At 50.2% G+C, this 143,084-nt stretch overlaps 1 protein-coding gene across 1 annotated transcript; it reads right to left on the bottom strand.

The window, feature by feature from the left end:
• Window positions 1-16,642: 16,642 nt before the first annotated feature.
• On the bottom strand, window positions 16,643-120,607 carry NECTIN1 (nectin cell adhesion molecule 1). The gene is made up of 10 exons (XM_059829750.1): window positions 120,526-120,607; window positions 72,209-72,559; window positions 71,205-71,507; window positions 70,653-70,770; window positions 66,288-66,439; window positions 32,682-32,829; window positions 30,692-30,779; window positions 30,078-30,188; window positions 22,439-22,483; window positions 16,643-16,861 (listed from the first exon to the last, which is right to left on the bottom strand). The coding sequence occupies exons 1-10, from the start codon at window positions 120,605-120,607 to the stop codon at window positions 16,643-16,645; spliced, it is 1,617 nt and encodes a 538-aa protein (XP_059685733.1).
• Window positions 120,608-143,084: the final 22,477 nt, after the last annotated feature.

A 143,084-nucleotide genomic window follows, 5' to 3' on the forward strand; every position in this document is an offset into this window, starting at 1 on the left:
AAACGCCTGGCAACTGGCCCTCAGCCCTTCTGCTCTCATTAGACTAGCAACGACCTCAGCACAGAGCTGCTCTTGGGACAGTTCCTCCAAGGATTTCTGTTTCTTCTAACGTGGGTGCCTGGTTTCTTTCCTCTCTGTTCAATTTGCTTCCCTTTCCTCTTCCCACACAGAGGCAAGACTCCAGGTTCCTCCTTTACCTTGGCTATTGATTCAGAGCCAAGCTATTTCTTTCCCTCCATGCATCAGTGTGTCACCTCTAAAACGCAGAATGCCTACCCTTCCATTTGCTTCGAGATCCTGAAGGAAGGGCTGAAAGACGGCTATATTAATATTTTTCTCTCCAACTGCTTACGCTTTGTTCACCCATGTAATTTGAACAGCTGTTTCCTTAATTGACACCATGGAATCCTGTTGTTTTCTCCTCATCCAGACAGTGACTCCCCCTTTCCAGTGTGGCACCTGTGAGTTGTAGCAGAGAAGTGTTGCTTTAGCTCTTAGACAATTCTCCAATTGGGGTGGTTATCACACAAAGGATTTCAAGCCAGGCAGAGCTAAAAATCTCCCTGACCCACCATCTGTCAAGTTCTAGGCCACGAAGGGCCTTCTCATGACTATTCACCTAAAGACCAACCACACAAATAACTACAAATACTGATTCAGTTGCAACCTGCCACTTCCCAACTATTCAGTTACTTACTGATAGCCCATTCACAATTCACTGGGGACCTGAGGTGACATACACAGCTCAGTTTTCCTATTCTACCTGGCTCTGCTTTAGCTCTCAGGATGCGCATAACACCTAAATACGTTTCAGAGACATATCTGGCCTTAGACCACTTGTCAATAATACAGGCTAATACTATTTGCTGTGTTTCCATTTATAAGGTATGATTCCCATGTAAATGTTTCATTTGCTTGTGAAATTACTTTGATCTCTTCTGAATTTTTTATCTCTTTTTATTGCATTCTGGGATCATAATCCCGCTTTATTTCCTGGTATCTTTTGGATAGGCCAAATGCCTGGATGCATTTGTTTTTCAGTCTGGCATTTTCACCGTGCAATTGCTACATGAGCACACTTCTGAGGGAAAGATTCACAGTGGAAATTAAGCGGAAAAGACTAAATGTTCCTGTTGAGCTATGAGCTGTTGTGTTGTTTTGTTAAATTTTTAAGAGTATTTGGATGGAAATAGTCCCTTTTTTGGTTTAGTTTTTACAAATCTCCTCTGAGGAACCATAGCAGCCTTCCAGAATATGCAAGAAAGACTTGTCTTTTTTATTAAAAGTGGGCAGAGGGAAAGAAAATAAACCCAGAAACAGCTATATATCCCCTGAAATTAGCAGTGTCACAGGCATCCTAGTAGAACTAACTTGGGAATGGAATGACATGCACAGAAATGGGGCAGAGGCTTTATCTCATCAGACATGCTCCAAGGACAATGCTGGGTAGAAAGGCAGTGGTCTTACTCTACTTAGACACAGCTGCTGGTGTGATCCCTTTTTTAGAGTACAGCTCTATCAACCCAGTGCTGAATTAATGCAATGGGGGGAAATGGGCATCATTTGGTGTGAGGCTATATCCAAGAAAAGAAATATAAGGAGCAAAATGGGTGGGATGGAAATGTGGGTGAAAACTAGGCTTGGAGGAGATGAATATGGTGCAGAAGAGAGGACCTGTATTTGGCATATTGCGTGTGCCTGTGCTGTGAGAGAATAAGATCTTGTTTTCCATCTTTACCACGTTCTGATTTGTATAGCGAGCTCATCCAGCCAAGAGGATTGTTCTAGTGCTGACTTCCGAAAAAAGAAAAAAACGAGACCTGTCCATAAAGGACCAGTCTGAAATTCCCAACATTATCTTGATAGTGCCTCACATCATTGCCATGCAGGATCTCCTGTGTTTTATTTTCTTGCAGGAGTGAGCCACTACTTCTGCTCCCTTAGATTCAGGAGGGGATTTAACCTGCACATGCATGATTACTCGGTGAAAGGCCAGCTGAGGTGTCTAATCTGCCCATTACATATGCATATGGTCTTGATGTGTGCCCTGATGGGGTGCTGAACGTATACAATCAGCCTCTGATCAGATGGCCCTGAGGCATTACTAAAACATAAAGTACAGGACAGGCCTAGGGAATCCTAAAAGCAGAGGCTTGGCATGATCAAACCCGTCTGTCCCTGTTACACTTCAATCCTGTCTTCCTGCAGATCTTTCAAAACAAAGCACAGCCAACAAGACAATCATGTCCTTAGACAGACAAAGCAGCCGCTGGTGCTATCTGCGAACAAAGCATTTGATGCTGATGGCGACATTTAAAGAGGAATCACTCTTCCCCAGCCCCAGCTCCAGCCCACCTGCTCTCGCCACTGGCAGAGGAGGTTCAGGGACAGCCCCCTGTTTCCCCTTTACCTCCCTCCCTATCACTGCAGCAAGTGGAATGTTTCCACTGCGTATTTGTCTAAGTTACAGAGTTATGGTTGTTATTAAGTTTGGATATTTTTACAGACTTCTCCACTTACAATATACAAGCGTGCATACACACACGACCCTTTTGCTTTAATTTAGTTCTTTCCTTCCCCACACCCCATCAAGTGACTTCTAATAAATGACCGAATAAATGCATTCAGATAGTGCTGTAATGGAGAAAAATTCAGTGTCTAATGAAGAGATTGTTCATACCCTGAGACTGTAAAGATGAATGATGGTGGCTACAGTTTGAAAACTCCTTTTAGTTTAAAATATTGCTCCTTGGTAAGGAAAAAAGAAAGCACAATGAAAAAAAAAAAACCAATCCTGTATAGTTTTTACCAGGAAGGAGCTGCATGTACACAGAACAGAACTGCCGCAGCCAAAATTGCTTCATATATCATAGACCAACACCAGGCAGATAATGGCAAACAAGTTCTGATCAGGGAGTGATTATTGCTCCATGCTCCAGGCACTGATGTGCAGAGAACTGACTAGAGCTTGATTTTCTTCAACTGAACTGACCTTTTGAGGTTGAAATTAAGAATGTGATCACACTGGCCAGCAAGACAAGGTGCCAACCTGAAGGAAAATTCATAAAAGAAGTCAGTCCTCCCTCTCTCATGCTTACATTTTCTGTTTGAAACAGGATTGTCTCTTTCCACATTGTAGCTATATGTGCTTGCGCTTAAAGGAAAAAAAAAAAGGCTCTTGTCTTCCTGACCTGTTGCTGACAGATATCAAATTATCTCAAAATCACCTTGCACCTGATGGAAATCTGTGGTCAGACGAGTTATCAGATTTCAGACCCTGGCAGAAATAGGAAGCAGAGTGGAGGGAATTATGATGGGATCATTTAATTTAGTATCAGTCTGCTCTCCCCCAGCTAATCTGACGTGATACTCAAGCACCGGTCATCTCCGTGCAGTCGCAGTTTGTGTGTGTTTGTTTTGCCAATGCAGGAGACGAGTTGTTCACACAGAACAAAAGGCAGGCTGCTATGAGTGATTTGGGAGCAGAGGGGCATGCCAGGGGATGCATTTGCAAGCAAGGCACAAGGCCCATTAGTGCTATGTCCACTGGCCGGGAACATGTAAGGAGTGCTCGTCCTTCTGGCCATTCTTGCTCTGCCGCATAGGTCCTTTGGAGAGGATATAAACCTCAGCAGACACCAATGGACATCTGCTCAATGCCATCTGCTCTGTTATACCCCTCTGGTCGTTAGCTCCGTTTCCCTGGGCACCCCTTTGTGCTCTTTGCTTTGTTTTGCTCTGACTGTACTGCTCGTGCTGACGAACATATTCACCCTTTTCAGACTCACAAAAGACACCACGATCAAATGCTCTGGCACTGGAGGTTTAGGCTGGAAGAGGGGAGATGCAAAGGCAGGTCCTGTTCTGTGCCACTACAATGTGATCACATGGGATCGTCAATCAGCCCATTTGGCCATGCTCAAAACTCTTCACTTCTCCCAACATTTTGTCTAGTTAGGCTATATGAATTTCAGAACAGGGACATTTCCTACCTGGTACAGACAGTCACAGCACAAACAACGCTCAAATGCGACAGCTAAATTCTATCCACTAACAACAAAGCTGTGGGCACAACTCTCCTCCCCTCCTCCACCCCTTGAGCCCAGTGCAATGGGTCAGTCTATTCACTGTCATGCTAGATTTGTAGTCAATAAGATGCTTTAGCTGCAAGTTCGTACCTTAAGGCCAACTATTTTAATTTTTTTGGCATGACATAGGCATAGTCTCAGAAAGGAAAGTAAGTTGGATGAACCCCAGGCTTGATCAAATTCCTATGTGCATATTAACATTTCACTACTGGAGAACAAGCTCCCAGCTGGGAAAGGCATCCAGTGGTTAAAGAGGTATTGTGGGGGCACAGCTCGACAGAATGAGACGCAAGCACGTTACAAGTAGCAGGAGGTCTCCACAGCAGGGATAGTCAGTGAAGAGGGAAGCTCAGATTTTAGCCTCGTCTAGAAGTTTGCACGCTATGTGGTATGTCATGTGCATCAGCCTGCATCTTGTGGAGAAAGCTAAGCCTGACTGCATATTCCTTCAGTGTAAATGTAAATCTAGAATCATTCCCTAGGAACCAATGAGCAGGAGCAAACAGAGAGTTAGACCCAGCGTCTTCAGTGCCAATGGCTTTGAGACGGAGTGCTGGGCTACAGCTTGACTGTGTGCTCCAGTTCAGCACTTCTGCAGAGGCTGGAGGGGAGACAGTGTCTCAGCCTGTGTAATGGTGAGGTCAAACTGTGCAGCTTTACTGCCTGGCAGAGAGGAAGGTGGCTGTGAGCAGTAGGACAGGCTGAGCTGTGGGCTGTGGAAGGCGGGAAGCTGTCTGAATCTGCCTTTTCCTCTGCCCATCTTAATATTGATACGAGCTTCAGTGTCTGGTGTTAGTCTGCCAGTCAATACTCCAAGGGAAGAAATCCAGTTGACTAGGATTTTTCAAAGGTTCAGGGGTCTATGGCAAGTCACTGCACCGGGCTGAGCAGTTACCCAAGATGAGTCCTGAGAGGGGAGTTCAAAGTAGCAAGCAAATAATACAACAAGAAAAGTCATGCATAGATGAATCCCCTGCCACTGAGACAAGAAGTCAAACTTTCACCTTTCATGACTAAGACAGCACATTAAAATTAATTGAATGAGCCCCAACTTTCATGAAAAGGATGTTCCATGGCTGTTCATCTGAATCTTTGCTTCTCTCAAAGATGCTTTTTTGTCATTAATCCAAACTTGCATTGCAAACGCTCTTCCTTGTAAAGCCCGAGACACACAAGACCCAGTATCTGCCACAGTTTGTTACTGAGTTTGTAATATGCAATTGTGGGAATGATTATAATATCACTAACTGGATTTCACCTGTCCCCGCACATTCAAACATGCAAGCTGAAATGAACAGTGACAGGAAAATGTTCTTGTTTGCACACAAATACTTTAATAACTAGCAATTTCAGAAAGATGAAAGTAAGAGGGAAAAAAGTTGAAAGACAAAGAACTCACATATTAAATTCTACAATGAAGTTAACTCTTAAAAACAATATCATTAAGGCTTTCAATGCACCTTGAAGAGAGGTAAAAGCAACCAAAAGGGTTAATTCTCCCCCTAAATCTCTCATCCAGCGGCCACTACTTTGCATGCCTTTTAATGCAGCCAGGAAATTATATTAATTTCTCTAATGTGTGCAATGCCATAAGTTCTTTTTTTAATTATGATGATCAAAATATTGCTTAAAATTAAAGGCAGCTGCATTTGTTTCTGACGGATATCATAATTGCAATTGTAAATTGGGAAATGTAATGTTTCCTGGTGCTGCTGTGAGTAATGATTCTGAAATCATTATAGATAGGTAGATATAAATAAACCAAGAGATCTGTGAAAATAGAGCAAAAGCAAGCTAAAAGGGTAATTAGCAGAGCGAATAGGAACAGAAGAATCCAGTGCTCAAAAAAATCTAAAAATTCTGTGGAGCTCCGTGACTGTATTCGTAGCTTTTTGTAAAAAGAAAAAAAGAAAATTGTTCTCCAAAAAGGGAGGAAAAAACCCCCAAAAGAAAAATAATTAATTTGAGCCCTGGATTTACTATGGCGTTTCTTTGCTGTCTTTTATACCATGCAGAGAAATAAATTCCTCCCCATGAGATACTCAAATGGGAATGCCACAGCTATAGTCCTGTTCCTTTTGGTTTGTCCTACCCTTGGGCTTGACTTGGAGCAATGCTAACACATTATGCTGACTGACCAGGAAAGTGAGTGGTCCTGGAGCTCTGTCATTGCTGGTGATGAAAAGACAAGTCAGGTCTTTCAAACTAGCACAGAGGAGGATCAGCTGCCTCTTCTCACCTACTGCTCCTGAAGAGGGAATGTGAAGCCGGGCTTGGGCTCCTTGCCTGGGGGCTATGCCTCATCTGGGAGGCTGTTACACTCTGAGAGAGGGATGGAGTGGCTTTACACCCAGGAAGCATTTCTATTCCATACAGCTATGGAAGGGCTGAAAGTATTTGGAAAAGCCTTGAAACACCCAGCAAGGTGCAGCTGAGCTCTTTTTGTGTAACTGAATGCCCTCCCAAAACATAATGAGCCGATTCGGAATGGGTGTAAATCCAGAGGAATGCACTATACATCAGTTTAAGCCATGGGGTAGAAAGCAAACAGAACAACAGAAAGAGTTGTAAAAAGTGTGGCTTGTATTTGCCCTAGCCAACACCCATCTATTTAGACTGTAGAGGAAAGAAAGGAAAAGGTAAAACTAATCGCAGTTTTAACATCTTAGGCTCCTTTTTTTTTTCTTAGGGAAAAGAAAAATAGAGTTTTTCTGGTACTGAGGCCCTGACAACTGGAAAATGGCCAGCTTAGCAGTGACATTTATCAATAGACCCTGAGATATAACAAGCAATCACACTCCAGCTGGTTTATCATCAATAACCATGGATGGAATATTAGTAACAATTTTGTAGGTTTTAGAAGGTGAACACTGAAAAAAGAACAGTTGCAAGTTGGAGTCCTCAGCCTGGATTTTCTGGCCTGCTAAAGTCACTTGTTCAACAGCTCCAGGTGGTGCTCCCATGTAACTACATCACGAGAGTCATACTAGAAACTGCGGACTGAACTGAAGACTCATTGAGTGGATAAACAGATGGAAACGGGAAAGCAGTCAACAGCTGTACCCCCCTTGGAACATCCCCAGATGGAAAGAAGCTATCACTGGACCAGCTGACCACAGGGCTGGAACTGTTCCTAGAACAGGCAGAATGAGCAGGATGCAGACATCAAACACTGTTTCGAAGATACTTGCTAGAGATAAATTTGGAGGCACAGGAAACTACAAAAAACTGTGGAGCTCCGATGCTCTGAGACAGACCAAACTTGGCTTTTCTTGTTGTGCCCACAAAATTTGCAAGCACAAGTAGAGCTGAAATCATTTAACATCTGCTGAAGAAATACATGTTCTTGCATGTGTAAGAAGACACTTTGACCTTAATTGGAGCAAAACCAAGTACCAGAATTTGATTAGCCAGGCAAAATTCCAAGAAAAGCCAGTCCATCCCATAAAGTTGATTACCAAGAAACACTTTCCCTCTACTGGGGGCAGGCGGAGAAGTCTAGAGACTTCTCAGGGTTCATTAGAGAAATGGGGATCATTATTTTCCTTCTTCAGCTCATAGAATCACCTCCTGAAAGGATCTTTTGGCAGCCAGAAACAAACTTAACAAGGACACTGACCGATTGAAGAGCCTTTGTGGATTCTATAAACAGTATTGATTTTCACATTCACAAAGAAATGAATTAGATGCCAATTGTATATGAACTGAGCCGTTGCGTCTTGTACACAGTGTGTCTCACTACCTGTGTGAATAGAAGTAGGTCTGCAAAAAAAATGGGTGCCCTCAAGGGAAAAAAAGGTTGAGGAGGGAGGGAGTACAGCTGTGGGATTAAAAAGGTTGTCTCCAGTCTAGTCCTCTGCTATTGTCAGCAAGTGCCTTAGGGAAGGCCACTGCTCAACTAATCAGGCTGCTGTATAAAAATATAGGGAAACAGGTTTAAACTCCATGATCACCACGGCGTTGATGTACATGGTTATAGACTAACCTCAGACCTCCTAGCTAAAAGGGACCAGAAGAGAGAGAAAGTGGTGGATACCAAGTGAAGAATGTGAAACTGGACTCCCCTCTGCTCCACAGGACTTTTCACTTGCACAAATCCAACTGCGTATTTATTCTCGTGCTTGACAAATAACAAAATAGACATGTAGGCATCGAGCATCCCTATCATCTCTGTGCCAGTCACAATGACCTTTCCCTTCCAGAGCTTCAAAACTACTTTTCAGGGCAGTCGACCATCTCTGGGAGATGGAGGGATGCAGAGGTCCTTGGGAACGGACAGGATACCAGTGCTGTGTCCCCTCCTTGGGCTGGCCACATTTGACAAGGGCAGACCTGAGAGCTGTGACAAATGACATGACCCCATGTCATAAAGCTCTATCTCGTACTCTAATCTTCATTACCACCATCACCAAGAAGAGCTCAGACACTGAAGCCAGGGATGGTTTAATCTTCTGCAGACCTGTAATGACTCTGAACCCTCTGTCTAACATCACTCAGCATGACTGCTTAATTACAGTAATTAGGGAGCACTGTAGAAACCTGCACAGTGTGAAGGAGGCTCTGCACTCAGGAAATGGATTCTCTGGCAGTCGGGTCCATTAGGAGGTCAACCTGCCCGTCACTTCCATCTCCTGTAGCAGCCTATGCTCAAGTCCGGGAGCCTGGGAGGCCTGTCTGAAACACGCTGGGCTGGACCCCGTGTCCTAGGCAGGGGATGTGCAGCTTCTCATCTTTCTTCCTTCCCTCCCATTCCCAGGACTGCTTTTACACTCCAAGATCAGGCCCAGCGAAAGACCACTCCTAGCTACTCTTTAGAAGAAGTCAAGGACAGCGTTTGTTAGTTAGAGAGGTGTCCCTGCAAGAGATGGTGGCAGCGAGGGCTCCTCTCTTACCGTCACTCCCCGTTACAGTAGAAGTGCTCATTATAGCTTTACCACCGAGTCACAGGGAGTCCAGGCAGAGATTAGGTGGGCTCTACAGCTGGCTTAGCCCTCCACCCTGAGAAAAGGCGTATGGAGAACTGACAGGGAGGAGAGACCACTGGGATACCATTACTCTCAGCCCAAATGCAGAAGCCAGGATGGCCTTTCCAGTCCATGGCATGTTAAGGGAGTGATCAGAGCTTGCCCTCAAAGTAGGTGTGACGTCTTTCTGGAGAAGCATCTCACTCCTGACTATGTCCAGCCACCTAACCGCATTGCCTTAGGTCAGGCAGCATAAATCCTCTCTGTTACATGCTGTGAGTGGCTTCCACAGGCTCACAGCAGCTCTGTACCAGCCTTGAAGCCAGACCTCCCGAGCACTACTACAAACCTTTCCCCACACCACCAAACATGTTCTTTTCAGTCCTGATCCACCCTGGCACATAGCCCGCCTGCAAGTATTCCCTTGGCTGCTCTTACTCTGCTAGTCACACCTGATCTTCCCTGAGCTGTAACAAAACGCATTTCACACTGGGCCTGCACCAGGGGGGCTGACCTTTCCAGTCCTCCTGCGGTTCAGAAACACCTTCCTTGCCTGGTGTGATACCCCTGTACGAGCACACGCGACTTTGTTCACGCTTCAGTAGGCGATGCTGAGCGTGGCCAAGGGACGCGGATTAGAACCTGCCCCCAGCCAGGACAGAAATAATCCTGGCCCCACACCACTGCACCGAGGAAGAACTCCGGCTCTGAGTTAATGAACCATAAATTCCAGCTTAATGAGTTTTATACTGAGGAGAATAATTAATGTAATTAGTACTGATATGAAAATGATGGTACTTGAGCCTGGATTACAAGGGGGAGGGGAGAATCTGGGAAAGCTCATTCTGTGTATGGTGCCGTTCGCTCAGAGGAACAGGGCTGGATGCATTCTTGGCAGGCTTTAAAACCTCACCTTCCATCCGCCATAAAGGGAAAGAAAATAAAGCATGACAGTATAACAAAAAAGAGATCAGCCATCCCTGTTTGCAGCAGAGATGTGGAATCTTTAATGCAGCTCTTTCCTGGGCTGTCCTTTAATTTGCAGCTCCCCCACTCCACTCCATACTTGTGGTATATCGTCTGCCTTCCACGGTGCCTATTTTTTACTTCTATATGAAATATGAAATATAAAGGTGACTAGTTCCAAGGATAAAACAACAGCTCTTTAGCTATATAAGTATTTTGGTATGTTTTATGTATTTAGGGCAGTCAAAGAGGCAGTAATGCCCATATTATACATATATATTCATACATAAATTTCTATATACACATAAAGTGACCCAGCAGGAGGTACTCTGTTCTGAGTGAGGCACTGGTCACAGTACATTCAGCACTGGAGAAAGAGACCTCAAAACTCATCTGAAGTGCTGACCCTGCTTGCACATCTGATAGCGGCGGGGAAATGAAAAAAAGCAGGCATGGATGTGTTTCACAGCACCTCTGTTCAAGCGGGCATCTTTTCCACTTTATTTGTGCAAAGTGTCTCTGATACTAGCTGGGTGTTTGTGTGCCTTTTCAACTCAGATGACCAAAGCTCTTTCTGGGCGTTGGTGGGGAGCCTCTGTGCAACTGGCACTGCCATGCAGGAGGTGAATCCAGATTCTTTTCCCTTGTTCAGAAACTAAATACAGTCCTGGGGGGAGATGCCAAGTTCCAGAAATACAGGAAAAACTTGTCTGTCTTTGTGCAAAGTGCAGAGAGCACTGCCAGCAGTCTGCTTTCACCATCCTGCACTACTGCTTGGATCTGCACACTATCCTGGGGCGCGTTGTCCCTGAGGATAAGTTGTGGCTCTCCTTGAACCATTCTGAGAAACAACCAAGCGAAACTCTGGAGTTCTCAGCAACATGTGGTGTGGTCATGACAGCTTATCTCATACAATCCAATAAACGCCTACCCAGTAATGACCAGCTTTGGCTGCTGCAAGACAGAGGCCCTTTTAACCTCCCTTCATGACCTAAACTCAGCCCTCTGCCATTTGCCTGCCCAGATCTGTGGCTAAATTGTTCCAAAAGGTCTTTATCCAGATGCAGAGGCTCTATCCTTGTGCAGTGGAGCTTTTTTATTAAAAAATATCCTGGGGATTTTTCATTCTCAGAGTTAGTGGCTTGTGCTAAAAATTCTCTAATGGTGTATTGATCAAATCTGTCTGATAGGGCACCTCCTAAGTAAACACGAGCTTCATGTTCAGCTGGACTGGACTGACGCCCCATTCCCCCATGAGTGCATGTGTGCTTGTGCACACACACGCCGATGTTTCGATCTGTATATAGCTCCTCCACTGCCCGCGGGATGACAGCACGCTCACCGGGGCGGGCAGGCATGGTGGCAGGGGTCTGCTGGTTCAGCCACCGGAGCAGGATCGCCGGGCTGGCACCGAACAGCCTGCGCAGCCTCCTCTTAAAGCAAGTAGTGCCCGGAAGGGGGAAAGGCAGGAGTCTGGCCGGGAAGGCCTGATCCTGCTGCCTCCCAGGCTGCTGGAGCTGCGGAGGCGTGCGGCTGGGCTGGGGCTGTGCCACCAGCACTGTGGTCTCCTGTCCCTGGGGTGCTGCCCGCAGTCATGGGGCCGTGGAGGAAATCCCCCCAGACAGGAGCACTTTCCTCTCCTCACTCCCTGCCCTCTCGCTGGACTGCTTACTTCCCTCTTTTTAACCAGAGGACCCCCTTTAAAGATGGGTTTTTATTCTGTTGCCTGTTTCTCGTGTGAACCCAGCTATTGCAAATCCCAGATTAACCAGGGAGCGCTTCCCACCAGTGGGTGCAGGGCCCGGTCCTGCCCCTGATGAAGGTACATTTGATTGCCATGTGCTGCTGGTGAGGAAAGATCCGGGACACCAGCGCTTGCCTGCTCACTGCACCGTGATTCATGGGTGCTAGTGGAGCGTGTAATTAAGCAGGAGCAGAGATGGAGTAGTCTCCTTCCCTCTGTGTTATGCATGGGGCAGAGGAGGGGTCTCTGGGCTCCCCACCGCTCCCTGACAGTTCCCACGTGGCACACCGGTGTGCAGCAGGGGCTGTTGAGCCATCCCTTGCAGCAAAGGCAGCTGCAATGCATTTATTGTCTTAAAACAATGTTCAATGTCTGGTTCATATGAAACCAGAAGTGCCACTTGCCTGCAGAAGGAAATCAGGGCACTTGCAAGAGAAGTGGGCTAGAGAGGAGGGGGCCCCCAGGGATGACTTTACCTATACCATCCCTAAATAGCTGCTGGCCCAGAGGACCGGCTGTTTGTGGCTCTGAATCTATTCCACCCACTTACATGGACAGACTGGGAGAAGGCAGCCCAAAAAGGTAATGGGTAAAATGAATGAACCTGAAGAGGCATCCCTCACAGAGCACTTTGGCGTCATAATTACGTTTGTATTGCTCTGAGGGCAAAGCTATAGCAGTAATGTGCACCAGGCATTGCCTTGCAGGTCACCTGAACACTGCTCCTCTGTTCATGTTTAAGTCCCATGTCCCCACCAGTGCTGCAGACAGTGAAGGAGGCAACATGAAAGGCAGGTTAAGCTGGTCCTAAGGACAGCCTTTGTGAACAGGCAGAATTCAGCCAGTAACTCCTGGGGCCATTTTGGGGTGTGAATGTGCAAGGGATGATGGATGTAGTGAACAACTCGGGAAGAAGTCAGCGCTGGGAGAAAGGAAGAGATCAAGCACCTCACACAAGTTTCACGGCTGTGAGAGAAGTTGTTACAGCTCTTCAGTTCACTTTTATTTAAGTTCTGTGATCAGTCTTTTCCATCTGCAAGAGCTCTTGTGTCAGTGCCACCAACATATGGAACAGAAATTATGACATTTCACCCCAGTAACAGGAAGAATGGCTTCATGTCTCACACCAGTAAGACACAGAAATAAAATGCCAGTTCCTCCCATATACTGCTAGCCCACTGGATGCATGATCACACTCCACCAGCTTCCTGTTCGACTTGTTCAACCATCTACCCCAACGTTACTGGATGGCTCTCTTCCCAGAGAAGGGATCTTTTAAAATCAATTTGCACTATGGCAGGAGGGGAATACCTCTCATCACCATTGCTGCAGCAGCATTTCTGCACCTGCGAGGTCACCGCAGGCATGGGTAGCCTTATCATGGAGCAAAGTTAGTGTTAAGCCCTTGGCAACAGGTGCAGCAAAGTTTGGAAATAGCCATTAAGCAAACATTGTGCAACTGTATGGAAAGGGAGGGAAGAATAAGAGCCCTGAATCAGAACTATTTCTAAATGCAGCTTTGTAAAATTGAAACAATGGACTTGAATCTCGCTATCTCTTTCTTCAGGGTTTTTCTTCAGGGGTTTTCCCCCTTTTCCTAGGGTACAAAGGAATTTGGTGGTGTGTGGAGACTCTCTTTTGCCTTTTTTTTTTGAGACCAACACAGTTCTTAAGGAGAAGAGAGAACGTTAAGAGGCAAAGAGAACCAAGACATTCCTAAGCTTAACATATTTGCTGGTGTAAGTCAAACTACTGCTTTGAGTTTAGGCTTTTCTTGCTTTTTCCCTTTCTAAGGAGGATTGAAATCCTTATGCTTTGCTGGAAAGCACAGTAAAACCCTTTGTGGCAGTCTTCTGTGGGCAGCTCAAATTCAAAGCTGCACAAGGCAACTAGAGTTTCTCTGTAATGCTGCCATCTGCATCTCTGCCTTCCCCTTCCTCATCAAAGCATCATTCCTCCAGCCACGGGCAGCAGAGAAAACCACCTGCAACACGTTCTCTGCCTCCTCTGGCAAACCACCATTTTGTCTAGCTTGTTTCCTTATGTTTCTGAAGACCTTACCATATTCCGCTTCTCTCATGAATTCTCAGATCTGTCTGAAACTGCATCAGGTGAAAAAGCTCCCAATCACATCTACTTTAATTGCTGCTGTGAAGGCAGCATCCTGCTATTACAGGCATGCAAATAGGGAAGTGTGTAATGGACTTTATGGACTTTTGCTTGCTTTTTCTCCATGGTCAGTGATGTCACCTTTCCAAACAGAGTGACCAAAGGCAGATTTGGCAGACTCCACAGCATGGTTCTCTTGCTGGGGTGAATGTGTTGGCTGTGGCTTCAGTTCAGAGCACACCCAATTTCCAGCTCTGTGGTAAACAGAAAGTACCCCAAGGTATGTTGAGAAGAAAACAAGAGAGAGAAATACATTATCTGAATCAAGACATGTAGCACTTGAGTCCATTGGTGTAAGGAAATGACTGGCTGAATTCTCTGGATACTGGCAGAAGGAATGTGAATCCAAATAACTCCAAAAAGGGTTCCATCAGTCGAGACCAAAAGCATGGTACAAGAAAAGTTGTGTTTAATGTTCTAAGGCTATGTCTGTACAGTCCCCTGATCGTCCGGGAATGAGAGCACTCCATGCATTAGCACATACGAAAGCTGCTATGCTGTTAGAGGTACTGACCATTTCAGCTTGGCCAAGAAATGCATCAGTGCCCTTCCATCCACACCTCACCCAGCCAAGCAGAGCCAGGTCACCTAGCTGATACAATACCCTGTCAATCTAGTGGGAAAGCACCTCCTAGCAGGAAATGACCTCCCCACATGGTGCAGCAATTTCCCACCACAGAGATAATATCTTGTCCTTGTGACCAGCTACCATGCTGTCTCCGCAAAGCACGAAGTGGCAACATGCACCAGGGAAGCAGGAGAAGAGGGGGGGAAGAGTTGGTTCTCCAAGGGTGTCTTGTATGCCATGCAATGGCCCAGGGGGATCCATGCATGTGGCGTCATCCTCACACAGTGCTATATTGCCTAACTAACTGAAGTATAAACTTCTCTGTTATATACAGATCTATTTATTAGCTTGCAGGGAATCTACGAGGTAGCGTGAACACAGATGTGCTTCTCTGTGGAGGAAGAGGGACAGTCAAGGTGAGTCTTGAGGCTGCTCTAGGTGATGGGAACACAGAAAGTGCATAGAACAACTATAGCTGTTTAGATTCAGATATACAAAAATAAAATGGTGCCTCAGTCCATGTGGCACGGCAGGAGCTGGGCTGGTAGCATCCAACATGGTATTCATACCTCATCTTATGGGGAGGCTTTCATCTTGATGGAAGTTTCACTTCTTATTTGTACAAGTAGCACTGAAATGTTGTTTGGTGTCTGGGCAGCAGGATAATGGTGTGGTCCCCATCTCTCCCTCCCACATGCACTTTGCTCAAACATCCTCATGGTTTCCAGAGTGATATTGACTGTGCAATGTCTGCAGAATGCCAAATACCCAACCCGAGACAAAGGAAAGTAAATGCCCATTCGCCAAGAAGGCATATCCCCTTGTTCAGAACTGACCCAGCCGTCATCTCTTTTATGCCATACCTGGGTGAAACAGATGAAAGTTATCCTTAAAACCAAGCTCTTATACAGGATGTTCATTCCTTTTTCTCCTCTTCCTCTTCTTTGCTTTTATATACATTTAAGTGTATATATTTATTTTTCCTCTAAGACAAGTGAACACAAATGTGATGTGGAGGTAAATACTCTTTTCTAAAACACTTTGTGGTCACAGGAATGTACACGTTTGGATTTACACACCCACACACATTCCAATATCAAAAAATCTGTAGTCCCAAAACTAAGATGCTTTTAAAAAAGTTAAAAGGCCAGATTCCTCTATTGGCTTTTATCCTTCATTAAGAGCAAGAAGAATACCTGAAATCATGATTTATTCTTTATATTTTGCCTGAGTTAATTTTAAAATTCCAATCAACAGATGCAAGGAAGAGGCGGGGGGAAGCTAGTGGGGGGTCACGTTAGGCTTCGAAGAGGAAAATTAGGGAGAATGTTTGCCTTTCTAATTTTTTTTCCCCTTTGGGTTTCAGGTTATAAGATGGTTATTTAAAGGATGCTTTCTCCAAATGTGTTGTCTTCAAAATATGTCCCCATGCCATCTGGATTTAAAAGAGTCAATTCAAGAGATTGGGAGTGGGAGCAGGGGGGAGAAAGAACAGAAACAAAACCCCTAAACCAAGCCCTTTTCTCTATTCTTGGGTTGGTTTTGAGCATCTTTCATTATAAGCATCTTATTATTTAGTTCAGCAATCTTGGCTGTTTAGCTCTTCACAACAGGGATTTCCTACCCCCACTGCCAAGGGGGAAACAAATTTCTCCAAAGGAGGAAAAAAAAACCAATACAGCCTCAGATTTGAGCCCTGGCTGTGCTGTAAAACTTCACGCAAGCTGGAACAAGGGCTGTGAAGAATCCACACCCAGCTACTCTGGTGCAAACAGTGTAGAGATTGACACAAGGGAACCTACGGACATTTAATCAGGTTGGGCACATCCCATCCAACACAGGGCAGCTGTCACCCACATACACATGCACACACATAGCCAGCTTGATACAGGAGGGCCAGGATGAGAAAAGAAAGATGCAAGTACTGAATGAGACGTGGGCAAAGGCAGAGTGTTCCCTTGAGCATTAGCAAGCCAGGCAGATACGTCACCTAAATCATGTTAATTACAATTGCACCAAAAATTAAAAATCGTTAAATAAAATAAGCAGTGGTAAAGTGGGGATCTAAAAGGCCTTGGTTGTTGAGCGACAGGGTCAAGAGAAGTGAAAAACATTAGCTGCTTCATTTTGCTGTGTTGACACTTTAAACATACTGTTCCTTAGGACAGATGTAAGGAGCCCGGGAACCGGGAGGTGGGCAGCAGAAGGAGATGTCAGAATGATGAGGATAAAGATCTTGTGGGAGATCTGACAAGGGGGTATAGACATGAGGGATCTTCTCCAGATATCGATCTTCATGTGAGTAACAGCGGGTCAGGTAATCACTCGCATTCGATATCTCTGAGTGACACTTTCCAAAGTTCTGTAAGTAGAGACAAAAGTCAATGGGTAAAAACATACAACTCTTCAGTTCCTTGCTGAGACACACATATAACAAATAGGATGGAAAATTAAATAGTTCTGCTTACTGCTTCAGAAAAATAGAAACCCAGGTGATAAATCCTCACATTTCAAAATTTTTGTCTCACTTCCCAAAATATCCATATTGCTGATGAATATGTATAGATTTGGCATGGTTTGCCCCTTGTCTGTAAATGCTCTGCCTCTCTGGACAAAATAAGCAGTCAGCCAAGAAAGGACAGTTTATTTTCAATCTTCCTAACTCTTCCACACCGGAGTTTTGAGAAAGCAGTGCTTGCATGTATTTAATCTAATGCATGTCATTAATCTAATCCAGGCTCATGCTCTTTTATTTAAAGGGCACAGGGGTCTGACCAGGGACTTGGGAGGCAAAATAGGTTAATGTGTCTAATGTTTACCTAGCAGACAGGAGTGCATGTGCTAAGCTTTACCTGTGTGAGCAGTTCCGCTGAAAGGCTTGGGGACAGTTTTGTAAGTCAAATCAACTACAGAGAATATAAAGCACTCTCAAGATGGAGACTGCTCTGTGGTCCCACGATCTTCCCTCTGATGGAGCGTATTCTTATGGATGCTTTGCAAAATCTGATTCTTCCTCTTTAAGTGCCAAATGAAATGAAGACCCCTCGGAGTCCAAAGTGCTTTGATTTCTATTGAGATAATTTTGCAGAGGTGCGGCAAGCAATAGTGAAGAAACACTGCTTGTTCGAGTGCAAAAATCGCAGAGACCCTTTTTCTCCCAGAAAGCTCCATGCAAAGAGCAGCACCAGGAAGACAGAGACCCTCCTGCCCTCCTGGTGTGCCTGCGGGGAGGCCTGTGTAAGCTCAGAGGAGCGCAGAGCTCTCCCACAGCCCAGGGCTCTGGCTCCCAGAGGGTGGCAGCAGATGGGAAGGATTCCTCCCTGCTCACCCACCCTTTCCTCCGGTTTGAAGCCCTAAGATGACCCAAGCAGGAGGGTCATCTAGTGAGGACAGTGCTTTTGGTCTTTAAAATCAACCCACATTCACGGGCTCTCACCAAGGGCTCACCTCTTCTCTAAGAGAGGGCAAATGCACTGGCGATCACCTTTTATGCCTGAGGTTTGAACTGGGGCTGGTTGAAGCAAGTAACTTGCCCTTGAGTCCTTCCTCATTCTCTTTCAAAATACCAGAAACAGTTGGTTTAGTGGAAAGGACAATGATTTGACCCTCAGGAGAAAAAGCCTGAAGGAACAGAACAATCTACTCCACTCATCAGCTGCCAGTTCCTGGATAAATATTTCACCAGGACGCTTAAAAAAATCATATAGAAAACAAAGCATTGACAATAATTTATTGATGGTTCAGACTGCTAGAAGAGGCAACAAGAAAGTTGGAGGGCTGCATAGTCTTAAGGCAATTTCAGGAACAGCCTCGCTAAGAACAATGAAGGCTGCTAGAGGATGGAAAGTTTGTCTGAGCACCAGGAAAACAGCAGCAATGCTAAGGCCAGTCCGATTTTCATTTTCCTTTCCTTGGCAAAACTGTATATTCCACTGCTTAAGCTTCTAAAAGTCAGTGATCTTGACCTGGCCAGATAGCAAAGAGTAACAGGCTCTAGGCCCCTTCTATTTAGAATTGCTGCGTTGGTCTCTGAAATTTGGGTGGGCCACTCTCTGTCCACTTCTGGCTTTAATTGCAAAGTGAAAAAGTGGGGAGGTGCTGTGCAGCATTATAGCTGTTTAACTGGAGGAACCCAAGCCAGGGGACATGAGGAAGCTTCACTAACTCTACCTTACCCCCTACAATCTCTTCCTAGCTGCCTTAGGCAGCCCTGACTTACAGCTCTCCCATTCCCAGGTGGGAGCTATATTTACACAGAAAGTTTAGGCCTCTACAGAATTCAAGGCTGAGGTTTACACTGTACCACACACAACTCTCTGGCTGGAAAACTAGGCAAGCTGTGGCAACACATACTTCAAGCCTAGAGACAGTTATCTTCATACAAATTCTATAGCATAAACGGGAATCCATACCATAAGGGAAGCAGGGAACAAAGAACAGCTGTTTGCTATTCTTCTGATTGCACCAGCTGATAAAAAGGGATAAAGAGGGGCTAACAGCTAGGGAGAGTGTTAGTCAGCACAGAATGTGCAAATGTTCTCTTCCTGTATAATCTACTCTCAAGAAATCTTAAATACAACAGAACTCCCTTCCATACCTGCAAGGGGGGAAAAAAAAACTTAGCCATGCTCTCCTCTTGCTTTGTAAAGGTAAGTCATTAACTGATAGCTCAACTTTCTGCATAAAGCTAACCTGAAAGGGCAGTTGTCTCAATGATTGAAGTTTAGTAAGACATAGCAGGCAAGAGGGTCTCTTATCAAGGCTAGCAATCTATTATCAATAGAATGGGACAGTAGTTTTATATGCTTTTTGAGCATGCAACAGAAAAGCATAGGACTTCATACTAATATGTACACTCAAAAGGTTTAATAGACAGAAAGGTCTAATAGGAAAGAGATTCTCAGTCAACATAAGTAGACATCTTGTGTGAACTGAGCTGGGTGTTAGCATCTGACACTGAAAGAAGCAGAAGCAGAAGAGGTCATGAGGTACTATTTTATGGGCTGCCTATTAACAATATACTGGGTCAGCAAAGCATATTTCTATCAGCTAATATGGGTATGAAACAAGCATCCATGAAGTAGGATGAAAATAAGTGCAATTTTGTCAGCACTTCTATTTGGCCAGGTGAGTATGAACAAGCTCTTCTTTTCTTTCTGGCCAGTGTTTTGTGCTCACTCTTCATAGGTGGGAGCGGGGCCAGAGCAGAGCAGCTGGAGAATGCCAGCATCAGGGTCAAAGGAAGAGACTTCCCTGTCTCCTTTCACCTTTCTTCAGCATGTGAAGCAAGGAGTCACATTGCTCCGGCTTTGTTCCCTGATCTCGTTTCTAAGTAGCGAAAGGGAAGAGTACAAAATCAGCCTGATGTTTTCTAACATATTTAGCAGCTGGTGCCCTTTGACTTCCTTCCCCAGTCCCACTGTGACTTTTCCCAAATCTAATTTATCTTTAACAAAGTTTGAAATTAAATTAGGGATAATGAACTAATTAAATTGAACTGGCACACAATTCTGCCACCTTCCCGCACTTGACTTCTCCCACTTGCCTTTGTTTCCAGCATGACTCCATACAATTCTTCATTATCTGGGTTACATCCTCCCCTCTCCATTTTATTTTCAAGAGCTTGATTAAAGGGGATGTCAGCAATCTAACCATTTCAGACAGCCTGGAAGATTACCTTTAAACAGTCTTTATTTGATTGAAAGAGCTTTCATTTCTGCCATGACTTACTCTCAACCATTCTCCATTCCCTACACACCTGTCTCCAGCTTTCCTTCTATTTGCAGAGCATCTCTTTGGTAAAACTATGTGTGCTGCAGACAGCTTTCCCTCTGATCTGACTATATCCTATACTTTTAATCATTCCTAAATGATGAGTTCTCACTGGTCTAAAAGTGAAAAACTCCTTCTCACGGTCCTGAGGACTCCTCTGCTATATTTTTCTCTGGAAAATCTGAAGACTCTCTTAGATGTGAGAGTTGGACAGATACCACTACAGAGGACTGTGGCTTCTGCTGTTGCTCAAAAGCCCAAGAGTCAATTAATAACCTCTCATGCAGTTTAAACTTGTCTTTGGTCTTGCAGCATGGCTCACAAATAGCAGTAGGCTGGTTTTCTCTGCTTGGCCAAACTCAAGGCAAACACAGTACACATTCATGCACTTATTGGATGTGTTAGCCTATTCCCTGGCTGGGAAAAGTCCCTGCCATTCAAAACTATCCAAACTTTGGGCTGCCACTACCCTGACCCTCTCCATCAGTTAGTTTTGAATTTTGGGATGCAGCACAGGCTGATGGACAGAAAGAAGCACATTTGTGAGTGACAGCAACAGAGGACTGTTGTCATAGTGTGGATCAGTCAGTGGAGAGGATGTAGGTGTTGGAAGATAGAAAATATAATGGGAACCAAAAATAAGAAGCAGTTCATCATGGTGTTGGGAGCCTCACATCCTCTTCTCCCTGTTTCTAAACTCCCTACTCGGTGTTTTTGAGCTGCTTTTCGTCTTCAGAGTATGGCTGCAACTTTAGGTATCTCTCAGCGTGCTTCTGCTCTCTGTTTGACCCTTTATCTGTGAGGGAGCTCCATGAATAATCACTGTCCTGAGTAAAGAACAAACATTAACATAGCAGGGATGAGCAGGAACCAGTGGCCCTGAGCTTGCTTTTAAAGTGGTGGACTTTTGTGAGGGCAAAACTGAGGGCAAGTGGCACAGAGGGGCTCACCCCTGAGTTCAGAAAAAGAAAAGGTTGAGCATGAGGAAGGCTGAAATTCCCCCAAAAATAGGGCAAGGACCTATGACGAGGGATGCACCCACAGACACATGCAAGTATTACTTATGCAGAAAATTTGCTCATAAAGTTGCATTCCTTCTTACAGCATGCTTTTAACTCTTTCTCTTGCTGTCTATAGTACGTACGTGTTCTGCGTTCCTACAGCATCTTAGAACATCAATAATCTTAAACATTTCCCTCCTTGCTGTTCCTTTCCTGAGTCCTTCTCTCTACCCTTTTGAAGTCAGGGCAGGGCTGTTAGCCTCATTTACAAATGGGAAACTAATAAGAAGCCACCTTAGTTTTTTGCTTTATTTCTCCTGAAAATTGGAAATGGGGCTATTGACCTGGGGAGTTATTCAGGCAACCTTGGTGTTGATAGGAAGGAAATGTGGCAACTGGGAACTGAGTCAAGGCTGCTACATTTGATGGTTCTCCAATATCCCCAGCTCAGTCTGCACCAAATCTGTAACTGGTGCAGGTTTAATAGTTTTATAGGGATATTCAGAAAGCAGAGCTGGGAATCTGAACCATGGTCGCCAATTTGCTGGGATCTTTGTGCAAGTCTCATGGTTTTGAGCTATTCTTGCTGCAATAGGGACAAGAAATTCCCAAACAAAACTGAGAGCAGGAGTGTGGGGAGGTGAAGGGGGAGGAAATCATTAAAAAAGCATTAAAAAAAAAAAATCACCCTGATCGGTGGTGTGTCTTAGCAGGGGGATTTTGTGGTGGTGAGATTACACCTTCAAAGCACCATATGACTGGCTTTATTTTTACTTCAGAGAAACTGGGAGGATTTCCAAATTTGGATTTGGAGGATTACCATCCTTTTGCTGACAATAAAATCCCCCACCCCAGGGAGGACAAGACGAGACCTCCCAAGCTGGATTAGGGAGTGCTTGCCTTGTTTGTAACAGTGGGAGTGGTCCTCCAATGCAACCCAAGAAACTGTTGGGAATTGGAGGTGAAGGGATAAGGGAGGGTGGCTGCTTTCAAAAACGTCTTCCACTGGGCTGATATTTTCATCCTCTCTCTGTGTGCAAGAGGCTGGCAGTGCTGCTGCCTGTTGGTGACAGGGAGGCAGGTGCCTGGGAGCTGATCAGTGCCTCGCTCCAGCAACAAAGACCCCAAAACCAAATGGAGAAAAGAAAAACCAATCCAAAACTTACTGTCCACTCTCGCTCGTTACGTCTACGAAGACCTTGATCCTCATTCTGGGAGCAGGGGTGGGTAAGACACCGCAAGAGAGAGAGGTTACCGTTCTGGTCCGGGCCAGGCCTGCTGCAGACACTTACCTAGGAAGGCTTTTGCTACAGCAAGGGAACTACAGGGCTGCTTCCAACACAGGAAAACCAGGGACCACAGGGATAAAGGCAAACTGAACTAACCCACTGCACACCTTCCACCCAGGTATTTCTGCTCCACCTTCACCCACCTGTTAGCACAGATGTTCCTAGTCTGCAACAGGACTGTCCAGTGGGACTTTTTAAAAATGCCATTTTTCTCCTGCTTATCGTCCTGTATGGAGCTATTCCCTTCCTTCCCAAGGATCCAGTTCCATTGCCCTTTATTTTCTGCTCCAAACCACCGCTCTCCATCCCCAAGCTACTGCTTTTCTGTGTGCCTCCTCTGATCTACCCTGGGTGACCTGGGAGGGATTCAGTGAGCTGCAAAGCACCTCATCTCTCCCTTTGCTTTCTTCCTCGTCTCCCCACCCTTCTCCGCCCCTCTTCATTGAGTACCCCTGAGGGACTGTAGCCCCATAAACCCACGTCCCCTTCCTCACATTTGAAAGGTAGCAAAATGGAGAGGAAGGAGCAAGGCAGAAGCTGCAGTCACCAGAACTCAGGGAATACACAGAAAAGAGGGAGAGTCATAGCCAAGGAGGGGGCTGCCAATGGCATTTCCTTGGCCAACAACTCTTGGCATCACCCAGCAAATCTCCCATGGGGTGGGAAAGGAGAGTTGCCTTCTTTTCAGATAGGGACCTGGTGGCTTTAATACTTGAAAAGGGTATGATTATAGGGTAAGGGAATGTAAGAAGAGCTGAAGACACCTGTTTCCACTGCAAACCCCATTCTTTTTCAAAGAGTCTCTGGTAGCTAGCCATGGTCCAGAGCAACCACCTGTAGGTTTAAGTGCAAGCGGAGTCTTAATCAGTCCCTGCCACAGGACCTGAGCTTGAAGAAGCTTGGTGACACTTAAAGTGGCCAGAAAAACCTGAGAACAGGAAAACAGTCAGGTCTGGTCTCCAATTTTGAGAAGGAGAGCACCAAAGAAAATAATCTTTCTCCCTCTCTCTCAAACATCCAGACATGCTGTCTGCACCAACCTCACACAATGCAAGCTCTTTTATTTTTGTATACATGGTCCCTCTCTGACTGTCTTTTATTCACTAACTCTTTCAGATGCAGGAACCTTTATGTGTTCCCATATTCTCTCACATACTCTCCCACTTTGTTCTTTCACACATGTACATATGCTCCATCTTATCTATAGTTGCTTCCAGGCACACAAACTCTTCTTTTTTTCTTCTCTTTCTTTCAGTCAGTCTGCTTTTCTTTCCTTCCCCTTCTTGTACTGACTAGCTTGGAAAGGCCCTCTTAACATCTCCATGAGGTTTTTGGCTTCAGCTTCTGCACCTCCTAGTACTGCTGCTCCGCTTCGTGCTCCTGAGCCTTACAAAAATTCCCCAAACCAAATCCCACACCAAGAGCTGTACCCTTCAAACCCACCTCATTTCTCCCTGTGTCTCCAGCCACACTGACTGCAGAGGGGGCAGACCCCTGTTCTGAAACAAAGCCGTTAACCCTTTCCCCCTCCCACATGCCTTGCCTCACTGTAGAAAGCAAAGGAAACCACTGCAGAGAGCATGCACAGAAGGCAAGGCAAAGGCATTCCTGTCAGCACCCCCAGAAATAAGGGTAGCAAAGAGAGCAGCCATCGTGGGCAGCATGCAGGAGGTGGAGGGAGTGGGGAGGAGGACAGACTGGATGCGTAGGGGCCACTCCACAGGAAGGGGAGGAGATGCAGGGAGGGAGCACTGACTTCAGAGGGGCGCAGTGAGGAAGGCAGAGTTCCATCGTGTACCTTGAGGCCAGAATCTGAGGGGAAAGGGCCTAGAGTGACATGCGCTAGCGTAAGTTGGGCTGGATGGTTGCATACTCGACTAGGTCTCCGCCAGCATGGATGGAGGTCCGAGGACTGGGTGACGAGGCCAGAGCGGAAGTGTCCAGCTCTGCATAGTGGACATCACAGTCCTTGTTGCCAGAGTTCTGGAGAGAAGAGAGCAGCAAGGCGGTGGGGACACAGGAGGGAGGAATTGGGGTTGAAGTGGGGAGGCGGGGGAGTGAGAACACAGGGACCGTGCAGAAGGTGGGGAGCAAGTGAATGAGACGGGAGAGGGAGTGTGTGAAGGGTGGAGGGAGAAAGAAGAAAAGGGTGAGAGGGGGGAGGAAGAAAAAACAGTTAAAAAGAGGGAGGGAGGGAGGTAATGAACAATCAGTCAGGTAAAATCCCAAATCAAAGCAAAGGTCCTAAAGGCACTGCTCCCCAAACCACCATTGAGCAGAGTGACCCAGCCCAGGTTGGCAGCACTCCTAGCAACTGCCCCATCTGCCCCTTTTACTGGGGCTGCTCCCAGCAGCATCTCGCTGCTCTGATCTTCCCATCAACCCCTCTGGGATCAGCATTTTCCTTAGCTGAGGGTGGTTCAGTGAATTAAAACCTTGTTGGATACCTGAGCTGTCAGTTTTGACCCAGGAATTTGGGGTTCATCGCAGCACGCTGGAGGCAAATGCAAGGTTGGGGGCATGAGTGAAAATCATGGGGAAAGCTTGAATTTTGGGTGTTGGGAAGGAGATACCTGGAGGGAGTGGCTTCAAGGCCGTAGCTCCAAGGGCAGGTTTGCAGCAGCCACGTTACCACTGCTTAGCCAGTACTGTTGTTTTGCCCTAGCATGGGGGCTGTAGAGTTCTTAAGCGTTACATTTTGACATGAGGCTTGACTGCACAGTATGCTACTGCAGATTAACTGTGCAGCATGATTTTATCATTGTAATAATGTCTAATAGATGCTAAAAACATCCTTCTTTGGCATGAAAATATTTATGGGCATTCCCTTACTAAGTGGGCTTATCGGCAAGAACTGCATGAATGGAATATTATCCAATTCATCTGATCATTCCTACCCAGACATCTCATGCTTTGCAAATAATAATGGTCAGAGAACCCTGGAAGGCAGGATGGCCTGGAACCCTCACTGCTCAGTGGGGAAAATGACTCACCAGGAGGAGCCCTGGTGTCAGTAGCCATTGTGTGAGGGGGTACCCTGGCTACTTGCCCTGCCGATTTTCTTTAATACTTGCTTTAGGGCCTGGTTTCTGCGCCAGCATTAGCCAAGCATCTGCTAAGCCTCTCTGAGAGGAGACAGTTGCCTCTTCCAAATGAAATAGCTTTCTAATTTCTCTATCCCCTTTCCAAAATGGCTGCATCACATGGCAATTATGCAAAAGGTGTTTAATTTGAAAATGTTTCACTTCTCTTTGTTTGGAAGTGTCCTCAGCCATGTACCAGCTGTGGTAGAGCCATTTTCAGAAGTTTATAGCCCTGTAATGAGCTGGTTTAGTGCCTGTTGCTGGAAGGGCTTATTCAGTGGGTGATTATCTCTGAGTGCTGCGCTGTTCTGAGGCAGGGTTTGGCTCCCTGCTGATGTTCCCCAGCCACCGGGATGCGGGGAGAGGGGAAGGTGGCTGCAGTGGCATTTCCAGTGGCTGGTTCCCCTGTGGTGCTCAACAAAGCTGGACGCTGAAGGACCAGGAGGTTTGAGGTTGCCCTCTGTCCTGCCCTTGGGGAGGTGACCAGATGGCAGTGGCAAGTTGTTGGCGTGGAAGCTGTGTATCCTATGGCCTCTCTGCTTCGTGTCTGGACCCAAACTGTGTCTATGGACATTTAAGAAAATTAGTAATGCCAACTCCAGTCTCCACCCTAAACCTATGCCCTGCAGAACTCTTTCCCCCTGAATTTTGTATCTCAGTACTCCCTCTAGTCCCAGAGAAAGGCAGACTAAGTCTTTACCTCCTCATTCCTATGCCGCCTACTTTGCCTCACTCCTCTCCAAAATAGTGCTTCCTTCCCTCTGGAGGTGTTTTCTCCATGGATTTCCCCTGCTTTCTGCCATTCTTGGGCTTGCTCCTGCTCCCTGCTGCTTGTTTGGAGCAAAATTTATTACAATATCAATAATGTGACTTGTATACAAGGTCTAGCACTGCCACATGCAAGCGCTCTGTATAAATCATCAGCATCGGCACCCTGGTAATTGCCCTGTAAACTGAAAGGAATTATTTTGCTGTCTGCAGCAATGAAACTTTCCCTTCTACCTGTGCAAATGGGTATTGCTGACACATACGCTAATCATACTTCTGCTCCTACATGCACTCGTACCTCCACCTCTCTCGCTCATGCTCCCTCTCACACACAAACACACAGCCTCTGTGTGACACAGGCACTGCCATGTGCACACAGAGTGCACCTCTGCTTTTACCCCCCCGCACGTCACTCTGCGCACTGACACACCGAGGTACCGGCACTCTCAGACATGCATAGTCTTTGTAGGTGTTACCTGAAACACACCTTTCCATGCCGTTCACTCCTGCTTTTACTCCACAAGAGCTCAGAGACAAATGCTGCAGGCAACCCTGTCACTCTTATGCCCGCTTCTCTACCCTTAGTTGTCCACTATGCTGTCCTTGCATATTTCTGTGCTGTCAGCTTCATGTTATCTTTCCCACACTTTGCAACACATAAATATACATATTCATTTGTAGCATCTGACAGAGGGCCCACCCCTGCTCCCTTCTGCAGGTATCCTGTCCCTGCAGACGTGCCTCAGCCTCTCCCCTTCACCTGGTCCCCTGCCAGCACGCATCTGCACACGTCCGCACGCACATACCTGCACACCCTCTTTGTGGATTTCTCCTCCACCTGCCTCTTTTATTTTCTCCTGGCACCTCTCCCATTACTCCCTCCCTCGCTCTTTGCCATCTCTAATCACTTTCTGACTCCCATTCTAGTGCTGTGAAATTGTCAACCCCAGGCAGTGGCTTTTATGCCGCCTTGCGATTAATCTAGTTTATCCCAAATTACGAGGTGTTGCACAATTCATTTAAAGCTGAATGCACCCGCCCCATTTTCCTGCAGAATCCATTCCCTTCAACTCTCATCTTCTTCACTACTCTCCTAAGTCAAATCTCCAGATGAAGTGCAAGCAGAACAAGAATATCCTGCCTTTCTCTTGTGCCTTTCCCTCTAAAGGATCCCAGAACCACATCTACAACAGAGCAGCTGCCTACATCTGCGTCTGAACGCAGTGGGAGCGGGTCTGTATCAAAGTGAGGGTGGTAGAGACCCAGTGAAGCTGAAGGGAATGTGCTTCCCTCCTCATCCTCCAGCTGACCCATCTCTCAGGCGAAGGACTGTGCAGGTCTAGCTTGTCTTGGCCAGTCCCTTAGCATGCTGTTGAAGTGTGGTGACTGGGCCTGAGCTGAGCGTGCTGGTTTGGTAACCACCACTGTCCCTGCTGCTGTTCCCTGGAGGTTTCCACATGAGTGCTATCCCAGCCAGACACTCCTCAGCATCTCCTCTGCGGGGAAGTGCATGTATGCGACATGAAGAGGAGGCCTCTGCAATGCTTTAGGGGTGAAAAAAGTGATGCCTGTGAGTGGTCCTGCGGGGAGGAGGGCAAAAGCTGGCTCCCTTCAAAGCGTGGCTGGGCAACGTGATGCACACCTGGCCCTGGCTGTGGCAGCACGTACTGCCTGTGTTATCTGCGAAGAATCCAGCAAAACCAGCACTCCTTGGCAGCAAAGTGACACCCTCCTTCCCTTACCAGTCACGAACTTGAACAGCCTGCTGCCTGCCCAAAGGATACAACGATTTAGCAAGAAATGGGAGCAAGCCTCATCTCATTCCTGGGGCAAAAAGCCAAAGCATGCTGCATGTGCATGATGGGGGAGCCTGATGCCATTTACAGGGACTGCCAGCCAAGCTGACCAGAGGACAGGCCCAATTCATAGCTGTGCTAGACTTGTGCCAAGAGCGGACACAGCTGTGGCAGCAGCGGTTGAGTCACCCAGACACCCCGTCCCTACTTCAAAGGGACTTTTTTCATGGGCCAAATGAAATGAGGACTCCACAGTCCATTGCCTCTTGGCTAAAACCATGGGTAAGGAGCAGGAAGTGCCAAGCGTGGGACATCATAGAAATACATCTCAGACCACGATTGAGAGCAGCAAACTCGGTTCCCATGGTTACGGAGCAGCTACCCATCAGGCCCCATCTCACATCACTAACTCTGCCACTTAATTAACTGACTGCTCGTTATTTCCTGAAATGAGCTCCTCCATCCTCCTGCTTGCCTGAAATTCGGTTTTCAGGTGCTCTCCACAGAGTAGCCCGTCTGGCTCTAGCATCCTGTGTTTCATTTAAAACTCAGCTACCACTCAGCAAGGACTAGAAAGAACTGGAGACAAGCCCCAGGACTGAGGGAGGGCTCCAAAGGGAAGTTTCTCGTTAGGGACATCAGCCACTTTCAGCTAGGATAAAGTAAATAGGATCACATCAACGCAGCTCAGCACAGAACTGTGTCTTTTAATTTCCAATGCCCCCTGCATCTGTCTCGCTGCAGACTTCTGCTAGCTAAAGGTCACTGGGCCCTGTCCTTCTATTATCTACACAGGAATATGCATTAGAGGGTCATACCAGGATGAACTGGAGGGAGGGATATAATTAGTATTGTTCATAAAATATTACTCTAGTATGGGCTGATATTTATACTGCTTTCTCAAACAAATGGGTTTGCATTGCTGAGACCTAGAAGCACCAAGCTTGGTGTGTAGCACTCTGAACCACCCCTCCTGGAGGAAGAATTTGAGATGCCTGCAGCATTTACATGGGGATCCTCTGTCTCCATGGAGGATGGGGGCGAGCAGCCCCATGCCACAGGGTGAGGAAGGGAAAGGATATTGTCTAAGGCCTGGGAGGAGGAAGGTTTTCTGTTTTCTTGTCAAGGGAGGACCCTAATCCTACTTGTTCTCTGCCTTTGCCCTTTGAATCTAACATTTCCTCCTTCAGCCTCAGTCCTTGAAAATCAGCCTTTCCCGCATGGCTGCTAATATCTCTCCCTGACCCTTAATCTCTCTGCTGCTGCTGTCTCACATTAGCATCTCCCTATCTGAGGCTGAACAAATCCACACCAAAAAAGGGGGTTTAAAGAACTTGTTGTCAATTGAGAGTCAAACACTGGCATGCTCTGCCCTGCAGATAATTGCTTTGTGAAGCTCTCACTGCAGTGCACACTGCTCTTCGAGAGCTGCTGCGTTCAGCTGCAAACTCTAACAGGGGCTCAATTGCAGGAGGTGAAGAGTGACCGGGGTGGGGTAGGTGGTTTATATGTAGGTAAAGATGAGACTACCACAGGTTGTGATAGTCCTCTGATGAACATTTGGAATAAGCAGGGTGTTCTACCGAGGAATGACCCATAAAGGCACGGCTCTAGGACCTATGGAAACCAAAGGCAAAAGGGGCAAGTGCTGAATTAGGGTCAGTGGTATCTGAGAGGTGGGCTGAGATCGGAATGTGGAGATTGTCTTCCTCTGGGAGAGGATACTCCTGAACTATGAAGGCTGCTTGTTCACCCCCATGGATGGTGGGGGTCTTTCAGTTTTCAGGGTGAGAGATCCTGTGTGAAAGGCAGTGAGGCTGGGGGTGAGGACGAGGCCAGGCAGCACTATTAGCACCCTGATCTCCTTACCAGTTTGTCAGTGTAGGGAGAGGGCTCAGTGGCTGCCATGTCATAGTATGGAGTCTGCAAAGGGAGTTTCTGGATTTCCTCCTCATGTTTCATGTTGTCTAAGTGAACAACCTGTAATAGAGGAGAGAGAAGAGGGGTGAGAAGAGCAAGTACTATCCTTCTGTCACAGCTTGGGGCAACATCTGCTTCAGGTGACACCACCACAAGTTATCACCATGAAGGGCAGTGCAACTTACCTTCTCCCTTGCTCGTATCATATTATTTGCCTCCTGTTCCCTTTCTTTCATTCTCACGCCCCTCACTACCACTCATGACATTCAAAATGGTGGGGGTGCTCAAAAGTCCTCACACCTGAGCCCATCTGAACACATCTCATTTAGAATTCAATCCCCGCAAAAGGCAATAAGCAGGATCCAAGTTACAGCTTTCAATTAGTGCCAATCTTTGGAAATTCTTGAGCAGACAAGTCCATTCTTGCTGCCCCTCAAACTTAGACCATGGACTTCTTTGCTCTTGCAAATGTGTTTTACCAAAATTTAGGCACTGCGGGCACTGCTTGGAATCAGTTTTCCTTGCCAGAGGAAGGAACTTGCAGCTGGGCTGGGGAGGCATACCTGGATGTCTTCTGCAGTCAGGTGGCTTTTCATCTCCTGTTTCCTCCTTGGTGGAGGGGCAGGTTTGTGGGACGGGGGCAAGTCAATGCTGCAGATAAAGAAATGGTTGCTGATTAGAGAGCAAGAGAAAGGGGTCTGCTTGCTTTGATGTGCCATAACAAGACGGATCCTGCATGCGCCAAAGCTTTGATTGTGTTTGTCACTGAACTGCCAATATAATTATATAGATTATTCTCAGTAACTCCCCCCCATGCCCTCTTTCTCACCCCAATTAGAATTGTTAATAGAAATAAACTCCCTCCTAGCGTTCTGTTCCTAATTCCAAGCAAATCCCCATGTTGGATTGCAGATCCCAAGGGTGCAGCTGGGATACCTGTCTCCCGGCACTGTTTTGGAATGGCTCCAAATCATCCCATGGGAGGTGGCTCATTTTATGGCTGTAGGGTACCAGAAAGTGTCTGGCAGTGGTCACTGTAAATCAACAAGGTAATGTCAGCCCCAATTTGGGAGCTTACCTGGAACGGTAGCCCCTGTCACAGCCTTCCCAGTAGGATTTTGAATCTTCCTCATAGACATGCTATGCCACGCAGGGACATTTATCCCTGACCCCCAGTCAGGGGATCAGCTTTTGCCCCAGAGCATAGGGATTGGCAGCCATTATAATCCCAGCCTAGAGACTGTCTCTGCACATTCTGTTCATATGCACAGATGTGTCTAATCCTTTTACAAAACTTATTAAAACTCTGATCCACTAATTAGCTGGCTCCCCCTCCCTTCTCTTTGTACAAACTTAACCAGATCTTTTGATAGAGATGGGTGAATTTCCTTGGCAACCCAACGGATTCCAGCATGGGACCAGAGTGTACGGGTCGGGGGGAGAGTAAAATGGGTCCCTGAGGCTCTGCAAAACATTGACTTTATGGCTCTAAAGAAAAGAAATGCTATTAACTTTCGGAGGCTTTGGAGTGGACTCCAAAATAGAGGCAGCACCTCTGCAGACTAGGGCACCATTGTGTTTCTATTCTCAGCTAAAGTGGCTCTTCCCTGTGCCTGCGTGGAGGCCCATTGTGGGAAGTGGATTGTCTGAATGCATCTCTGTCATAGGGCTGATGCTGTGGATGCAATTTCACCTTGTGGTGCTATTTTTTTGTTTGTGTGCCTTTCTGTCTCTCCTGCTTTCCCCAGTTCTCTTCCCTCCCTCTCCCGCTATCCTCCAATGCCCTCTCTCAAATGGGATTAAATGGAGCACAAAATGTGGCCAAGACGTAACAACAATGAGGTGGGGGGTTGTGGAAGATAAAAGCAACTTCTAGCCTTTGGGCTTTCCGTGCCTCCCCTATGAGGTGGGAAGGAAGGGAGGGGGAGCTCTTCTGAAAAGGCAGAGACAAGATTTTCAGGAAGAGGCCAGGGTAAACATTCCTGAAGAGGGCTCTATTCATGCTGCATAGGCTGAACTCCACACCACCAAATTCCCTGCCTGGGATCTGTGCTGCACAGCGTAGGGCAGAGCAAAGCAAGTACCTGTCAAAGAGGAGCCCCTGGGGCATCCCCTCTCCCTACTCTCCTCTCGTATTGCCAGAGTTCAGCCTAAAACAGGAGCCTGAAGCCATTTCTCTGAAAAAGGAGGAAGAGGATCCTCTCCTACCACTGGAGGTGACAGTGGCACTGAGCAGCTGCACCGTGTCCAAGGGAAAGCAGCATCTGGGTGAACATCATTGTGCTTCAGTTTCCACTTAAGGCTTGCGATAAGGGTTCAAAAATAGGAGAGAGCAGGATGGAGAGCACTAGGGGGGCCCAAGGAAGGGAAGAGAGTCAGAGGAGAGAGCCAGACGGTGGCAGGCAGGAAGAAATGGCTGGAAAAACAGTTTGCTGACGGGCTTTTCTTGTGTGCAGGTGGCGGAAGGGCCAGCGGTGCTCTCTGTCTGCTGCCCCATCCAATAGCACCTGTACCATCACTGTGCTGTACTTCTGTGAGCATGGGGCTACTTACAGGTCATTGTCCGTTTCAGTGCGGTTCTTTTGTTGCCGCCTGTAGACAATAATTACGGTGACAGACACGCCGATGATGAGAGCTGCTGCGATGACTCCTCCCACGATCCCAATAATGCCTCCTGGGGCACCCTGAGGTAGTGGCTTATCTGCAATGCACAGGGAAGCACAGGAGAGAGGGTTAGAACATCAGAGAACACAACCAGTAAGGCACAAAGACCAGTAGAACCAGGGACTCCGGGAGCAAAGATGCCAGCGCACTCTGAAACTGTCTCAGGTAGCCATTTACGGGCAGCTTCATGGGGGGAGACAGGTCATACTGAAATGTACTAGTCAGAGCTGAAGAGGAACAGAAATCTGTGTCTCCAAGAGCTAACCGCTTCCTTACTCTGTTCTGCAATTTCCCCTTAAATCAGGTGGTTATTCCTGGATCTGTTTTTCTGCCTTTGTTCTGTCCTCGAAGAAAGAAGGGTTTAGGGAATAAAGGTGCTTCTAAGCAGCCACTCCATGTGGTGCAGATGGACTCCTGTGGACCTGCTCCTCGATATTATTTAACTATCTTGAAAGCCTTCTGCAGGACTTTGTCACAGTGTCTTCACTGAATTCTTGGTGCTGTTGAAATGAAGGAGAGCTTTGCTATTATTGTAGACCTTAGAAGAGCCAAGGACCAATGCTCAATTTATTGAGGTGGAGCAGAGGTATATGCACGCCTAACCCTTACAAAACAGATGTCCTGAGTGTAGGATTTAGAGGCGAGGGGGAGATATATCGTATCTTGCATTTCATCCCTTGTTTGCCCCGTGGCTGGAGAGCTCTGTGACTTGGGCCAGCTCCTCGGTGACTAATGTGGACCTCATTCAGAGGAAACCTATCCCATGGGCCTGATGGGAAAGTGCTTTGAAACGTACGATAAAAGGATTTAATTTGCTCTACCTTCCAACCTAATTAAACTCAAAAACCAGCTAATTGGTACTTTGTACTTACAGCTCCGGCAGTGATGAAAGAAGGAGATAATTGGAATGGAGGAAGAAGGAGGAGGAGGAGGAGAACGAAAAGAAATTCAGGGGAGGGGAGTGAGACAGGGATGAGGAAACAAGGTGCTTTGTAGAACTTGTCACACCTAATTTTTGTACTTTTCTTAATGCACTGGCTACTGGCTGCTCTTAGAGACTAGGTACTGGACTATATGGACCTTATTCTGCAACAATTATGGCTTTGGGTATCATAGTGGTAGCCAGTATCTCCACTAAACTACCCATCCCCAAGGCCTCAAAATTATACCAACCTTACCTGTGTGCATGGTTATAAAATGTGTATGCACACATTCCCAAAGCACATAGGACGACTTATACAAGACTTTTCAGGGTGAAAATCTGCCACTTACTCCCACCTCACATCCATGGATTCAGCACTTGCTTAGCTCGAAGGCTGGGCTCCCTGAAATCCCACGTACCAGGTACAATTGCAGAACTGACTGCGCTGAATCGTTGCCAACAGCCTATTCCCAGATCTCGCCTCACAGCCAGCCTTCTTCACCTTTCAGATTTGCTGCTGTCATCCAGAAGTGAACTGAGGTGTATAAACATTTCCCAGGGAAATCCCCTCTCCAGTCAATACCAACAAATTGCACAGCAGAGAACTGGCATGTTTGCTGTATCCGTACAGAACACTTGAACTCCCAGCACCATGCTGAGGCATTGCTACCAATGAAGAATTTGCCCTGGGAACTGTCTTTACACTGATGCCCCATCGCTCTCCATGCAAACCCGGTTTTCTCTTGCCTTGCAAGGACACCCCAGAGCCTCCATCGGTCAGCATCCTACACCCCACCTTCCCCTGTTCCTTAATTAAGAGCTCAGAGCTGTGTGTCTTCAAGTGGCAGGATGCTGTAGTCATCAGAACGTGAGGCTCTGCTCCCCACTGTCCTCGGCAGTGGCAGTCACTTTTCTTTCTCTTCCCTGCTCCGTAAGCCACATTATCTTGTAAATAATATTTCTGCCTTGAGACAGCTCACTTACAGCCATGCTCAGGCAGACAGCTGACATGTTGCAATCCAAACCCCCGGACAGTATTCGAGATTGTGGCAGGGACAACGACTGTAAAGAATCTTCCAGTCACTTTGGCTGGGGCATTTCCGTGATGAATTGGCCCCTAATGGCTCTCTGGATGGCAGGTAGCAAGCAGAGAACATCAGCCTCCTGCTACTGCTGTAAATCAGTAGGTGTGCATATGTGTGCAGGGAAACAGGGCAGAAGAAAAAAGAGGCAAAGGGAAATAAATAAATAAAGCAAGCTAAAATTAATCTCCAGGCACTTGAACAGGGCAGTGTAATAGTGGAAAGGGTCCAGGAAAATTTAAAGAGGGGGAAATGCAGCCACTAATTTGCAGAAGAGAGAGGGGTAAATATAGGGCACTGGGTAAAGACAGTAAGGAGATGAGGAGAGGGAAAGAATGGAGGAGCACAAGGAGAAATGCAGATGTTTTGGGGTGTCTGTTAGAGTACTACCTTCTTCCCAAGCTCTCAAGACTATGGTACGAACATCCCACCTGCCTAACACAGGGCTGTGTGGCAATGCAGTGCTTCCACAGAATGGCAAGTACCAAACAATGACAAAATCCTATGACATCAAGCCCTGCCCCTACATGTGCAGGTCTCTTTCCTGAGGACAATCTGAGCCATTTTGCAGAAGTGTTGGTCACGTCTTTGCAGGAGTCCAGCTAGGAACCTGTGAAAGGCAACAGGGATAATTGCTGACAATAAGAGGAAATACCAGGAGACAAGGAAGATAAATGAGAGAACAAGGTCCCAAGAGAGCAAGAAAGTGCAGAGGAGAGGAGAAGAAAACAGGAAGATGTAGAGAGAGACCTTCCTTTTTGCTGGCTTTCCCTCTTTCTTTTTCCTTTTTTTTTTTCCTTCCTTTTTTAAAGCTTCTTTCATCTGCATTCCCAGCTGTTTATTTCCTCAATCTCCCCTTCCTAGGGAAGAGCTGTGGCTAGTACTGTTTGGAGGGCTCACCTGCAACGCAGCCTATTTCCTTCCCTTCTCTGTGTGCATTGCCTCTTCAACAGGTAAAGTCAGAGGCACCAACAGGGCTTTTCTGGAGGGCAGGGTGGCTGCAAGAAGGGGGGTTGTAAGTCAAACAGGAGGGCACCAGGAAAACCTCAGAAGGTGGTAAGAACTGGCAGATGAGGATTCAGCTACACTGACAGGGCTTTTGGGCAGCCCTGGGAAGATGTTTGCAAGGCTTGTGAATCAGGATCAGAATAAATTGGCAGGACAGCTCAGGGGCCTCCAGACTGGAGTGGGAAAAGGCTTTGCCAATTAAGAATGCAAAACCCCTTGCTCTGTGTCACGCTTGAATAATTTAAAACTCTCCAAAAAGTTTGTGTGAAGCAGTTGGCAGTGAAGCAGGTACCAGAGAACCCAAAGGGGCTGAACAAACAGCTCAGCCTTATCTGGATGTCTAAGGGCTGCCGCGAACTCCTCGTTCCTGCTGGAAACTGAATTAATTCACAGTATTACAATTGAGGGGAAAAGAAGGACACTCCACCCCCGGTCTCTTTCAGAGCAGTTTTGTTCGTTACTTTGTTCTGCCACAGCTCTTCTGGAGATGGAAACAGACACAGGAAAGGCAGAAAAGTGGTTACCTGTCCGTAAAGCATCCTTCCCAGTCACCTGATGGTGTGTGTCTCTGGGTTTCCAAAAGTAACTGGTAACAGATGAAGATCTTTCTACCAACTAGATCAATTAAAACACTTTGTGGGGTGCTGATAGTGTAATTCACCAGTCCCAATGCCCAGTTAAATCACATCCAGCAGGCCAATGCTGTCAGTTGTTCACATCTCCCAAATAAGTGAAGAATGTCCACTAGACAAGAATGGCCATCCCGGAGAGATGCATCAGGCACAATCACAGCGCACAACTGACGCATAGTTTCATAGCACCAGCTATGAAAAAACCCTTGTTCAAACAGCCGCAGGGCTGATGACTCTGTCTGTATGGACAGAGCTGTGGCTCAGATTTACTGCAAACAGCCATGGCAGCATTTCAAAGCACAGAGACAAACGGACGGAGCTGTCCACACGCGCCGTGCCCACGGGGTGAAATAGCGCAGCTGCAGAGCGCAATAGTAAATAATAATAGAGGAACAATGAAAGCTTTGGAGAACCAGCTTGCAGGAGAGCAAGAGAAATGTTCCCAAAGGGAACTTGAAGTGAGGCAAAGATGGATAAACTGGAAAGCTTCCAGAGAAGGGTATGCCAGAGCAGAGGGAATAACTCACTTGCTCTTGCTATGGCGGGGTGTGTGTGTGTGTGTGTGTGTGTGATGTGGAGGACTTTGCAAAAGGAAAGGAAAGAAGAGAGCGCGCCTGTCACACTTTTGAAAGTAAGGTCCCTTCCCTTAAAGCTACTTCTGTGGCTGGGACATTTGCATCATGAAGCAGCCTGGCTGTTCTTGGGGTCTAGACTTGAGAGCAGGACATGTTACATCCCCACCAAGGGTATGTGCCTGTCTGGGATTGACTTCTTATGCAAAGCTGTGATCAGCCAGCTAATTCTGCACTTGCTGCAGTATATGCACAGTGATATCCAGCCTGAGCAGGTGGGGAGGAGCAGATCTGTGGAATGGGGTCCTGCACGAATGGCACAGACAGCTGTGGGGTGGGACAAAGGTCCTGGCAGGCAGGAAGGCTTCATTTGGATGAGAGGGCTGGGTCTCACACCGGTACTGTCTTCTTTCTATCCTGACTGTCTGCCATGTATTCAGCTGCCCCAGGGAGAGCCTGAGCCCCATCTAATTACTGATGCACTAACCTGCATCCCCCAGGTAAATCTGGAAGCTGAGTCAGTCTCTGGGCCCAGTTCACTGCAGCTCTGAGTGCAGCTGGTTTGCTCAAACAGAGCTGCATACTCTTATCTTTGCCTCTTAACTTCAACTTGATCCCTCAGTGCTTCACAGAAAACCAGCATAACAACATACAACACCTCTGAGAAGCCATTTTCTCAAAGATCTGCCTGCATCTGTAACCAATTGCAAAGTAGGATTCCCTTTCCATTTGTCACCTCCCCACTCAAAACAAATCCCCATCTATTTCATGGGTGGCTAGCCAAGGCACTCAGCAATGTGCTGCCTTTCTCACAGACACATTGCAAATCAATGGGAAGGAATCGTGATTCTTCTCCTTCCTTTATGCTAGCAGCTTTGAAGCTCTTCTAGCTGCCAGCCTTGCTAGAGTTAATGTTACCCGGGTGCTCAATTGCATCCCTGTTCACAGGCATATACAGCCTGTATGTCTAAAGCAGCCTATCCTGGTACAGTGCCAGCTCAAAGTAAGCCTGTCTGTGACCTGGATTGTCACCCTGATCCAGTGAAGGAGTTAGCATTGCTGGACTCTTTCTGCCTGCTGAACCTTTGAGCAAGACAATGAGATCAGATGATGCATATTTATAATACTCCCCACCTGACACATTCCAGGGAGCCGGAGACACGGCAAGTTCACAGAGCTAAATTAAACTGAGTTGAGAAGCTTGGCAGAACAAATACGTCCCCAGTTTGGTTTTAAAGACAAGAGCAGCATTGGCTAATTTGAGACACGCTCCAATAGCATACACACCCCCAGGCACAAGCTGGTTCAGAGCCTCATGGTGCCTTGTGTTTGCAAAGGGTTAATGAAGTGCTGTTCCCAGGAGAGCCAGAGATGTGAGCTGGCAGAGCTGATGGGCCAAAGGGAAGGATAAACAGCAGGGCTTGCAAGTCACTGGAGATTTTAAAGGGATCTTAAGTCTGAGGGAGGAGAGGTGGCGTAAGTTTCTCTGGGGGCAGCTCCCTTCACTGTGTATATTAAGTGAATCCCTTGCAGGGACAGCTAAGCATCCAGAGGATAAAAGGGATTAAGAAGGGAAAGACACTGCTTGGAAAGCTGAACCAGTGGCACTGGGCCGTTAGTGTGTGAGGTCAAAGTGCCATCCTGCCCCCTCAGCAGCAGCATTTCCTTCATCCCTCAGAGCTGGGTCCAAAAATCTTCATGGCCCTTCCTTTTGTCCTGGCCTGAAGTGGAGAGGAGAAGGGGAACGAAACATCTCGGTCTCCTCCCACCAAAGCCCCTCTCAGACCTTGCTCCAGCTCAGATTCTTTGCCTAACTGCAGGTGGAGGCGACCAGGCTGCAAGAAACACTCGTGAAAGCACTTCACAGTGAGGAGAGTCTGTCCCTGCGCAAACACAAATCAATGTTCCATGGTCAATTTGCGGTTTGCAGCACCACTTAACCCCTGCAGTATCCAGCACCAGCTCTGTTACAAAGTGCTGTTCATCTGGTGACAAGTGGTGAGAGAAAGAGGGGGAGTTAGACCTCAGCATGGGGAAGAGGAGCAATTTGGTTAGCAAAGGTGGCTGGCAGGGTTTTCTGAGCAGGAGGAATGTCTGGGCTTCACTTGGTGACAAAAGCATAGCAAGGGCAGAGCTGATCCAGCAGCCCTCCCCATCCCGGGCTCCCAGAGACTCGTCCAGCTACAGAAAGAGCTCAGGACCTCTCTTGCTAGCAAGAGAAGGTGCTTCTGGTTTCGTGTCAGCTCAGGAGCTGGAGGTGCAGCCAGCCAAACAAAGGTTAAACACCAAAATGAAGGCAGAGCTGCTCTTCTGCCTCTATGCCCTGATATAAGTCAGAAGGAATTTTAAAAGCTGTCACAGTCTCTCCCACCAGGGTGTTTGTTGATGTAACTCTTATTTACACAATTAGCTGCCACACATGTGAGTGCCAAGCCATGGCTGCAATCCTGGCACCGCCGCCGCACAGGGCTTCAGCCTCATTCCCCTGGAAATCCCCCAGTGCACAGGCTGGGTCCGCAGGGCCCCGCGAGGCGGGGAGCTCGCCTCCCGCACGGGGCTGCTCCGCTTGCTGCTGCACCTCCCTGCATCTGGTCCAAGCAAACGGGTGCTGGGAGGATCTCGGTTATACTGTGTGTTTTGAGTGGGGCCAAAAGCCAGTGTCGCCAAGGATGGTTAAACAAACAAATGTTCCTGACCGCTCTCTGCATTGCCCTTCCCCTCCCTCCCACAAGTCGGAATCCCTCACAACTGCGAAGTCCCTCTATGAGTGACCTGACATATCCCCTCTCTAATTCCTCTCTGCTGAAGACCAGATGACTGGGTTTCCCCTGGGTCCTGAGTGGAGCATGGGTATCCCACTGTGTAGGTAGTAATCAAAACATCCCTTTAAGATCCCTGACCACTTTGCTTTCCTCTGTAATTTTTACCAGCCCAGCTGGCACTTAAAGACTTTTCAAACCACTTGCCTGTCTCTGATGAGGTTTTGGGAGAGCTTGGCAGTGTGGTGTGCAGATCCAGCCCTCCCTGGGGTGCCTGCTTTGAAGAGCATGCCCAACTGCAAGTGGACACAGGGATGTGCTTGATATTAGTGGAGATTTCACACGCATTCCAGCAAATGCAATTGCTTTGCCATTCACCAAGGGTGGAGGCATCTCCACTCTTTCCAGTAATGACCAGCATTCTCCCTTTCCTTTCCTGCATTGGAAGCAGCACAGACATCCTTGGTTAAGTAGCATCTGGTTAAGTAGCTGCTGGCTGCAAAAGCATGCCTGGAATGCAGCTTTAACCCCTGGTGACCTTCCCTTGCAATGCTTCCCAGTGGCCACTAACAAGGATGGGGTTTGGATAGCAGCAATGGGAACAGTGTGTTAACCCCATGGGATCCAGCAGAGATGAGGACTGACTTCTGCAGAGTAACTGTTGTAGTGGGAGCTCCCCTGCAGATACTTCTTACTAGCCTGGTTTTTCTTCCACTCCTGGAGCAAAGCGTAGCAATTGTTAAACAGCACCCAGAAACATGGTCTGAGGGTTTAGGAAGGAAGCCTTTTCTCTGCGTGAAAGGACAGAGCTTAGCAAAGTCATTACTGTGCAACAGAAACAGACACTTTTTCAGAGGGTGCAACAGCAAGCAGTTATATGCAGCAGTGTCCACCCATAGAAACTGAGCCCCTCTGTATGTGCACATGCATGCTACATCCCCGCGCTTTCCACTCGGCCATGAAATGTCTGCACTAACTCCAGATTCTGGGCTGTCCCTGTCTCTCTGTGCCACTCAGTGGCTCTAGCAAAGAGGGGCCAGACATGACCTGGTTATGTCTAACCCATCTATCTAAATGCAGCACAAACCTCACCCTGCCCTCTCTCCACACCACGTGGCCAACTCCACAGATTCCCTTACCTTCCCAGATTCAGGGGCTTCACAACTCAGCGCAGCAGGATGGAGAGTGCCCCAGCCTGTTTTGGGGGAGAAGATGGGCCCTGGAGAAGATGGTAAATGTTATCTGACATTTCCTCTGCCTCCCAGCCCTTAATTTTAGTTCTGCTTCATTTCCTTGCAGCTCAGCAGAGTAATGAACAATCAAATCCCTTTGGTAATTTATTTCTTCTGCTGTACAGTTTCGAGGAGGTGATGACACTTGAAATTGCCTCTCCTGGAGGGATGAAGGGGTCAGATCCTGAGCCCCATTACACCAGATTGTGTCTCTCTTCATCTTAGCAGCCTGCCTCAGCTGCCCAGAGCACAGCGTGGTCCCAAATCCATGTTTAGCCAGAGATACAGCCTTGCTCCCTTGATGGGTCCATTAAAGTCATGCTATTACAAGCAGCCACCAGATGAATTCTGTCAGATAGAAGGTATAGGGATTGCAGCTCAGACTCTTATCATTTGCGTTTATAATAGAGTTAATTTGCTCAGCAATCTTCAGCAGCCCTCCTGGGAATGTCTCACTCTGCATGGCCATGTGCCTTGGGCTGTATTTGTCTCCTGTTGCCTCCGGGGTGCTTACAGCACCAGGCAGCTGTATCTTGGATGTCCCCAAAGGATGAGATCAGCTCCCTGTTTGCATCTACGCAGGCAGACTGCTGGGAGTTATGTGCAGACACAGGGTGTGTGCGGCAGGGCAAGGAGGAACTGCTCTGCTTCTCTGTCACCTGGCCAAAAGTGCATGAACAGTTGTGCAAATGGTAAGGTGGACAGGGCTACAGTTCTCTTATCTCCTCTGGTAACCGGCACACTTGCAGCAGCAAGGAGGGCTCAAGGCTGCTGTGCCTCTTCACACACACCCTTCCCTTCTCTCCTCTCCTACAGCCTCCCAAATACCCTTGAGACGGGCTGCAGTCCAGACAAAAGAATGACGCTTCAGTCTCCTGGAGCAGGGAGGGAGCTGCCAGCCATTCTGGAGTGATGTGTGAGAATGAAGCTGTTGGATGTTCATGTGGCTTTGACCCGGACTCTAGTGCCTCTGCCTCCTCTCCTGCTCCTCACACGCATCTTCCTGAGTGACAGCAAGGGCGAGATCCACTTCTCCCAAGCCAGGGCAGTCACTGTGCCTGCACTGACTTAGCGAAAGCAGCTACAGCACGTCCCTGGCTGCCCCCATCAATCCTGCTCCAGGAGAGGGACAATGACGCAGAAGGCAACTCAGACTTCATGTTCCTGACCCTTTTCCTGATTTCTCCCTCCTGTTAATGGCAATGAAAGACTCTTAGCACACCTTCCCTCCTAACTTCTCAAATGTCTTGCAAGGTCTGTCGGACAGTATCTGCCTTAGCATGTAACCACCAATATTTAGCCATGTAACCTTAATCAGCTGGGTATTTGTTAGCTTGCACACGGGGAGCTTCCCCCATCTCCAATATAGATCAAATGGAAAAGCTGGAAAGTGAGACATCAGTCAGTATGAAAGAGAAGCTGTGAAGGACAGACGATTGATAGAAAAGCTAGGATTACCCTGGGGAATACAGCGGGAATAAACAAAATCTCTGCAATGCTCTATAGGCACTTTACCAAATGGATATGGTCGAGAGGGCAGTAATGATTCAGAAAAGGCAGAAGATTGGAATAACTATTCATGATCTGTCTCTAGAGACCAACAGACATTTGTTTGTGGCTTCTGAGATGACAAAACAATTTCCACGTGTTTGAGGATGACAAAACTGAGGAGCTTGCTGGACACCATCTCTTTGGATATTCCTCTTACTATAAGCAAACAGATAGGTTGAAAGACTTAGCTGAGAGATCCTTAACTCACTGCTGTTAGTTTTTACTATTTGTTGAAATAGATAAATTCTAGAAGGATAAATTCTAGCAGACTGGAAGAGGACACAGAGAATTACTTGAATACTATAGGGTGATTTGCTGGCACCAAAGAAAAAGCTAACACAGGTTCCAGTTAATAAAGAATTAAAAGGCAGGAATATAATCAATGTCGTTCTACATGGTTTGTGGGAAATGAGTCTTGTCAGTCAAAGACAATGTCATTTTATGCCTACTAAACCAGTCATCTCATCAAAGTAAGTGTAGAAATGGAATAGAAAATAGATTAAGAATGGCTAACTGACAGGTCTCAGAAGGAGTTGTCAGGAGGGAATCACTGTCAGTGGGCAAGGAGCAGTGGTGGGCCTGATGCTACTCAGTGCTTTCATAGGGCATGTGGAAACAATGACCACCTCAGTGCTTTAGCAATCCCCGGATGAGACAAAGGTCAGTGGATTTGTAAAGAAGCCCATTAATAGACTCAGGACATTGTAATTCAGCCATTGCAATACTCCATGTCCTTGCTGAAGCACCTGTATTTTTAAAAGGAAGAGGACCCAGAAGGGAAGAATGCAGAAGATGCCCGAGTATAGCTTTTCAGTAAGTCTGTTGAAACTGGACCTCCCTGGCGAGAAAGAAACTGGTGCCAATGTGCAGCAGAAGAACAGCGGAACAAGCAAGGGCTAGGATTTTAACAGAGTCCCAGAGGCTGCCAGAGCTGATCAGTCACAAGTTCATGCTGTAACCCATGGGCAAGCCTTCCCCATCTCCAAATCTCTTTCTCCCCACCCTAATCCCCTGCTGTGTGTCAGCCTTTTTCACAGAATCACAGAATCACTAAGGTTGGAAAAGACCTGGAAGATCACCAAGTCCAACCATCAACCCAACCCCACCATGCCCATTAAACCACGTCCCACAATGCCACGTCCACACGTTCCTTGAACACCTCCAGTGATGGTGACTCCACCACCTCCCTGGGCAGCCTCTTCCAGTGCTTCACCACTCTCTCAGTAAAGAACTTTTTCCTAATATCCAGCCTGAACCTCCCCTGGCACAACTTGAGGCCCTCTCCTCTTGTCCTGTCACTTGGGAGAAGAGACCAACACCCACCGCTCTGCAACCCCCTTTCAGGTAGTTGTAGAGAACGATAAGGGATCGCCTTTGGCTCAGGAGTTAGCTGAATGCTGAGAGGGGAGGTGTCCCCCTCTCTGACACAGGGAAGGTTGTGGGCCTTAAGGAAAGGGCACCCTTGGGAGGGGATACGGGTCTCAAAGCCTCTGTGGAGGGTGCAGAGCTGCCTGCGCACATTTCTCTGTGCGGGGACAAGCTCCACACATCCTCCTCTTCAGCTCCCCGTATTCTGTTGCTCAGGTAACACTTTCAAGGCAGGTCCTGCAAGCAAATTTTTAGGTCAGTTATAATTGGGAAACCTCTCATGGAGCTATAAAACATCAGTTAATATGCTGGAACTATCTAGTTAAATGCCAATTATAAACCCCCATAAGCTCCTCAACTCAAATATATTAATAACATAATTAAACATTTATTGCTTATGCAAATTAAAAGTTAAGTTAATTGGACACCAACAAAACCCCAGGAAGTGACCATTTAAGTAACTAACTTCTATTTAATTATGATTCCTTCCTATTATAAAGCCCCCATGCCATAATTTCTGGACTGCTCTGCAATGTTTACTCGAGCCATTCAGACTCGGCATTCTCACTCCAGTATCCATTCATAGTCCCAGACAGCTGCAGCATTCATATCAACAGCCATGGCCTTCACACAGCTGGCAGCAGCTGGACTGGGTGCCCCTCCTACTTGTTGCTCCTTCTGCTACCTCCTCCTTGGCTAAGCTACTAGGAAGGGCACAGCCAGAATTAAGTCTCCTCCAGATTCTGCACATTCAGGGTGGGCAGAGGAATGGGTATGCACCAGACCCATGGAAAGGCACCTGCTGGGATGGCAACAGTGAGCATGTGTTTGTATATATCCCATAGGCAGAAGTGTGCTCCGATAAGCAAGATGAGGATTTAGATCTCCCAAGTCCACCCTGAGCCTTCTCTCTGGTTCCCGGCACACATTTGCTGAAGTAATTTCACTTCTCTGTATCACCCCCCTGGGGAAGGGCAGTCTTTTGCACAGCAGGGAAATGATGGACCTTGGGGTATGAGTGTTTCATGATGGGATCAGCTCCTTGGGTGGACAAAACTGTGCGCCAGCAGAAAGCTACTGTTCGTTATTATTGTAAAGCGGTAATTGAAAGGGCTGGGAGCTACTGCAGGACAATGAGATGAGACTGGGAGATGGGAAATGAAGCGTTTTGTTCCTCGAGGGATGGAGACATTTCCCCTGGCGAGCAGAGCCTGTGCAGCCAGGGCCATACGGATAGACTCCCTTCCTCCAAGCGACAGGCAATCAGTTAAAGCTGACAGGTGTGAAGTTGGCAATTTTCTTTTCAAAACTGTGAGATAAACAGGCTGGCAGGAGTTTGAAAGCAACAGAGAGATAAGGGAGAAATGGAAACATTCAGGTACCCTCTCTCCATGGGGCTAGCGGTGGTTCATAGGCAGATGGATGGAGGAAAGCATTGGCTTTGCAAAGCCCCAGGAACTCAGGTGCTAGGCTAAAAAAAGGCTTGACAACCAGGCACTAACGAAAAAGAGAAACCCCTTTCCCTCACAGCTCCTCAAAGGGCGCTCCCTTTGATGTCTCAAGATTTGATCCATATTCGTCTCCTGGGATTTAGCCAGCATGGAACCGCTCCTCCTGAGCTCACCAGTGAACTACAGGACTGTTTTCTGCCAAGGGGCAGAAAAAGCATTTAGTACCTCTTTACGTACAAACCATTTTCTTCCCCAAATTCCACACAGTTCAGACAAAAACCTCTGCCTGTTTCCTACAAGGATCTGGATTTGGTTCAGCAGTTGTGAAACCTATGGAGGAGGAAGTGTCCCTAACTCACCATGCGCTGGGCTTAGGCAGATGAGGCCACAACATTCACCTCAACTGCTGGGGCTAAGGGAGCAGCTCCAATGGCTGGTATCCATAAATTACTACCTTTCAATAACTCAGCCCTGGGGGGTGATACAACATTTTTAATCTACATTTTATTCGTGTACACATTTATCTTGCTGTGCCCCTGCTTTGCCTGCACGGTCAGGCTGGACTCTCTAATTTCTGCTAGCAAGCATGTAAAATTTTAGGAGTGCAACACGCATCTAGGTTTTTTTTTACAGGCTGATCCTTGTTCTGCAAATACTATGTAAGAGAGGGCCTGCATCTAAACATGTCTGGGAAGGCTGTGAAATGCCTTGTTTGGAGGAGGAGTGAACCAGCCCCCCTTGCCTTCTGCCAGGCACCACTGAGGGTATTTGAGGCTCAACAGCACTTCTCGGTGTCACAGGTTCCCCAGCTGGAATACATTTGCATAAAGCAATTTCCTCTAACAAATATGTTCATACAAATCCAACTCAAGTTTGCAAATAATTTGAAACCATGAAAAAAACCTAATCAAACATATTTGTTACTACAGGTAATTCACCCAGCACTGTTCTAAACTGGCAAGTTTCTCTCAGTTCAATTTTTCCAGCACTACCTGTAGGAGACTTAACGTTACATGTGACCTTCAGTGCTCCGACTTGAACTCGAGCACGGATTGCCTCTTACCTCACAATAAATTTTGGATTGAGAGTCACATATTTCTGGACTGATGCTCTGTGACCTGACCTGTCTCCAGTGCCACTCGAGCTCCCACCCCTTCATAGCCAGCCTGGTTTAACACCTCCCAGTTACACTGCCTTTTTCTCTGTCTGTTGGAGCCCTTTCGCTCTTGCACTTCCAGTTCTGAGTCTGCCATGAATGTGGATCCCTGGGAGATCCATCTCATTTTGAGTGTTGTGCAAGGCATTAATCCCAGCATGGGAGGGACATCTCCTTCCCAGGTGCCTGTGCCCAGGGATATTGGGGCACAGTAATTCCCTGATTACACTGGACTCTATCTCACTCTCACTCACTACAAATCCTACTTGTGTGGGTGGAAATAAGCGTAACCCTATTGTAGTTAGAGAAGTTGGATATGCTTGCACCAGCCAGGAACGTGGCTCTGTATCTTCTGCATGGATATTTCAGCCCTGAACTCTGCGCACATCTCCCAGCTCCAGGGAGGTAAATCTCATGGTGTTTGCCCTGGTCTAGACTGGCTCTCTGCTGCTGGACCATGCTCAGCAGTGGGCATACAGCCTAAGGGCAAACATGAGCCTCTTGTTCATCTCCTCCTGCCCTGATCCAGCTCCTCCCCTGGCTCTCTGCTAGCACCTCTGCTGATCATCAGGGCTCTGAAGTTGCTTTGGGGGCCAGCAGTGCTCGCCTGCAGAGATGTGGCTTTGAGAAGAGATCCAAGCCCCGTTGCCATTTTTCCATCGGCAACATGCATTGCTGGCATTCCCGCCCCAACGTGTTTCTGTTTTGTTCCAGAGAAACACAATACTTAGGGGCACTGCATGGGAGTCAGTTCCCGCTGTGTTCAGCTCTCTGCAACCTGAGCTGCTGAGAAGAGGCCCCATGCAATGCGTTTTATCCATCATCACTTAACTGTAAGACACGGCCTGGGAAATCAGCGCAGCATTTCCCAGGGGCTCATCCCAGCAGGACCATGGGCAAAGACAGCCCCTCCTATCCTTCTTTCCATCTTAGACCCCCATCCCAGCTCCCTGGTGCTCCTTTTCTTTCTCCCCTTTCTCCCCACCCCCAAACTTGGCTGATGTGCCTGAGCCAGCTGCTGGAGATCCAGTTCTGTAGGATGCTGCCCTTCTGCATCACTGTCATGGTCGCTCCTAGGGCTACTGACCTGAACGGCTGCAGCGCGGAAGCAAAGCTACATTTCCAACATCTGTCATTACTAAGAGGAGCTGGCAGAAAGAGGAAAATGAGAGGAGTGAAATATGTGGACATATAGATACAGCCCGGATAGTGGTCATAACTCCCTTGGCCACATTGAAGCCTGTTAACAAGAAGAGTGTTCTGGCTTCTCCTCCCTTTGCACCTGAGGAAAGCCTCCCCAAAGCTATCTTTAACCCCTTCCAAAGTGAGGTGCCCAGCACACTCCTTTTTCAGCAGAATAACTGGCTCTGTTAGTGGCATGGGGTTTGGAGGGAGCCTGTCTGCCAAGCAGCATACAATGCATTGATCATCGAGCCTGGTATCAAAGAGCCTCCTGCTGCTCTGGCGCACGCTCCACGCCTGCTTTGCTGCTGACAGGGAATGAACAGTCTGCACCAAACCACTCCTTTCCAGCCTAATCCTGAACATTCCCCTCCCCGTCCAGCTCATCTCTTCACAATGGAGACCAGTTCAAGTTCAGATTTAGGTCAGGATCCCTCTCCCTCGGTCTCTGTGACCGGGAGTGCAGGTTTTGGTTCAGATCTCCAGCAGATCATCCATGTGCTGAAGCTGGGTGCAAAAATCCCTTCCCAGGGAGTATTCTGCTCCCTAGGCCAGAGGCATGGCAAAGTGCCTGTTGATATCAGAGCAAGGAAGAGCGTGCACATTTTCTCTGATCTCTTACTCACTTTGTCTCTCCTTCCCTTGCAAAAGTCTGGGTCTTGCAGAGTTGTCTGCCTTGATCTTTGGAAACAAGACTTTCTTTGTAGCATATATTCACAGTCAGGAAGCTGGAGGAAAGGGGAAAGGCAAACTGTTCTTCCCAATGCAGAGATCAGTAACAGATGCAGAGATGCAGTTTGACTGATCTTGCCTCCCAATGGACCCTTAGCATCCCTATAGCATTTAGACGTTTTTGATGTACGATCATCACGGTAGCCAAGTGTTGCACTACAGAAACGTCCTACTGCGTCAATTTAAAAGTTGGCCTAGCCTAGTATCCTGGCTCTGACCACAGCTAATTACGCATGCGTAGAGAAAATGTAAGAACAGAGCAAGTGTGTATTGACATTTTTCCAATAGCCTGTCCCATCTGCTATAGCTAACAGCAACTTAAGAACTTCCTAAGCCAGAGACAATGTCATAATTTTTAACAGCTTTTGATGGATTTTTCTTCCCTAGGTTTTTCTAGCCACTTTTTTAGCTCAGGTTAACTTTTGGCATCAGCAGCATCCTTTGACAAGGAATTTCACTGTTTACATCGATAAGGGGAAACGCTCCCACCTCGTCTATCTTGAATCTGCTGTCCAAGAATTTCACACAATACCACTTATGTCAGCGGCAAAACCGGTCATTCCCTGTCCACCTTCTCCAGGCCACTTGCTGTTTTGCGGATCTCTTAACCCTTAGCCTTGAGCCTTCATCTGCAAGCATCTCCCATCACAAAATACTGCATATTATAGGAACAGACCTAGGTAGTCGGAAAGCAGATGCCATTTCTGCTACTGTGACTCTCCTTACAGCTACCAGTCACAGGCTGCAGAACGACGCAGTCACAGATGCTCAAGAAAAAGGAGAATATATCTTCTTTTAAAATTCTTTATTTATAAAAAAGTACATTTTTTTCCACAGCTGAGCCACTATTGTTTTTTATACAAGTAAAAGGAAGGGTGATGCAACACCCCGCCCACACAAATTATAACCATGAAAATGCCCCCCTGGACCCCAAACAAACAAATTATTACAAAGGATGGAAAACAAAAAAACAAACAAAAATCATAAAAGTCCATTACATTATTATTATTTTTATTTTTTATTTTTTACAAAAGCACTTACAACACAGATTACAAAAAAAAAAAAAAGTGGGGTTGGGGTTGTTTGTCTGTAGTCTTTATTCCACAATGATAATTACAGCAAGGGGAAGAAGAAAAAGAGAGATAAAATCACTGGAGTTAAGGAATCACGTTTTAAAAAAAGAAAGGCAAAAGAAAAGAAAAACCAGATCCTCAACAACAGTACCTCCACCAATACCAGTTTTTGCTAGCAGAGGATCTGACTCCATATGCTTGTTACATTCACCCCCAAGTACATTACATTTGGAAAGTCACACTGGTCCGAAGTACAAACTCATCCCCCTCTCTAAGGCTTGGGTTTCCTCCCCTTGCTGGTGGACTGAATCCTCCCCTTCGCCCCCCTGCAGAAGGCAGCACCCCCACCTCCGGCACCCCAGCCCTGGCTGTGCTCTGCCCCGGCCCCTGGCCCTCCCCAGCGGTGCTGCAGACCCACAGCCCCTGGGGAGAGGCCAGCAAGTCTTAGGGGCGATGGTGAGGCAGCGGCTGGACCCCAGGTTCGCACCCTCCCCTGCCCCAAGGCTTCCCCTGCCTCTCTCAAGGAGTTGCTCAAATTGTCAGCAAATGGCATTAAATATGAAGGGGAGGGAAAGAGGGGGGTGAAACTGCAGGCTAGGGGAGGGTAAAGCCCCGCAGAATAAAGAACAGGCATCAGTGCACGGGATGCTGGCAGCGTCTCCTCTCCCCACCCAGGCCCACTGCCCACAGCCCAGCAGAGCAGACAGCCGCGAAAACTTCGGTGCTAAGGCAGGAGCGGTTGTGAACGTGGGAACCTTACAGTGAATTTTAACCTGCTGGCAAAAGGCTACAACCTGCCCCACTGCTTCTCCTCTTAGAACAAAATGGGCCTGGGACACTCCCCCCATTTCCACAGCACAAAACCTCTGAGCTTTGTGCAGCCTGCACCGAGCTGGGCAATGGGGTTTTACCCTCCACCCTTGGGGCAGAACGACCAGTGCCTGAAACTCCAAAAATCTGTCTCTGTGTGTGTCTCTGTGTGTGTGTGCATGCGCGTGCACTTCTGTGCTTGTGTATGGGGAAAAAACCAGCAAAGGAGAGCAGCAGACCCCATTCTAATTGCATTCCCTTCTCTAATTGCTTGAAGATCAATCTTGAATCTCTGTCTCTCTAACCCGCAGTGATTTCTGCTGAACAGTTGTTGTGTTTCTTTTTTGACTCAACATCAGGAAAATGGCTCCCTTTGCCCCTTATGTCTTTGTAATCAATTTGGTGCTACCATTTCAGCTTGTTTGATTCTTTTTACTAAGAAATTTTCAGTTTGGTTTTTTTTTAATTTTTTTTTTTCCCCTGGCTGAATGAAAATGATTTAACAACAGGGGAAAAAAATCTGGTAATTAAATAAGAGAAAATAACATCACTAGGGTGAATTGCAATGAATAATCCTAGAGATAAGCCCCAGCAGGAAAACAGCTGGGGTGTCTTTGTACATAAACTACAGGCTCGTTTTGGGTTGTGACACAGATGCGTCTGCTTCAGTACAGTTCCCTGAATTAGACACAGGGAAGGAGCTGGGGGCTCGGCCCAAATTCACCTGCATTTTCTTTGCTGAGATGGTAGTGAGACCCAGAGTGATGTACCACAGGGCTCAGATATACCACCCTCTCCTCTGCCTGTTCAGCTTTCCCATCCACCCATCTTAATCTTGAGGTACCACAAGTTTTGCCTCAAGTTGCCATCCAGGATCAGGGTTTAGGAAGGGAAAAGCACCACGCTGATATGTCTCTTCACTGGCAAGAACCCAGCAAAGGGATCTGGACAATGATCACTTCAAATGGAGGTATGGCAACCGGCTGTGCCTCTGAGGCACTTTGCCAACACCCAGTCCCCAAGCAGTGCGATGGCGCTTCCCAGGCAGAAAGCCAACTTGGGTATGACTAATGAGACACACCAGTTCAAGTCCAGCGTAAAACGGGGCATTTCCCGGAGAGCAGCAGCTCCCTAGCACCTAGGCGGAGAGGTGGCCAACACTGTGCTCACAGCAGGTGCTGGGAACTGAGAAAGGATGGGGGGGTGCTCCACCCTGACCGGAGGCGTAACCTGGGGGTCCCCACCCCATCCTCCACTGCTGGCTGTGAAGCAGGGATGCCACAACAGACAGCTTCCATCTCCCAGCTGGAAGCTTCCACTTGCTCTTTGCCGGGTCCCACAGGGACGTTTTACACCTCCTTAGCACCTCTGATGAAAGGGGGGGGCCCGGGAAGCAGGGGATTTTTCATTTGAGGCAGCCTGAGGGTCCCTCGGAGAAGTGGCCCAGCCTGGCAGCTCATGTGCGCAGCTGTGAAAAGTGCATCACCACTTCAGATCAGCAGCTTGACTCCAGCCTGCCAGAATCTGGCCCATTGCAAGAAACTGAGGCACAAAGGGACAAGTGACACCATCCCCCAAGGAAAGAACAGATTGCCCTTCTGCCTCCCCTCGCAGCCCAGGCACCGGGAGGCCCTTGGGGCCACCAGGGTGAGTACTGCACGGTCTCCAGCACCCTCACTTCACTGCAGAACCTCCCAGGAAGCAGGATGCACATGGTCTTCAATTTGGCATGTCTCCTGAGCTCACCCTCGCATTTGGGTAGAGACAGGTACCACTTTCTTCCTGACACTGATGGAAAACCTGATCTAGTTACCTTCAAGGGCCCCCTCAGAGCAATTTAACCCTGAGAAGGGAGTGATGCTATTACTGGATCAAAACGGCTCTCAGACAAAAGATCAATCTGATTTTTTCCCCCCCACACTTCATTTTTCTCCTACCTTGCTACGGATTAATGGCTAATCACTTGGCTAATTACCACCCCAAAAGTCTCTTGCAAGGGACAGCAAGAAGCAAATCACTGCACAGAGGTGGCATTTCTCTGTGGCTCTGGGGATAATTGCACCAATGAAGTGATGCTGAAGAGCCCAAGGATGAGAGGAATGCACTACTGAACCTTGAACGTGCACGGTACCTCACAGCTATGCCAGGCAATATTGTCTAAGGATCTTCCACTCCAGGCTTGCCGAGGTTCTGGATGAAAAATAATCATTTGACCCCTCTTCTGAACCAGACTGATGAGATAAGTGGCTGAGCTCTTTCCTAGACTCATGCTGGTACAGTACTGGGGAGCAAAAAGCATGATACAGCAGAAAGGGAACTGTATATAGGCCCTAGCTTGGAAACACCAAATTGCTTCGCTGTCTCCTTTTCTTTCTCTGAATCGCGCTGTTTTTTTGAGCCTCCATTCAGCTAACTATGCGGACACTGAATAAGCCAAGGAGGCTACGTCTCAAAAAGTGACACTCAAAAAAAAAAGCGTATTTCTTAGGATTCCTTGTTCATATTTCCTGCAAGCCATACCTTAACTCAGGAAAAGTCACGCTGTCCTGTTCTCTCCCAAGCCCATCTGCTCTGTTTGCAAGGCTTTGTACCTTTGGTCTTTAGGACACAACTTCATGGTCGGCTAGGGGCCCGCAGTGCTGTGGAGTCAGTGCAATGTGAATTTGCCAGATCAGATCAGTGGCCCCTGCCTGTGACTAATGCAGAACATGAAGGAATCACTGCTGGACCCTGCAGATTTTATGAAAGGCTGTTGTCTTCCAAATCCATCTCCTTGCAGCGTGTATCTGTGCCGGGGGAAATTTGCAGGGGAGGGTCTGTGCCACTGATTTCCACTCTGCACTTGGTCACGTACCAGCCAGAGTTTGGTGTTGGAGACGTTGTCACAACCCTTTTTAGAGCCTAGTTGTGAAATTCAGATCTAAAGGATTAGTCACTTGAGAGATGGACTTTGTTGAGAATTATCTCTGAACCACAAACTGTGCAGGCTCTGCAGCATACCCCATGTTACATTAAAGTAAGCTGTGGCTAAGGTCCAGTGCTCACCAATACTGGTCTCCCCTGATCCAGATTACAGGGTTCACACTTTGGGGAATTAAAGCCCTGTGTATGCTCTTATCCCAAGGCACTGGAGGGAATTCATTCCCTCTGCAGATTTACAACCGCCCCTAATAATCAGCCCCTGCTAGTAATCAGAAATATGGAGGGATGTTAGAGATTTCACTTCCTTTATTGGGGGGTTGCTTGGTAGCAGGGTGCTGCTGGTGGCAGTGGATGGACACAGGAAGGTTTAGCTGCATTTTTTAAGGTTCAGCCCAAGAGATCCCGAGGGACTCCCTGTCTGCCCTCCTTCGAACGGACATAAAGCAGCCTTCCTGTGGCATTCGGCTGTTCTGCCGGAAGCCAGGAAGCAGGGAGGGCTGGCAGGAACAGCAGAAAGATTACAGCATAGCAATTGGATTTCCCACTCCCCTACACCACTAACGCAATAAGAGCAAGCTACAAACTGTGGATGGCTCATGCTGAGCTTCACGTTGTCTGGACCAGGCACCACATGCTAAAGGAAAGCATTGGAGGCTGCCCGGATCAGAGGTCTGCCCTTGACTCATCTGCGTGGGTCGGACTCTCCACCTTCCCTTTTGTAGCAGGATAACGGCTGGATGCTATGGAACAAATCCCAGCAGGTAAGGCAGGAGGAGAATTAGTCCTACTATTTTTAGATGTGCATGATAATACAGCTCAGAAAACTGGGGATTTATTTTCAAACAAAAGATTTATTTATACATCAAATTAAAAAAAAAAAAAAAACACAAGAAGAAAAAATAAGCCCCAACCCAGTGAATCTAATTTGGATACGGTCAGTGTCAGACAGAGGGCCCTGAATCTGGAATCCCATTTATCCACAGAGCAGAGATAGCAGCAATCCAAGCCTCCTCATCACAACGCAGTGGCTCAAGGGAAGGAGGACGAGATCAATACCCCAGGCTCACTCACTCCTGCCCTGTCTACCAAGCCTTTGCTTAGAAGAGGGATGTGATATTGAAAAAGTGGCAATCAATGCAGACTAAGCAATATACCTAAGAGCTGGGGTTGTTGCTAGGAGAGTTAGAAGCGCCCCCATGCTCTGACCCAAAAAAAAAAAAAAAAAAAAGTGTAAAAAAGTGTAAACACATGACAATTAAGTCTTAGTGGTATAATAAACCTTAGGGTCTGATCCTGTACTGAAGCCCTCAAAGACACTGGATGGTACCCTGGAAGATCTGCTCTGCCAGGGTCTGCAGACCAGAGCTGAAGGCAGTCACTCTGTGGGAGAAGCGAAGCGGTATCGGTTGGTCCCCTTCCCCAGGGAATGGCAGCAAGGTGTGTGCGCGACACACCGTGCACAACTGTTGTGCCAGAGATAACTGCTCTGTGGCTGGTACTAGCAATAACAACAGCAACAAGAACAAAAACAGCCAGCATTTCTCTGAGCCATCAAAGGGGAAAAAATGTCAGCAATAAATACTCCTTTTCTTTCTTTTAAAAGAACACTCAAAGAAAGACAGAAATTGAAAAGCCAGGAAATAATAAATTGTAGGAGGAAAATGGCAGCTCTGTTTCCCTGCCCTGCTATCAGCCCATGCACCTGGGGTTTGTTCTAGGGCTTTTTCTCCCCCCTTTCTCTTCATTTTCCTTTTACTGAGTCATTAAAAACTGGGAGTGGATCTCCCTAGGCGTGCAGTGGGCAATGGGAGCGCTACCCAGACCCCACTGAAAAGAAAGTGATTGGGAAAAACCAAAATCAGTTCACCTGATAATGGCACCTATGTTTCCATTGCCATAAGCTTTCCTGGCCTCTGTCCTTCTACGGACAGCCCCCTTGACCCCCTCCCAAGGTTAAAAACAAACAAAGAAGACAACATACAAACAAATTCCAGTGTTTCAGGGGTGCGGAAGTGGGAGGAGGAACCTCAGGGAGGGAAGTGGGGCCGAAGGGCACTCTGAGACATGAAGACACAAACAGAGTGTAATATACAGGCTGGGCAACAGTCGTTAAAGCAAATAGTAACACCTAAGCCACCGACCAATACGAACACCACAGAAGGGGACGAAAGTTGTCAAGAGAAATTAAAAAGCAAAACCAAAACCGAGAAAATAATTACCCAACCTCCCACCTCCCGTACGCCCCAAAAACGATCTGTAAGCAAAGCTGCCCTCCCTCCCCGCACGCCCCCACCCGCCCTTCCTGCCAGTGCTGGAAGCATCCAAAGTCTCTGCTGAGCACCCAGGGCTGGCCGGGGGCGTGCGTGCGTGCGGGGGGGTGAGCGTGCGTGCAGTGTGTGTGCAAGCGGCCACGGCACGCTTGGCTCCGCTCGGCTCCGCTTGACAGGGATGCAGGGGGAGCGGGAGGGCATCACTCGTGTGTACGTGTGTGTGTGTGTGTGTGTAGCAATGGGGTGCCGAGCTACACGTACCACTCCTTTTTGGAAATAAAAGATCCGTCGTTCTGTGAGACCATGTTCTCCGCTATGTCGAGCTGCTCGGGGTCGTACTGGAAGCCGAGTGTCCTTTCATCGTAAGGTTCGGGGTGCGCCTCCCCCTCGTCTACCGTGAAGTAAGGCCGCTTAGCATCCTCCTCGTATTTGTTGGGGCCACCCAGCTTGCGCTCGCCTCCCGCATCCTCGTCCTCGTCTTCGTAGGTGCTGCCGCCCAGCGGGCCCGGCTTCTTCTCGTCGTCCGAGTCGTCGGGGTACTGGAGGTTTTGGGCCATGGGAGGGTGATGCTGCGGGATGCCGGCCTTGCTGTAGCCATTGCCGTACACATGCTTCTTTGTGCTGTAGTCACCCTTGAAGGTATGACGCCGGCGCCGGAGTACCACAAAGAGCACCACGGCCACCACCAGGACCAGCGAGACTCCTCCCACTATGCCCCCAATCACCGGTGTGGGGATGTTCGGTTGCACCATGGATTTGCGATCATCGATTGGAGACGGGGTGTAGGGAAATTCTGGGTAGGAAAAGACAGATGGAAGGGGGAACAGTGTCAAACCATGCGGAAACGCGCCCTCCCTCCATGCTTTCATTGTCATTTTTGGGGGTGAGGGGGTGGGAAGATGAGGGTAAGGAACAGGGAAGGGAAAAACTAGGGAAAGGGGAAAAGGGTGCGTTCTCACAGGGGTCAGCGCACAGGAGCTCTGCCTTAGCAAGGGGAACGCAGCGTGCTGTGCCAAGCTCGCCAAGCCTCATGCAGGAGCCCAGCAAGCTGGAAGCAGTGTTTCCCTCCCCACTCCACCTGGTTTCTCCAGACGTGCTCAGATCCCACAAGCCCAGTGCCTTGATCAGATGCTTTACAGGGTGACATTTCAGGTCCGGTTTGCCAGAGCATACTGACAGCTCCAGGGTGCTCCTGCTGGGGTGCGTGACCCAAACCCCCATCCGTTGGCAGGCACCGAACTGCCACAACTGCTCCTGTACATGCCATGCTGGACCTGCCAGCTTTGCATCCCCCTCCTCGGCATCCCAGCCCAGCCTGACCCCAACCAGTCTAGGTCAGGCCAGAAGGCAGTGGCACCTTGTGATCTCTCCTCCCACCCACCCCACAAGTGATCTGCAGCTGCACAGTGCTGCTCAGGGTCACAGCTGGCTCCTGAAGCCACTTGCTGACCCAGCTGTGCTCTGCAGCACAGGGACACAGACTTCCCACTGTTTCTTTTTCTTCTGCTATTACTGTGGCCAGCATAGTGCCACTATTTATGCTAATCTTGCTTCTGCAGTTATTCTGTCCTATTTAAAAAAATTTTGTGCAGTTCAACACCTACACTTCAGCACAGATAAATTTGATCCAGGACTTAAATCAACCTTCCTAACACTCCCTGGGCACAGTTACAGTCCTTGGCCAAATGCAGCTTTCACAAACTGCCTGTTGAGCATCCCTCTCCATGACGCATTAAGCACCATGTGCCTGTCTCACTCCTTCACCTGCCTCTGAATTTAGACAGCAGGTGCCTGGCTAATGTGCCCTGGCAGCCTTGCCCTTGCACACCATGCTCAGATCCCTCGCACTGCTTTTTCCACCCCCAAGGCCTGTCTGCTAGCCCTGCTGCAAGCCGTTATTGCTGCTCTGGAGCATCCTGGCCCTCACTTTTTACCCCGGCAGCCAGGGAGAGGCGCAGACCAACTAGCAATCTCAGCATGCCCTGCCAGAAGAGCAGCCAGGACGGGGCAATGGGGAGGGAGGGGCTCAAAGACATCAAATTCAAAAGGGACATGAGGCAGAGTCTGATTCCTGCCACCTCTTCACACACCTGCGGGACTGCCTGCTGCTGGCAGCCATGTTTCTGCATTAGGGCAGGAAGCCCTGAACAGGTAGGAGCTGGGCAGGGAGCGGGTTTCCCTGCAGCACGGCTTAGCCCAGCCACTAAGGAAGAGGGGAGAAAAGAGCTTCCCCTGGGGTAGAGGCAGTTCCTGAAACAGCTGCAGATTTTGGACAAGGGTACTGAATTCGAGCAATTGCTGGCCTGATCCTTGTGGCATAAATGTTTTGCTTGTGCCTGAGACCTGTTTCATTCTTGCCTTTCCTGACACATCATCCCAACAACAGCATCTCAGTTTTCTGCAGTGCGGACTTGCCTTGAGCAAAGCCTCACGAGCCTGAAACCACGCACAGTGGGCAGAATGGGCTGGGGGACAGGCAGATGGAGGGGCTCCCTGCTGGAGCCGGAATGAGGAGCAAGATGCCGTGCAGGCAGGAGCCAGCATCTTTTTTCCAAAAACAGCCCTCAGAGCAGGAGCGAGGGCATGTATTTCAGCATAGGGAGCTGGGGTTGGGTTCTGGAAAGCCAAAACCACACGTTGTATCAACAGAAGGCTTGTCATAGCCAGCTGGGTAATGCAAAATCTCTCTGCAGAGACAGCAAGAAATGTCACGTCCATCCTCTGGTAGTTCTGGCTGCTGATGGCTCAACTTCAACCACACAAGCATCCACAGAGCTCTTGCCACCCCTGCCCGTGCCACCTCCCCAGGCCTGCTCCTTGCCATGGCAGCCTCTGCAACCCGGGGCACCCAGTTCCCAAAACTGTGCACAGAGCAGGGGCCCACCTGGAGCTTAAGTGGGTGCAGGGCAAGCCCAGCAAGCTGGCTCAGACCCCAGGAGCTATATCTTTGCTTTTCCCCCACCCCACAGCTCCGATATGAAGCCTCTTCCTACCTCGCTCTGATTTTGTGCGTGGGACCACGGGCCCCAATAGCCCACCCTGCAAAGAGCCAGGTATGGTGTGCACGCTGGGCGCAGGGTCCCTAAAGCCGTACTGATCCCCTCTGCCTCCCAGCTCTGGAAAACAGACAGGTCTGAGAGGAGAAGTCTGTGCACAATTTCAAAAGGAGTTTGGCCCACTTTTCCATTAAAAGCCTCGTTAACCGCCCAGGTTGGATGCATGAAGTGGAAGTGGGAATGTTTTTCTACCTTTCTCATACACGTGGGGGTTTTTCCTGCCCTTTGTGCTGCCCGGCTCTGAGACAGCACTTGCCTACGTGCTGTGCCACCCCCCTGCCACTGCCCACGCCGTGGACACGACAACTAACACGCCGCTGCGTTGGATGTCACACATCGTTCGGGGAAGGAACTATTTTCTGCTCAGACCCCATCCCCATCCTCCTCGCAGTGGCCCAGTTCCCATGCCAGAGAAAACAAAACCAAACAGTGGGGAGAGAGGGAGAAGAAAGACGGGAAGATCGCAAGCCAGCAGCCGAAATCACCCCCTCCCTACCCACACAGTTTCCTCCTCCCTCGTCCACCCACCGCACTCCCCCGGAGCCTGGAAAAGCGCGTGGCTCTGGGGATGCAGCGGGGGCAGGCGGCTGAGCCCCGGCTGGCGGGGAGAGGTGCAAACCAGGCCCGGGTGCCCCCGGCGGGAGGGGGCCAGGCTGCTCCGCAGCAGGGCAGGGCCCCGCCTGCCACCGCCGCTGGATGGCGGTACAGACCGCCGCTGGCTCCGGAGCGCGGGGGGCACTGCCCGAGCCCCCTCCGCGGCCGCTGGCCTGCAGCGAGCGGCCAGCCCGGGCTGCGCCGGGAAGGGAGGCGGGTCCCCGGCCTGGGCTCTGCCCTGGCGTGCCCCTGCCCTGCGGCCAGGCCCCCCCCCACCGCCAGGCCGGGTGCTGAGCAGGGAGCAGCGTCCCGCCCTGCGCCCGGCCCGCCTCGCCCCGCAGCTGCCTGCCCTCGCTCTCGGCCCCGCCGGCCCTGCCCAGAGCCCAGGCCCTGGCGCGGATCCCCGCAGCTGCCGGGCACGGCCTGGCACGCCTGCAGCCTCCTGCCACGGGCCCCGCGCTCGGCAGCCGGGTTGATTAACCACTCGGGCCAGGTCCGGGGCTCGGCGGGTGTCGCTCCGCACGCACCCACTGCTGTCAGCCCCACAAAGGGGGATTTACCCCTCTGCCCACCGCGTTCCGCGTCTGGGGTGCAAAAGAGAGCAGAACTGCAGCCTGGGGACAGAGGGGAGAGTGTGGGAAAAGGAGCTCCTTTTTGTGTTTGAGGGGTGCGTGAAATTTCTGGAAACTGGTGCGATGCCTGAGCGTGCTGGGGGCCCCATGTGAAAAATCCATTAGGAAGAGTCTGGAGAGAATTAAAGCCGCTGTGAAAAGCAGGCTGGAGAAACAGGAGACAGCGGAGTGGAGGGAGGGGGAACAAGCTAGGCTTTAATGCCAGCATAAAAAGCCTCCCCCCCTCCTGCTACCCCCCAGCCCTCATAAAAAGAGGGAGTGCTGTATGAATAGGAATTAAAGCAGCAACACTATCTGCCTGCTGCCCGGCTCTGCCAGCTGTTGCATTCACCACAGCTTCCTGCCCCCGTGCCAGGAGCCGGAGCTCTGGGGCAGCAGCTGGGAGCGCCGGGAGACGGGGGTCGCCCTGGGCACCCGGCCGAGCCCACAGGTTCTCTTTGATCCCCCCATGCAAGGCGGAGGGCTTGAGCATCTCCCCGCCCTGGCTCCTGCCTTCTCCCTGCAGCACCCAGGGGCATAGCAGTGCTGCCACTGCAGAGCCAAACCAGGCCTTCCCCATCACAAGAGTGGCTTCAAAAATACACGTTTTAAAACCCACATCTTTCTTTTAATGGCTGGTCTCCAATAAAAACGAGACATATGCAAATCATCCTGCCTGTCCATCAATCCCTTATCTAATGGTTTTTGAACCTGCTGGCCAATTTCAGTGCTATCGGACAGAGGAAGAATGAGCCAAAATTACCCCTATCATAAAGCTCTTAGAGAAAGCTGGAGTGAGATCCCTGGGAGAGGTGGGAGCTAAACCTCATCAGACATCAGAGAACCCACAGGGACAAGAGGCTGCTCCTAAGGGCAGGAAGGGCCCAGATCAGAAAAAGCGTATTTTTAGACACCAAGTAATTCTTCTATGATATGCAGATCCACAGGAAACCAGCTTTCAAAAGCCCTTCTGCTCCTCACACTGCTTAGATATTTTAAAAGATACTACTTTCTGTGGACACATTCTGTCTTGAAGTCACATTTCCATCCTTTTCCCTTCAATCATAAGGGCCAAGGAAAAACCCAGCACCAGCTGAGATTCTCACTGTAGCCATGGGCATTGAGGAAAATGTCAAACTCCATGAGAAAGTACCTTTTGGACATGTGTCAGCCCAAGCTGCTCCTTGCATGAAGCTCCTCCAGAGCAAGGCCCTGGATTTTCCTCTGCCTTGCAAAATCAAACACCTGCTGCAATGGGAAGCAGGGACCTTTGGCAGGCTCTAGCCAGGGCAAGCAACAGCTCCAGGAAGGAACAGGAACCTTAATTCCAACGGGCTCATGGAGCTTCCCAGTTCCCAGATGTCCTCAGCAAATACAGTAGCGATCATGTGGGTTTTTTTACAAGACAGATTGCGGATGGCAAACTTTCCCTGCCAGTACAATCCACACCAAATTATCCCAGGACTTTGACCCGCTGTGTTACAGATGTGTACATACGTGACGATAGGGAGATACCTCTGGACCTGCCTCAGCCAGGATAGGGCTGCAATTTGAGAAGCCCGTAGCATGGCTGTCCTTTTTCCTCCACAACAGCCCTTGCACCTATGCACACCCATCTCCAGCTTCAAGGGATCCTTCCTTTCCTCTCTCTCCCAGGGATTCCTGCTCTCCTGGTGGGGAGCAGGGTGGAGGGGAGAAGAGGTGGGGGGGGTGGAGGAAAAACCGCTGGCAACTAATCCAGAAGTTTAGCAGCTGCCACTGGCATTTCAGAGTGTGACGGCTTTTAGGCCAGGTGCCAAACGTGTCTTAGGTTTTAATCTCTCTGTCAGGTCACCTATCGCTTGTCAATCAAGCACTGCTCCCGCAGGGGCCATTGGCACAGATGCCGTCAGACAGGATGCAATAGACGCTCCTACCCGCCATCCGGAAGATGAGCATCAGACGGGCCCCCCAGGCTTGTGCCTCTTTAGCCCCGGCCCTACCTCTTCCCACCTAAAGCAGCCATAAGCACTTGCTGGTGCAGCGCGGCATGGCCCTGGCCGGCGGCTGGGCTTTGGGTGCACCTGCTCTGGGCTTGGGATTTAATGCTTCCTGGAAAGGGCCTTCTCTTGCGCTTTGAGCCTTAGCAAAGGCCTGCTGCCGCATGGCAGAGGGCTCCAGCAAGCCCCACGGGCTATTTGCAGTGACCTTGCTGGGATGAGATCAGTGGTGGTGTGTAAAAAACTCCCTGCTGCAAGCCAAGCAAACGGGGGGGCCGTCAGCCCCTGCCAACCTCTCCTCCCCACCACAGCTTGTAGCACATTCAAGGCCAGGGCTGCAAAGCCGCGTGCCCATGGGCTGGCACGGCCCTGGGCAGGGAACGGCACAGAGCATCCCATCCTCACAGCCCCTCCCTGGGGCCACTGTACATCATGTCCCGTGTCCTGGAAATCCAGGGGGTGCAGAGGGGGGACCAAGCAAGCAACCGGGGGAGCCTGCAGTATCCTGGAGGAAAAGACCCCTTCCTGGTCTTGGGAAACCGTCAGGAGCCCTGCAGCAGAGAGGCTAAGAGTGGTCACTGCCTCAGCCCAGGCTCTGCTCTCCCAGCTCCCCCAGCTCTAGCACTGCGATTCTCCTTCGGTTTTGATGTTTGCCTGGTGCTTGAAGGCCCATGGGGAGAAGAAATGTTTTCACAGTATCTTTCTCCTTGTGCTTCCCCTGGCTGAAGCCAGTACATGAGCGCATGAATGTCCCCCCACATACACACACAAATGTATATGTACACACATGCACTGCTGCACACAAGCCCATACAGCCAAGCACATCTTAATAATACATGCATATTCACACATGCCAACGCTCTGATGCTCTTGTGTCCTGCATGCACACGTGACTGTACAGCAGGGCATCCCTGTGCAGGCATGCAGGTTTGGGAGGCCCATTTGCATGCAAGGATGTAGGTCGGGGTCGCACATATGTGTGTTTGTATGTGACCAGCTCTCTGTGCAGGATCACCACACCTGTGTGCAGGCACACAGGAACACTCATGCAGTCTATAACCACAGCCTTTTATTATGTCACCCAACCACCAGTAATAAATAGTTACATGCCACACTACATGGCTTGGCTGCAACTGACAAAGGTCCTGCAAGGCAGGAGAAGCTATTATAGGAACAGATTGCTGGAATAAAATATTAAATTTCCACTTATCAATCTCTTTAATGCGCTGTAACTCTAATAGAAGCGTTCAGCCTTCTCCCTCTGAACAAATCACCCTCCCCATGAGGGGGCTGAAGTAGCCCTGCACTCCTCTCCTCTGGGGCCAGGGCTGGGAGGAAGGGTGCTGGGTGGCAGGAGGGGGGAGGTCTGTACCCGGGGAGACAGGAAGGGGAAAAGCCACTGCAGGGTTTTCTGTGCATCAGCCTTCTGTTTTTTTTCTCCCAAGGCTGGCTGCTCACTAGATTGAACTCCATTTATTGCATGCAGCTCTTGAAAGAGGTTTTGTGGTCCACTGACAATCCCTAAATTGCCTGCAAGACCCAAACAAATGTACCTGTAATAGCTGAGCGAGGACGGCTGAGCCCTCCCCAGCACTGGCCTAATCGGTCCTTAGGGAGAGCTAGATAAACATATTCAGATCCCATGAATTATTAAAAGCGGGTTTTTTATGTGGCAGAAGCCTGGCCTAACGGGTTGGCTGTTAATCCCTCCTGGTGGGGCAGCTGCTGGTGTGCCCTTCCTTCCCTCTCATTTAACCTCAACCCCACAATTCGGGAATGAATTGAGATTACAGGCAGGCAGAGATCAACCCAAAGTCATTCCCCAGAAATCCTGCCAGTCCCCACTTCCCTTGCCAGCACTGTGCTGACTGAGCATGAGAACAATGCTCTACCAGTCCCCTGAAAAACCATCAGGAACGGAGACATTTACCGAAGCCCGGAGGGGGGACCCACAGACCCTTGTCCCTAGAGGAGCCCGTGCCCATGCAGACGGGTCGGTGCAGCCCGCCCGGGCTGCAATGTTATTGTGGCGCTGAGACAGATAAAACGCTGGCAGGTGGCAGCAGGAAATATGAAGAGAGCGCTGTATCTGGCGTTTGGGAACATGTGTCCTGACACCGCAAGAGATAGGAGGTGGTTGGATAGACAGAATGACAACAAGAAATGGACATACAGGCTATGCAGAAATGGAAAATGAGACATGGTGAAGAGAGCCTGTTCCTCACTAAGTCTTCTGCAATACCTATCCCACCTCCTTCTCTGTGACTGGGGACTGAGCTTGGGGGCTTTTTCCCTCCGATCACTGTTTCAAATGTGACCCAAGGTGCTAGTTACTGTGTGCGATGGTTTCCTATTGCCAATGGGAAGCAACTCTGCTCAGTTTGTACCAGGCAGTTGCCTGCACTGTCCCAGAAACACAGTGCCTTTGGTGGCAACTCCCATGAAATGGCTAGCAGCTGAACGGATTTTGGCCATGACCTTCCCTCGGCTTCGGGCGGTTGGGCAGGGCTGAGCAGGGCAGGTGCTGTGCCGCATCTCTCCTGAACAAAGAGCTTTGTTATTCTCATGCCTTTCACTGGCAAATAAAAAATCCCCCAGCGAAAAACATATACCAGGAACAACTCAGCAGGCAAGGATCCAGGACAGGAGGTGTGAATTAAAGGCCTGCTATAGCGATAATGATCATAAATAAATACTTGGTAATTAGCATCTAATTAGCACATCTCATCTATTGACCTCCAAGCACTTGGATAGAGGAAGATTAGCCTGGTTTACCCATGTTACAGAAGAGTGGAACTGACGTTGTGAGGGTGCCAAACACAGCGTTATTGCTAATTTCAGGAGGTCAGCTGCCCAGGCCTCGTCTTTAGGCTTGCTTAGCACTTACCGCCGTAGAGAGCAGGTGGAGGGGGCTGGAGCTCAGCTCCTCTGAGAAGCCCTTTTCATCACTCTCAGGTTAGACAACTCTTCAAGGACTGGGGTGACTCAGAGAGGTGGCCAGCTATCAGAACAGCAGGCGCTTTGATTTGCCTCAGGCTGGACAGCAGGTAGAGCTAACAACCCCGGGAACCTGTCCTGTATTTCCCATGCCTTGGGAGACCCCAGCGCGCCTCATTGCCCATCCAGCTCGGAGGTACCTGTGCTGTCTGTGGCATTTGCAGGACACAGGCAGCTGGCTGCTCTCCAGCTCACCGGGCTGTGACTGCTCTCCCCAGAGAGAGCACATCTGGAGCTCCAACACCCCACGGTCCCTGCTGTGAGCCCAGCTGGAAACATGGCCATGTGCCATGGTTTGTGCTGCCTGCCCACCTGGCAATGGTCCCAAGCTGGGGTGTAGGGGGAGCACCCAAAGGAGACCAGCGCTGAGCCTCCACAGCGCTGCTGGCCAGCTGGGGGGCCAGAGGGGAGCCTCAGCAAGTCACCCCAGCTGCCAGGCATGTCTCCCAGGCCGGCAGCGCTGCTTCATCAGATGGTCACTCCCTCCTTTCTCCCCCGAGAGCCCAGAGCTCCTTGCAGCGTGGCAGTGCTCCAACTCACTACTGCAAGAGGTACTTCCTGTCCCACCTGTCTCGTGGGACCCACAACTGCTGGTCACTGCCCGTCATTAACCCACTGATAAAACAAATTGCTCCTTTTACCCCAAAGGAATGGGGTAAACCTCCCCTCCCTGCTCTCAAAGCACCAACAGCCACTTTTCCCCTTTGGTGATGCCTTGCAATATCGCTTTGTCTCTCTGAAATCAGGCTATGGCCATATGTTATTTCTTCTCTTTAACCTATTTCTTGACATCACTTTCTCTCTCTGACACTACATATGCATATCCACATGTGCATATCCATCCTCACTCCTGTGGCTACACTGATCTGCAAGTCATCAAATTCCTTCTGTCCCATATGACATCACATAGCATCACTTCCCATTGTCTGCATCCTGTGATATTATTCCTTTCTGGAGCCCAGACAAAGCTACTCAAGTGCTCACAGCCTCTCGGTAATCTGTGGCAGCCAGGTGAGCAAATGCACAGACCAACAAGGCATTGCAAGGAGCACAAATGAAAAATCATGACAATTGCCTAACATCAGAAACACCAAACATCATCCTGAACAAATGACTCATCCATCTCATGCTTTACTGCCTCAGTGGCAGTCTATATCCTCATCCTACTCCTTCTTCTACCTTCTAACAAATATCTCCCTGACATGTCTTTGCTTTTAACATGTCCAACAATCTCTCTGAATCCAAAGCAGAAGACAAGGGGGAAACAAATTGAATGTATCTTGGTGTAAGAAAGGAAAAGACAACAAGAGGAAAGGAGAAAAAATCCAAGCCAAACCAGTGCAAAACCAGTGCAAAGCAAAGAACTTCACTGTTCCCTTTGCATCATGAAACTCCCCACCCCTAGAAGGAGACACTGGTGATTGAGACAGATGTTAAGGAGATGTAACTGACTGGTAGTTGTCAGCCGCTCACACTCTCCTCTCCCCAACTCCTCCTCCTCCTCTGTCTTTCAAAACACACCAAGTGTTTTCCTACCTGTGACATTGACTTCCACCAAGCCTGACCGTGTACCGATGGCGTTGGAGGCCTCACAGATGTAGGTGCCAGCGACGCTGTAGGAGACAGGCCCTTTAAAGTAGATGGTGTTGTTCTGGATTTCCACGCTCCCTGGCAGAGTCCCATTTGGCCTAGTGGAAACAAAGATCATGGTTGACCCCAGAGATGATACTCAGTAGGGTCAAGCAGTATTGCAGAGGTGAGACTGACATGCTGCTTCTGCGCTTGCCCTTGGGCACGTCCAGAACTTGGTGGTGCCAGCTGGAAAATACCCATTAATGTAGTCAGTCTTGAAACCAAACCCTCAGACAGAAGCACTACAGGAAAGAGTCAGTAGAGTGTCTCCAGGGTAAATCCACTGCATGATAAGAATCAGGTTCTTTACATGGTTTGGGGTTTTTTCCCTTCTCTGTGATTGCAAGGGAGATCGGACATATTTGGGTCACATACAGCCCCTTGGATTTGGCTAATGGGATGTGCAGCACTTTCAGTCTATGTTCTCCCCTATCTAGAAAACAGACTCGGAGCCTTAAAGCAGTTCATTTTCCAGCACAATCCCTGAGTAGGTACAAGCTTAGTGTAAGATGGCCAGGACAGTCTTTCGTTTCGGGTGGCTCACCTCTAGCAGGCCCATTTTCAGAATGTTCCTCTATCCCTGACTTTCCATTTGATGGAAGACACAGGAAGGGACACCAACCCGATGCTGCTTTACTTCGATTTCTTGCCCATGTAACTCTCCTGAGCAGCTGATCAGCCAGTGTTAATTGCAACTCAAGCTCAAGTAAAGTGGCACTCATTTAGAGGCCTGCCATCTATGACCTGCCCATGTCAGAATAGTCAGATAAGTGTGAAACTGGAATAATGCAAAACTAAGTCTAGAGATACACAGAATAAATGAACAAAGGCAGATAAAAAATAAAAAAAATCCCTGTGTGTTAGGAAAAGACACACATGGCCTGGTTATTCTTAATTACTGAAGCAAAGTAAAATAATTACTTCTCTTAGGCAATTAAAAATTACTCAAGTAATTCTTTCCCCTCCTCCCAACAAAAATGTACACATATTGTTCAGCAATTTGTAAGAAACAAAAGGGAATAATGGAGGTATAATTAGGTTTGTAAAGAAGTGCCTAAATGCACATGCACCTATTTTGCATGTCTACATATACACATAGGCACATATGTATAGCAAACACATTAGTCTTTCCCAGCTACATCAAGCCAATGATCCCAGAACTGATGGAAGAATAGAATAGCCTAATGTTGGTCCTCTGCCTAGGGGTGAATTAGGGCCCTGAATCTAGAAAGACAAGGGCACATCTAAAAACTGTGTTGTGGGATGCTCAAGAGGGCTATTGCTTCCTCTAACAGCTCCCCTGACTGTTGCTCATCACCATCCAAATGAGAGGAGAGGAAAGTATGGCTGGTTTTTACATTCCAGGCAGGAGCAAAACAGCAGCAGCAGTCATTGCTTCCTGACCCCCAGGAAGGGGAAGAGGCACATATGAGCACATGGATTAACCAAAGGTGCTGGCGGCTATTTCTCTGGCTGCCCAGCCAAAGAAATGAGGAATCAGTTTGATATTACGAAAGTGACACTGTGGGAAGGAAAAGGATGGCCATGGATCTCATTCCCACTCCTTACCTCCCTACACACATACACACTCACACATACACACTGCACGCCTAGGTGGTTGGCTGCAGTACAATTCTTTATCAGGCTTTCATCCCACCTGCTTGGTCTGCCTCTTCCTCACAGGGCCCAGCTCACAGGCAGCCTGGGGCCAAGAATGCGAGAGCAGGAGTCTGGGCTGAAAGAGCCAGGAGGCAACTCTGTGCCCCAGCTTTTTCTTCCTCCTCCCTTTCTGCCTCTATTATTGCCCCAGTTCCACTTGCCCTCTCTCACTCTCTACTTTCCTCTTCTTCCACCTCCATTGTCCTTACCTTCAGCTGCACTCCATCTTTCCTTTCCATCCTCTCTCAGGGCAATAACCCTATACTCAGTCCTAACTGCCCCACCAAGTGTGCAAAAAGGGAGAGGCTAAAGCACTGTCGGACTTAGAAACCCGGACTCTTTAATTCCGTGCTTTCTTTCTCTGCATATTTCTCCCCACAGTTCCTTCTCAAAGCAAAGTATTGATGCTCCCAGCCTCTTAGCTGTAAGTCGAGAAACCCCTGGAGGCTCAAGACAGACAAATGGACATACACACAGTTCACAGAGAATCCATAGGAAAACAACCCTTTCCAGTGTTTAAAAAAAAATAAAATCATCAATCACACAAGCACATAGAGACCAACTCAATGCCTGGTGCAAAGATGTGCTGTTTCCAAGAATCGTTTCTGCCAGAGCTGAATTTATTACCAGCGCAGTGTGTAAACCAGGTGTGCAAATGACACGTCATACTCACTCAGTCATGCAGAGCCATGCTCAGCCCTGACACCTGCACCCCCTGTTGTGTTTCAGCCTAGTTGGTAACTAACCCTCTTCCCTGCCCTGGGCTACAGAAACATCACCTGGCTGAGATGTTTGGCACCTGGTTACCCTGTGCTTCAGCTCTCAGCCTGCCTTCAGCATCACTATCACAGCAGGAGCAGACCGCCCCAACAGAGATCAGAGGCTGCTTCTGCTGCTGACTGTGTCTGTACACAGCGACAGAGCTCCTACCGCAGAGACCCTGATGCCCAGAGCCCAGCAAGCACTCAGACTCCAGCCCCGCGTGTGAGCAACAGCAGAACAAAGAGATGAAATGACTTGCCCAAAAGCAGAGCGAAAACCTGCCTCCTGTCCCCAGCTCCATCTCACAACGCTCGCTTCAGCTTAACTCGCCAGCCCTGCTACACAGAGATAGCCTAAACTGGGATCTCTTCTGCCTTGGGTGCCACAAGGGGCATCTTTGCCTCTAACGCTTTCCTGGCAATGTTGCAAGGAACCCAGAGAGCCCCCTCGGAGTTTAAGTCAAACTGGCAGAACCAACACAGGGAGAGAGCTGGGGACAAGAACTAGAAAAAAGACAAGAAAAACAATCCTCTTCAGACTTTCACCGTGAACAGTTTGATCTGGGAAGTGAAATGAGAGAGAATATGCCTAGCTCCTTGCAAAGCCATTTTGAGAGCCTCTTTCCTGATGACAAATGCCAGCTGAAAAGAAGAAAGGATCCATTTGATCTTTCTTTTTTAAAGCTACATGAGTGCTTATAGAAAAGAAAGAGAGGGAGAGAGAACCACATCAGGTTGCATCAATACCCATCGAACTCCCCAGACACCGCTTGCTCACTTTTCAGTCCCTTTAGTGTGTTCAGCCAAAAGCTGAAACCCTGGAGGACAAGGAATTGCTTCTGTTTAATGTCAGCCGCATGGGGATGAGTGCTCCGAAGGGGAGCTCCTGCTTACAGCTGGGGCTGATTCCAGGGAAAGGTTTTTTCACACGCAGACAAACTTTGTGCTATTTGTGCCCCTTTACGGAAGGGAAATACTGGATTCTTTTCCAGCTCTGCTACTGAAGCACTTAGTGGTTCTGGGCAAATTATTCACCTTGTCATATCTCAGTTCCTTCACATCACCAGGGCAGAATATTATTCCAGTGAAGTGAGAATAGGAAGTTATCCTCGGTATTGAGGCCTCACTCTGCTGCTAGCAAGCTCTACCCCAGCCCAGTGGAGAGGGGGTATGTATGATCCTTACCCACTGCCCTTCCCTCCTGAGTCTGAACTGGAAGATGCTGGGGGAACACCCAGCTGAAAGACAGGGGATAACCTCTGCCCATCGCAAGGTGAGGTGGCTGTGTGTGGCTCAAATAAAATGCTCGTCCCAGCCCTGTCAGCTGGGGCCACAGGCCATGTGAAACTTGTGATAAAGCCCATCCACCCAAAACAAGTCCCTTGCCCTAGTCGCTTCAAACACTGCACTGCCTGCCTCAAAAGCACAAACTGCCCTCTAGACAGGGCTGGCAGGGCAGCAAGCCTTGTTCTGGATCTGACGAGCTCAGCTTCAGAGGATGGTCAGCACAGGAGCGGGCGAGCCAGGAAGACCAAGGCTGAAGACAGCAGCTTCCCTGGTTTTCAAATAAAGAAATTAGTTCCAGTCCTCGTGCAATGAAGGCCTCCTGGCAGAGCTGTGCCAGGGGACCAGAATCAGCTCTGAGCATTCTGCAGGAGCACAGCTCCAGCAACTACAAGTGTCCGATTCTCCCCTCACATGCACAGGTTTTACCTTGGAGTGACACCACTAACAGTAACGGGACTGGGCCATAATTGACCAGAGGGTGACTGAGGTTTCTACAGAGACTCCTTGGCCCTGTTTGAAGACCGTATGTGCTGCTGAGAGCAGAAGCATTGTAGGCACTTACAGCTTCCATTCATAGGTGTGAGCTGGGGGGTTGGCATCAGATTTGCATATCAGCTTCACATCCTTCCGGTTGAGAAACCAGTTGCCATCAAAGCCCTCAATAGTGACTTCTGGCTCATCTGTAGGGGAATGAAAAAAATAGAAAAGCAGGATGGAAAAGGAGAGAAAAGAGTTATGGAAAAGGAAGGGGGAGAAAATGAAATAGGAAGAGATGAGGGGACAGGGGTGGGAGAAGGAGAGAGATTGCAAGGTGGGAAAGATGATGGGGCAAGGAATGTGAGAGAGGGTGAATGAAGGAGAGAGAGAAGGGGAGGAACAAAGGGACATGGCAGGGGCAGAGAGTGAAAGAAGGTGTGAAGAAGAGAAAGCATAAGATTATTCCAAGGGGTCACTTCAGTTTTCGCTCTCCAGAAAAAGAGAGCAGCCCCTACTTCAGCCCCTCCACCAGACCAACATCTTCCCTTCACAAAAATCCTCTTTTGCCAGACTTTATCACCCACCCCAGGGACTGACTGTGGAGCATTGCTCTCCAGCCCTGCCCATGCTCACTTACACTGCACATTGAGGGTCATGCTGTCGGTGAAGCGGTCCAGCTGGTAATTGACCACGCACATGAGCTGCTGCCGGTGGGCCTCCCGGCTCGGCACCAGCCGGTACCGGCTGATCACTGTGATGGTGCCATTGCTATTCCGGATCTCCTGAAACTCCGCTTCCCCTTTGAGCTTGGTGTCCCAGGTGACAGTGCTGGGGGGCTTCCCATTAGAGGAGGTGCAAGTAGCTACCAAGATCTTTTCTGTCCTGCCAGACTTAGCAATAAGTGGCCGCTTGGTGCCCTCCATCCGATTCGTCGGCTTGGCTGCAAGGAAGTGCAAAAAGGAAGAGGAGGAGAAGAAAAAGGTAGAAAGGGATGGTTAGAAAAGCAATGCTACCCTATTTACTACAACCCAAGAGACGTCTAGCACCACTGAGCCTGTGACAGACCTTGTGGTGAATCCAGAGCTGCTGCAAATTGCCAGCAATCTACTCTGGGGAAAGAATGGTGGAGGTGCCCTAGATGCACAGATACGTGATGGAAAGTCAATCCTTTCCTGCCATAGGTTTTCAGCCCTATGTTAGAATGAGAAACCAAAATTGGAGAGCAAATGAATCATGTAGACTTTGGGTGGGGTCTATTCACTCACAACCCTAAGCTCCCACAAGCTCTACTTGTGCTTAGGATCTCTCTGTTGTCTTTTCTCTCTGTTCACTTGACAGCCACCAGCTTATTAAAACTCACCACTCCCTTAGGGAACAGGTCACTGTTATTGCACCTGCATAAAGAGACGGGAACTGAGGCCTGGGAAGAGGAAGAGGCGTTACTGTGATAGCTCAGTCAACCACCTGCCCTACATTCCCTGTTCTTCACCTCTTTCCAGTTAACTTGAAAGATCATCATAGGTAAAATTTACATCCAAGATTCACCTTTGCCCTGAGTCCCAGGACATGAGCCTCAGGTTCTTCCAGATCTGTTTAACTGTAGGCAATGGTTCACACTACAAAGCTTGTCCAGTATCTTACCCAGCACTGTGAGGTTCAGTTGACTTTCCCGGTTGCCAGTTGGGAAGGTAGCAAACTCACAGATGTAAACTCCCTCATCCTCCAGCTCTAGCCGAGAGAGCTGAATGGTGCCATCTTTGAAGGAAGGATTCCGGAAAGTCACCCGCTCTTTGTAGGGATAGAGGATGGAGACCCCCATGGCAGGGTTGTAGATGGCCACATTCTGCTTGGAGCCGTTGGTGGCTTTCTGCCACGTGACCTGCGTGATCTTCACATTGGGGAGCGGATTGGTGAAGCTGCAGTGCAGGACCACGTCTGTCCCGATAAACCCCGAGACTGTGTCATTGACTAAGACAGTCTGAGCTTGCAGCCCTGCAATGAAATGGAAAGACATGGATATATGTGTACTTCTCAGACAGAGAAAGAGAAAAAAAGAACAGTTCTTGGACACCAGGCCAACGAACTCCTTTATTTATTCCATTTGTTTCTTCTTGGCATGGCTGATACAAGAACTGACTATGGCTACAAGCCCTCAGTACCTTCTGCAACTACCTGCATCCACCTGCAGCTCCTGCAGCTTCATTCCTGTTCATAAACACCTTCCCTCCCACAATTGGTGTTCACACTTCACTACGACCAGCCCTAATGCTCTGCATCCAACCTAAGGCTCATGGTCACCAAAAGGCACAAGGCTGGATCAATAATACTTTCCTTCCTTTTGTCTTCAACTTTGGATGACACTAAATCAGTTATTGTAAATATACGGAGCATGCATATCTGGAAGCATATGAAAGCACAGATATTTATCAGCATAGCATATTCTAACATATGCTAACACACACTCAGACATCTACTTAATCCTATTGGAAGTGCATCAGTAATTAAACGAGCTGCAAAGACTCAGCCCTGATTTCAGAGTAGCAATAGTTCCCATATAAGAACAGATTCACGGCAGTGTCCATACACCTTGCACGATCTACCTGCATGGTCTAGATCATCTTTGTGGCCTTTTTTTAACCCCAGAAGTGGCTGCATTTAGGAACCTTCCATCATAATTCTGTGGAGTGAAGATGAAAGGTAGTTGGGAAAAGTGGTGGCTGGTGTTCATGACTGCTATTCTGTCTCAGTTGATTCCTCCTCTGACAGCTGGAGAAAAATGTCTCCCACCAGACTGACCCTGAAATTCATCTCTGGCTGCCACTGTGTCTTTCCCTAATCTGTATGTTTAGAGATAATGCTCTGGTAATTATACAGCCAGTATTTATATGATAAATACAATAGAGAAGCAAGGTGGTGAGAACAAGAAAAGCGGGTTCTGCTCACTGCTTCTGGCAGAATCTGAAATTGGATGTATTCTGGGAGACTGAGAGTAAAGGAAAGAAAGGGGTGGTAAAGAAAGAAAGATGTACAAAGAGTGAGGAACATGAAAGGGTAATGAAAGAGAGAGAGGCTGGGGAAGGAAAAAAAATGCACAGCAAGAGAAACAGGACAGCATCTTCTAACTGAGGGGGCAGAGCATTTCTGAAACGTCTCCCCTACCCTGTTCTTCCAGGGGACCAACGGGCTCACCATGCAAGGCCAAAATGAACTCCTCAGTCTTAGCCCCCACAGAGCCCTGGCAGATGTGCACTGTGACTTCTACACGTGAACCTGAGCAAGAGTGGTCTCCTTCCTGCAGTTTTGCACACACACAAGTGCAGGCATACAAAAAAGTCTTCTCACCCACAAACACCGCCTTTACCATCCTCTCGGCACGCTCCCGTGTTGCCCCCTCACTCCATGCCTGCTGTACTCAGCCTGATCTCAGTCCCCACATCTCATCTAAGCCTCTTCTTTCTCTTTTTCTCCTTCCCTCCACGCCAAGCCTGTGACCCTGAGGACAAGCCTCAACAATCCAGCCTGGCCATGAGACGCCATCGGCTGACCACAGTCATGAGCAGTTAAGACCGAAACTCAGTCTCTACAGCTTTGTGTGAACTTGCCCCCTTCCCTGAGTCAAGCGCTGGTTTGCCCCACACCCTAGCATTGCGGCGGGGTGCTGAGGAATGCTTTTCAGCACTGCTTACAGCCACAGCAAAGCACTGGTGCCCTCATGTGCCTGCATGCATGAAGCCATCGAGTCCTTAGAGGCTGTCAGCTGAGCTGGCAGGGTTGCACATTCCCCCTCCCAGCGTAGCCAGGGCCATTTTTGCCATGCATGTCCCTCCAGAAACCAGAGGGAAGGGATATTCCTGCTCTGAAAAAGTCACAGCTGGACCATATTTCTCCATGCCAACCAGAGGCACTGGCCTATTGGAGAAGGATGTCCAGGCAGTAAGACACAGTGAAAGACTTTTCCGACACCAGTCTGGCCTGTGCCCTGTGGGACCCCATGGCCCACAGCAGCCCTCCTGATGAAACGAGGGCACCGGGTGCAGAGCAGGGCTGGGTTTAAATAATACTATGCTGGGATTTGAGGAAAGAACAGGTGGATGGGGAGGGGGGAGATGTCTCCAACATGCTTTTCAGCATATGCTGCTCCTTCTACCCCGGAGGTGAGAAAGCCTCTTGCAGAATTGCCCACACCTGTGGAGGTGAGCAACCGCTTTGCCAAGCAGTCTGGCTCTGAAGTCTTTAGAGCCTCACAAAGCGTGTGGGAGCTTGCCGGAGAGCAAAAGCAATCACGTAGCAAAGGCCCTGGGAACAACCTGCTGCCCATCTCAAGGCTGCCTGGCTCTAAGTGTGCTCAGCACTCCCTCTTTCTCCCAAGGCTGGAGGAAAGCAGATTCATCAGCACTGCTCCCCACCTCTTTCATGCAGGGCCCATGCCCTGGAGCAGAGCCTGCCTGGGGCTGGGGCGATGGCACAGCTGGCTCCGCTCCCACACAAGCTCCCTGACCCCCCACAGGTCTCAGCGGTTCCCTTTGAACCCGGCTTTCGACATCCCAATAAAAGAGGCCCCATTCGCGACAGCAGGAAGTCATGGCCCAGCGCCTCCTCACAGTGCCAGAAAAGCGAGAGATGAGCCAACCCCCGGAGAGGAGAGGATGGAAAGCCACCGGCTTCTCTCAGAGTCACCCTTGCAGGGCAGCTGGGAGGACAGCCTGGTCTCTCCCTAGCGAGGCACGTGGACGAGCACGGCACGCAGGAGGCTATGCCAGACTGAAGGCCACCACTGCCCAAGGATGGGCACCTCAGACATGCCCTTTACATAAAGATATTGTCAGCTAACCTGGCAGAGAATGTGATATGTGTCACAAGAGAGAGATCAATCCAATTCCTCTCTTCATCATTACTATGCCTTTTCTTGATGCTATGATTCCCCCACAAATTAATGAATGACCCTTTTAAAAATCAAGTGGAGTGGTAGTAAGAATTCCCAGTTCTACTCTCCCCCTTCTACCCTACCCCTGCCATGGGATCCGTGCATCAGTGCAGACTGTACTTGGACACAAATTGGAGACAAAGCAGACTTTGGTGCTATGAACCTGACTCTGAACCAGACCCCAGAATGGTCCTGCAGAACCCTCCTTTGCCCAGGTGTAAAGAGTCAGACTTTCGGCTAGGGAAAAAAGCCGGTGCCAGCTGAGGACTGCTTGCCAACAACAAAATGCTGCCAAAGCTGGGATTCAGGCCCCTACATGTAGCAGCTTTAACAAAAACACATTCCAAACTTTCTACAGGCTTCAGGGGAAAAGGGAAAAAAAAAACAGCAGAAGAAATAACAAAACAAAACAAACAAAAAATACCCCCAAAAAACCCAAACACTGTGCGGAAATCGTGTTTCCTTTCCAGATGACTGAATAACTCATGGCTCTTTTGCAAGACGGGGTAAACTCTTTATGTTCCGCTCCTCCAAGCCTCTCACCAGGGAAATAACACACCCATTGCACTGCTTCGTACCGCGACAATAACACCCACACCTCCACAGCAATGATGAGGAAGGGGAACAGATGGAGTAAAGGGGTTTTGCAAGTTGCTGGATCAGCTTCCCATGCTCCCCATCCTAAATCAGAAGCCAGAGGGCAAACTAGCTACTGTCATGCTCTGGGGAGCGTTTGTTTGCAAGGTGACTGAGCTGGGATGGCGGGTCTTTCCTTGCCCCGTTACACACTCAATAATTCATCAGGGCAAATGCATAGATAATTGACGGCAATGAGCGTGCAAGGCCAGGAGAGGAAGAGAAAATAAAATCACTAATCAGCCTCTGGAGAGGCTTGAACATATTAAGCAGGATGCGTGTGTGCATGTGCACTGCTGGGGTTCGCCTTGCTTTTTCTTTGCTGAATGATGTGTGTGGTCGGTATGGCAGAGAAAAGGCTTAGGATACATCCTGCCATTGGCAGTTCCTATGCCAGATCTCCCAGTGCCCACCAATCCACTCTGACACCTCCCAGGGGGCAGCCAGCACACGAGGAAGGATTAGCTGTATAGATTGAAGCTTGCCGAGTTGCGTTTTACTCATTAGTTTTTTGGTGCTATTTTTTGTTAAGGACCAAAAGCAATAAAAAAGGCCCAGCTCAGTGCCAAAGACATGTTGGTGCCAAGACCTCATTAGTGGAGACCTCTGAGATCCTACTCCTCCACCTTGGCCTCTGAAGTGGTTTGTGTTGATGCCTTTCCCCACGATCCCAAACCCAGATATTTACTAGGTCATGCAAGGCCTCGGGGGCACTGTGCAGAACTCACGGTGCCCTGCGGCACAGGCAGTGGGCTGGGAAGGAAGGTCTGGACTCCCTGGGTGTGAGGGGCGCTGGGGAGAGAGCAGACTAAGTGGCAGCTGGTGGCTCTTGAACCAGAAAACCCTTTCTCCTAAAAGCCCGGGAGGTGCTGTTACATTGAGGCTCCCACACTTGCAAATCTGGTTTTTGCTCCCCCATATAGAAAGCTCTGGAAATGATCTCCAGGTACTGGTGAGCTCTGTCACAACAGCGAGCCTCCAATCAATGCCTCTTTGTTAAGAACCATGTGAACTCCACACTGCTTTGCACAACCTTGCTTCTGCTGAGCCTCTCACCAATTTCTCTCCCTCCTGTTCCTTGATACTCATCTCACCCCAAGGGCATTGAAACAGCCCTTGGCAGAAGTGTGATGAGCCACCCTTTGGTGTGGCAATATCATGGCTGATGCAAATGTCAGAGGAATCAGTCCTAATAGTCTTTGCATCACTTACAACTAAACTGAAGGGTCACAGTAGCGGGACCTTACAAAAGGACAAAACAATGCATCACGCTTCAGCCTACAGAAGACCTTACACAACGCACCTGATTTTGAGACAGCCCCTTGCACTGCACCTTGGCTATGGGCAATGATGTCTGGGACATGGTCCCGTATGCCTCACAGACACTTCAAACAGATCTCCAAGAAATTTCCATGAGGGGGAAAAATGGGATGGAACAGGAGCTCAAAACTTTCCAGCTGGTGGCACTTAAAAGTTTTTCTCCTGGTATTTCTGAATTCATCTTTCAAGTCTTCCCTATTTTTAAGTGGAAATCAAGGTCTGAAATGCAACCCTTGTGGGGCAGAACACAACCAGGCTCCAACAGCCCAAAGGAATGCCACAAGGTGTGTTAGGCAGGGTGGGAAATGGGAAAGAAGATCCTAAATCCCAGCAGGGAAATTTCAGGTAGCAAGAAGCAAAGGTTTGAGCTGGCGCTTGGCCAAGATGTTAGCGTTAATACCTTTCCTCTTGCCAGAGAGAATTTGTATTGATTGCCAGGCATTCAAATCAGTACTCCGCTGCTCTTCCAAAAGTGTACAGTGCCTGCCTCACCCGGCTTAGTCAATGGCTTGCAGCTGATTGCAATGAAGGAGTGGTCTCCAGTAACTCACCAACATGCACTTCCTGCAGCAGCAGACTTTCACTGGAGGTCTCTGTGTCATGCACTGATTCAGTTCTGCCCCACTTAAGTGTGGAGCTTGAACACCAAAGGGATTAGAAGAGGAAGACTCAGTTTCCAACACAAGGGGAGGGGGCCTTAAAAGAAGATGAGAGAGTAAGAGATGTGGCAAGATTATAGCTCCAGGTGACATGGCTGCACATGAAAGTGAAAGGCCTGAGATAACATTGTGATCAGGTGGGGGCACACCAAGAGAAACTGCAAGCCCAAGCATCCCTTCCCCCAGGTGAGAGCTGGGAGTTTTATGGGAGCTGATGGGAAATGTCAGCGTGTACAATGGCCCATCTGGCTCTCATCCAAATCCCTCTCAAAAAAGAAAGAACGGGCTTGGCTTTGGCTTGCAAATGGGAAACACAGGGACTTTTACTCTAGGTCACTGGTTCATATCCAGAACAAGCACATAGTAGCAACAGCAGAGATGTTATTACCTGAGGACCAGTCAATGGCTTGTACTGAGTGAGGTCTCTAGCCAGCCCTTCACTGGCTGTCTGCTGGGACAGGACAGTGGACATGCCGTTGGGATAAAGCAGAGTTGCCTTCTCCTGCCTATGCAGTATTTCCTCTTTGGATAAATAGAGGACAAAGCAGCCTCAGGATCCACTTGAATGAAAGATCTTTCCCAAAGGGCCTGATCCATTGATGTTCTGCTTGTTCTCTGTTAAGGTTTGGGAAGTCTATTCATTGAGCCACCACTGGGATTCACACAAAGGCCCTAAACAAGACCAAGGCCATGCTCGTCCTAGGTGTTCTTCATAGAAATAGATGAAAGAAAAGCAGACACCAGGGTGAGACCGGCCACAGATCAAACAGACAGTGAAAAGCAGGGATGCACACCAGACTAGACCACTAGTGCTTGCTGTCTGTGCTTCAACCTTGCAGACAGCCTCAGCTGCAGCCAACCTTCCAGTTCTCTAGGAAAAGGGCTGCAAACCAGAGGAGTAGGAAGGGAACAACCATGCCTGCCTTTGCTCCCGGCTTTCACTCTTTGCTGTACCTTTCCTGGCTGTCACACAGCTGCTTTGCTTCACCCCCTAAGTCAAGGGGAGGGGAACATGCCCCATGGCAAAAGCAGGAAGGCTGGCAGAGCAGGCCTCCTGCTGAAAGAGCTGACACAGCACTGGGAAAGGCCTTCCTGCAATAAAGCTATGAAACCTCACGCTCAGCAACAAAGCACAAAGGCTCCTCAGTCACCGCGGAGGAGCCAGCTCCATTGCCCGCCCCGCCCCACAAGCATGTCAGCTAATCCTTTGGCAAGAGCTGCCAGTTCCCACACACCTGCACAGCGAACCAGACTGCCCCTTGCCTCTACCTGACGTGTACCAGTGCTCAGTACTTGGCCCGCACTTCCATCCATGCAGCCTGTCCCTCCAGCCCTTTTGGACTGGACCTTGCTCCAGCTCCTTCCTCAGCTCTTTTCCCACTGTGCGCTCTTACTCATACCTGTCCAGTCCCTGGGTTCAGAAGACTCTCACCTCCTTTCCCCTGTGGCCTTGTGCAACTTATTACAGCTAAGTCACATCTCCCTTCTGCCCCTGCTACCTGTCTCCATAAGCCAGGTGAGGATTGCCTCTCAACCTGGTCTACAATGCTTGTTTCTTTGACTTGCCCTCCCTCCATTTTAGCCTTACAAATTTTCCCACCCCTCTTGTGTCTCTCCAACATCATCACCACACCCCAGGCCACTTGCTTGCCTTCTCTCATCCCTAGCCACTAGTTCCTCTGGAGGGGCACCAGTGAATATGTCCAGGATCATAATTCTGCACTAGGAAAAGCAGGCAGCTGGTCAGGCAAAGACAAGGGTGGACAAAGAACAAAAAATCATTCTCTCAAGAGTCATCTCATTGCCTGCCATCAAGGAAGAAGGCAGGGTCTTCTTGCTTACCAACTCTGACCTGTAAACAAGAGGGAAGACTGAGAAAGAGGACCACATTCAGAGCCAATGCTTATTTGGTGGTTGGGTGGGGAAGCGAGGGCAGAAAAGAACAGTACAGCTGGAAAATCAAGTGTGGAGGAGGGGAAAGAAGCTGAAGCATTGAGCAGGGGGAAGCTAATTAAGCTGAGACTGTCCTGAGACCTTATCTTGATGGGCTGAGTCCCCAAATGTACATGAGTATTTTCTCTGCCCTGCCTCTTTCTTGTACTTCTGCATTGCCTTGGATGTTGTTCAGGGAGCCCTGGTCCAGGGCTAAATATTCTCACTATTAGAGTTCTCCAGGTGCTAAGGAGGAGGGATTTAATGAAGAGCTGTGAAGAGGGGATCAAGATAGTAACCCATAGAGAGTCTCATTTCCGAAATGAAGGAACTTGAGACTGAAGAGATTCCACAAAAATAAACTTGATGGCACAGAAAGAGAGAACATCAGATCCTTCCTTCCCTCCCTGGGCTGACAGCTCAGAGCTGGAGCAGGAAACCGGGGAGCTCTCAGGGCTCGGCCCAGTGATGACTCACTTGCCTCCACAATGGGAACACGACAAAGCCGAAACTCTGCTGACTCAGGCGTGACTTCAGCGCCAGGGTTAATAGCTGGCAGCCCTAATCTGACTGCCCCCACCAGCCTCGCCACCCCCTGATTCTCTCTGTCCTCACTCAAATCAAGCCTCTTTTATCAGAGGGGTAGATGCCAGGTCACAGGAAATTACCAAAGGATACAAACTATCTGGTCTTCTGTCCAAGACATGGTGAAAAATGCACCCCTGCCAAACCATGCCTGGTATTGGCTAGGCCTGCAATCTTTGCGGTGTGGATCAAAACTCCTACTTTCTTATAGTTTAAATGCATGCTAACCAGTCACAGCTTTCTGACTGTGGTCTTGCTTTCCTCTTGTCTTTCCTCCCATTAGCCTTTTAGTATATCACGTATTGCTGGTATTTCACTATCTCCTTGAGTTAGAGAGAAATGTTTTCTACTATTGTAAGTGGGAATGCCATGCTCTGTTCTACTATAATTTATTTGAAGATAGAAACAACTTCTTTTTTTTTGTGACCAGAAAAATGTGATACATGTTCTGGCAGCTCATGACCCGTCAGAGCTGACAACTAGGAAAAATCTTTGGAAACAACGTGAATGCAAACATGGCACCCAACAGATACAATGGACAGACACCCTTCGCCAGCTGCCTGCTTCTGATTTCTCTCGTAATGTGTTTTATCTTGCTCTAGAGATATTTCTGCAGGAAAGTGGAAGACTCAGACTTCCCAACTTTGTCTGGGTTGTTTAAGGACTCCTGCCCATGAACAACAGGCCGTAAAGAACAGTGTGTACATATAAACTAAAACTCAGTGCTCTGTCTGATTTCCAGCCTGCTGCTGCTCAGCTTTCTTATCATCCAGTCCCTGTGCAGGGAACGAATTTTACAAATTTCACCTCTTTCCGGATTTATGATCTCCACAGTGCAGAGTGACAGACACCACGCTTCAGTCCTACCTGGGCCCCATCTGTAGGAATAAGTCTGCGTATTTACGGAAAGCTTTGCATCTTCAAAAGGCTTTTCAAACAGTAACTAATTAATCCTCCAACACCCTGAGAGACAGGAGAGTATTATTACCCCTGCTTTCAGGGATGGGGAAATCAGAGGTGCTGAATGACAAAGAGATGTGCCCAAGGCCACCCAGGCAATCACTGGCAATCTCACTTGAATGGCTTGGTTTAGATGTGGGTATCTGCATATTATGGTGACAATTCTCACCTAAAGAAACAGGTATGGAGGCATTTGTGGCAAGGCCTCACAGCCCCACCCACCACTCATTCAAACTGAAAAGGTCACCCTCATTTTTATGGCTGAGGAAACCGAGGCACAGGGAGATGAAGTGGAAAAGCTATTCTATTGACAGAGCCTGGAAGCAAACCTAAACATTATCCACATCAACAGCCAGGCTAAAAGTTCCCAAAACGTGGCTTGTGTCTTTCTCAACAGCAAGCAAACTGGCTGCCACCAAACCTATGACATTTTGTGTTAAGAACACGCCAGAAATTATGAGAGACATTGAGGCTGATGGTGAGTGTCCCACTCAACCTCAGAGCAAAGCCAGCTCCACAATTCCAGTCCCTTCTGCCCCGAAGAGCTGACATGCACTCCAGGTTTGCCTCATCTCTCTCACTTGCCAGATCAGTGGCTGCTGTGATCCTTCTAACCCGGTTTTAGATCTGGCATGGGCTGCTACAGCTCAGCAGGAATGCCACCTCAGCGAGGAGAGAGTCTGAACAGGGCAGATTTGGGTTCGTGGGAGTCCCTTTGACTCCAGACCTCACAGCAGCTGGTGGGGTTGAGCAGAGAGCAGCTGGCAGAGAGATCGACTCCATGCTGGATGGAGATGCAGCTCTCATATCTATTAAGGTCACAGCCTCCATCCAGGCTGTTTTGGGAATGACTGCTGAGCTTCAAAACAGCTGCACAGGTGGGGGCTTTGAGGAGCTTGCTGAGCTGGTAAGACTCCGGACTGTAAACAAGTGACAAGACCACCCATTAAAGGCAGCCTGTGCTGGCCCCAATCATGAGCATCTGAAGGGGGAGGTGGAAGGCAAGGAGTGAGGGTCAGAGCCCGGCGGGGAGGCCTCCCACCGGGGGTCACGCTCCCTGCCTCGTCCTGCCTGGTACACAGCTCTGGGATGCATGGGGTGGTGGCTTTGCTTTTCTGGGCGTGGTAAGGGAGATCAACATGGCTATATCCACTTTTACCTGGCCAGAAAGGTGAGGGCAGTCAGCAAGGGCTCACTGCACTGTAAAAACAGAGAGCATTTAGCCCAGAGCAGAAGGCAAGTCAGGAGGAGCAGGAGTTCAAAGGGCCTGCTGCAGAAAGATGATTTGTCCTGCAGAGAGGCATTTACAAAACAGGGATCACACAGCATTTTGCTTTGAACACCTCTCACTGGGAGCAAGGCTTGCTCTTTCTGGTGGGGCAAACATGGGTAACTAGGGACTTAGACTTAGGAGCTGTATATACTTAGTGATTGTACTGCAATGGGGAGGCAAGCAAACTGCCAGGAAGAGAAACTAAGGGCTTCTCCATGCCTTATTATCCCCTCCTCAAACAAGGTGGCTTTGTGCTTCCAGGTAGCCCCAGGGAGAGCTGGGTTGTGATATAACACTCAGGGGAATTCGATGACAAATGTCACTCAGGAGGTGGAATGACACGCTATGCTGAGTGACTCATTGGGTCTCTTATGCCCAGATACAAAGATGTCCCCCTTCATACACATCCTGGGAGACATTTCAGCTATTCATCACCCAGAGTCTGATGGATGCATCAGCAAGCATCTACACTGGCTTGCTGCTGTTTGGGCTGGTTTTTGGGGTCTCTCTCAGCATGTTTCACATTTTTCCCCAATCTGGGGATGCCCAAGCAGGAAGGCTGGGATACCAACAGCTGTGACAGGAGCTGTGGGTAGCTACAAGGCCTGAATCCCTATGGCAAGCTTGAATTACATATTTGCTCTAAACCTAACTATTCCCAAAGTCTAGATTCATGAGAGACAAGCCAGAACCAAAAAGCAATCCGTTCCCCATAAAGATTTGTTAACAGTCGACAGGATGGAGCAAGCCGAGAGTCAACATCCCATTTCCAGCCTCGTGCTGGAGAAACTAGGCCCAGAGACTGAGGGTTAAATAGCTCAGTTGGCCTTTACTGACATATTTCATTGACTTTCATAGTTATTCCATTGACTGTTGTTGACTGCATCAGCACTAGGCTCCCTGTTTCCTTCTTACGTAGCAATAAGCCATCTTCAAAAGGCTGGCTATGTGGATGGGAACAGCAGGATGCTCAGCGGGGCAGATGTATTTTCCTCTGTGCTACTGGGGAGAGCTCCAGTGAGTCATCCTGGTCTTCAAAGACCAGGAGGTCAACTGCTCTCTCGGGACTTCTGTATGCTTCATCCCAGCTGAAACCAGGGACTGACGAAGTTGCCACAAAAATGGAAAGCATGTGAAAAAAAAACTAGAGCTAGTGGAAAATTTTCCAACACGGCATGTTTTTCTGATGGAAAGTGCCATTTAGTCCAAGCCAAAACTATCCACTGGAACGTGCTGATTTTGACAAAATCAAATTAAAAAAATAAAAAGCCCTTTGATAAGGTTGAAATGGTCTGTGCTAACCTTGGAACAGAATGTTTCCTTTTTTGTGGTTTTAGCTTTTCCCAATTTAAAAAAAGGGTTTTCTCATTTTAAGACTTATTAAATTTATTGTAGAACAACTTTGCCTTTTGGACTCTCATTTCTTTTAAATGGTATATGGTAAAACACTGACCAGAACTGCAACCAGAATGAAATGCTGTGGCTGTAATGCAATGGGACATTTTGGATTAAGTCAGATGAAAGTTTTCTTTCAAAATTTCACTTCTGTGGAAATTTTCAAATGCCAGTTTGTTTCAAAGCATAAGGAAAACTCATTCTGAAACGCCCAACATCCCCACTTGCAAGCCCATTCTGTGTTTTAGTCATCTCCACAGCCGACCTTTCCAACAGCTCTCACACCCAAAGAGAAAGCACCTCCCGCCTGCCTGTGAATCTCCCCACCTTCATTTTCCACAGCCCACTCTGAGCTCCAGTCCATCTGGATTCATTCTGTAAGAGTCTGATCCCACCCTGTCCCCGGGATAGGAGTTCTCTGGGGCCTCAGGCCAACCTGCACACCCGTGTGATGTAGCCCGGGATGGGACCGCTCCAGCGCCTGTCCCTTTGGACTCTGTGTCTCTTCCTCCTTCCCGACAGACGGATTTGCTCCCACCCTCCACCTGCCTGGTGTGCCCACCTCCTCCTCCGTCTGCTGTTTGTCTTCCCACTTGCTAACAACTACATGGGAGGCTATTTAAGAGAACTCATGTTCTTTTCAGATTGGGGGGAAAAAAGAAGGAGAGATAACACAAACCAGACTATTACATTTTTTAACAGACACGACAATATGGACACAGTTCCTGCAGAATGTTGTACATTTTTAAAGACAAACTTTACCCAAAAAATGTCAGCCAGCTCCGCTGGTGGGAGGAAGAATGAAGAAAAGAAAGGGTCCTTCAGGTTTCCAGCAGAACTTTTATATTTTCCTCTTGGAAAGCTGAAAACAACTGGGCAAGATCTCTCAGCACCTGGCTGCATAGTCAGGAGGCCGAGTGCTTGGCTACTGCACACAGCAGCTGCTCTTCGACACGCTGCAGAGCGCCAAGCGCGAGCTCCCCCACAGCGGTGCCCCAAGGTCAGCCAGCATCCCAGCTCCCCGACTTCCCTCGCGACAGAGCCCTGCCGCTTCCTACGGCAGCAGGCCTCGTCCGCTGCCTCCCGAGGGCTGGAGCAAAGTCGGATGCTCCCCAATACCATAGCACTGCGCAGTCAGCGCTCCTGCAGAAGCAGCCCAGTCCCCCATCAGGGAAGCGCCCAAGGATGGGGGAAATGGCTCCAGAGCCAAAACACCAGAGGCAGAAGCAGGGAGACTTGTAGGTCAAATGTGATGGACTTTCTTGACCCACCATGCCAGGTCCCACAACAGCTGAGGACCATCACACAAGTGAGGGAGCAAGGGAAGGAGGAGCTGTGCAGAATGAATCCCTAGGAGACAAGAGCACCTTCCCCGGGGACGCAAGGCACCACAGAAGGATGGGACAAGCTTGGCCAGGGCTCTCCTTGGTGCTTTACCACCTCTGGGCATGGCAGCTGGGCTTAAATCGCTCACAAGCTGCGCAGCAGCTCGAGTGTCGCTTGTTTGCCACCCCTGCTCTAGAGCAGCCATTGCTTGAGCTAACAGCTGTTAAGAAACATCTTTACTTGTTGCTTAGGTACCAAAGTGACAGATACAACACAGCTGGATGCTTGACTACCTAAGAAGATGGATGGAAGGATATAAATAGCTATCAGAAGGAGAAAAGAGGACAAAAAGTCCCATCTCCAATTTTGTAAAAAATGACCAAAATAGTAGTGGAGAAAGACTTCCAGAAATAACCAGATGGGTGTTGAATGAATGCAAATGGGGGCAATAAAAAAAGAAAGGAAAAAGAATCCAGGGAAAATAGATTAAAGGGAACTTCTTAATTTGGCTGAACTGTAATTTTCCCATCATGGAAAAAGAGTTAATGTCATCTGGATGCCACAAACTGTTACTGTCGGTAAGGTACCCAGATGCTTCAGTGTGGGGAGTTACAGGGTAGGCAGAGGAAAAGAAAGACAAGTATATAGATAAATGTCATTAACTCCTATTAGTGTGGGGGTTAGGGAGTTCAAAGGGTCAATCTTCAGTTAAGGTTAGAGGTCTCAGGGGCTGTGTCTGGCAACAGAGGCTTGTCTGTAGAAGGGTTGAAAGTAGCCTTGAGGATAAGATTGGACTGTCCTTTCAGGTTGCCTTCTGAAGGAGGCAAAGGTAGGCAGAAAGAAACACCAATTTTGAGGCATGTTGTCGCCTTGCGTGAACACAGAGCAGAGCAGGACATGTCTTCCTGGCACAGCACAGTGCCATGCAGAAATGGATTAACTTGCTCATTAGAAGTAAGCTCAGGCACTGGAAAATGGTATAGTCACTCTGGTAAAGGACTCTACTTGTGCTAAGCAGCCTGGCTGATCTAAGCAAGGGGAACACTGCTGCAAGACACAGGCTGGTGCCTTGCCAGTATACCCACAAGTTGGATGAAACGAAAGAATCATCCATTAAACTAAAAGCTAAGTTTCTTCCTAGTTCTGGAAAGGCACCAGACTTGAGAATCTCCTGTTTCTGATGCTGTCACAGCACCAAATCTGTGACAGTCATAGGGAATAGGTCTTTGGAATTGAACCCTCCACAGATCAATAGTGTGGTAAGCAGATCAGTCCACACTGGAATCACCCAGGCAAGAATGCAGAGGTGATGGATTCTGCATCAGAAGTCACCCTGTGCCCAGACCCAGCAAAACACATGGGCAGTGAGACAGAGGAAACAGAGCACAAGAGGATAAGAATGATGTGCCCCAAAGGGAAATGAAGAGACTTCATTTAGGGGAGAGACACACCTTCCTCAGGAAAGATCCCATCAGAAAGAAATAACACCCCTGAAATGGAAAATAACTACCTCTTTGCAGGGCTGAAGGCAACCTGAACGGACAGTCCAATCTTATCCTCAAGGCTACTTTCAACCCTGTGGGCTATACAAGCTCAACAAGCACTAAGAAAAGGACTGGTATTTTTTGTTGCGGATCTCCTCAAGCAAAGGACTCAGACAGGGAAGCAACAGGAAGCCCAAGAGGAAGAGGAAGTTTACAGTTGTTCTCAGAAAAGTGAATGGGGCCTTTTCTCTCAGAGCTTCCATATCCCTTAGGAAAGCGTAACAGCTTATATGCAAGTCTGCACAGGACCCTTTGGGAGTCTGAACCTCAGGCCTGACAACTCACTGGCATAGTGTGTATCTAAAGTAATTGCATTGTTTGCTCTGGGAATACTCCAGATACACCTGGCATAACTGAGAAATGGACTCCAAATTCTCCCATTGTAGGATCTACAAATCCTCTGCTCTTTCACATCCCTAGGATCTGTTTTTTCTCTTCTCTCATGCCCTCTTTCTTTCCATTGCCTCGATCCCAGGAAAAGGTATTTGAGTTTCTGCCTTCACTCTCTCACTGTGTAATGAAATCCTCGTATCCTCCAAAACATGCCTTGCAGTTAAGGGGTTCTCTGGAGCAGACAATGAGGTAAGGGTCCCTTGGGCATAAAGACAAGTTATCTGCAGGCAGCTGTTTGGGCTGCAGGGTTAAGCCATTTTAATTACCTGGAAGCAGAGCACCAGCCAAGAATGGTCTATGTGTAAAGCAAGCCCTGCTGTCCCAGTGGGGCTGGGATGTCTCAGGAAGGCTGCCTGCTGATCTTCTGCTAGATTAAATTCTTCTGTGAGACCTGGCCTACAGTTTTATGGCAATGGTGATAACGCCTTTCCTGCACCCTAGAGTCCGTTGTTCGGTTTGGGGCAATGCCTGTGATCCCAGAGCAGTGCAACTGCAAACCTCCCATCTGGATTACAACACCCCCTGCAAAATCCCAGGAACTGTGACTTCAGCAGAGTTTTAAGTTTTTGCTTTTCCATTCCTATCATTGCAGAGAGTCAGATCCCACCTTCTCAGAGCCCTAGAGCTTCAGAAGATCAGTGTGTCTTCCAGGATGTGTCATCTCCAGAAACAGCCATTGCTGGGCCAGAGGCAATGGACTTAGGGTTTAGCACAGTAACCCCACAAAACTGATACACAACTTGTTAAGAGAGTGGGATTTTTTTTCTTTCCAAAGCAAGGACAAATTAATCAGAAAAGAGGAAAAAAAAAAGAAGCCACATCCTGATCTTCCCAACCTGTTTTCTATTTGTTGTTTTCTTGAAGTTCAAAGGATTCTGATCACCTTTATGCCTCCTGGCTGCCTCTGCAGTCTCAGGTTGGCACCCGCTGTGGAAGTTTTTTAACAGCTGTTCTCGTACACGCTGTGCTCAAGTAAACTGGTGCCAGGCCAAACACCCTCACCATGGCTCAGCCCAGGACTAAACGGGAAGGTGGGACTGAGCTGTGCAAGGGAACTCGCTCTGTTGTGATCCTATCTCACCCGCTCAGCAGGTTGCTTGTACCTCTGGGGTCCATCTGCCTAGCTGAGTCCATCTGTCCCCAACCTACCTAGCCCTACCCAACTCCCAATAGTTCCCCATGGCTTCTGGTCCCCTCATATCCCTGCCATCTTCCTCACATGCCCGCAGCACACCCATGTGAAAGAAAATGGTGTTTGGGTGTGTTTATACGTGGGCAGAAGGAAGGGAAGGAACAGATCTTTCCCAAGAGATGAAGATGGGAGCCAGTGCTGAACAGGAGCTCTTCCCAATGCAGGGATGGCCATTTGCCTGCCAGCTGGGTTGCCCTGGCCCTGTGTGAAGTCACCTGAGGCTATGGCAGTGTTCCCCATCAGGAGCTCAAATAGCTCGTAAGTGGCATATTGCTTGGCAAGCTGTGCTGTGCCTCCATCCTAACTCCTGCAAATGCCTAACTCCCCGCTCTGCTTTTCCCCAGCCTCCTTCCCAGGCACTCTGCAGGGCAGTTCAAGCCCTGCCGATCCAGGGAATCCAGGGATGTTCCCCAGGGTAAACGTGGCCCTTCCCAGCTGGCAATGGCTCTGCTGCATAGACCCCACAAGGAGCTGCTCTGCAGAGAGGAGTGTGCCTTCTTGGCTCCCTGCCTCCTTCCCTTCTCTCTCCATGTTTGCAGGTATTGGAAAGTCACAGCTTGGTCCCACGGGACTCAGGGGCTCCAGTATGCTCCCGCTTCCCTTGCCCTGCCATGTGGGAAGCCGCACCCTGACCTCTTCGAGCTCTGACTTGCTTTTCCAAATTCGACTGGTTATGGGTAGGACATGCTGGGGCCTGCCACCTCCTCCCCGTCCCTTTGAACACAGACACGTAGGCAACGAAGCGCGCTGTATGCAGCTGCACACCGCAGGATCCAGCCCTCAGACTTTCGTGTGGAAAACCCACAAATCCATGAGTCACCTGGATTCAGCAGAGACAGGGCCCCCAAATGTTCCTGTTCTCTTCCCTTTCTCAGTGGCACAGACGTGCTCCCAAGACACCATGCCTCCCTCCTCCTGCCCCAATAACTGGCATTAAGCTCCTGGGGGGGACAGACTTCTGCCTGCTAGGCTGTGCTGGGCTTTGGGAGCAGGATCTCGGACCCAGAGCTCAGGGTGGGTGAAGGGGAGGCCTTCGTGCAACCTGGTGTCCCTGCTGCGAGAAAGGGGAAGGAGAGAAAGGACAGGGTGCCGCAGCAGATAACTAGAGCAGACGGCTCCCTGGAAAGCAACCTGCAAGTCACGGAGGCCTGGCGTGCTTCAGCCTCAACTCCGCAGCAAAGGAGCCTGCCTCAGCCGAAGGATTCCCCAGGCTCAGCACTGACCCCCCCTCTTCCCCTTTCTCAGAGACCCCCTCTCCTCCTCATCTCCATTATCATCCCACTCAGGTGCTCTCCTCCTTCCACCAACTCTACCGGTGCCTCTCCAAGGGTAAGGGATGAGGGTGAATTGGGTGTGGGAAGGCGCCCAACACTGGAGCTGCCATCTGACAAGCGGGGTACAGAGCAGGGTGCATGCAGAAAGGACATTTTGGGGAAGAGGAAATACATGCTGTATTACATGCACGCACACTGCCTTTCAGGGCTTGGCACAGATGTTTCTCAACTTCCGCAGCCCAGCTAGAAATCCCCCACAAAGGCCATTTTCTCAGCCGAAGAGACAATAGAGATCTAACATAAACAACCTAGTGCACGGGTAACTAGCCTGCCCCCACTGCTGCCTCTCTTCCCCCTCAGTGGAGCTGAGGCTAGCGCGACACAATGGGTAATTAGGTTAATGAGCTAAGCACGGATTTTAATTGGGATTCCCTGATTTACTGGTCTATCTCCTCCTTTTGTTTTACTGTTGGTGAAGGTTGCTAAAAGCTGCCCTTGCTAAAGGCTCTGGTATCAGAAAGGTCTTGCGGATCTTTAATTGTATTTAATCATCAAGGTAATTAATGATCCTTGAGCAAAATGGAGATTGCATCTAGAGTAGTTCCAGTCTTGCCCTTCAGCATCTGTTGTGTCTGGGCAGAGGCATCCTGCAGACATGTAGGAAGGGGGCTGAAACAGAGAAAGACAAAAGGATAGTAGAGAGAGGAGAGGGATGGAAAGAGAAAGGGTTGGGAAAAAGCCCCAAACATTTAAAATGGAGAAGGAGCTGAATAGAAGAGAGGAAGCAGGGAAAGGGAAACAATGCTGTTCCTTCTCATCATATGTGAGCACTGCCCTGTCTCATGGCTGATTCATGCGATGGAGGGAAACCACGTCCCTCAGCCACATGTTCCAGGTGCCCCGTAACGCTCCTCTGCTTTTCTTGCAAGCCATCCATCAAATGTCCGGCTATCTATGAAACAGCTTGAAGTTGCACAGAGCTCTCAGCAGGTACAGCAACAAGGCAAGGGGGAGGCTGGCTTCCACCACTGGAGCCTAGACCCCACAGGCAGAGATCCAGCTGTGTGTGGGCCCTGGGAGTTCAGAGGACCTTCCTGGATTCACACGGCCCTGCCTGAGCTACCAGAGTGGTATGCCACTGGGGTGGCATTCCCCAAGGGGACAGGAGACTACGAGCCATTTAATTCCAGCGCCTGGAGCATTAGCTCATGGGGGATGGCAGGTCTTTCCTATGCCTCCAAACTGTACAGCCTCAACAAGCGCTCAGTGCTCAGACTCCAGCAAGTTTACTCCCGTAAGACAGAACCACCTGTTTCTGCTGTTCCCTTTTTTCCTTCTTTGCTTCCTTCTGGCACCAATTCACACCCCTTTTTGCAGGAAGACATTTCCAAAGTTCAAAACCCTGAGAGGGAACCGGGGAGAGGGGGAGCAATGGGCAGCAAGTTGCAACACATCCCCTCTCCCAGGCCACAACCGTGCGACTCCCATCCCAGCTGAGGCCTGCAGCCAACCTCTCCATTTCTCCCAGAGCACAAACAAAGCCTGTCCAACCAGAAACTGGGCTGCCTGCTCTGACTTGCCCCAGAAATGCAGCTTTAGTTAGAAACGTCAGCGGGAAAGCAGAAGGGCCATGGAATCAGTCCCCGTCACCTGGGACCTATCAGACAAGGGCCACCATAAACACAGGGATGTGCAAAGCAGGGAGAGGTTTGCATGTCGGGAGGGGGAGGTCTGTGCTGCCTTGTTGAGGAATGTACTCTGGCTCCCAGCCCTAATGACAAGGGATGGTTTAGTGCCGAAAAACCATTGCCCTCCCGTTCTCCAGCCTCAGCAAGGGTGGCCAGGCTAAATGCAGCCGCTCTGGTGCGAGAATCGAGGACAGATGCAAATATTGCATATGAACCAGGGGAAGGATCAGTGGAGCCTGGGGGTGGGGTGATATTCAGGACTGCATGAGTCCTCTGTAGAGGAAAAATCCAGCTGATGCAGCAGGATCCACCAAAAAGGTCTCCTCTCTCATTCCTATTCTGGTGGGCTTTCCATGGTTGAGCACAAGTGAAAGGTCCTGGCGTGGTGCTAGAATGAACCTGCTTTTGTACTGTCATTGTAAATTATCCCTAGCGTGGCTTCAGATGGGACCCAGATAAGCTCTGTGAGTTGTGACCTGTGGAGAGAAACTGTTGGGTTGGGCTTGCATGTCAAACTGGGCATCAGCTGGGTTCACAGGCTTCCTCAAGCTTGGAGCAGCCTGAAGTCAAGGTTAAGGGTTAGGGGCAGAGTTCCCCTCCAGATATTGAAAGCCCAGTCTTTCTTGGAAACCTTGGGCTCCATTACCATGAGAAAGAGAATGTGCAGAGCCAGTCCTGACTGGGAATCTGCCCCTTCCCACTCTAGAACAAGCCTCCTCACCAGGCAGGTTTCAGCTTGCTTGGGCCGTCAGCTTGGCGGCTCTCATTTCTAGTGGTTTTTTCTCCTTTATTGCCTACCTATCTGCCCCAGGGCTTGAGAAAAGGCTGCCTCCTTCTTTATAGCATTAGCAAACATGCCAATTTTCCCCACTTGGAATATTTCATACACAGGCCCTTTTCTCCCACGCTCGCTCCCTACCCACCTTCTCCGTCCCACATTCAGCTATGGCTATCACAGCAGCTTGTCAGGCGTGCACGTTCAGGTGCTGGCAAGCGCAGGTGGGCAGGTAGTGTGCCTGTTCCTTCTGCTTTACCCCTCCACCCATAACACAACTGAGCAAATAGGAACACTAGATGTGAGATATGGGGAGAGGCAGAGCACCAGGAGCTGCACAGGAAGGGGTGTCACCCAGAAACATGGGACAGGGAGCAAGCCAGCACAAATGTACAGAAAACAGGAGGCGAGGATGTTACAGGCTAGCTTGTGTCTGTCCACAGCGATGGGCCTTGAAAAGCATGGCACTGCAGTGGGGAGAAAGGAGAGGGCTGGAAAACTGGGAAAGCAATCTGGCTACAGCAGCAGCATGACACTGGGGTGGGTCGTGCTCCCACAAAAACTCCCCTCCCTGCAGGCAGAGCAGGGTCTCGGTCTCCCTACCAAGGCTCATCTCTGCAGACCCTGATCCTGGGAACAGTTAAGCTGATTGCAGCAGCAGTGAAGATCTGGATCAATCCTCTCCTCCCTCCCAACACATAAGATCAGGCCGCCTGATTGTGTCATTTATTCCCCTGTAAACAAAGCAGCCAAAAGAGAAACCCAGCCCATAAATGAGAAACCTTCCTAGAGACACAGCTCAGCACAGAGCAGCTGGGCAGAGCAGGAGGAAAGCAGGGCCACTGCTTCCTGGCCTGACCTCATTTATGCCAGAGCTGCCTTGGGCTGGAGCGCAGCGGGAAGCACGGCACCTTCGTCTGTACCAACTGCCCTGGTGGCAAAGCCCCCGGGGTGCCTGGTGGGCCTGTCTTGCCCCACAGGACCCACACCTTGGTGCAGACCACATGCGGAGAGGACCCTCTCCACAGGAGGCACCCCTCGACAAAGCAAGGGGGTAATTTGGCAGATGTGGGGGGCGCTCGCCAACAATGTTATCATCACAGGCATGTTACAGTCACAGGTAGGCTTCCCCTTTTCGCTCTGGGCACAACGCATTGTCCCCACCGGCCATGTCCAGCTCGTCCCCTGCAACCCCCAAACCAAGAGGTGCCCTCCCCAGGGGTGCTCCTCTGGCAGGTCCTAGGGTCCTGCTCCCACAGCCTGCGCTGCCCTCCTGCTTCCCTGGCAAAGGAGGGAAGACAGAGGCTGGAAGTGGCTTCTGCCGGAACGACTGTGCCTCAACCTCTTTCTAGGGTGCCCTGCCACGAGTGCAGATGGAGTGGTGTTCCTCCTGTCCTTCAAGGCAGGCCACTGCTGGGTCCCTTAGCTACAGCTCAGGAGGAGAACCCAGACAGCATTTCAGCCCTTGTGCTTCAGGGCAGGAGCTGATCAGGGCTTGCCACACCAGGGAAGAACTGCCCCTTCAAGGCACGTTACTTATTGTCCATTCTTTCCTACTACTAATACCAACCACTTTCTCTTGGTTGACAGGCAGGACCTAGGTCCAAAGCCAAGACCTGCAGAAGTGGGGCTCAAATCCTGCTGCCTGCTAGCAACTGGGTTATTTTATATCCCATGAAGGAGCGACTTCAAAAAGCTCCTAGAGCTCACACCATCCTGTTGGGATGCAGACTGCTGTGCTCACTTGGTTGCTCACTTGGTGAGCAAACCCCACTGACAACCATAGCTGTGATCACACACAGGCATTTAAAATTGTCCCATTGTCACCAGGCCACTGCCTCCTGCAAACACATGTAGGCAATGAAGGAGATGTGGGGTTATGTCAGCATCTGCAGAGCCGGGAGATCCTGATGCAAAAGGAGGAGGTGCTGGGCTCCTCTGTTTGCTAACTTCAACCTGTGCTGCAGCTCAGCTCTGGAGTACCAAGAATCAGAGCTCCAGCTCCCCTCCAGCTGTTTCTGGGAGCCAGGGCTGGCCTTCCAGAGGCAGGGTCCGGAGCTTCAGCACACTTCAGCTTCAGCCAGGGCTGTATTGCACCAAGGAAAGCCTGGGGCTCTCTTTGGAGCTGCTCAGCGTAGCTGTGGTGCCAGGGCCTCCTGGCAGCATCGTGCCTTCTCCTGGGGGATGGCGTGCGGGGGAGGCAAGCTGTGCTGGAACTGCTTGCCTTGGGGTCCCTGCCAGCACAGTGATTTCCCTTTCGTGTGTCAAGGGCAGCCCTCAAAGAGCTGGCTGCGAAGCTCCCCCTCCGTCTCTCAGCTCTGCCTGCCTGGGAGGAAGGGGAAGCAGAGCGGCAGGCTCAGAAACACGCACAAATGCGCACAAATGCACCTGACTTACACTTTCCATCTCTCTTTTCCTTTTCTCCCACCCTCCACACTGTCTTTTGCTCTGCCCTTCTGACACCTCTGCACACAACAGCATTGTCCTTCTCTGCCAGAAAGAGCAACCTGACGAATTTAGAACAGCAAAACTCAGCAACTGCGTACAGGGAGCCGGGTGTGTGGGAAGGGGAGAGCTGAGAAGGCTCACTTGACCCCGTCTCACTGCAAAAACTTTTCCCTGCCGACCCCGCCTTGAAACATCTGCACTTAATAAACATGAATGCAAAGACATCCAGCAACTGGAAGCACCACTACGGTAGCTTCTCGCCACAACTCAGCAAAGAGCCCACATGGTCCTTGTTTGCTACTGCCTGCGAGGAAGGATCAGGCCCAAGGGTCCTTGCAGTATGCAGAGAGCTTGTTTGTAAACTGATCTCGATCTGCTGCCTTTGCTTTTTACAAAGAGATAGAAGCAGAGCAAAAGATCTTGAGGGATGCGGAGAAGTCACTGACTGAACACACAGCCTACAAAACTGCACCAAGACATTGTGAAACCTTTGAACTGCTGTTCAAATAGATTTTAAATAGAGTCTCAGGCCCTGATATGCTGAAGGTGATGAAGAATAAAATGAACGAAGAATGCACACATTGAGGACAAATGGCTTTTTCATTGATAATGCCAGGGGCTGAAGCCAGGGGATTCATCAGCATGTTTTGGCATCCTGCGGGACTGCAGGATTCTGCCCATACTAGCGTTAAATACCACCTTAACAGGAGCAGAAGTGCAAGCAGGGGTGCAAGGCCCCCCAGCAGCTGAAAGTACCACATAAGCTGTTGCCAGATGCACTCAAGAGACTTCAGCTTTCAGAGTCAACCCCTCCTTTAGATGAATGGAGAGTAACTCCTGCAGTGCGGGCACCAGCCTGCAGCCAGGTCACTTAGCTTGGATTGTGCTCTGCAACACTACTGCTTCTGGCCCAGAGGAAGCACTGTACTGGGAATGACCTCCAGTGAGCACAAGCAGCTGAAAGGGAGGTGGTGGCTTAGCTTTAGCTTCTGTCCAGTCATTCCTGCTGTCCTATCCTCAGCTTTCTGTGCACACCCAGCCTGAGTGCCAGGATGCCACCATGCCGGGATGCCACCATGCCCCATCTGCCCAGGCTGTGTTTTGCTCTTCATTCCCCTCCGGAGGTTCTTCTCAGCCTCACTGTTGCAGTAATGCGACTCTTGGGACCAAGTCACCAATGTGTGGGAACCCAGACGAGGAGATGAATCTTGGAGAGACAGTAATTACTTCTGTCGTATTAATAAATTAATAAATCTCTCCTTTATTCTCCAGATTTAATTTCCCATCCCTATGTTTTCTCTTTCTGTCACACAAACATACTACTAAAAAATGTTGGAAGGCACAAGGAGCGATTGAGAGAAGCAGGGAAGGGGAGAAGGAGGCTCCAAGAAAGGGGCCATCTTTCTCTCTGTAAATATGTTTAGCATCTCCAGAAAATGATGCCAAGCTACTGAAATGGCTCCTGAAGTTGCAGTGGCAGAAAGGTGAGAGGAGTAGAAACTCTGCCTGCACAACAAGCAGCCCCCCTCATGGAAAAACACAGGTCACGCTGCCCAGTGCGGACACCTTCATCTTAGCTGACTGTCTGCACTAACTGAGGAGTCAAGAGAAATTTCTGCCACATAATTCAACCAGTATGCATAAGAAATCTACCTTGGGCTGGGTGAATCTTAGCCTGAAAGTGCCTATTTATTTCCTTGGACATGAAGGAGTCTGGATGATTAGCTCCATATTCCCATTCAATGTCAAAGCAGGGTCTTGCAGGAACCTATCCCCAGTGAAACCAAGCCTTTCTCACTGACTTGGACTAGAGAGAGGGCTCTGCTCACACAGCGACTTACCCAACAACTGCTCAAAACACTTGTTCAGGAGACCTTGGCCTATGTTTTCTAAAGGGGCTGCCTAGCTGGAGACCCCATTTCATGACAGCCTGTTATTTTCGGACATGACTTACGAAGTGCTGGCCTCCTTAACGGGTCTTAACCTGGGCAGCCCAAATCACAAGCCACAAGGGGAACATCAGCTGAACCTATCTCCTCCTCCAGAGCCTCCCTGGCAGTACTAGTTCTTGCCCAAATTTCTAAGCAAAGCACTTGTCTTTTTTCTTCTCCCTTTGCAAACTACCCCTCTGCGAAAACTGACACTGCCTGTGGATCAGATTTCTGACTCATCACTTAAAGATGATGCATTTTGGCCCAATGCTCAATCCAGCCTTTGTAAAACGATGCTTGGCATCTTCTCTCTCCCACCCCCTCCTGCTCTCCTGAACGGCCAGTCTATGAGACAGCGGCAGTGGTGACCCAGATGCATTTGTCGCAGGGGTGGAGGCACTGACAGTCTGATGCTGCGCGGACCCGTCAGTGTTTCCCACCTCAGCAGAGCGAGGGGCTCAAGGGGAGCATCCATTTAGCAGTAAGAGGAAGGGCAGGAAACTTAAGATCCTCCTGTGGGCCATCAGGTCCTTTCCATTAGGAAGGTACACGCGGCATCCTACATCCCCTGAATGACCCCGAACTCCCCTGCCTTGCTTGCAATTTCTTGCTGGCAAAAACACAGGCAGAAGGATGCGAGGCTTCTCGCCAAGAAACACCTGGTCAGACCAGGAATAAGGGTGGGGACATTACAGGAGTCCGAGCTATAACCCAAGTCTCCCGCTCCAAGCGCTCCTCTCCTGTGCAGCCGAGAGAGCAGGACGCAGGGCTAAGCCGAAGTCTCCTCCTGGCTTTGCGGAAGGAAGCAGAGGGAAAAGCCCCAAGGCTGGCCGCAACCGACGGCCATATTCCGGCCGCGGAAGGTAAAAAAGCAACCACACAAGACAGCAGCCCTTCCCTGCCCCCTCCCCGCGCCCGGCAGATGTCTGTCTGCGGCCTAATCCGCCCGGCAGCCAGGCTCCCCGGCCCCCCCCGCGCCGGCCAGCAGTGCCCCGGCGGGAGGCGAGCGCAGCGCCGCCCGCCCCCGGAGCCGGCCCCGGGCCCCAGCAGCCGCCGGCGGCGCGGGGAAGCGGAGGGGGCGGCGGGCGCAGCCGTGCCCGGCCGGGCCGTGCGGGGGCCCGGGGAGGGTGGGCTGGGAGGCGGCTTTGTCCGTGCTCCTGCCAGGGGCAGGAACAAAGCGATGGGGCCAGGAATTCAGAGCGAGCCGCGGCATTTCTATGCTAATGAGCGCTGCCGGTTAGATCCTGCCGCCTATGGCAAGCTGGAGAGAAAACCCAGGCTTGAAAGGATGCAACTTGTATGTCCGATGAGCGTCGCTGGGCTCCCGCGCCAATCCTTCTCCCTCGGTTTATTTTTAATTGACTCCTGCTAAGCCGGAGTACATGTTCATCCGTTCCAAATGGAACAGCTGTTGAAACTGAAAATCAGCATCATGAAGTGCGGACGTATATATTTTGTGGTGTTCGCTACTTCGCACTCCATTTCCCAACCTCAGCAGCCTGCCCAGAACAAAGGATGCCTTGGCAGAGCATTAACCCCATCCTGCAACCCTTGCATCCCCTTGCGCTTGTGCAGAAAGGGCTGTGGGCTGGATCCTGCACTGAGCATCACCTGTACACTGTGGCAGTGCAAGGTGACAGGCTGGAAAAGATCCGTCCCTCATGACCTTCATAACCTGTAAGGGATCTTACCAGCTCCTGCATTCACATCTCTGTAGAACCTGAGACTCAGGATACCAGCAACAGAAATATTAATAGGAAAGACCATAAAATCTGTCTCAAACTGTGCAGAACTCCCATGCTTTGACCAGTTAAAGGGACATGACACCAACTTGCTGGGTCTATAAAGGGTGCTAAGTCTTCTCTTGGCTTCAAAAGGACCATTGCATTTTCTGTGGCCTGAGTAACAGGTCAAGGAGATCATGGGCCAATACAAGGCAGAAGGTGTCCGGCGTGGTCTGTCTGTCCCAGTCCGCTTCCTTTCCAAAGACAGTAGGAAGCAGGTACTCAACACCCGTTGCCAATTGTGAAAACCCCTACCTTACGCACCTCCAAACAGCACCTTGTCCCCGGTAATTGCCCTGCTCCCCTTCTTGCCAGCCGTTCCCCAAGCAGCTCACAAAGGTACCTACACTTCAGTCAGTCCTGTGCTACAGCCCCAGCAGGGAATGTTTTGATCAACAGGGTCAGAACCAAAGTCTCTATCCTTTGCATAACTGCCCACTGACAGGCCAGCACACAAAACCCCGCACCCTCAGAAACAAGACCTGACAAGGCACTGGCCCCTGAAGATGGACTGCTGGACTCCATGACCTAATACAATCACTGTTTTTTAGCAGGCATGATGTTCTGATCATCAGGCAACAGAACTGACATGCTGGTGCTTGGTCCTTCTTGCAAATAAACCATGCCCTCCTACACAACGAAAACACCAGCTGGCCAACTCTTGGCCATCCCACTCCTTAGTCTCAAGGGATAATAATCCAGAGACCTGGCATTGCAAAATATACTGGAGAACCCCATGGATTGCCAAATTCCTACAGCAATCCGAAGTTCAACATGGAAATGTTGCAAATGGGAGCAGTTGGGATCCCATCTGCAGAGCGACAGGATCCATCAAGCAGGGATTGTGCTCTCTGCTAACATGGTGCTGTGGGGTCTGGCTGGCTCTGAGTACGGGCAGGGTTCACTCTTATCTCCCTGGAAAGAGACCGTGTACTCTGAGGTGAGGAGGGGGAACAGCAAATTTCTAAGGCTGGTGTGCCAGTGTCTTTCCCAAATGAAAGGACAAAAGGGGCAATAAAAACTCCACAGGGACCAGGAGAGGCAGGATGCTGCAGACCAGCTGGTGAGTGGTATCCTCCTTTTAGATTGGGTGTTAGGAAAAATTTCTTCACCGAAAGTGTTGTCAAGCATTGGAACAGACTGCCCAGTGAAGCGGTTGAGTCACCATCCCTGGAGGTATTTAAAAGACGTGCACATGTGGTGCTTAGGGACGTGGTTTAGTGATGGACTTGGCAATGCTAGGTTAATGGTTGGACTCGATCTTAAAGGTCTTTTCCAATCTAAATGATTCTATTCTATCCTGCCTCTGCTACTCCAGTAGGTTCAGGGCTTGGAACAAGGAGCATTCCTGGATGCTTCTCACTAAATGTTAGAGCTGTCACCTTCCAGTTTGGCAATAGCCCCCTCAAAAGCTTGTGCACCTCTTCTGTTCTCTGACCTTGTCCTGAAGGAGTCAGAAGAAAAGTGGAGCAATGCTCCAGCTAGCCTAGCCATGGAGTCCAACCATAGATACCTGCTGGAAACGTTTCTGTAGGTGGCAAGAATTGCTAATGGGGGAATCAAAGCTCAACCTTTCTCCCTTAGGAGTTTGCAGCAGGGTTTCTACACTAACAGTTGTAAAGGGCCTGGTTCCCTAATACCAACAAAGCCAGAGGGAAGACCTCCTAAGAAAGCTAGATCCTGTAGCAGGAAGGATATTCCTCTCGCCTCCTACCTGTATCCTGGGGAGCAGAACCCAACCATGTGAACAGACCTGAAGGAAAACCTCAAGAAGGAACAGGAGAAGGGGGAGTGGATGCAGATAACACTTTGCTAGCATGTGTCAGCAGGACTTTTTCTATAATTAGTATTTCACACCAGGGGCATGCTGGGTGCCAGTCATTTCAGATGCTTTGGCATTTATTAAGGTGGTTTGCTGGGAGCTGAGGTGTTTAGAAAACCGGCCACTGACCACTGTGCTACAATCTTAAAATAATTGATTAATTAAAAGCTGACCCTGAGCTTTTTGGAAAGTCTGGCCCTATCTGCCTAGCTCTAAAAACAGAAAAAGCAATTTTTATGTTTTGCCAACCAACCAAATCCAGCTTCAGACCTCTGATTAAATATTAACTACTTTGCACAGACCACAAGCAAGATCCGCAGCTATTTATTGCTCCAAAGGCAGCTGCAGCAAGAAACAAAACCAAACAAACAAAACCAGCCAGGAATGAACAGTGTCATCCACATCAACAAGTTTCCCGTGTGTGCTTGAGTCAGCTTGAAGCCAGGAGGCATTTCAGAGCACATTTCACTGGGCTCAGCGCTCAGGGACCCGGCGCTGTCGGTGCATTTCTCTCCCAGGCCCACATGCCTCCCAGCACCTACCGCTCCTCCCTGCGCCGCATGAACGAACTGACTACAGACCCAATCCAAAGGCTAATGACGTCAATGATCTTCACTTTGGATCTCACTACAAAACCCTTGGGATGCCTGCAGAGCTAGTATCACTTTGGGAGGGTAAACTGGTAACTGCCCGATTTATCCCCCTTTCACCCCCTTTTCAAAGTCCAGTTTGGGACCAGCAGAGGCCCGACAATGACATTTAGAGACACAGAAGGAGGTGAGCGTGTGCAAGAGGCACAGGCCCCGTGGCGGGACTGCTTGGCCAGCACCGTGAGCCTGCAGCCGCAGAGGTCGATGAGGCTGCCGCTGCTGCCATGTTTGGTCCTGTGCAGTGACAGCGAGGGCACAAGTGCAGGACACTGTTGGGGACCAAAGTCAAAACAATGTCCCCATGCCAAAACTTCCCATTTCTTGCAGCCCTATTAAACACCCAATCACACCATGACGGAGATTTGTCTGTTTTAAGAAAATGATGGCCCATTTCTCTGGACAGTTCAGCCTTCGCCTTTCCTCCTCCTCGTCCCAGGCAGAAGGGCTGTAGCGTGGGCATGAGGGCTGTTTCCAAACCGTCTGGCATCCACTGACCAGCAGCGTAAGGTGGGCAGCGGGTGTGCAGGTCTGCTCACTGCTGTACCCCTGGCAGCTGCCCGGCGCTGTCCCGTGATGTACAGCACTCACACAGCTGCCTCTCCTTAGGGCTCCTCACGTGCTTAGAGTTAAGCAAGCGCTGAAGGGCTGCGGGGAGTGGAGCTGCCCTCTTTGCTGTGCATCTATCTGCTCAGGCAGGTGTTTGCAGCCTTCCATGACTCGCTAAAGCCAGGCTGAGGTGGGGCAGCCTGCAGCACTGGCTCGGCTTTTTCCCATTAAGTGACTAGGCAGTGTTAACACCCCGTGTATGCCCCATGCCTTCTTTGAAGGCTTTTCCCCAGGCTTCCTAGTGTCATTTGATGCCCTGGAGCAACAGGACAAAAGGTGATTGTTCCCCATATTATTTCTAATTATTATTGGAAATAAAAAAAGCAGCTGTGCTCCTTTTTGGGCCCTGAGCCAGCCCTGGTGTCCCCCCCTGGCCTGATTTCAGACATATGCTCAGGTTTCTGATGCACAGAGATCAAATAACCCATCACTCAGGGTAAGATATTATCCCCTATTACCAATTCAATGCAAACAGATCTCATCTTTCCCAGATTAAAAGCCAATTAAAGAACCTTGCTTTTCAAGGGGAGAGGAAACTGAGAGGAGTTTTTTGTGGGGTTTTTATTGGTCTCTGGCAAGGAGGCAATATCCCCCATAAGTGTTATTGACGAGTTCTTTTCAAATCACATTGATTTTGCTCAGAACCATTTGGGACTCATGTCTCCAGAGAAAAAGAGAAATACAGAGAGGACAACAACGAAATCTCAATAACCTGTGCCCTACAAAGGAAAAAGAAAGAAATTTTACTTGCTGGAGGATCAATGGTGTTTGCTTAAGTCAGCAATTGGTGTTTTGGGTTTCAGAGCTTTCTCAGGGCAAGGAAGCCTTACTCTCAAGGTGAAGAGCAAGCTCATAAATCTGGGAGAAGCTTCAAGACCAGAATATGCTGATTCCCCACTGCAGGGAGGGCAGAGCCAACAGGAAAATGGCATTTGCTCTGCAAACAAGAAACAGGATAAGCGCTTGTAAATCGCTAGTCACAAGGGAACAGGTGACATTCAGTCCTGCTGCACTCAGGTCTGGGATACAAGAGGAGAGAAAGGTGACCTTAAGCCAGCTCTGCACTCACAAGGGCCACGCGAGCCCCTGGTTTCTCCTCTCAGCTCCCAGAACAGGTCAGTGAAGCCTCAAGCCTGACACTTCATTTCCCACAGCTCTTGCTGAGAAACAGGACTTATCTTCAAGGCAGCAGACTCGGCCCTGGCTCCAAATGCCTCCTGTTGCTTTACTGCTCTGGGAGCAGACATGTCCAGAGACATGTCCAGTGCAGGGGTAAAGCCAGAGATCGGAAAATCTCCCGGCTAGGACTGCAGTCAGCACAGCAGGACTCCAACACAAAGGTATACAGTGATAACTCACTTCATCGATCCCGTTTCCCTAGATTTAGTAGAAACAAACAAAAAGCCTCATCATCGAAAACCCCAGACTGCCTTTCCAGCAACTATCGTACCCAAAGGGAGCTCTGTGTTTAGGCTTCCCCCAGCCTGCTACTGTTTTACTGGCTGCCTGTTGACCCCCCTGCCTCTCCCAGGGCCCTTGCTGCTCATAGCCCCATTACCATCAGTTTGCAATCAGGTGCAGGAACCGCCCCGGGCTCAGCCTCGCAGCTCCTGTCTGCACAGCCCCGCAAAGCCCTGCCACTGAGAGCAGCCTTCTAGTATGTCTACTGCAACGTGAAGGGGTATTGAGTTCTTGACAGAGGGCGTTTAGCACACCCATCCGCTTCAGTAGGTAGGTAGATGACCTCCTGAGGTCCTTCGCAACCTGAATTATCTTCTGTTTCTATCAGGATGCTAAACCAGCACAAAAACATGTCTATCTTTCTGTCAATCTGTCACTTTGCGTTCATTTCATTTTCATCTGTCACACATTAGCCCAGATCTTATGCCTACAAGCAGATAGTTATTTGTTGTTTCCTCTTTTGTTTTCCTTTTTAAAGCCATTTCCACTTGAAATATACCGACACACACGCAGACACAGGCATACATACACAAATAGCAGGGCACCATTTTCACCAGGCTTACTCTCTAGCCCAGGCGTATTTCGTGAGAAAGACTGGGAGTAACTTGGTCTGACAAGTGACTCTTTGCATTAAAGCCAACAGCCAAACTGCCACAGCCTCCTCTTGGTTGCAGACGCGGGCAGGGCGAGGGGTCTGCCCAGCTTCCTTGCGCAGCCTGGGCTCAGCTGGTGCGGAGGCAGAGCAGGAGGCCAGGTCGTGTCTACGCTGCCAGCAGCAGATCTCAGCCCGTTTGCCAGTCCACACTTGCCCACCAGCCAACACACTCCCATGCAACCACAAGTTTTGCGTAGGGAGAGGAGGGGCCTGACCACGGCCCAGCAAGCAAGAACCCAAAATCTTGCTCCCACTGTCTGGGCTGAGCATGAGCACAAACCAAGCCACCCACCAGCAGACATCCTGAATGTCCGTGTGCTCAGCACCGCACGGGTGACTTCAGCCCGACCTACCGCTGGACTGAGAGCCACCAGCCCAGACAGAAAGTGGGGAAATGGTGGGACACAGACACAGCTTGTGGGGACTAGAACAGCTTCAGCCCGGGTCTGTAAGCGTGCTCCAGTGGCACGTGTGCCGGCGATGGGTGCTAGATGGGAACAGCACCCGGGCTGGGGGAGAGGCAGAGCCCAGCGTGGCTGCTCGGGGAGGCACCGCAGCCCCTCCTTGCAGCACCCTGCAGGCTCGCTGCCTGCCGCCGTGCCAGGGGAGGCAGGACACCTCCAGCACACACCTGCACAGCCACGGCCCATCTTGCTGCTGCTGCGTACATGCACAGGAGACTCAAACTGGAAGGAAAGGGAGAGATGGGAAGGGAAAGGGGGGCAGGCAGGAGGAGCCTGGGGACAGGACAGCAGTGTGGGGACATAGGGAGGAAGGAAGGGACGCAGCCTCCGCCGGCAGGATCCCTCCCTCTCCCCTTCATTTCCGCCCAGGAAAAAAAGGAAGACTTTACCCTGCCTGGATTTTTTTCCCAGCGTCCCCGGCCGCGGCTGGTGAAACCCCATCTCGAGCCACCCCGTCGCCATGGCAACGGGCCGAAAGGAACAGATGGTCCTGGAAAGGCAAATCCCAATTCGAGGGGGAGCGGCACAGGGGCGCAGGGCAGGGCAGGATCGGGCCCCAGCCACACACCTGGGGGGACACGGAGGTCGCTCCCGTCACTCTCCTCTCATCCTCCGGCCACTGGTGCCATCTCGGGGTGGCCTTGCAGGAGGGAGGGACATGCATGCTCCTCTCCCGAGGGGCATGAACCCCCTGAGACCCACCATCCCATGACCTGGACTTCCCTGGCTACGGGAAAAGCCACGTTTTCTTGGACATCTGGAGCATCTCCCCGCCTGCCTTTAGCAAACCTCACCCTGTGAGACGGGGGATTGCACAGCGGGCGGGCGCGGGGGCCAGACCTTTTCATCTGTGAAGTGAGCAGGCACAGGGCTCAGCTGGCACAGCCTTGCCGGGTCTCCCAGACGGATTCATCTGAGCAGACGGGGGATGAGGACCGGGGTGGGTGAAGATAAAACTCAGCCACTAATCTCCCTGTGGATTAACTGTCAAGCCTGTCCATGTGGGGCCACGGTGTGGGGCTTTGGAGCAGATAAACAACATCTAAGCCCTCCTGGAGATACCCACGACTCTTCTGGAGTATTTGAGAGAAGCAGCCAGGCATGCTCCAGGCACCCAGAGAGAAGAGGGTGTTCCGGAGGGGCACAGACCTCTTCTCTCCTCATCGGATTTGCAGCGTGAGCTGCAAACCCGATACAGCTTGGTGTGGTCAGCCACAGAACTGGTTGCATTTTGGGGGAAAGCAGCAAGTGTGAAACTACACTTGAAAGCCTACAGAGCTGTCTGGACCTGCAAAGGGGAAGGACTCTATGGGGAAACATAGGCTAAAGACGCCAAGGAACATTGCTGCAAGAAAGAAAAAGAAGTGGCTTTTCCTTTAGGAACCTTAGCTCCTAGCACAGGCTGTCTCAACTGCTGAGGCCCATTTTCTCCTGAAAAACACTAAGCAACATTAACTCCCCAGAGCCAGTTTTGGAGCTGTTACCACCATTATCACAACTTCCTTAGCTCCAGACAAGTTCAGTCTCTGTGGATCATGGCTGAGTTTCGCAGCCCTGTACCCAGATCCACGGGGGCCAGACAGCTGCTTTTCTTGCCCACGGAGTCCCGGGGAGCTTTCACCCCACCTGGGAAGCAGTGTTTTTCAGGGCTCAAGGGCCAGAAGAGGCTGGCCATGGAAAGCAAGCGGTCCCCGGGCGAGAGATGTGCATGTTGGGAGGCTGCACGGAGCGCTGTGGGGAGAGGGGAGCTAAACCCCCTCCTGCCTAATAGTAATCGCTTCTCCCTGCGCCAGCCGCTCCTGCGCCAAGCTGCTCCCTTTCCCGTGGCCCTGGCACGCTCACAGAGATACTGGCCTCGGGGGCCCAGCCCGGCCCAACCGGCTCCCAGCCCACACCCGTGAGAAGAGCGAGAGCCCGTCCTGCCTCTCAGGTGTGGCCCTTCGCCTCCGGGCTCCCGCCCGGCGAGAGCGCTGGTGCCAGCTTGGATGCGGCCTCTTTTGCTGGTGAGAGAAGGGGAGCAGGAGCTGCTGGGCAGCAGCACCCTGCCAGGGAGGTCTGTGCCAGGGCAGTGGCTTCGCAGCCTCCCAGTGTGGATGGGGCTGTCTGCAGCACCCCTTTTCTCGCTTCCTCTCCTTCAGAGCAGGTTCCCAGATTTTCTTCTGCTGGTGTCTGGGTTCAGCCCTTTCTTCCCCAGCCCAACAAGACCTGGAAACCCACATCTTTTCTCTGCAGAACAGGTTGGGCGCAGGAGCAGCCATGCCCGCTTCCCACGCACCAGCACAGCCCAGCCTGGCCCACACCCTCCCCCTGCCCCAATAGCCCATCTTTTTTTTTCCCTCTGCTCTCTTTCCTGGATCAAAGCTGCCTCCCCTCCCTGTATTACAAACATTATTCAGCTGCGAGATAAGAAGCTCTCCAGCAGCTCTTTATTAATCCCAGTGGAGGCAGAAAGAAGGCAGAGAGAAAGGACTCAGCGTGGCCAGGACAGAGACTAATGTTCCACGAAACACCTTTGCAAAAGAGAGTCATGTCTTTTTCCCAGAAAGTCTCATGGGAAGCTTGGGTAATAATTAACAATTATCGAACTTTAAACCCTCCATTTCTCTCCCTGTCCTGACCAGGAGTTTGTAATAACTCATCCAGTTTGAAACACTCCCAGCCTGGTTTGCTGGGACACTGGGCAGGCTGGAGGCAGCTGCTGAGCCTGCTGCTTCCTTGCTTTTACACTGAGCTGCAGTGTCCCCGCTCCAAGCTTCCAGGGAGCTTGGATATGAACGTCCTTTCCCTCCTTCATTGCATCTTGCAGCTCCCTTGGCCACAAAACAAAATGGCTTGTTGTGGTATGCATCTTCCTAGAGAAGTTTCCCCCAGCCTTGGAATACCATAGACTCTTGCATATGGCTAAAATCGTAATCTACCCAGGAGATAGACTAGGAAGCTTTTATAGTGTAAAGACACTTGTTTAAATCCATCTGCTGTCTGAGGCAACTATAATCAGTACCGTGTGATGGCTCACACATGACACAAGTTGGATGGCTGATAGGGCCTGGGTTTGCACTGCTGCCTGCCCCCTCTTATGGAAGGACCAGAGAGTTCTTGAAGTGCTTGTTCATGCAAAAGGCAGGAGATTTATGTTATCTGCATCCTACAAGAGGGCAACTCAGGTGTTATGACACTTGCTCACAGCCACCCAGGAAATCAGTGGCAAAAGCAAGACACATTGCAGACATCTGAAGACTTACATAACTCTTCCCAGCATGCGGCCATCCTTCCTGCCTCAGCACTCACAGCAAAGCCACCGAGGACAGGGCACGAAGTGAACCTGCCGCCTGCCCTGCCTGGTGCTGCTGCGTTGTCCAGCAAGGAGCCAGGGTGTGGGTGGGAGCTGCCCCGGGCTGGCAGGGCAGTAGGGGTGTGGAGGGCTGTCCAGCCCACACCTCTCACCTACCTGTAACCCCCCCCATAGGGACTGGAAACCAGAAGTGACCCAAATGCAAAACTAGTGGAGCGAGAAACCGAGAGGCCTTTGAATGAAACCAGGCAGGGAAGCCAATGGACCATGTTCACCCAGTTCCATGATCTCAACCCACACATCACACACTCAGAGCAGTAAGAAACAGGGTCCAGTGTGGACACCGACAGAATATTTGTACATCAACCTATGCAAAATAATTTGTCTTCTAAAATCCCTGGGCAAGGAGCTGTTGGCTCCTGGCTGCTATGAAAAATGACAAAATAAAGGGGAGTCAGCTTTCCCCGTGCTTTGCAAATGGTCCCCTGCTTGTATAGGGTAATGTTGGCAAGATCAGTTGTGCAAGGTGCCCTGCAGAGACAGGGCAATATGAGCAGAGAAGAGAGGGACTGCTACCGGCAGCTTTTGACAAGGAAAGGCACACAGAGGTGAAGTGAGCTAGCCAAGGATATTTCAGGGAGCTTGTGGCAAAGCCAAGAAATGATGCCAGCCCTTCTGAGCTCAGCCTGCCTTTGCCATCACCTCTAGGCCATTCTTTCCCTTTAAGTAAAAGCTGATTCACGCCTGGTAGAAGTCAGCGTGAGGCAGCAGATATTCCCATTTCCAGCGAGGTACCGTAAGGTACTCCACAGGCATGGCAGCAGTTGGGATGTCAAGAATACAAAAAAATATATATACCTAAAAAGAATTATTTTAGCCTTATATTTCCAAAGTGAATTTAGAGCCGGTGAAAGGTCTCAGATCAATACCAGCAAAACTGCAAATTGGAGTCCTCCCCTTAGCCACAGAAAGGGTACAGCTGAGACAGCATCTGCACAAACAGCCTGCCCACAGTCTCTGCCAGCGTGCCTCAGCTCTGACCTTGAGGAGCTGCCTTGAAGTGCAAGAGGGAAACTCCCCCTTCCTCCTTCCTCCCCCCTTCCCACGCAGCCCTGGGCTTTTGTTCCCCAGCAGGGAGATCACTGCTGGTTTATTATACTTGGGTACATTCTGTCTAGAGAAGAAACTGAGTCTTGACAAACTCATTCCACATGCACACCAAGAAGACCTGCTTCATCATGCAGGTAGAAAGAAGTCTTAAGGGGTTCAAGGGGATTTTGCAGCACAGATTTTGAGGTAAATCCAGCCCTAGAGAGAGCTTAGCTACCAGGCTGGCTCTGGGATATCAGATGGTGAGATGCAGTTGCCTGTTCATGTGCTCCATTATAAACAGGCCTTTCTTCTCCTCTCCTGCCCCACAGCTGTACATGTGCTCGGCCCCATGCCCCAGGGACCTTTGAAAACTGCATTATAGGTTCTCCCCATACAAAGTTTGGATCAATACAGCTGTCAGGCTTTGGCCACATTACCCCTGCTAATTGGAACTACAATAGGCAGACTGCAGCTTTCACTCCATCTCTCTGTTGCTTGTCATAACGTAATCAAAATCTCTCTCGCTCTCTCTTTATCATGGAGCGTGACGGGAGCAGAGGCGCTGGCAACCACGCGGCCTCCAGAGACTACGGATTCCTGTGGATCAGACTGGGGCTGGGAAGCTTTGGCACGGGGTGGGAAAAGCCCCTCACTGCCAACACTCTCCAGCCTGCCTTTGGCCGGGCAGGTTAACGGGACAGCCAGCCTCAGCCCCCCAGCTGGACAGGGACCTGGCCGGGCGCAGCAGGGAGACAGAGGTGGGGACTGAGGGGTGCTGGCGGAGCAGGTGCTGCGGGAAGGAGGTGCAGAGTCAGGCTAAGACCAGAGGCAGCCACAGCTTGATTGTGGAGCTGGAGACTGGCCAGCAGCAGAGCCCAAATCCTCACCTGGCCGTGCCGAGGAAGGAGCCTCCCTCCTCAGTCAAGCAGTGCCTGCCCTGACCAAGCGCAGGGGCACGGGGAGGGTGCCTCCTCCTCGCTGCCTCCTGACATCCCGGCTCCTGCCTCCCCAGCAGTGCTCAGCCACCCCACAGCAGCGGCTTCCCACCAGCTAAGCAATGCAGCAGCTTGGTATGGGCACGGCATGGGGCACTGACCAGGACTGGGGTGGCTGGACAGGAATGAGCCAAAGCTTTGTGCTCTCATGGGAAGCTGCCTGCTTCTTGCTTAGCCCTAGTACAAGCAAAGCTGAGATAGCATCTAAAAGCTTCAGCTAGGTCAGGATCCCTGCCACGCTAGGTGCTGTGCAAAAGACCTTGCCCCAGCAAACTCCCCACCACACTGACTCACAAACCCCTGCCCGCATCCTGCTCACTGCTCCCTGCCTCTGCGCAGCAGCCCTGCCGGCAAGGGGCCCTGCATCTCTCGCTCACACCGCCTCGGAAGGCTTGACCAATTTACGGAGCCGGGGTGATACATAGCGGGCAATAGATACAGCATCTGTGATTTGTTGATCATTATCAAACGGCAGTAATGCAGGGCTGAATTACCCAGACGAGGGAAGGATTGGCAGCCTGGACCTACTCAGCTCCCCAGAGACTGGCCATAAACAAAACTTAAATAATTAGAGTGCTTGGGCAGAGATGCAGCCTCTAAGTATTCTTAGGCTCACGCAAATAAAGGAAATAAATTCTTGGAAGGTGCCAGGCTGGATGGGGCAGAGGGAAGCTCATTTTCCACATCACTTGAGAGCAGCCGTTATAAATCTCCCTGAAAGATGCACCTCCCCAGGCTAGCGATATTTTTAAACTCCATGAGAGAAAAAACACATTTTAGTATTTACACCACAGGCGAAAAGGGTATTTAAAAATCAGGGTATATTTTTGAAAATCTGTTCCTGCCGTGCCAAGAAAGAAAGAATTTTCTTTCTACAGTGTGATAGCTGGAAATACTAGTCCCGGAGAATTCATTCCTACCACCATCCTTCTGTTGTAAGCTGAGAAATCAAACTCCCAGAAGGACTGGGGGCTGGGGAGAGTCAGGGGATAAAGGTTCTTTCACTGGCAAATTGCTAGTTCAGTTCCCAGCTGAATCAGTAGCAAATGCAAATCAGCTCCTCTGAATCCTGAGGGGTGACTTCTGCACTGTCCCTGCTTACCTGGTGTCTGCGATCATGTCCCATAGGAGATGAGACGGACACAGCCTTACGCAGCAGCACCCTCACCGGAACAGCAGTCTGCTCTGCGGGGCCAGGAGCCCGAGCATGTAACCAGACACAGCGGGGATGGGACACGGGGCACAGCGACCTGCTTGTGGATGTCAGCTGAAGGACGTGGCCCTGGAGTTAGAGCCAGGGCAGAGCCCCACGTGGTGCTTTGCCCGCTGGAGCAGTGTGTCTCTGCCGTTCTGTGTGGCAAGGCCACCTGAGCTTTGGGGCAGGGAAATCCATGCATTGGCTTGTGCAGGATCCCCAGGCCAGTTTTGCTTTCTGATGCTTTATTGTTCCTTCAGTTGGTTAGTGTTTCCTTCCCTATGCAGGGCAGGGAGTGAGGTGGGCTCCTTTTTTTGATCTAGGAAATCTTGTCAACGGCTCACTGATCACAGGCTGAAGGAGGCTGCATGGCCACAGTCTGCCACAGGAGGTGTAGTGATGTGAGAGTTCTCAGCCTCGCTCTCAGTGGGGTCCTAGAGGACCCAAAGATAAACTGCCAGAGCACTGCCTTCCTCTGCAACCACTGCAGCTTTCCTCCTGCCAAACTCAGTCCTGCTCTTAATTCCCTCCCGGGTCCTCAGGCACTGAGAACATTCCCCCTTTTACGAGCTGTGCTCTGTGCAAGCCTCTCTCCCTCCCTTCCCTCCCACCCCTTACCAGGACTGCTGTCACCCTCCCAAAAGGATCCTATTCAGCTTGTATCAAAGGGATACATGAGCACACCCACTAGGCATCAGAGCATCAAGCAAATCCCCAAACAAGCCGCCTCTAAAGATCAGAGCACACTGTAATCACTCCTTCTGCAAGGAGATCCCAATAAGCCCTCCCCCACTTTCTCTGGGTTCTTGTTGAACCCAAGCACATGAGATACATTTGGCAAGCTCAGCCCCATCACTAGTAAAAGTCTCTTCATAAAACTTGCACACACAGAGCTCCTGGCCTCTCCCTGTTCCCCCGCAAGCCATCTCCTCCATTTCAGCGCACAGCAGACGTGCAGAGGCTGCCACAGCCCTCGTGCCCTGCAGTAAGGAGGGCATTGCTGCTGCCCTGAAGGTCTGGGTCTGCATCCCCCCCTGCAGCTGGAGCGCACCACCTGGGCTGGGCAGCAAGAGGGGCTGCCGCAGATGTCACAAGCAATAGCAGCAGGTCCCTTGGCCCTCGCCACCCTCCTCTCCCTGCTTCCCCCCGGGAGACAGCAGAAAAGCAATGCCAGCCTGGGGAGAGGGCAGCGCTGGCAGCAGGGTAGACATGCCTCCACAGGGGCAAACACCAGGACAGAAGTGGCGCTTCAGTACATGCGTGTCGATTCACGTGTTGGTGCACATGAGTGTCTTTCATAACCATGGCCTCGAAGAGAAAAGCAAGAAGCCTTTTCTAAAGCCTTTCATAAGACACCATGTGCTTTACCAGTATGACACAACAAGCACAGCGCTTGGCTCTGAAGTCGTGACGAGAGGTGTCCTGTAGATTTGGATCCTGGGCTGCCCTTTTTTCAGCACCTACCACCGAGGTCCCAGTCCCCTGATACACAAACATGAACTCATCCTTCCCGAGTGAAATATATAGCGCTCCAATGTGTCCAGCTGTGGGGTGCAACGCACAGACTAACAGCACCCAGCAGCGCTGCCTATAGAGCCAAGAGGGGTCCTGTATCCAATGGAAACTGTGGCAGCTGATATAAATTACAGCATGGCAAGGATGCTGCTATGCAACACATCCCTGATCCTGAATGACCATAAATGGGCACAGCCCTGTTCCCCCTGCACCCAGAAGATACCCCTTCCTGCAGCTCGGTCCCTAGCCACCGTGCCCCTGCAGCTGACAAGGGGAAGAGCATGAGCAGGCCCAGTAATGAACAGCTTGTGCAGTTGTCTCCGCTGTACACCACCAAATCACTAGCTGCTGCCTTCTGTTCCAGCCCTTAAACCAACATTGCTTCTCAAATGATACAGGCCTTGGCTAAGTGAGTAAGATGACATAGGCAAGAGCAGCAAGGAAATAGTGTGCTGCAACATCTTCGGAACAAGGGTGATCTTTTTCCTGTGTGTACTTACAGCCCCTAAACCGACTGTGATTATCCGTCCTTAACATTTCCTCTAGCTTTGGCACCCCCAGACTAGGAAGGCCATCAGCACAACTGCTCTGGTGGGAATGTAACTCTGGGCTTGCCTACAGGGGGTCTCAGTGCTGATTATCTAGCCCAGGAAAAGTCAGAAAGTAAAGCCCATTGGATGCCTCTCCCTAAGAAAAAAGTAGCCCTAGCTTGGTGCAGCTTAATTCTCCAGTGAAACCGGTGTACTTCTGACTGTAGGCTTCGCATGGATGTTTAATGTGCTGGCAGCAATGCGCACCCTTCTCCTGCCCACCCCAGCATTCGCTTTGCTGGGCACATAGCACTCATCAGTCTCCAGTGCAGCAGCTGTAGTTAGGAAAGCTGGGGCTGTAGCACACCGAGACACCAGGACAGTCTCTTTATTTCTAATCCCAGCCCAGTGAGAGGGCGAGGAGATGTTTCAGCAGGGGGAACCTCTGTCAGGGTCATGGGTGTGTGTGAGGGTTGAGTTATGACTCCACAGTGTGCTGATAACTCACCTGGCCCTGGACTCTGAGCTCAGCTAGCTCATTTGTTTGGGCTGTTCAAGGATGGGGCAGGGTTCATTCCTCCGTTGCTGCTCTTCCCTACCCTGAGTGCCACAGTGGCTCGCACAGGCCAGCAAAATCACTGTGTATCAAGCTGGTCTACACAGAAACCTGGATTAGATAGTGACAGAAACCCTGACCTTTCTCTTCAACTGTCCAGCTGTCTGGATGTGCCTCCCAGTAAACCCTGTTCATCATATTAAACTCTGCCCTAGGTCTATGACTTCTGCCTGTCATGGACCGTTTGTAACCCCTGGCTTTGCTAGCTCAATCAGCAAAACAGCCTCTAATTATAGGCCTCTGCTTGAGTTCTTGTGTCCCACCAGCCTCTTCTACACATTGGCATTAGACCCTGAGTCCGTAGCCAGAACTCTGCCCCCAGACTGCCCCCTTGGGCTGTCCTTCCTCGGGACAGTGAAAATGGTCAGTGAAAAGCTTCTCAAGCAGCATCCCACTTGGTCCAGAGGGCATCTTGCCAGGGGATAAGAAACAAAACCTGGTTTTGCCATGTGTGTGATCCTCAGTGCTGAAAGTAGATACCTATAAGGCCAGCTGAAATCCAGTGTCCCCCCCCGGATCCACATGATGTGGCTACAGACCCTCCTCTGCAGCGGCCTGTCCCGGTACTGTGTCTTTAGCCTCACACAGAGAACAAGGCTGGTTTTGCTCTCAGGTGGCCACACGGCACTCTGCTCCAGCCCCCTCCTCTCCCGCACAGATGGGCCTTTGTGCTGGGAACTGTTCTCGCCCGTCACCAGAGCAGAAACGCTGGATGTTAGCCACTGGCTGCGAGCTGCATGGACCCTCTGTCACTCCTGGCCATGCCTCCAGATGCCTCGCTCTAGCACGGGGGGAGGAATAGATCTTCCAAGGGAAAGGAAAAATAGACTCAAAATCAGTCTGATTACGGGGTTTTCCCAGGTGGAGAGAGAACTGCTGAGAAGAGAGATGGAGGCAGAGTCCTCTTGACTAACCAGGCTTGGGAGCACCTGCTGTCTCATAGCCAGGTGGTCCATCTGGTACCTGCCGCTGCTTCAAGGCAGTGATGTGATTTGCAGGTCCTTCTGTAGCATCCCTGCATGGTCGGAAGCAGATGGAGGCATTTTGCTATTTCCTGCAGTTAGAAAGGCAAATAGGCTGGGATGGGGAACAGAAAACCCCATCCCTGTGTCTTCCTTTTCAGGGAGGACAGTCACACAGATCCTGCCTCTCCTTAAGCTCTTCCCCCCTGCCCACCTGTAGGTCAAATGAAGATGGAAAGCAGTGCTGCACACCAATCTCCAACTGGACTGGCTCAGAGCCAGGGAGGGCAGGCCTGGAGCAGAGTGAGGGAGAGAGGCAGAGTTGGGTGGATAGTGCTTAGAAAGGCTTTCCTCCTGCATCACACCAAATTATTTCAAAGGAGGATTATAAACCTCCTGCAGGGACAGCTCTATCGTGGGGGAATGGAGAAGAGATGGTTCATCAGGTTGGGTCAGTTCCTCCTATCCATCCCCAGCACCCAACAGAGCTGCTGAAGGGACAAGAGACGGCTGGCCAGATTCCCCCCGGCCTCGGCCGCTGCAGACACGTGCCATGCAGGGCACAAGCAGCCTCCCTAGCCTGGGACTCTCTGTCCTCCTGGGCTGGGCAAACAGCAAGGGACTGAACCTCGCTCTCTCCCTCTCATGCCCAGTAGCTGCTGTTCTTCTGCCTTGGGATTGCTGCAGAGCCGAGAGCTGCCGCAGCTTTTATGATGCCAGCCAGCGTGAACGGCTGCATCAGCCCCAGAGATGGGGAGAAACAGCGAATGGCCCGCAAGGCGTTAAACTCCCCACGCTTCCTCGGGTGCCCATGGAGGCAGGGACACACAGAAATGACAGCACGGGGCATGTAAAATAACACAGTGCTGAGAAGCATAGCCCTTGTGCCTGCAAATTTCCCTGCCCGGTTCTGTGTGTGACAGAGACAAGACTGTAAACGCAGGAGTTTAAACCTAGCATGGTGGCACAGTGGAAGGACAGGGAGGTGCCTGTCTGGCTGCCAGGGGCTCTCACTCACAGACTTAGGGGAAACTGTCTTCCCTCCCATCGATGATACTTCTGCATTTGAGCAGCTTTGGCAGGAGTTTCTCTTCTGCTATGGAGCCGAGGGGTTCCCCTTGAAAACCAAGCTGGGAGGGTACATGCATGTGTGCTGGGAGGGTACGTGCATCAATCTAGCCTGGACTAAACCTTCACTGGGAGAAGAGAAGAAAGGAGGCCAGGAGAACATCTGCGGCTCAACAGCAGCCAGGAGGAAAGCATGGGGATGTATCATGAGAGGTTTCATTCCTTAGTTAAATAAATTTTCACCTGAAACAATAATCTGGGTTAGGGAGCCCTCACTGCAGAGCTCTGAATTCTCTGTGCTGGGATGGTTGTGCTCTGGTAATTAACACAATAGGTGTCTCAAATGCAGAGTGGGTCCCAGCTCCAGTAGCTGGCGGCACCAACTCACCCTGCATCAGAGCTGCTCTGATTTAATCTGACGTTTTTGAAAAAGCAAGAAGATCTCTAGGGGTTGCTCAGATTGGAGTACCTTTGTCCCTCTCTCATTTGTTTCTGCTTTTTGCACCGATACGCCTTGCTGGCCTGTGAAAGGACTGAGCAAGAGCCATCAAGACCTCGAGCAATGATGTTGCAAGACGCAAACCTTTCCTCAGAGGCCCTGAGGACTGTGGCCATCCATCTGAGGACTTACCAACTCATCCCTGCAGCATTCACAGGCAGCCTGACTTCTGCTCTTCCAAAAAATCTTTTTCCCCTGGTGCTGCCCCACCATCTCCCCCACATGCCTGTCTGCTGGCGGTGCTGTGGAACTCCCCAGGGCGCTGGAGGTGGGAAAGAGCCTTCCCCGGGCTAGTAGTGGCCACTTGCCACTCTCCCCCTGCCTTACGATGGGCTGTCCCCAGCCGTAGCGGTGCTAGCAGAGGGCAAGGGGTGCCAGTGGAAACACAGGCCTGGGAAGCAGGTCACGGCAACCGGCTCTTCTGGTTCCGTTTGTGATTCAGCTGAGGTGTGAGCAGCGCCCAAAGGATCCTTCTGGTGCCTCCCTGTAAACTTGGCTTTGTGGCTGGTACAGTTGCAGCCCAGAGGAGGGGCGATGCGAGGAGAGATGTGCCAGGCTCCGCCAGCATCGGCATCTTGTCAGCCACCAGTTAATTGCGAGCGTTTGCCTTGCGCTAGATGTGTTGCTGGATGTGGTAATACCCCTGCTTCTGTACCTCTCTCTGCAAATGGATCCATGTGTGCCGGGCTGGGAGCTCTCGCTTGATTAACGCTGCCGGTTCAGAGAGCAAATAGCATTAACCACGGTCATCCCCTGGCTCTGGCCATGGGGCAGACACCCTCCTGCTTGTGGGCTGAGCTGCCTCTCAACACAGCCTGTTGCCTCACCCACACTGACACATACACGAGCTCATAAATTCACGCCAGGTTAAAACTCGATGGGTTGGTTCCATCGCAACAAGCGAGGTTTAAAGAGAAAATATCAGCAAAAGACACACTTTTGCTTCCTGAAATAGCCTGATGTTGTTGTTTCTGAGTTTTGGGAGGAGATAGGTGGGGGAAAGAAAAAATAACAACCAAGAACTCAAACCACAGGCTGAAGAAAACTCTGGCAACTTTTTGCCTTTTGGAAGCTGCTTTGGGATATTAAAGCGGCTCTGTGGCGTACAAGATGGACTAGATCCTGCAGTGACACACTTTGACTATTCCCAGCACTCCCGAGAGCTGTTGTACCTCCCCAAAAAGGAACCCTCCCTCCAGCTGCAGCCAAGTTTGACCTAAGGCCTCCAGGTCACTACAGCTCAGTCCAATGCCGCTTTCAAGCCCCGTGATGGAAAAACCCTGTGTCAAAGCTTCAAACACCTCTCCGGCTCTCCCCTGCTGAGGATCTCAAAGCACTTTGCAAAGAAAGACTCACAGGCCCCTCTCGGAGCCCAAGAGTTAGTCCAGCGATAGCAGACAGGAATTTGTCCCCAGCCAGTGGAGAGAGTTTGGAAACAGAGGCCCAGATCTGCAGATGCAGGACCAAGCACAAGATGAATGCCTCTGCTCTGCGTGGTTGCATCTCAAGCTGTACCGAGTTTCACGGCGGGGATAAACAGACAGATTGTTAAGACTCTAAAGCATAAATTTAACCGCAAGTGTTCCTAACCTCTGAGGATCAGCCGCCTAGAATCTCTCCTCCCCAGTACCCCACAGCTTTTCAATAAGCCCTATTCATATTAATATCTTGAAGCCCTCATGCCGCAGCCTGAGCTGATACCTGGTTAATGGTTCCAAATGGACAGGCAGGCAGATTTGCATGGAAGGCTGCAGGAACCCTGAGTTGAATCCGTTCTGGACGATTGAGCCGATCACATTAAAGACAATTTGTAAAGCAGATTTTTATAAGGGACTCATTACAGCTTTTACAGCAGGGAACTTTTATTTCCTTATCAGAAAAAAAAGCTAACATTGTCAGAAGGGGGTGGCAGTATACGTGGATGGGAACAAAATGAAATAGCATTGATCAGATGAGCATGAAAGGTTTTCCAGAAAGCAGGTAGTGTCTCCTGTCTTCCTCTCATCCTTCTTGGCTGCTAGGTACCAAACCACTTTTTCCAACAAAGTCCACAGCTACTAACTCACTTATAACAGAGGATCCTAAGTTCCTCTCTCCCCTTCTCCTTGATAAGCAAGCCTGTCTGCATTCAGAGCTTACATACACCCTCAGCTGATTTTGGCCCAATGCATTGTGAACTTGAGAAACTACCTGCCTCAGCATGGCATTCAGACCTGAGGTTCAGTAAGGACTGTCGGTCTGCTGCGGCTTTGTGCAGCATCCAGCACAGTATTGTGCTGGTCCTTCCCTGCAGCTCTGGGATGCGTCCGTAGTACAAATAAGCACACAAACGCATGAAACGAATGAATGAATAAATATGTAACATGGGATCAGTCATTCCTGCAAATGCGGTGCATCCACCACTAAACTGGTCCAGCCGAGAGTCTCGCCCACACAGGCTTCGGGGTACTCGGTGATCACGGACAGGGAAGGATTATCTTCCCAGAGCGTTGCAGAGCTGGCCGTATCCTTTCCTTGGCAAGGCACCACTAGATGCACCACAGGCTTACCCCGGCAGAGCTGTCGGCGGGACAGTGCAAGACAAACTACCGGACTACTGCAGAGTGGCAGGAGACAAGATTGCCTGACTGCTGGCAGCAAAGCCTCGAGAACAGCCAAAAATAGAATAAGTGGGGGAAAAGAGTCTCTCTTGGCAGGACGAGGTGAGATGCCAGGCTGCCCCAGGGTCACTCTCTGCGTGTCTCCTTGGTGAAAGGAATTCCTAGAGGGACTGGGGGAAGCATAAACCCCTTTTGGTTTACCCAGCACAGTCACCAGAGCATTACTCCACCTCCAGTGCCTTTCCTAGGGGTTGTGGGGAGGGTTTCCTGCATGGGGCTGCCCAGTGGAGGGGTGAGAAGGAGGGAAGACCAGGTGAAGAATGGCATGGAAAGTTCTGAGGCTCCTTGTGAGGAGCCAGAGCTCAGCCAGGCACCTGCCAGGAAGCACAGAGGAGTGCAGGGAGCCCGAGGCTGTCCCTTCCATCACCTCTTTTTGCAATGCACAGCAGATCCCTTTGTCCTGGGAATACAGAGATATACCCAGACCTGGTTTCTCATCACTCTATTAACCTTTTCCCTCTCACAGCCTCCCTGGTTTCTTGACCACCACCCCCTCCCATTTCACCTCTGTCCTCACCCGTTTTAGCTGGACCATCCAGTCACCGTGCTCTGTTGCACTCCCATGGCCTGGATGTTATCATCTCTGTCTTCACTAGCGCTGGGGAACCCTGGGCCCTGGCATCGCTCGGATGGCCGGTCTTTTGGCCTAGACCTTGCTAAGTGTGGCCACATCTCAGAGTCACGGCCCAGCCAGCCTGGCTGCTCTTCCAGGGTGCTGCCCCAGCCCAACGAAAGCAGAAGCGGAGGCAATTCCACCCTGCCTTCACTGCAACTTCCCCTTTCCAGCTGCAGACCCCCCTCCTTCTGCAGGCACCGGCTGCGTCCTACCCCTGCAGCAGGCTGGACACCGGCCCGGGGGTGGCACATGCGCCCGCTGCCAGGCCCTCCAGACCCAGCCACCAGGAGCCGAGCCTCAAAGAGGCAAAAACCGGTTCCATTTGCATTTCCCAGTTCAGTCACAAGCGCCGTACACCCAGAGCGCTGGTCCCCCTTCCATGGACAGCAGACTCCGGAAAGCCCTCCAGGATGGCATTCACCCATTCTGCACTGGAGCAGAATAAAAGCCTCTCCCCCGGGGCACCTCACAAAGTGGGTCACTGCCCCGCTTCTCAAGGCTGTGCCGGAGCCCGGGGCAGGACAAGCCCTGGGGTGGGGACACTGGGGCTGTTCTGCGGCCACCAGGCTCGGTCGAATGGGCTGGGGAGAAGTCGATCCAAATCTTTGCCCACCTCCTCCTTTCCAGGGATGGATCGGAACCAGAGGGATGGATCAGATGCCGTCAGGCATCCCAGTGCAGAAGCAGTGAAAGGAAGGTCTGAAACCTGGGAGCAGTCCAGCCCCTCGGCAGCAGAGCCCGTGGGAAGCGTGCGTGCTGAGGGGAGCGGGGATTTCGGGGATGCTGGACCCCTGAAACCTTCCATCTCTCCTTCGACACGTCCGTGCCCATTACCCAGCCTTGTGGCTCCCTTTCCCGGGAAGCCTGGCTGCTGTGCCTCGCTAGACGTTGCTCGATCCAAAAAGCAAACAAACCGCCTCAGCGCCCCGGACTCCGGAGCCCGCTGCCTGCAGCTGCTTCCAAAACAAACGATCGTGTTGTTCCTCTCCGAGGCAGGGATGCAACCGGCCCCGACTCTCTCCCACCCTCAGGCAGATGCTTCCACACCTGCTCCAGACCGGGGCGCGCACCCCGAAAGGCCGACGCCGTCCTTCCCCGCCGCTCCGCAGCACTTGCCGCGCCCCTTCCCCCCCCCCGGCACCCCGCAGCCCTCCGCCGGGGCTGCCCCGACCCCCGCCGCGCCCCCCGCCCTCCCGGGGCCCCCGGCCGGCAGCGGCTCACCTGGTAGGAGCGCGGCCGCCAGGATGCAAACTCCGATAGTCCACCAAGATGCAGGGCAACTTGTCTGCAGCTGTGAAGCCATGAGAGTTCCTTAGGAGGAATGGGCAGGGGTCGGTCTGGCAGCGCCGCTGGGCCCCCCGCCCGCCCCGCCCCGGTGGGGTTCAGGTCTGCTTAAAAAAAAAATAAAAATTTGAAAAACGGAGGTGCAGGAGGACAAAGAGGCGGTGCGCCCAGCAGCGAAGCCGGCGGGAGGACGGGCGGCCGGAGGAGAGCTTCGCACATCCGCAGCGGCCCGGGGGCTCGGCGGGGCGCGGGGCCCCCCTCCGCGGGCGCGGGGCGCTCCGGCCGGCTGCGGGCGCGGGGGCAGCGCGGGTGCCTTCCTGCGGGAGCGAGCACGCCCGCAGAGCTGGGCGAGTGCGAAGGGGAGGGGGAAAACGTAATTAAAAAAAGAAGGAAAAAGGAAAAAAAGAAGACGACGGGGGGGAGGAAAACCGAATCAGGGAAAGCGAGGGAGAGCCCTCCGCGGGCTGCTGCCGCCGCTCGCAGCGCGGCGGTCCCGTGGCTCCGGCGGCGGGGCTCGGCAGCCCCCGCCCGCTGCCTGCCCTCCGCTTCCCGGGGCGCGGGGCGCCGGGAGCCCGGCGGCGCTCAGGCGGCGGCGGCGGCGGCGACGGGCCGGCTGCGGCGCTCCATGGCCGGGCGGGGGGCGCGGGGCCGGGCCGGCCGCGGGGCGGGGGGCGCGGGCTGCCCGGGCTGCAAGGCACGGCCGCCCGCTCGCACACGCACACGCACACGCACACACTCCCGGGCGGGGCGGCGGCGGCGCTCGCCCTCTCCTGCGTGATGTCAGTGCACAGCGGAAGGAGGGCGCAGCGTTAACTCTTTGCCTGCCCCGCCGCCCGGCCCGCCGCCGCCGCCCGCCCCCTCGGCGCCGCCGCGGGCCGCTCTCCGGCGGCCGCCCCTTCACCGGGGGAGCGCCGCTCGCCGGGGCTGCGGCTGGCTGCGGGCGCTGCCCGCCCCGGCTTGCGGGAGGGGTGGGGGGCTCCGGGTGGCCCAGCCTCGCCCCTCGCCGCTTCCCCCCTCCGGCTGCCTGCCGGTGGCAGCTGCCTTTTGTTCGCCGAGCGTCCGGCGGAGTCGCCGGCGGTAGTCTCGGAGCCCGGGGCGGCTCTCCGTGGGTTCCCTACGGTGCTCTTCGGCCGCGCCTCAGCACCCGGGTTCTGTGGGCTTGAGGCTTGTTTTCTGAATTCCCTCACGGACGGTGGAGCGCCGGGGCCACCACCTATCTGGCCATTGATCCGACGTGTAAAAATACCTTACGTAAACCGCGTGTGAAATAATAGACACAGCTATCGCATGGAATCTGGATTGTCGCTCACAAATGCTTTGGATGGAGATCCTAAGTAATATACCGCGTCTTCATGGGACCTGCTGAAAGAAGGAGCTTGTTCTGGACACATTCTGCGCGCTGATAAGCGAGGGGATTCAGAATCAGCACAAGGGCTGATGCATGGGAGGAGGGAGGCACTGGTTTGCTGTGCTTTGTAACAGCCCTTATTCTGTGGACACAGAGCCTTTGTGGATCTTTTGCTAGGGAGGTATTTAGCCTGGTAATGCCAGCTCCTGAGCCGCCCTGGCCTCAAGAAGGATGCTGAACCCCAAACAAAGATGTGAACAACAATGACAACAACCAACAACAAAGTCATGTTGATTTCAAGCTCCATTAGAACAACACAGGAACAAATCAATGCCTGGCAAGCCGAAAAGGACAGAATCAGTGGGGAAGGATACCGCACATAGTGGAGAAGGGAAGGAGGGGGGGGCAGCCAGCAGCTATAAAAAGATACCTCTAAGGACCCCTTCAGCAGTCTCCTCCTCCTTTTAATTCCTTTAGAAGTTAATTCCTGTTCAAGGGAAGGATGGGCAGCTCTCTAACAAAGCGGATTAGCTAGATACAACGTTTGTTCCAAAATAACAAAAGTTATTACGTAGTAATGAGGCTTAGTTAATAGATTCACAGGCTTGAAGGCCACTGGGATTCCTCTGGACATCCTGCTTGTGGAGCGGATGCTGCTGAACTTGCCTCGATGATTTCCGCCTCCTGCCTCTTCTGTAAAGCTGCAGGCCGGGGCTTAGGAGCGCAACTCCCTGTCTTGTGGACAGGCAAGCTACGGAGAGCTCCCGGCATCCTTGCAGCAGTTCTTTCAGTGGTTGGTTTTCCTGTCCTTGGAGTGTTTACCTGGCTTGTTTCACCTTTAATCCATAAAATCTCATTATTTCTTTTCCCATCTCCATTAAAGAGATACCTCCGACGAGACGTTACTCCCCTGGGCAGGTCTCCCTTAAGTTGCGATCGAGACGCTCCCATTACACAATGTTCCAGCTTACATTTTCCCAGTGTGATACTCTCCCGTCTCCCTTTTAATGTATTGCCGTTGGGACCTGAGCTAGCCTCTGCTGAGATGCGTGGGGCAGGCCAGACCTCAGCACTATCATTTTAAGCTTTCTGCAAACCCAGGCAAAGACGTCTTGAGTTGGTTACCCTCCTTTCACATGTTCAGGGTTTCCTTCACAGGCCCTGCAGCTAGAGGTTTTCTTCTGTGAAAGGGAAGAAAATAGCCAAAGCTGTGATGATGCAGCACACCAGGCAGGTCTGCTCTCACCCTTGGCAACCCTTTGGTGCACTGCTGGGCCACGGGGAGCAGCGATGGTTTGGCAAACACTGAAATCACCCGAGTCATTCACCATGAGGGCGAGGAAGGGGAATGCTGTTCCTGGGGGTTTGCGGGTGACAGAGAACAGACATGGCAAATATGTGAAATCCCCCCATGGTTTGTGGCAAACTCAAATCTGAAATCAATCGCAGAGAGAAAATCTCGGGATTGATCATAGCTTGATCTAAGCAAAGTGACATTTCAGTGCTACGTCTGGGGTGCGATTAAGATTTCCCTCCAAGAAGATGGGGAGATTTGATAGAGCCTTGGGCCTTGGCCTCCCAAATCACAGACCTCAAACATTTGAGACAAAAATGTAAATCCATTAGCAGCAGCAGCAGCAGCAGCAGCAGCAGTAGACCGTTAGCCCTGGTGCATCAGGCCTAACTTACTGAGCCAGAATGTATTATTTTCATGATCCTGCGCAAAGCAAAACCCATCACATTTGGCACAGTTCTGGCTGTTAACTTCTAAGATTTATTACACAGTGCCATGGGGCCCCTGTTCTGCAGCTTTTTGTGAGTCCAAAATTTCCATGAAGCCCAAGGGGACTTCTGCATGAGCAGGAAAGGCAGGAGTAGAATACTTTGGTTTGGCAGTTTTTGTTATTTCTAGGGGAGGAAGATCATAATATGTAACATATTTAATTGCATCATACTTACTTGTTTTGATTTGGGGAGGTCTCTGTGGGGCTGATGGGGCTGTCTTCTGCTTTGCTATATCAGCTGCTTTAGCGGATTGCTTTTTTCCTTGTTTCTAACCCTCACAGCAGTAGGTTTCTAAAGCGCATCCCAGCCAGAGACGTGGAAGCAGAAGCCCTAACTACTTTATATGCCATGGTGCCTGCAATAATAGGGCAGGGGTTTCAAAGGCTGCTCATCCTTTCCAGTCCGAGTACAGGAACACATGAACCACTCTGAGGCTCAGAAATCCCTTTCATAAATCTATATACATATTCCACTAGACACAAAGAAAGAAAAAAAACCCCACACCTGGTGCTTCAGATAGTCCGAAGGAATGGGCTGTGAGGAATCACCCCTTCCCCAAGGAAAATCACTCCTAATATTTACCCCTTCTTGATTTTTAGGGGTGGTAGAAGTCTCATTTTAGATGGCAACTAGCCATCAGAACAGAGATCCAAAAGTTTTACAAGCCCCTTCCTCTACACCCCTGTGAAATCTGTTTTAGGCACAGATACTAGAAATGGTGTAGTAACTTGGCCGACATTTACTTGAGTTGTCATGCTAATATAGTTCTTGAAAATTGCAATTAAAGCATGAAACAACATTTGGCTGGAAAAAAAAAAAAAAGCCTTGCTTGTAGTCGAGCACTTTTGCCCACCTAGCATTTTGGCTGTTCAGCCAGCACAAGAGTTTTCTGCTGATGCTGACATGTGAGGTAACGTCTCTGCAGCAACCTGCTGTAATAGGACGTTTCACGCGCACCTCCCAAAATCCTTCCCACTGGCTAACATGGTTGAACATGGTCTTTTGGCAATGTGCAGGAGGACATGGGATGGGTTTGGTAAGGGTTCTGCAGTGACACAACTCCTTTGGACGGGGTCTTCCTTGGCAAGCTGATACACATCCTTCCCCGGGGCCGAACAGTTGCTGGGCTGGAGTCAGGGCGAAATGGCTCTGCCAGATCTTTGTAAACGCAGCTCCTATCTGCTCCGGGATGAGCGCAGCACATGCTCAGGAACAACGGTGCTAGGCTGATGGATAGCCCTCAGGCGACCACTGTGTACGTATCCGTCCTCGGGGCTGCTGCCTGCCACGGAGGAGGAAAGGGCACCCAGGAATTCCCCCGCACTGGTGAAGTCCAGTTCCTCCACGGATGTCTGGGGCTGTGTCTCCCATCCCCTTCCCGAGCAGTGGCCACTTTCCAGTGGCTCCGGGCTCAGACATGGTCTGGCAAGGCTCTGCCACTTGAAAGGCTCAGTGGGAACAGACATCTTATATTATTTTTTACAATTATGATTACCAGAGGGGATTGGAAGGAGGGAGGAAGGGGGGGAGGAATTGCTCTTTAAAACACTCCTCGGTGGGTTTTTTCAGCTGCTTTTGTTTGATGAAGAGCCCACAACAGAGGCCTGTCATTCTGAGCTGAGAGCACATTTGACACTCCTGTCTCCGCTGTGTACCTGGTGTGTATTTGCTGCAGTGCTGATTACATTAACTTCTGTGTTTATAAACATTTTGAATCAGTGCAGAAGGCTGTGCTGAACAGAATTTTAAAGCCGGCATCAGTTTTATTTTTGCTTTTTCATCTGTAAACACACGTAATGTGTCTGCAGCGCAGTCAACAATGAGGGATCAGAGGTGCAAAGGGCTTCCAGAGCTGATTCTCTGCTTGGCTTCACTTCTGAGCTCTCCTGATACAGCCTCCTGCATGCTTACATGAACACACATACGTAGTCACACATAGACACTGTACAGACAGCAGACACTCCTTCAGATCTAAAAGCACCATCCTTTTAAAAGGCAATTCAGTGCTGATAGTCACTCCTGCCCTGCTGTTCTCTGGATAGGGCCAGCAGTTGGAGAAGAAATTAAATCTGAACTGGTGAGAAAATTGCCTCCCATTTAACGGAAGCTGATGCAAGTTGTAAGCGGTCTGCAAACAGCAGTGGGGTTTTTCTTGTCCCCCTCTGTTGAAGGGTTTGTAATAGCCTTGCTGCAATGTCATCTGAGTGCCCTAACCCTCTCAATCCCCACAGCACCCCCTTGTGAGGCAGGAATTAAACCATAATCCTCATTATACATGGAGAAAAGAAGCCCAGGGGGATTAGGAATCCCAGCCTTGCAGAAAGCGGTATGAGTTCTGCTACGGGCTTTCAGTGGAAGGTGGCTGGAAGTGCAAGGCTGGTGGGCTTGGGAGGACCCGTGTTTCGGAAACGCTCAACGCTGATCTGAGTGCCTTCCAATCCAACCAGCCACAAACTGGGGGTGAATTTGGGCTGGAGTGCTCTTGCATGTGTAAGACTGCTGCGAGCAGCATCCATGCCTAGCTCAAACCATGGCATCATGCAGCTCTTTTGTCCACTCTCCTCTTCTTGGCTTTCTGTGCCAACGCACACCTTCCACTCCAGCCATCCACAGTAAAATTACTGCTGGGAGATGTTTTGAATTTTGGGTCCTCTCGGAGCTAGGCAGAGGAAGGGATGGAGGCTCCATCTATTGATAGGTTAGGAAAAGGGCACCCAAGTTTGTGAGTGCTGTTGAGGTGTCTCCCGGTGTACAGTTGCGGGAACTGGGGTCACCTCTCCCTGCGCAGGCGGTGCTGGAGCAGAGGGGGGTGTGTGTGGCTGATCCCACCATTCCCGGGACAGGGAGGCGATGAACAGGCCACAGCCCGGGCTGCCGAACACCCACTCCGGACCCGAGCCCTGGTGTAGCGGTCCTGGCCCAGCGCCCAAGCCTTTCCCCAGCCCAGGCAGGCTGGCGGAGAGCCGAGGGGCACCGGCTCCCGGACACCGGCCATCTGCTTCATGGAGGGGTCGAGGGGTGTTGAGAGCGTGCTCCGCGGAAGCAAAGAGCAATTGCTTTGGCAAAGCTGCTTAAATGCTTGATAGAAGGAGATACCCTCTTCCTTGACGGAGCTGACGTCTGAGGAGGAATTAAAAGGTCTATCTTACACATGCACACAAACATGGGGCTTGCGCTCGGGATCGTGTGTGTGCGTATGCATGCACAGAGGGCCAGTGCTAGGCGGAAGATTAGACACAGCATTCGCAGAGATACGATGGCACAGAGAAAGAAAATATAGAGGAGAAATATGACATGAAATCAACAGAAATATTTCAAAGGGCATGTATTCCTGGCATTGCTGATGAGGTCCGTCAAGGGGAATTCTCTCTCTTCTCTCCCAAGACTTGTCTCTCAGCTCCAGCATCTGAACTGATACGCTCTCCGGCACTGGCACTGCTCCTTCAGAGCACGCACAAGCCTCAGCGGACATTGTATTAGAAAATCGCATGGTTATTGAACAGCACTGTGGCCCTGCCTTGCTGAGTGCCTTGGCAGTGCCCACGCGTGGCAGGGAAGGCAGGACACAGAGTCCCAAACCAATACCCAGAATAGCCTTCTGACTGAGGGTTTTAGAAGCTGCTGTGCAGTCATCCATGAGGGAAAAGCCACAGAGAGGATGACTTCTGAACTGGAAATTCACTGACACGCTCTGCTTCGGATTTGAATCAGGATCAGAACTTGCTCTAAATTTACAAGTGGAAATAAGCCCATTGCTTTTAGTAGTTGGACAAATAGGCTTCTTTTCTTGCATAAGCTCTTTTGGGACCTGATCTCTGGATCACAGGGCAAGAAGTCAAGAGGTTTGCAGGCCTGTCTTATTTGCAGGCTGTCAAGTCAATAGCGCCAGAGTGTAAAAGTGATGCTATGGCAGTAGAGCTGCTGCTATGAACAGTGAGCAATGCCCCCGCAGCCACCACAGTGAGTCTGGAGGGGCACATTGCCATCAGCAGGGTAACTCCACTGTCACCCTGCTAGAATCCCTGGAGCTGGACCAGATCAACTCCCCCCTGTCAAGGTGTACCTCTGGAGCAACTCCAATGCGTTCACTTTAGCAAATCTGCAGCAAATCCAGCCCAGACACGGGAATTTGTGATGTAAATCTGGAAGGAGTTGAGCACAATTGCTGCTGTGAACATGGAGCGGCCCCACGTGCGGGGCAGCGTGGCAGCCCCCTCCCTGTCCGTGCTGGGGCGGCTGGACACAGAAGCAGCCCCAGACCCATTGCTGGCTGGCGCAGCCATGCAGGTGCGAGCTTTGTTAAAATCCACATCCAGGTGGGGAAACGTTTCTGCTGCACAAGCAGCGTCCCCATTCAATCCTTGCCATTTGCTTCTGAGGCACATCCAGCAAAGACTGTCCTCTCTCTCTCTTCTAGCCAGGCCGTTAATTTCCGGCTGTCACAAACGAGCTGTTTCTCTGTGAGCAGGGTCCTCTGCCCCCCTCCGCCAGGCGAGGCAGGCATCAGCCTTGTCAGCGTCAGAATCGGCCACAGGAATCAACACATCCCGGTGATGCTGATTTATCGCCCTCTAGGTTGTCAGCATAAATACTTGATAAATACAGATATGAATAATACAGCCTGAGTTTAGCTTGTTGGCATTAATGCATCTCCTGTTGGTGAGCAGGGGAAGACTCTTGCCAGGCTGTGCATGCAGTGGAGGTCTCTTGTGCATGCTCCTCCGCCGTCCCAGGGAAGGCAAGGGGTTTTACTCCAAACAGTGCTTTTGCGAACCTAGAGTAATCCCCCTTGCAGCCTGTTTCCTAAATGCCAACTGGGCCTGGCTGATGACTGTTCAGAGGAATTTTGCTGCAGTCTGAGGAGTTGGCGATGTGAATTTGGAGGGACTCCAAGGGAAATCTTTCAGTCAGCCTGGAGTAGCTGCAGAGGGGCCAGTGAAATGACATTACTCTTCTCTCTCAGAGGACAAACGTCTCCTCATGGGCCAGTTTCCTCCTCCTTTCTAATTGTGGGAGCAATCTATCTCCTCCATCCATGAGCTTCTGCTTTCTTCTGCAGATGCTGGGGGAGGAGGTCACCTTCCTTATGCTGAGCTCCTAGGAGACCATGAGACCTTTCCAAGGACACTGGAAGGGGAGGCTTTGCTCATCTGCCTGGGAGAGCTGCTGGCCTGGCACTGAGGACGAGCATTTGTCCCCATGGCAAGTCTACCCAAACCTTCACTCAACCAGCCAAAGAGCCAGGCTCTGCCTGCTAATTCCTACTAGCTGTTTTGTTGGGGTTTTTTTGCGATGCAAAAAGGTATTAGGAAAAATTTGGTAGATCTATGATACTTTACAGCCTTCCCATGAGGATTCACGCAGGCCTGGGACTTAGGGGAGCCAGGTTTTTTTGCCCTTCCTCCTAGTGTTCAGGGATAATGTGAGTGCTGTGAGACCCTGCCATCCTGGGAACCCAATAAGAGTTGGAGACTGAGTTAATGAGTCATCTCTTTCCAAGTGGGGAGAAAAAGGTCACATTAAATTTTTGTTTGCAAATTTTTCAAATGTGTAGCTTGAGCTCTCGACATAAATGAGGTTATAATGGGAAATGTCTGCAGGGCTGAATTTTCCATGGCCATGTTTTTGGTGGAGATTTGGTGGTGTTTCTGGGTTCCAAACCCCCTCTCATGGAGTGACAGCTAAGCCAACATATACTTGGAGTTTCATGGTAGTAAAATTCAGCATGTCTTCTAGAGATCTGTGGCAAGAAGACGGAAATCTATTAGCGGCAGAAATAGACTCCTGAGTTCAGACTGCATTTCTGACACATATTTTCCCATGTAATCTTTTCTCTGTGTGTATGTGTGTTTTCAAGGCCTGATAGGGCTCATTATGGTGGTTTTTTTTTTTTGCCCTGATATAAACGATTGGGATGAGAATTCATTTTGCAGCAGAGCTATCGATGCGTGTCTATGATACCTGTTCTGCTAGTGTATCTGAGCATGCAGACCTGGGTCTGAGTCTTCATCATTTCATGCCTCAGTTTACCACCAGACAACGTGTCACAGCTAAGAGGGAAGTCTGGAGGCCAAAAGCCCTTAGTGGCTGGAACATGCTCAGCCATAGCTTGGATAAATGAATAGATGGTTTCCATCTGGAGCATTATGGGAAATTGGACCTCTCTAGAGGTGATGCATTGTGAGAAGGATAGTAGCAGGGACAAGCTGTTAAGGGCTTTCTGTCCTTTTGCAGGCAGCAAAGGTTTCTTTTACCTTTTAAGATAACCTGAGAGGAGTAGGACTATGGGCTTACTCCATTTGTCAAGTGATTTTTTTAAATGTATTTAAATACTTTTACAGTGTCTGTTAATGAAACTTCGGTGACTGTGGGGCTCCTGAGGGAATTCATCTGCATCTAAGTGATGGAAAATGAACTCGTTAATAGCTGGGGCCTGCTCAGTCAATATAGGAAATCGATCCCTAGTGATGAAGGGCTGTATGGGAAGGGGCTTGGCTAAGTGGGTTTCATCCTCAGGATGAGTAGGGATGGGTGGGCAGTGCAGAGCAGTGACTGATGAAGAGGATCAGATGGTGGCTGGGAAAATGCCTCATTTTTACTGCTAATTGCAGAGATTAAGGACTTGCCAAACTGAGGTACTTGTGCCTGAAGGACACGTGGAAAGCCTGTGTAAGACCTGATTGCAATCTCTCTACTTCTCTCTTCTGTGCTTATACACCACCTAGCACCATGGGGGGTCTTCTTGCCCTTCCTTCCCAGTTTCCCTCTGGGAAAGAGATGTCTCTCCAAAACCACCCATCCCTGCTCCCATCAAACCTAATTTCCTCCTGTCACAAATGATTCAGCACGGGGAGTGTTCACACTATGGATAATAACAGAGGATAAAGGCTGGCACTAACAGAAAGCCATTGGAAAGCCATGCACCAGGTGCCTGAGTCCTCTGGGAAGTGCTCTGGAGCAGTTTGGAACATCTATCCTGCATCTAACAGGAGTTATTTTTGGGAAGGTCTTGTCCTGATCTTGCCTTCACTTGGGCTAGCAAACTCCCATGAATCCATTTCCAGTGACTTTGGGATGCCTGCCTCTGTGCCCTTTGCTAAGCCTCTTCACCTCCAGCTCATTCCTTTCCTCTCTGGCCTTTTTGCACTGCCACAGGGGCACGGATTCCCCCGACTCGTGCTGAACTTGCCTATGAGCAGGGACTCGCAACTCCATGGGTACTTGGAGTGGTAGAGTTACATCATTGAGGGAAAGATGTAAAGGGCAGATCATACCTGGCTATTTGGCAATGTGCTGCAGGAAATGGGAATGATCTGTGTGGCTGTGGAGACCCATTGCTCCTGCTTGAGGGGAAAGGTATGAAGGTGGGGAGGAGGATGACAAATTAGAAGAGGGAAGAAGGAAACAGGAAGCATGTTTTTCTCCATTTGGGGATGTTGTGTGTGCAATCCTCCTGTACACACCATCTGTGCACTGGTAAAACCGTGTTGGATCTTTTAAGAGCACTGATCTGCCCTTTCATCTCTCACGCAGGGCAAAACATGTACCATAGAGCTGGGAACAGAGCCTCAGACAGAGTAAATTGGTCATGTTCTGCTGGTATCCACAGAGTGATGCTGATTTTCATTACAGAGGCGGATGGCCCAGCGAGATCAGAACAGCAGGGCTGACTATGCTTTTACTCAGGGTCCCTTTACACCCCCCCTCCTCTGCTTCAGGGGGATCGCCCTGATTTAAAGCAGCTGAACCTTCAGGGAGTATGTGAAAAAGGCAAGTTTGGAAATGCGAGCAAAACCTTTACGGCTCTGAAGCTGCTTTTGGACGTCTGCAAAATGCTTTGAGATCTGCAGCAGCCAGTTGCCAGAGATGAGCAGTTTTATTATGATGTGATCGGTGCTATGCCCTTCAATGATTCGCACATCCCATGGGTCAGATCCTCAGCTGATAAAATCTGGGAGAACTGAACTGATTTATGTCCACTGAAGATCAGCTGCAGCAAGCCCACATTATGCCATTTGATGAAGAGTCTGCTCTCTCTCTTCTCTCTCCACTTGCCTTTAGTCACTAAAATCTGCTTCATTAACAAACTCTCCCTAATCACCGCTCCTGAGCAGCGGAGCACTTTGCCCAGTGGGGCTCTGCATGAAGCTTCTGCCCAAGGATTGTTCCAGCGAGTATAACACATGCTTTAATGACTTTGCTTCTCCTTAGCCAGTTGTTGGAGGATATGGAGCAGTGATTCTGCAAAGCTCACTGTGCCGGGAGTCTCTCATGGGTGGCTGGATGTTAGCTGTGAATCTGCTCACGTCCTAAACAATGAAACATTTTCCTTCTCTAAACAGGGGACAGTCTTTTAGCTAAAGGCATTTTTGCAGAGTCAGAAAGTGAAGGCTAGGGGGATGGTGGAGGTGATACTTCAGGTTTTAGGCACGTCGTGGAAAGAGTTTAGGGGTCTTTAAGGATTTCATTTTTGTGCCAGGATTTGGCTGGAGGTTTTTGCAAAAAAAACCCTACTTCCAGGAAATACAGTTTCCTGACCTGGAAGCAATTTGATTTTGGCTACACCATGAGGGAGGAAAAGATGGGTATTGAAAAGAGCAGGTTCAGACCTGGAAGCATGATCAGGATACATGCTCAGCAGTGGCTGTTGATGCTCTCCGCCCCGTGGGCTATGCTTGCAGCCCCGCGCTGTCAGCATGGCTGATGGAGACCCGCACCCAGCCCCGTGATGCAACGTAAAGAGTATAATTTAAGCTGTTCTATTCCTATCCTGGCGTGGAGCCATTTGTTTGAGACGTAAGTCTCCCCCGCACAACCCCTTGCAGCAGCGATTTTGCCGTGGGGAGCCAGGCACTCCGCTGAGGTGCTGGGGGAGCAGCAAAGCTGCGAGGAGCAGCCCAGCCAGCATTATCCTGTGGGCGGCTTGTTTTTCATCCTTCCCACCCTCTCAGGGATGATGAGGCCTATTTTTCTCCCCTTCCATGTGCAGAAATAGCTTGCATTTGTCGTAAATCACCTCAGCTGCAGATGGTGAGTCACTGGTTGATCAAAGGCAAGACCCTTTTCTAGGTCTGGGGGGAAGGCTAGATGCTTCAATAAATCATTAGGAATCGGCAGTAAAGAGAGTTTCCCTTGGGTTTAACGAGAAAACCTGACCACCCCCCTCCTTTGTCCCCCATGCCCTCTGGCTTGTGTACTGTAAATTGCAAATTTTAGTGACATGAATGGAGATACCTGATTTAGGATCCCTGTTACAGCTATTCCTGGGCATTGGGCAGTAGTTTTCTGCCCTAACCAACAAGCCTGGACAGTAGTAAGGGAAAAAGTGCTGTAGCTGAGGAGGATAGATGCAAGTGAGTGCATCTGCTAGGAGAAGGGAATGAGAAAGGACACAAAGTGTTGGCATCTGCCATTTACCAGCAGGCAACAAGATAAGAAATGCAGAGTCCAGCAGGATCAGCATCAGCTGGGCATAAGCTTGACATGAGCTAGCGTAGCGGTGACAGGAGCTGGGATGCAGTGTGAGATAAACCACAGGCCTGTGACATAACTGCGTCAGGATCCGAGATACCACGCTGTGTACCTACTGCAAGGTGGGATGAAGTGGCACAGAACAGGACGGCTCGCTCAGATGAAACAAGGAGTAGTAATGTGGCAGTGGGGAGAGGAGGAGAGACTGAACCCAAGCACGCATCTGCCAGCGTCATGGCTGCAGTGTCCTGCCCAGGAGAGAGTACTGGGTTACATGGGAGCAGAGGATAGTGTGTGAGCTGTCAAGAGAAAAGGGCAAGACCTGGAATCGTTCCTGTACGCTACACACTCCTTTCCTCTCCGCACCTCTTGCATGTCTCAAGCCAGCCTCTCTGGGAAGGAAGGGATCAATGGCTCTTGAGTCAGAGACTCTGCTGAAAGCTGAGCAGATGAAGGGTTTGCCATCTGTGAACAAGTTGTTCTGATTGAATTAGGGAACATTTAACATTTACAGATAATTAGAAACAGCCACCCATTACAAAGGGAGCAAGCGGCAGCAGAGAGAAGGGAAGCTTTTGAAAGGGGATTGGAAGCTCCTTGACACATCAACCAGGGGAGCTTTTCAGACACAACTTCTAAGCATTTCCAAATGCTTTGTGCTTGTTACATCCCCAGATCTTGGAAGCCAAGTACCTATCTCTGTCTCTCTTCTGTCCTCTCCATTATTTTTTAGCTGCCTTTTGCCTTTTTCTCCAGCCAGCGCTCAGCCAGCTGCCTTTCTGGGAGATTTTAATAGGGTGTCCCCTTTGGTCACATACTGGGCTGTCAGCTGTGAAGCAAAAGGGAAGGAAATTTGCTGTTTTTCTCCACGGCTGTCACAATCTCCTTGGCCTGGAGCTGGGCCGTGCAGCCGTGGGGAGGGACAGCTCTGAAGGCAGAGGCTCCTATGCTACCCTGACCTCTACAGGATAGACCTGGGCGTAAAGCTGGTTAGTGGTTTTTTCAAACTAACTTTGTTACGTAGAAAGATAAATACCCTTGGAATAGAAAACAAAAATTTTTGGTTACAGATTTCAAAAAAGAAAGTAAAATATGTAAAATGCTCCCTTTTCTAGTCAAAAATAGCTTCCCTCTTACAAATTTGTCTTTTTTTCCTTGTGTTTCCTTAATAAGTTTTTACATCAACAGTATTAAGAAAAGCATGTTTCTCATACTTTTCTTTTGAGAGAAAAAGAAGCTAGTGGAAATTTTAAATTCCCCAAAACACAAAAAGAGATTATTTCCTTCCCGAATTTCCTCTGAAAAATAACTGGCATTTCTCAAGCAGCTCGAGCAGTAATTGCGCTTACATCAGTGACGGTAATTGCATGGCATCTGCTGCAGAGAGTTACCCAAGAGGTGAAATCATAAAGCTGCAGCTGCCCTTTCGCTGGACGAAGCCTCAGCGATGGCTCTTGGGCAGCGGCTCCACGACTTGCCCTCTGCTCCCAGCACCGAGGGTGACTCCAGGAGCGGAGGCAGCTGCAGTCATTGCCCCATCCCGGCCGGGACTGCAGCACCTTGCAGCTCCCACTCCCAGGCTGACACCGCCTCGGGGGTCCCCCTGCTCCCTGCCACGTGTGGAGGGTCTGCTTGCCCGCGGCTGGGCTCCCACCCTCCCGGAGGCAGGAAAGAGAACCCGACTGGGGAATAAATAGGTGCGTGTGTTTGTGTGAAGGTGGCTGTCCCCTCCTTCCAGAAAGGCCACCACCTTCCCGAGCCTGCTGTGTCTCCCAGGGGTGTCTGAGCCTCAGGGCAACAGGGTTTATGGTAAATGGCAAAGGAACCACTGAGGGCTCCTGTCAGTGTGGTTCATGCTCTGGAGCAGCGTTACGAGAGTGAGGCCAGATTCATCTCTCCTGTTGACATGGAGGGACACGGCTCCCAGCAGGACTAGAACAAGCCCCCCAGGTCTGGACAGGGCAGGGCAAGAGGAAGGCGAAAAGTGCAGTTAAAAGGAGACTGGAGGGGCGAGAGAGGGATGAGCTCAGGGATGTCTTCAGGAGGTCAGTTCAGCTGTGATGAGTTCAGGACAGGGCACATTCGAGAGTGGGATGACAAAAAAGTGATGTAGCCTTTGCAAGGCATCCTCAGCTCTTCAAAGAACTTGAGCTGCATACATGTTTTGTCCTTGTAGGGTCGATTTTGGGTGACCAGTCCTGCTACAAGGCAGGGCATGTTCAATGGTTGCACAGCTGATTTTGCTCTTGGCTGGTATGGGAACAGCTTCTTTTGGTTGTCCGTGTCCCCACAGTAGGGTACAGGTGAAGGTCTTCCTAAGCAGCTCTAATGGAGGTCCCTACCTAGAGGTCATTTCCTGAGGGAAACTTTTCGAAACTTGTCTAAAAACAGCTGCAGTGGAACTGGAGAAGAGCTTATGGTACACAGAGATAATATTCAGCTTCCCTACGTTTCTTAGACGGTAATAAATGGAAAATCGAGATTTTTCCACAGGTCCAAAAATATCAGAAATCCTAACGGGGACAATGAAGTGAGAAACAGACACAGCTTTCTGCACAACTCGCACCCCAGCCTTGTCTCCCGTGTTTACCAGGACTAGCCCTAGCAGGCAATGTGTAGGACCCTGACAGACATCTAGTGGCATTTTACTCTAACTGCAAGCACGTATGGCTAAGAAGGGGGTGCCCGGGGAAGATGTGGGGCATGGTGGTAAGGAGATGGTTCTGCTCTCCAAATGAATAACAGATTTTGGTCACAGGGAAATACAAGCCCCCATCCTGCACTGGCATCCATCTTATGGAAGAAGAAAGGGAGAGATCTGTGATCTAGCGGTGTTATTTCTTGGAAAGTCAGACTGAACGCAAAGGAATCGCTGCAGATGGCTCACCCTACACAACCCCATCCCACTGCCACTAATATCTCTGCTGCTGTTGCTGGGGAAGAAGGTATGGAGGGCAGCCCCCTGCCATTAGAGACAGTGCATGCTGGGGGGATCTGCACGTGCCCACATCTTGGCTGGGAGCATGAGAAAATGCCTCCAAGGGGGTGTCAGACACAGTTACAGTGAAACATGATATTTATAACAAAGTGTGGGGGAAGGTGTCACATCACATTACACTGATGCTCCGGCACCAGAGACACAGGGACAATGCTGTGGAGTGGGATGTGGTGAGGGCCGGCAGGCAGTAAGATGAGTTTGCTCTGCAAATACTGATTCTTCTCTGGAGTCCGGGCAGCATGGCACACCGAAGCAGGGTTTTCCTGGAGGCTGGGGGGGAGGGCAAGCCTCTCATGGGTGCTGGCATCAGCTGGTGGTGTCACCTGGCTCTTGCATTCCTGTGCCTGGCCCTGCTCTGCTTTCCAAGGAACAGCACAGCTAGGGTGTATGGTGATAAAATGGGGGAAATAAAATCCGGATATCTCCAACGTCCTTAAACACTGGTCTATTTTTTCTTTTCTGCATGGACATATCCCACATGCCTTTGCGCCAGTGCAAGGACATTGGCCCGGGAACTTACCCTTGCTGATAGACCTTCCCTTACCAAGCTAACATTAAATGCTGTAATCTTTTGAATAGCCAGTTCTTTAGAGAAAGCTAGGCTGTGTCACTGCAAGCATCCGGGATTGCACAACTCCCTCCCTAAGGAATGAGTCTCTGAAAGTACCAAGCTCTTTATAGTTGCTGCAATGAGTGGGGCCAAGAGGTAGTAAGCTGAATCCAAGGGCCAGGTCTCAGAGCTGCGGTTTCCCTGTGCAGCAGGAGGAGGCCTGAATCCCCATGTGGACATACCCTCACATGTTATAATGAGAGCAGCGGGAGCTCCTACACACACACAAGCATATTTCTGTGCGTTGTTCAGCTCCTGCTCCTTCCCTCTGCCCTGGCAATGGTACAGTAAAACATGGATGCAATGTAGCACAACAGTTGCAGCCTTCACCAGCCTCTTGGGGCTAATTGCCTGGGAATGTCTTTTGTCAGCGGCCGTTTCTCCCTCACCGCAAACATGTGAGCATCTCTTGAGAGAGCAGCCGGCACATGGGCAGACAGAACTGGAGCCTGCTGCTTCTCCCCCTCTCTCCGGTGAAGCTATTTGGTGCAGTTCTGGTGGCAGGTAAACCCTCTCCCCATGGTGGTGAATGGAGCCTGGTCCCCACACGTCCAGGCTCAGGGGAGCATGCAGGTGGGCTTCGCACATCCTGCCGTGGGCTGTGAGCCTTTCCTTCCCTCTCTGCTCTGCCCTGTAGTCCTCTGCGACTTGCCCAACAGAGGATTCAGCCATACTGCCCCGTAGTCCTTTGTGGGCTGGTTCAGCCTCTGCCCACCCCATGCTAGCCCTGCTTTCCCCCCCTCATCTCCCCCCATGCAGACAGCCCTACGTTTCCTTTCTGGGGATTCAGCTGCTCAGTGCCTGCAGGGATTGATGTTCTCTCCCAGGGTGGTTTGAGGCCAGTTTGAGCATTGCAGCTCTCTCCAGAAGTGGAGACCTCATCGCTACTGGCATGCGGGTGCCAGCTTTTATTCTCATGGGAGCGCCACGCTGACTGCTCTCACTTGAGCGCACGCGTGGGTACGGGTGACCTTGGCCCCTTTGCCTGCCCTTACGAGGCTGCTTCCAAGTGCCTGCAGCGCTGAAGCTGCAGTCCCTGAGTGGAAATGGCAGCAGCGGCTGCAGACAGGGAGGCAGGCTCTCCCGCAGCTGCCTGCGGGGGAGCGTTCTCTGGGAAAGGCACCCACTCCTGCCCCATTTGCAAAGCGGGCTTCCACGTGTCTGCTATGGGAGAACGCAACTATTAATTTTCCTAGGGAAGTGAACACTCTTGACCTCAGCCCTAGCCCGAGCCAGCCCTGAACTCCCGCAGGCTCTGCTCGCCGGCCAGTGTGTGTGCTGATAATCAGCAGGTGGATGTGAGATGCCCTCGTTAGGCTATCGCTCGGGCCTGGGCTTGTTCACTTCAGGCATGAAAATCTCCACATGAGGACAGAGCCAGGAGAAAGGAGGAGCAGGAGCGCAGGTTGGCATGCAACCCCAGCAGTGCAAAGGGCTGGAGCACCTTAACATGTGCTCCATAACATACGGACCATAACATATGGTCCTTTGTTAGCGCTGCCGTCAGGGCTGCTGGTAGATCTTGGCTGCTTTTGGGAGGAAAAGGGCTAGTGAGGGTGCTGGAAGCATGCAGGTTGTTAAGTGAGAGCCATTAAGTAGGTTGTAGACTGTGTCTTTGTGGGACAGGGGTGTGCTGGTGCATATGTATTGTGTCATACGCATTTATATGGTCTGTATAACACCCACCTGTGATTTTCTTTCATGCAGCTGTATTGCATACCTACTGTGACACAGGCCAGCACAGGTACTGTGACTGATGGTTGAGTGTGACTATACAGGGAGATACGTTTGCACAGGGTACATCCTTTCTGTGCTATGTTTGCAGGGGGATCAGAGGGGGGGACACAATGGCCATACGAGTACAGAAAATGGCTGGGATCCCTGCACACCACCTCCATGCATGGGTAATATATGTAAGCATTCTGCCTTGGACATATTTATGCCAATGTCTGAATGCAGACGTCATGTCCACGTGGTGTGATGGGCTGAGGAGGGATGGCATGTGTGTGGCTGTAAGGCATTATGTCTCTCTGCATCCTGGTCGGCAGACGTGCTTTTCTGCAGATCTCTAATATGTCACGTGTGAGTCAGTGTTTGCATGAAAACTAAGCATTTGGTTAGGATGTCCCTGCCTATGTGTGTGGGTTACCCTGCTGTGTGTGCCTAACACGTGTTTGTTTTGTAAGGCACGTTCTGCAGTGTGCGTGTTCCGGTGTCTCCGTTTGCCCAGCCCTGCCTGAGGTCCCGCCGGCGGTATGCCCACAGCGGTGGCACAAAGCCACAGCGCAGCCAGTCCTCTAATGTGGCTACTGTTCCTCTCACTACACAGGCAGTTTAAAGGAGGTTGTCCTTGTCCCGCTAGAGCCGGTGACTAAGGCAGCCTGGCATTTACCCAGGACTTATTTGGACACTCTAAAGCCAGCTGCACACATTTTTTTGCTTGTTTTTTGTCTGACTTCATGCCCTTTTGGTGATTGTTTATCACCCCGGTGCAGAGAAGGGACCAATCCTCTCCGCTTTCAGGGGAAGGAGAATTGTGCAGCATCCGCCAGACGCAGACAGACCAAAAGGGAAGCAACGGAAAAAAAAAAAGCCTCATGCATTATGTGTCCTGGAAATGGCATGTTCTTTGTAAAATTCCCTTTGACTTTTTAGGGAAAAATTTATTCTCTCCCTCCTCATGACAGCAGATTTTGCAGTGTTCCTGTAAGTTTGGACCAGCCCAAATTAACTGTGCATCCTCAGTGTCTGATTAGCTCTATTTGCTGTGTTTTTATTGACCTACGCAAGAGAAAAACTAGGTCAAGCCAGGCTGATGAGGCTAGATCTGGCTCTGTAATATAAATTAGTACAAACGAGGCCATCCATTCGCTGAGCCATCAAATCACGCTCTGGGGTGGGTTGCCTCCAAAGTGTCCAGGGGACATAATTAGGAACTTTCTCAACCTGTCAATCAGAAGTGAAGCGTGGTTTGGAGGTAGAGGGCGGGTAGATTTTTTTAGAAGCTGCTCTTTGTTTCTGTGGTGAGTGGCATTTTATCAGCAAGTGGATGAAGCAGAGGCACTGGGATGGCTGTAAATAGAAATGGCCCCTGCCTGCCTGTGACTCCTGCGCAAAGTCTCTCCACAGAGAAGGGATGGAGGCAGCTAAAAGAAGCCTGCAGGGCTGAGATGAGTTTTTTCTACAGAAGCAGGAGGGGAAGACAGCAACTTTTACCCAGCTTCCTTGCTAGCAGACCTTATTGACGGCTTTTGCCATGCACAGCCAAGGGTGATACAGCCAGCCTCCAGTATGGAGAAGCCGTTGAGACTGCCTGCTCCTGGCGATCCTGAATCTCCTCTAACGTTGGGTCTCACGCTTTGGTTGGATCAGAGTAGGAATCAGCCTGGGACCCAATCTGCTGCTGCTGAGTTAGTCACCCTGCTCTGGGGAGAAAGGCGGCAGCAAAGTCTGTGACAGGCTGATTTCAAATGCATTAAAAAACCCCTCCATCACCCTGGAAAAGCTCTTTGCAGGGAGACTTAGGTGTCTGGTGCTGGAAGCTTCCAGGACAGGAAGCAGGGAGCAGCCTCAGCTGGTCTTGTCTTCGGTGTGTGATGTGCTGGGAGTGAGATGTCACACAGCATTAGCTTCACTGGCGGTGGGGCGGAGGCGGTCGGCAGTGGTGCTCTGACAGCTCAGGGGCTCACAAAGCCACCCTGCAAGGCGGGGGCAAGGGAGCGACACGGCAAAGCAGAGGGGGCCAAATCCCAAATGGGTTGTGCTGGTGTAACAGGGACTCGAAGAGGGGGTACTGGGAAGGGGGAAGAGGAGGCTGGAGTGCTGTACACACAGAGGGCATGGCAGGCTCTCCCTGCTCATCATGATTACCCGCGGGGCTGTCAGCAAGCCGCTGTTGGATTGGCCTCTGCTTTGCGGAGCGGCAGCCTGTGCGGGAGGGAAGCTCAGGTCAGCGTCACGTTGGGCTGCCAAGAGCCACACATGTGATGGCCAGGCAGTGGGGTGCCGAGGGGGAAGCGTCCCTGAAGAAGGTCACCCGGATGTGAAAGCCAGTTGGGATCTGCTTTTGAAGAAGCAAGTGGTTTGGGCAGAGCCGTGCAGAGTGAATTCAGCCATGAGAACAGATCAGGATGTTTTCAATGCACAGGGAGAGGTGCACAGGGGGAGGCAGAGGTCTCAGCATCTTCCAAAGTCTTTGGGGATCTTGCATAGGTCTCAGGCCACAAATGCCTCATTCTTCACCCCCGAGAATATCTACAGTCCCTTCCCATTTAGTGGGATCTGAAGGGATTTTGTGTGTTGCAATATACGGGGCAGTAACACCTTCAGTGGCAGTGTCAGGATGCTGCTGGAGGCAGAAACTCACCTGTTACAAACAGGAACAATCCACCATCTTTTGTACAGCTGTGTACCCAGCTCTGTCGGGCAGGTGTCAAACCGTGAAGTAAATGCTGTTCCTCTGCAGAAAATTTGGTCAGTAAAACAAGAGGAGTATCAGCTTTTATGGAGAGAGACAGAGCTGATGAGACCCGGCTGTTAAAAGCCTGCTGGAGATGGAAGGTATCCTCCGCTGAACCCAAATGTCCATTCAGCTGTCAGCTTCCAAGGAGACACTTCCCATCTTCTGCAAGATGCTGCCTTTGCTGGGTGAAGCCAGCGGCTGGTGGGAATGCAGGGTGCTGCCACTCTGGCAGGGTAGGAGCCGGCACGGGCATCTCTGCCTGCGCAGCTTCCAGACCTGCCTCTCCTGGCTGAGCTCAGCAGCAACCTGGCATGAGTGATGGCCTCAGCTTCCCGGATGCATTTACATTCCCTTTGCGTGCTGCTGTTGCCTTCCCTTCTTTATGGCTGTGATTTACTGACGTCACAGATGCAGCATCATGGAATTGAATTTACGGGAGGCTGAATTTATGATTAGAGAAATGAACCCTTCACCACTTCACGCTGCCCGCCCTGTCCCGTACGCACATGCACGCACATGCCTGCACTTGGCTCTGCTCCGCCACTCCACAGCACAGTGACAGAAGACTCTAGTTCATGGAGGATATATGCTGCCCTGGCTGCAGAGAGCATGAAGGCATCAGGGAAAGGGTTCGACGAGGCCCTGCACAGCCAAAGTTCCTAGACTCTGCCCGTAGATCTGCAAGCTGGCACTACAGCCACTCTTGTAAGCTGCACTCCGGGGTTCTGCATGCATGTCTGAGAGGAGGAGTGGGTTGCAGCCCATGGGGCTGGGCTCCTGATGGCTTTGTTTCATATTAACGGTCCTCTTAACAATGATGTAGTCCTACCTTTGGGTGATTTCCAAAGCATTCCCAGCAGGCATTTCTCAGCCTCACCATCTTCTATCCCTCCCTTCCAAATTTTGCCCTTTCTCCAGCTGAACATCCGGATAAACTGCAAGATCAGTAAGCCAAACAAAGAAGGAAGGGGATCAGAAATGAGAGAGAGAGTTTACAGGTCATAAGCCAAACTCATAATAGGATGCAGCTCCGTGCCGCTTGAAGCATGGCTTAGTTAGTGCCTGGGTGTGTTGGAGTAACTCCATCCTCAGGAGCTAATTTAGGACATCCTCTGCTCTCTGCCTGGGGAGGAAACGGCTTCTGTACAGAAGGCACTTGTCTGTGACAGATCTCTTGTAAACAGCATGATAGCTTGATGTCAGACAGGCTGCAGACATCTTTATCAGGTACTTTGCCAAAGCCCCCAGGGGGAAGCTGTAGGACAGACCTTGGTCAGCAGAGATTTTTCAGGCACAGACTGGCTGAGATTCAGAGTCAGGCTGCATGGAGCCCTTGCTAACCCAAAGGCTTGGGTAGACCACTAGCTATTAATAAAAAAGGAGGTCTGTGTTATACCACGCTGCATCACAGACCCAGCTGTCTCTCAGCAGAGGAGCTTTGCTGAGATATTCTAGGCAGAGGCACTAAAGAAAAGATTATATCAAAAATGGAGCAGGTTAGAAGAGCAGGATGGATAGAGGACTTCCTGCTCTGGGGGAAGGTCAAAGCCCTTTTTTCCAAAATGAAAATCCTGGTGGTTTTCATCAATCATCAAAACCCATTTTTGTCTGGGCTTAATCACAATAATTCAGGTTCATGTAGGCCTTTTTATATTTTTTCCCCCACTACTTCTGTACATGTATTAACTACCTTTCTAATGAGTTGCCCCTTCATACCAACAGTCCCCAAAATCTTGATTTAAAGACTGGATGAAAAAAATGGCTATGTTTCTTTTTCTCTGGGATTGTTATTAAGTGCAGGGAATCACTCTTGCTTTTTCAT

The sequence above is a fragment of the Gavia stellata genome, chromosome 26 (genome assembly GCF_030936135.1).
Source record: "Gavia stellata isolate bGavSte3 chromosome 26, bGavSte3.hap2, whole genome shotgun sequence".
Taxonomy (NCBI): Eukaryota; Metazoa; Chordata; class Aves; order Gaviiformes; family Gaviidae; genus Gavia; species Gavia stellata.

Bases quoted from the DNA above. Each gene is read 5' to 3' on its own strand.
- NECTIN1 (XM_059829750.1), bottom strand. From the start codon at position 120,607: ATGGCTTCACAGCTGCAGACAAGTTGCCCTGCATCTTGGTGGACTATC. The intron at 72,560-120,525 runs GTGAGCCGCTGC...ATTTCATTGCAG, and splicing joins GGCGGCCGCGCTCCTACCAG to GGCTGCAAGCTCAGACTGTC. The intron at 30,189-30,691 runs GTATGCCTCCCC...CCTCTATTACAG, and splicing joins TGACTGCAGAAGACATCCAG to GTTGTTCACTTAGACAACAT.